General features: G+C 43.4%; 1 protein-coding gene across 6 annotated transcripts; it reads left to right on the top strand.

Moving 5' to 3' along the window:
• Positions 1-1216: 1216 nt before the first annotated feature.
• On the top strand, positions 1217-99334 carry Heatr5a (HEAT repeat containing 5A). 6 transcript variants are annotated; one of them, XM_040743111.1, is made up of 37 exons: positions 1217-1319; positions 14179-14380; positions 16516-16727; positions 18062-18170; positions 19833-19982; positions 20627-20801; positions 23848-24008; positions 25286-25541; positions 26514-26669; positions 28495-28745; positions 30815-30926; positions 33947-34099; positions 35449-35548; positions 39723-39832; positions 48477-48640; positions 48722-48897; positions 53892-53997; positions 54416-54603; positions 56582-56738; positions 60774-60963; positions 61936-62105; positions 64547-64573; positions 67340-67475; positions 69007-69186; positions 73143-73382; positions 74618-74799; positions 75804-75872; positions 76281-76460; positions 78670-78892; positions 81732-81977; positions 83557-83684; positions 85567-85714; positions 86275-86547; positions 90327-90551; positions 95255-95409; positions 97136-97349; positions 98303-99334. In XM_040743111.1, exons 2-37 carry the CDS (start codon positions 14255-14257, stop codon positions 98605-98607), a joined length of 6153 nt encoding a protein of 2050 aa, XP_040599045.1. In that variant the 5' UTR covers positions 1217-1319; positions 14179-14254; the 3' UTR covers positions 98608-99334. The 6 variants fall into 6 exon arrangements, with proteins under 6 accessions (XP_040599045.1, XP_040599044.1, XP_040599047.1 ...); XM_040743110.1 differs by lacking the exon at positions 1217-1319 and adding an exon at positions 1400-1539; XM_040743113.1 differs by lacking the exon at positions 1217-1319 and adding an exon at positions 1400-1539 and having other exon boundaries at positions 23851-24008.
• Positions 99335-135872: the final 36538 nt, after the last annotated feature.

Here is a 135872-nt window from a genome sequence, read left to right on the forward strand (position 1 = left end):
GTCTGTAACTCCAGTTCTAGGGAATCTGGTGCCCTCTTTTGGTCTCTGTAGGCACCGCATGTATGGGGTGCACATACACTCACGTAGATACACACACATAAATAAATATAAATGTGAAAGTAAGTAAATAATGGACATACACTATAATCAGCTTAATGAAGTGGAAAATTCTGGATCCAGTGTTCTGAGTTATGAATTTCTAAAGAAGGTTATTTCAGGGACCTTGAAATAAAAGAGCTTCAAGGGATCTTCCTAAGAAAATACACATTAATTATAAAGATGAAAAGAGTAACTTTACAGTGCCATTTAACGGGAAGCAATGAAAACCAAACATAGACACATTTCAACACACCATCACTTGTGAGAGTCTCCAAAGATAACTAGTTTAAATCTAATCATGAATAAATACCAGACAAGCTTAAAATGGAGGCCTTTCTATAAAAACAATGTGTGCCAAGGTTGCAAAAGTCAAAGAAGGACAAAGGACGTATTCCAGATTGAAGGCAGCTAAAGACATGGGTTGCACGTTTCTAGAACACTTACTTTGGAAATGAAGACCTTTAGTATAAAGAACACCATTGAGAACAGCAAAAACGAATGAATCGCACAAGGCATTTGGCTAAGGTAGCTATTATGACTACGTAGAAGGTGCTCAGGCAGTGTGGCATGACCTTAGCAACTTCAAATCTCAAAACTGTCTCGGGGAATAATGGTTTTGTGCTCCGTTTGCAACCTTTTTGTAAGTTTGTTTCAAAACAAACAAACAAACATTACACTCAAACTCCTGGCTGTGACTGGGAGCCACGCATTCCGTGGGCGATCCCCTTACAGTCCTTTGACCGGTTAGCTCCCTTCCGCCTAGGATTTCATCTTAGCCTCCTACAGCTCCGGCTCCGCCTTGAGCTTCTCCAGCCTCCTGCAGTGTCTTCGCCTGCAAAGCCCCAAAGCCGCAACCATAGATTCTGGCCGGTGACAAAAATAAAAATAAAAATAAAAAAAATAGTTGTGGCCGGAATCTCCGGGAGCTCAAGACTGACCCAGGCGAAGTCCCGGACGTGACTTTGGCTCAGGCGCCGCCCCATCGCTCTCTCGGCAGTGGAGTAGTCACGCCTGCCACAGGGTGCGCTCTCTGGCTCGGCGGGCGGCTGGCAGGCCTGGGCGCGGGCGGGGCCGGGCGCTCCCTGCCGCCGCTCCCGCCGCGCTGTCAGCCCCGCCCGCCCGCCCGCCCGCTCCGCCCCGCAGTCGCCTGCGGTGAGCCGGTGCCGCCGTGCTGTGGCGGAGCCGGTAACGTGGCACAGCCGGGACATCTCTGCAGGCAGGCAAGCCGGGGGACGCGGAGGGGCGGCTGGGCGGCGGCGCGCTCAGGGGCTGGGGCGGGGCGGCCGGAGCCGGGTGGCGCGGGACCCCCGGTGGGCGCGGTTCTGAGGACCCGGCCGGGGTGGGACCGAGCCCCCAGGTCCACGGGGTCCCGGCAGCAGCCACAGCCCGGACGCCCGGGACTGACTGCGGCGTGGCGGGTTCCCCACCTCGGCACAACAGGTAGGCGGGGACGGCGGCTGCGGGGCCGGGACGCGGGAGGGGCAAGTCGGGGACCAGGTCAGGTCGCCTGCCCCGGGGCCCGGGGACCCGCCCTGCAGCGCCGGCCGGGCCCCAGCAGCAGGGGGTGGATGTTGCCGTGCGTTGCCCGAAGTTTGCAGGTCTCCCAAGGAAGGAAGGAAAGCCTTCGCTGGGGGGCGTCCGCGCAGTCCGAGGAAACGTTTGTTCGTATTTTTATTTATTCGCTTATTTTTACCCTCTCCACGCCGGCAAGACATCATTTCAAGTGATAGTAACTCTTGAGGAACTCCGTAAAGCTCCTTGTGGTACTTATTGACCATAACGTATGTCTCTGGCAAGTTAAGGTAATTTGAACCGTCAGGTCAGATAAATCTTGCGGTCCTTCGGGTTGTGTGTGTTTTATATGCATGCCAAGCGCCCTGAAGGAGCTTAGAGCCTAGCGATGGCGAGAAGTTTAAGGAAGTTTAAAAGAAAAAAAAAAAAGCCCTATACAGTTAGGAACTTTTAAAAGCAATGCTGGAAGATTCACTTAAGGAAGGAGTCATTAGCGCTGGACTTTAGATGGATGTGGCCAGAATTGTCTGGGTTTATTTCCCAAATATCTTAGGAACTATGTCTGAGGATGAGTTTTACTTTACTATTTATTTGTGTACTTATTTATTTGAGACACGGTCTCAAAGCCGCCTCTGGCTCCAGAGTACTGGAATTAAAGGAGTGCTAACACACCAGGGCAGAGAATGAGATTTTAAATGGACATGCAAACTTTGACGTTTACCTTACTTTAGAACCGTTGACTTTTCCTTTAACAAGTAAAGCCGGGAGTAGTATCTCACACCTGTAGTTTAGCGTTTAGGATGTTGAGACAAACATGGAGAGTTCCAAGCCAACCTGGGATTATGTAGAGGGATCCAGGCCAGCTTAGGCTAAGTAGTTTCAAAAAATGAAATCAAGGAGGCAATTTAATGTAATGCTAAGTCAGAGAAGGTTTGGTTTGTTGCACCTTGGAATGCAGGTATTTTTTCGTAGATAGCTGTAGGACTTTAACCTTCGGTCCTGTTTATGGATTCCAGATTAGGGCACCTTTACTCGTTCTTCCATTATTTTAGTGTGTGTGGGGGGGGGTAACGTGCACACGTATGTGCAGGCACGTACACCCATGAATATAGGTTGATCTCGCTTTCACCTTGTTTGAAATAGAGTGTCCCCCTAAACTGGAGGATAAGGTGGCAGCCTGCAGGCCTTGACAATCTTCCCCTCTCTGCCACCACAGTGATGGATTCGAAGCGACTGCCCTCCTCTTTTTATATGGTTTGCACTCAGGCCCTCATTCTCACCCAGGTAGCCTTCTTACCTGCTGAACCATCTCCCCAGAATCCCAAAGTACCTCTAAAAATTTTTTAATTATCTAAAATTAACCTCATCCATTTAAACTAATGAATATACTCTCTGTGGGAAAAATTAAGGTTCTTGGTTTTTGCCCTGTGAATTTTAACCTTCTTTCTCCCTCCCCTCCAGCTAAATTTTTAAAAGGGTAGTTGCTAACAACCTTTATTTAGCCTTTCTTATGAATAAAATAAGGAATTAACTTCTGGGCATTCTAAATTCTTGATTACCTGTTAAGTGACATTGAGTCTTGTGTGATGCATTAATATTCTCACGGTATTGTTGAGGAATTTGAGTGGCCTTTCATTGAGACCACAAAAGCAAAAGAAAGCCAAACGTCCCTTCTGAGGACCCTCTGACTTCTAGGTCCAGTGTAGTGGCATGAGGGTGTGGCTCTTCTGCTGCAATTACCTGGTTTAATCATTTCAGTCTCTGGAGAGTGAAGAAAAGGGGAGGGGCTTTTTATGTTTTGACAACTGATCTTTAATTTAGATCTTGTTTGGTTTATTTGGTTGGTTTTTGTTTTTTAGTTTGATCACTGATCTGCATCTCTCTCTCTCCTCCAGTACTGGGAATCCAGTGCAGGGCCTTGAGCCTCATCCCCCGGCTTTTAATATGACCGTCGTGATGTCTATCCTAAGTTAGTTTTGCTGCAGACTTCCCCTTTAACCGTGGCTAATGACAGTGTTGAATTGCTAGATCAGTTAGAATATTATTGAAATGTAGACCTGGAATTGAAAGTGTTTTTATAGCAAGAATCAAATGGGATTGCTTCTTGGCCTTTTGGCTAAGATCAAAGTGTAGAGCAGGATGGGATTTTACAACTCTGAGTAAATACTCAGCAGATTGAAATTGGATGTTTCTCTAGAATTACATTTTGTTTTGTTTTTTTAAGCACCTATATAGGTATGGAATCTCTCCATGCTAATTCTGAAGTCCAAAAGGCTGTGAAATGTGTTGTTGTTGTTGTTGTTGATCTCATTTGTTAGCATGGCTTGAACTGATGAAGGTGCTATTTGTAGTCATTATTATCTCACTGTATGTGAATATTCTTTTTTTTATACTATAGAAATAACACTCAGTTTGATTGACAGAGGGCTTCCCACATCAATGTGGAGATTTGATGCAATAGACTGTATATTTACTCTGTAAAATGGGTGGGCCATGACAGAAGCTGCTGGAAGGCAGAGAAACGAGAAGTTATTCCAAGGAGCTGTCATTGCAAAATGAGGTGTCTCACTGGGCATCTGGCAGGGGAGTGAGAAGCTCTGTCTGCCAAGAAAGCCTTCAGGAAGGTACGACTCCAAGAGGCCAGATATGTGTTACGGATTACACTGTGGAACCACGGTGGGTAACCGTGGAACTGTGGAGCCACGGAGATGAGCTGGAGTGCTGGACCACAATGTAATAAGGGTGAATCTGTGTTAGCTAGAGTAGGAGCTGTAAACAGGGGAAGGGGGAGAGTAATCCTAAATAAACTGCATCTCATAGTGAAACACGGAAGCTCTAAGTGGCAGATTGTGCAAGCAGCACCTACAGGAATAGAGTTTTTTTAGAAGTCCTGGCTTGCAGACTCTGCCATGCTTGGGGATGGTAGCATCTCCTTTACTTTACAGTGCCTTATTTCTCTCTTTTAAAGGTGCCCTTATTGAATAGTGTTCCATTTCTTCCATTACCTTTAGCTGCCTGCTCTGGATTATTCCTCGTCTCGGGGTTTGCCCTTTCATATTTAATATACTGTACTATTCCACTCTAACGACAATTGAGATAACTGGATTATTAATCATATCAAAATGGAATGAATAGGCTTTGAGGGAATTATGTCAAACTTGTAAGTTCTCAAACAATGAATTGCTGTTTAGATCTCTTTGTTTCTTACTTTCTGGTACTGAATTTTCAACTAGGAGCCAAGTGACAAGACTGCTGGACATTGTGACTTTTAGAGGAGTGTCAGGGCGGGAGATGCTGGCAAGTAAAGCTTCTTTACCTTAAAATATGCCCTTGGGTTCTTCCATCTCAAAACGAGGCAGGAGAGTTTGTTATGTGAAACGGAGAATTTTTTTTAAAGAAATAAATATCAAGGAATATTAAAACTGCACTAATACTGTAAGTACTTACCGACCTGCCATCCAGGTTAAGAAGACTCTCTGGTCTTTGAAAAACTTAGCACTTTATGAAAAACTCCTAAGTACTGAAGACATAGCAGAGTGAAGAGAAGCGAAGGAACAGTGGGCTATAAAGTTTATTAAGATGTGTCAGCAGCTGTGGTAGTCATCGTTATTAACAGCGGTCATTAGCAGCAGTGTGAAGTAGTTAAAGGGACGGAGACATTGAAACTGGACATAGATTTTACTTTGTTCTGCATAAATAGTGCTTTAGCTTTGGACAGATGTTCTCCCTCTCCTCTGCCTTGGGAGGTCATTTCTTCCTTCCTTTCTTTCTTTGCTAGCGATCAAACCCAGGGTTTCATGCCTGCTATATAAGTGATTTACCATTGGGGCATAGCCACAGCCTGTAGACAGATTTCTTAACGCATTATCTTTGTCTATACCAATAATACTCAGAGCTGGGTCTGGTGCCACAGGTCTGCACTGCTGGCTGCTCTGGTGAGCTAAAGAGAGAGTGAGCTGGTTAGCTTTGTCATCTTGACAGAAACCAGACTTGACTGAATCAGGGCCCTCAACTGAAGAATTGTCCTGACTACTGATTGATGGAGGTGGGCTCGTGGACTGTGGCCAATTGTTTCATAGAATGGCTCTGATTTCTCTGTAGACCAGACTGGCCTCGAACTCACAGAGATCGGCCTGTCTCTGCCTCCCGAGTGCTGGGATTAAAGGCGTGCGCCACCAACGCCCAGCATGAATTGTTAATTTAGAAGATGAGAATTCTGGGAGGAGTGCAGACAGGCAGTGGAGCCCGGCTTCAGAAATTTCAGAAGGAAGTTTGAGAGTGTCTAAGACCATGAAGGCCACTTGTGTGCTATTTGAATTAAGAATCTGTAGAAATAACACCTTTGAGTTACTGAGACAACAGATACTGGTTGGCTGGGACTGAAATACCAGCTGTGATCAACAAGAGACTAGTATCGTTGAGGAGAAATTTTCTGGGGAGTGTTTCTTTAGGATCAGCACATAGAAGCTGTGGTTCAGAGGGGTTCAAGGCTGCATCGCCATCTGGCAGCTGAACTCAGTGATGTGTGTCTCCTATGTAGTGCTGGTTTTGGAGGCATGAAAGTGCAGGATTAGAGGGGGTATGGAGAGAAGCTGAGGCTTGGCACCGTGTAACAGCAGGTCAGAGTCCCTGAAGAGAGGCTAGGAGGCCATTGGTGAAGGTGTAGTCTTTGTTGCAGACCCCAGCATATTATGGATACCAGTGCTATGAGGTGACCACTGAGAACATCAGCAGGTGTGGAGTGGAGCTGGCCTGCTCCTGTGAGACAGCCTGTGTGTGTTACGGGCTGCAGAGCAGGAGAAGTGGAACTTCCCCAGTCCAGAGGATTGTGCGTTCCAGATGCTGGGCGTGGAGCTAAAGGACTTGCCGGGTGTTGTTTTTGTGTTGACTTGAGCATAGCTATGCTCGTTTTTCCCCTCTTGGCATAAGTATCTGACTTGTTTTTAATTATACACGAGCCCTCAGTTGAGAAACATTGGACTTTTTGTTTTGTTTTTGAAATAAGTTTGCCCTATGTATCCCTGGCTGTCCTAGAATTCATTATGCAGACCAGACTGACCTCAAACTCAAAGATCTTCCTGTCTCGGCCTCCTTGGTTTAAAGGGTGTGTGCCATGATGCCCAGCTTTTTTTTTTTTCCAGACAGAGTGTCTAATAATATCTCTTTGGCCACCCTGGTACTTTGTAGTATTTACTTTTCTGTTGCTGTGATAAAACTACAGCCTAACGCAGTACACAGAAAGAGAATTTATATGGGCTTACAGTCCCAGAGCAATAAGAGTCTATCATGTCGAGGAAGCATGGCAGTAAGTAGCAGGCATGGGGCCAGGAACAGGAAGCTGAAAGTTCACATCCTAATACTAGCATGACGCAACAAGATCAAACTCCGAAGTATGTGGTGGTTTGAAAGAAAATGGCGAAGGTGTGGCCTTGTTGGAGGAAGTGTGTCACTGTGGAAGCTCAGGCTTCACTCAGTGTGACTCTGTCTACTTCCTGTTGCCTGCAAATCAACATGTAGCAGCTGCCTCTCCAGCACCATGTCTGCCTGCATGCCACCGTGTCCCACCTGATGGTAATGGGCTGAAAACTCTGAACTGTGTAAGTGAATCACACCAATTAATGTTTTCCTTTGTAAGAGTCGCCCTGGTCATGGTGTCTCTTCACTGCAATAGAAACCCTAACTAGAACAAAGTAGCGCAAACTTTTAATCTCAAAAGCCCATCCTAGTGTTGTACTTCTTCCAGTAAGTCTACACCCCTAAGCGTCCCCTAACAGTGCCACTGACCAGGACTAAGTGTTTAAATGCCTGAGGGGGGGGAGGGCGGACACGATTCTCATTCAAACCACCACAGATAGGCCTAGAGAGTTGGCTCAGATGCTAAGAGTCCTTAGCAGCTCAGCAGTTGTAACACAAATAAATAAAAGACCCAGAGACTGATATTGGTGTTTAAGCTTCAAGTTGAAGATCAGAAAAACAAAGCAGTTTCTTACTTCTACCTCAGGCTGAATGGGCTGGTTCTGTCTCCATGAGCTCTCACCAAACCTCAGACTATAACCTTTTCTCACTATGGCTGGAGAATGAATGCCTCTCTGAGACTATGTTTCTGTCTTACATACTTCCCTCATGTTGGGATTAAAGGTGTAAACTGTAATTCTCTTTTAGACTGATTCAGTCTTGTGTAGATCTGGATGGCCTTGAACTCAGAGAGATCCGGCTACTTAATCCTGAGTCCTAGGATTAAAGATGTGTACCACCACTTCCTAGCTTCTGGCTGCTGGGATTAAAGGTGTGTGCCTGGCTTCTATGGCTTGTGGCTGACTTTGCTTTCTGAATCCTGAGAGAAGCTTTGATAAACCATAAATGATATTTCACTAGAAGCAGTTGATGCCAAGGACCTGGGTTCAGTTCCCAGCACTCACTTGGTGTTCACAGCCATATGTAACTCCAGATCTTGACTTCCAAGAAATCTGATGCAGGCGCGTGCGCGCGCGCGCGCACACACACACACACACACACGTTCAAACACAAAAATACTCATACACATAGACTAAAAGCAACTGGAAGAGGAAGAGAAGTGTAGACCAGTCTGGCCTCAGGTTCCCAGAGAGCTGTCTGCCTCTGTCTCCCAAGTCCTAGGATTAGTACCCAATGGAGATACTGGATTTTTAAAGAGAACTTGGACTTTTAAAGCATTGAATATTTTTTTAAAGACTGGATGACTTTAAAGTTGAACTATGGGGTGTGTGTGTGTGTGTAGTTAACATGAAGTCTTAGGGACAAACAAGAAAGGAAAGGTTATGGTTGAATATTGAAGTGTTTGTCAGTTGTGCTGTTAGTTTTGTCAACTTGACAGAAACTGAATTCACCTGAGTAGGGAGCCTCAACTAAAGAGTTGTCCTGACTGCTAACCCATGTAGGTGAGCGCAGCCCACTGTAGGCAGTGTCGAGCCGGGGCAGGTTGCCTTAGCTGTGTAGGAATAGTAGCTGAGCAAGCCAGGAAGCAGCATCCCCTTGTCTCTGCTTCAGTTCCGGCCTCCAGGTTCCCTATGTAAGCACCTGCCGTGGCTTGATGATGGGCTGTGATGGAAAGATGAAGCCAATCAAAACTCTTTTTAACTTAAGTTGGTTTTGTCCAGTGTTTCATAGCAACAGAAAACAGACTAGGATAGGAAGGATCACAAGTCCAAGGCCTGTCTAGACTACAGAGTTGGAGGCTAGTCTTAGCATTCATGAGACCGCCTCAGAATAACAGAGGGCACATAGCTCCGTAGTAGGGGGTTTGCCTAGCATGCGCAAGATCCTAGTTTAATTCCCAGTTTTCCTTGGTGGTTGTTAGCTAAATTTCAATGTTAGGATTAAATGATAGAGTGAATGTAAAATTTTGGCTAGTAGATCCTCAGAAAATAGATGCGCAGCTGTGTTTGTTTTCTTTGTTTTAGTTTTTTTTTTCTTCAGCTTTCTCTGTGTTGTCCTGACTGTTCTGGAATTCACTGTATAGACCAGGCTAGCCTAGAACTCACAGAGATCCACGTGCCTCTGCCTTGAGAGTGCTGGGAATAAAGGCGTGCATTCTTAGTGTTGGTTTCTGTCGCTCTGTCTTCCCTGACCCTGAACACTTCAGGGCTTCTGTCTGTAATTGGACAGAGAGTGATCAGGACCAGCTGTCCTCCAGTGGGAATTCCCAGTGCAATCTCTCTTTCTTAGATCTAATTTGCCATTTTCTTATCCCTGAGAGTAACATGCAATCCGTTGTTGGAAACCAAGGGAAGAAAATAAATTCCGTGGCCACCTCTGGCCCTTTCTCAATCTAACCTCCTTCCAGTTCTTTGCCCGTGTGACTCCCGTTTCTTTCCTGTCCCACCCTGTTTCTCTGTACTGTGGACTGTGTCCCCATGGCTCTTGGGGCATTGTGCATGTACTATCCCCGTGCCTTGTAATGTGAAATGGTGAGAAAAACGTTCTAGTCCTGCCAGGTTTGAGAAATATCTCGAAGTCTCTGTATAGCAAATTAATTTTTACTACATATGTATATTTTTTCGTTTATATTAAAATAAGGTCTTTGGCATCGGGCGTATGGCAGGAAAACGTAGACCTATTTGGTTCCATGGGTGTATATTCAGAATTATAAGAATCGAAATTTAAATTTGCGATAGCAAACCATTTTCAATTTGGAAAGGGTGTGAGCATGCAGTTACTTTAAAATAGAAGCCCTAGCTAATGCCTTGTGTGCCTCAGGAGGTCCTGTTAGCAAAACCAGAGAGACTAAAGGTGGAGACGGAGCTGAAGCTGCTATGGTGCCTTTTGAGTAGTGAGAAAAGTGTTTGACATTTAATCCCAAGTGTCGTGTAAGACTTGGCACTTGATCCCTTCTGGACTTGGTTCCATTCACTCTAGTGATTCACATTCCCTGGGGGAAACACTGACTGGCCAATCCCGTACATTCATCTTGTATCTGATATTCTTCTTGACATTATTTTCTTTCCCTCAAAATAATTCTACAAAACCAAAACAACTAAAAAGATTATGTGTGTATTTAGGAAAGCTACCGATTTTCCACCTACGTTTTCCCATTTGGAAGGGAGGCAATAAAAATAACTGCTCCAAGGCCTGGAGAGCAGGCCTGGTGCTTAAGAGCGTGTGCTGTTGTTGCACAGAGCCTGAGTTCAGTTCTCAGAGAAGCAAGGGCTGGAGGAGATGGGTTGGCAGTTAAGAGTGCATACTGCTCTTGCACAGGACCCTGGTTTAGTTTTCAGTACCCACTTCAGATAGCTGCAGCCACCCAGAACTCTAGCTCCAGGGGATCCACAGGCATTCATGTATACGCACAGACTTTAAAAAATAATAACAAATTTTTGAAAAAATAGCTATGTTATTGACATTTTGAAGGTTTATTCAAGGAAATGTTGCACATTTAAAAGTATTACACAGCTGCCATAGTAAGTGATCAGATAATATTAGCAGCTGTTAAAATTGCTGCTGTCATTAGAATTGGAGCAGTGGTCTTATTAAGTCAGTTTCTTCGAGCGACTACTAACTGTACTTGGAAAAATAGATCCCAACTAGGTGTGGTGCTGCATGGCTGGCATCCAAACTACTGAAGAGGCTAAAATAGGAGGATTGCAAGAAAGGCTAGTTTAGGTAGCGTATAGCATGACTTCACCTAAACAAAAAAAGGAAGCACATGTCTAAACATATTGCTGTGTGTTCACTTTCAGTAGATGAATCAGTTCATAACCACAACAGAAATATGAGTGGAAGAGGAACTAGGAAAGTGAAGTTTCTCCGTGTGTGTAGGGTGTGGCTGCATTACAATTTAAAGGAGACTACACTGACTCTGCAGCCGCCTTCTGAAAGCCAGCCTGCAGGTCAGAGCCTGTGTCTGCTGTGCTCGCTTCTCCCTTCAGAGAGCAGGCGTGCCGATCTCAGGTGGGAAGGTGAGATCACCGCTTTTAAGAGTGGAGTGTACGAGGGCTGCATGGGAGGCATTAGTGGGAACTTTGTGCCCTGCTTTGGTCTCGAGCTTTTCTGCTGAATTATTTATTATCACGTTGTATTAGCTATTTTGCTTCTTGATAGATCATTTTACACCACAATATTGCTGCTGTCTGAGGAAGAAAAACGTCTTCTCAGCAGCTCTGTCAGCCTCCTGATGACAGGGTAATTTGATTCCTGAAATTGTCACTTGCCCTGGTGATTACAAGAACATTTCTCTATGCACTGAGGTTATTTTTCCTTCTAGGGTCATAGATGTGGAGGACAAAAGGACTGTGTGCTTAGTAGGTTTCTTCTAAGAAAGTATTCCTCTAGCATTTCTAAATTCTGTCCTTAATCAGAGATACTGTAGCCAGTTTGTTTTGATAAGTCTTTCTCCTTGAGTGTGTGGCATGCATGTATATAAGCATGTTTGGGACTAGGGAACATGTGTGAACGGTCTATGCAGGAAAATGCCTGAGCACGCCTGTGAAGCTGCAGTTTGACCTACCTTATTCACTGAGGCATAGTCTGTCAGTGAGCCCAGACTTCCTCATAGCTTGCTCCAAGGATCCCATTTCTCCTTCCCAAATGCTGGGAGGATAGGCAGGTGGCCATGCCCACCTCTCCTTTACAAGAATGGGTTCTGGGCTCCCGATTGACCACACCATGTGGCAGATTCCCTAGCCACTTCAGCAGCACTTTTAATTTAAGCAACGGAAGAGATTTTTAAGCAAGAGCTAGAATTGATGTTATTTCTGTAAAAATCTTAGCAGCATTGTCTGCATTGTTCTTTTGGTCTGTTTGTTTGGATACAGGATTTCACATAGCCCGGGGTGGCTTCAGTATAGCTGTGTGTCTAAGGCTAGATAATCTTTAGCTACTGCCTCACTTCCCAAGTAATGGGGTTACCAGCCACAGCACCATGCCTGGGTGTTTGTCTTGTTCTTTGCTCCTTAAAAGTGACACCTCCAAAATGACTCTAGGTGCCATGTCATGGACAATATTAGGCATGTTGGCAGAACTGATTGGCAAGAGGCCACCGATTGGGAAGATAGCCAAACCGATTGGGAAGATAGCCAAAGCACAGATGTGAAAAGACAGTTACCGCTGAACAGAGGTGGTTTTTTGGACAGGGATATGTCCTAAAATGTAGACATGGGTCTGTAGCAGCTGACATAAGTAAGACAACATGCAGAGTCTTTCACGGGCCTTTCAGATATCTAGGAACTATGGTGATCTGGTAGTGTCAGTATGTTACACTAAGAAGCACTCAGAAAGAAAGAAAATGAAATAAAACCTTCCTACATCTTAACACCTGATTTTCTAATGTATCCTACTGGCTTTTCTATTACAATATTTTTGCTTAGGGAAACATGAGGCATGCATTTTTAATATTTTAATTACCTGTAGCAGCCAGTCTATACTTGGTGAAATATTGAACTCATTTCTTTTTGATGCCTTAGAGAACTTATCTGTGTATGTGTATGTCCCTTAATATGTACCTCAGTTTCCCCTCCTTTCCCCCAGACAGGGTTTCTCTGTGTAACAGCCCTGGCTGTCCTGGAACTCCATTGGTAGAGCAGGGAGACCTGGAACTCACAGAGATCTGCTTGCCTGTGCCTCCCAAGAGTGCTGGGATTAAAGCCTGACTTGCTTCATGTTCTTGCTGCTTCTCCTGCTGTGGTTTTGTCTCCTAAAAGGGGTCTTGCTGTGTTCCTAAGCAGGCATCTGGGCTCAAATGATCCTACTCTCTCAGTTGCTTCCATAGATGGACTAGAGGTTTGCATCATCACATTAGAGTAGTAGTATTTTTTGTTTTGTTTTGTTTTGTTTTGTCTTTTGACACAGGGTTTTTCTGTATAGCAGCCCTGGCTGTCCTGGAACTTGCTCTGTAGACCAGGCTGCCCTTGAATTCTCAGAGAACTGCCTGCCTCTGCCTCCCAAGTGCTGGGATCAAAGATGTGCACCACCACACCTTGCTAGAATAGTAATATTTTTAATAAGATTAACTTTAGTGTGTGTGTGTGTGTGTGTGTGTGTGTGTGTGTGTGTGTAAGTCAGAGGACAACTTGCAGGAGTCACTTTTCTGTTTCTACTATGTATGTGGGTCCTAGGAATTGAAGTTAAGCTTTTGCCTGCTGATCTATCTCTCTGGCCCTCAAATAGTACTATGTATTTATTTTGTAGATAGCTTTTAAAAATTACTTGAATAATTTTTCTGCATTTTATTGTAATCTTTTTTTTTAAAGAACAAAAAACATAGACTAGTTAAATGATCCCTCACATGTCCACCACTTAACATTTTGCCATATTTTACCTTTGAGTTGATCATTTAAAAATACATTACCGCAACATACTTAAGCACAAACTTCCTTAAAAAATAAAGTGGTCCCATGCTCATATCACTTGTTAAAGTTAGTGTGATTTTCTTGTCGTGTGCAATCTAGAAAGGCTTGGTGTGCCAAGATGCTGTTGATGCTGGGTCTGGGTCACACAGGTGTGAGCCATGCTTTACGGTTCTGGAGAAATCCCCCACGTATCATCAGAAACATCAAACTCCAGTAAGGTTACTCTGTTGGTGGAGATGGGTGGTCCTAAAATGCCTCAAGCCGCAGATGGTTCTTGATTGGACAAGAGCAGACGACCCAAACCAGAGTAGGGAAATGGCCAGCTTGTCTACAGGGTTTTAGTAGGATGGCTAGCTATTTGGTCACTTGTTAAATACCTATAACATATTTCAATAAAAATGTATTTTGGGTACAATGAATACTGAAAATCTAACAATGACCTTAGTTGACCCTGAAATTTGGAGAGCTTAAGTGGATTATCTCTTGGTTTTGGTGATTTTGTTTTGTTTTTGCCTGTTGACAATCTGCCCTCTTTTGCCTGTCTGTCCTTTTGAAAATAGATACTGACTGGGAAAATGAATTTGGGTCAGCTAACTGGAACTTACTACTGGGACCTTTCTGGGATTCACCCTGCAGCAGTTCTAAAGATATATTTAGCTAGGCTTTTACTTCTTGTAGAAATTTCCAGCATTCTGCTTGCCTTCCATTTACTCCCCTTTCAAAGTGTGTTGTTTTTCCATTGCAGGTTTTGTCCTTACGTATACTGACTGTGTTTATAAATGAGAAGACTTGTAACCAGCTAAGAGAATTTGCTGCAAGGAATGGAATTAGCTCATAGCCTGCTGCTCAATGAAGAAGCATTCAATCAACTAGGCGAAGTTCAGAAGGCTGAGTTTATTTTTGAGTGGCTGAGATACTTGGAGAAGCTTTTGCTAGCAACCAGCAGGGTGGGTAACATCCCAAAGGCTGTTTTTGTTCTGTAATGTGCCAGCAATGTTTGGTTCCATCAGTTTGTTTTCTTGCTTTGTCTATAGTCACCTGTTAGTTTGTAAAAGGTACAGTTTCGTAAGACTTAGCAGTGAAATGTGATAGATTCCTTGCCCCTCCTGAAATGTTGCTCTTAACTTTACAGCTTTAAAACAGCAGAAAGAAATTAGGCAATATTTGTTGTATTACTTTAAAAATACTTGTAACACTTGGGCTGGCAATGTAGCTCAGTAGTAGTGTGCTGACCCAGAATGCTTGAAGCCTTGAGTTGAGCCTCGAGTACTGCAGAGCACTAGCACAAGTGCACACACACACACACACACACACACACACACACACACACACCACTTAATCATAAGCACTGTGTATTGTGTTTCATCTTCAGTATCTTTTGCATCCTGTATTTCTCTAAATACATAAAGTCCTGATGTCCTATGGTGCCAAAAAATACCACTGGAATTTCACTTTCAAAAACTGTAAGAAGTGTGAGGAGACCATGAATCAAAAAGCCCTTTTATACTCCTGCTCATTAAGCTCATGAAATAGATGCAAAGAAAGAAAACTGATTTCTCATGTGTGTGCCTACTCCTTTGACCATGCTACATTCATGGACATGAGGTAGCAATTCTGGACACTCTAGCATCTATCTAAAGTGGGGACATTTTATATAATTACAGTGTTATATGTAACACAAAAGTGATGTAGACACTCACGAGGGAGCTCTGAGTTGTACATGCCAACACACATACACACACACACACACACACACACACACACACACACACACACGGATACATGTAGGACTTAACAAAATATACATGTTTGTTAATTTAAAACTGATTTTAACTCATTTAAAAACCCTCTAGTTCTGAAATGATTTTTATCAGACTCTATAACATAAAATATTTGATACATCTGTGTATCTTCAAGAAGAAATTTATAGATTTGGGGAAATAAGCTTAACAAAAAATAAAATTCTGAGGCTGGAAAGATGGCTCAGTGGTTAAAAGCACTGGCTGTACTTCCAGAGAACCGAGGTTCAATTCCCAGCACTCACAAGGCAGCTCACAACTGTCTATAACTCCAGTCCTAGGGTATCCAATGTCTTCTTCTGGCTTCCAAGGGCTCTGGGTAACATGTGGTGCACTGGTATGCATGTGTACCTATGTGCAAAATGCCAAGATACTTAAGATTTTTTTTTTTTTTTTTTGGTTTTACGAGACAGGGTTTCTCTGTATTGTTTTGGAGGCTGTCGGTCCAGCCCGGCCTCAAACTCACAGAGATCCGCCTGCCTCTGCCTCCCGAGTGCTGGGATTAAAGGCATGCGCCACCACCGCCCGGCAATACTTAAGATTTTTAAAAAGGCATCTTTTTTATTTTTTCTTTAGACAGTGTTTCTCTGTGTGGCATTGGCTATACTGGAACTCGCTCTGTAGACCAGACTGACCTCGAACTCAGAGATCCACCTGCCTCTGCCTCCTGAGTGCTGGCATTAAAAGTATGTGCCAATGCACCTGGCTAAAAAAAGTTTTTTTGTTTTTTGAGATAAAATTCTATCTAGTAATTGAACAAATACTAACTTGTGGAATTGAGGCCCAAGTGAGGTCCTGAGTGCCATTAGTGTGACAGTGATTTTTTTCAGAGAGCTCATAGGTGAAATAGAGTAACATTGTTAGCATTTGCATTCTTTCATTTGTAAAAAGGAAATTGTGCTGGCCTTAGGAAGACAGAGTACTTCAGGAAGACACTACAGGGTTAGCTCTTGCTTGGACTTGGAGGCCGCTGCCTTACATTGTTCACATAAATGAATGGGATGAGTTGGCTCAGTAAGAAGCCATAAAATCACAGATTGTGTGTCTTTCAAGTAGATGTAGAAGAAATAGATCCCTGTCTTTGCTAATGAATTGTAGTGTGTTTCAGAGTTCCTTCTTGGTGACAGCAAAGCAAAGAATCACTTGTTAGTATAGCACAGTGCCTGACTCTCCAACTTTTGACCCGAATTCAGAATAATCTAGAGTTTTCCTAGGGAAGATTTGTACTGTGCAGTCTCAGGTAGTTATGTTAACTCTGTTGTCTTTTGTTACTTCCTTTGTAGAACGATGTAAGGGAGAAGCAGAAGACTCTTGTTGAACAGCTCTTATCCTTACTGAACAGCTCTCCGGGGCCTCCCACTCGAAAACTCCTTGCTCAGAATCTAGCCATACTTTACAGTATTGGAGACACGTTTTCTGTTTATGAGACAATCGATAAATGTAATGATCTTATTCGTAGCAAAGATGACTCTCCAAGTTACCTTCCCACCAAACTGTGAGTTAAACAGTATAACCTATCTGATACTTGTTTTGAAATTGAGCATAAATTCATTTTGACTTTTCTTTTTTTAATTTTTGTTTTATTTATCTTATTTTATGAGACAGGGTCTCTATGTAGTCTTGGCTATCCTGGAACTCCCTATGTAGATTTGGCTGGCCTTGATCAAAAAGATCTGCTTGTGTCTCTCTCTTGAGTTCTGGAATTAAAGGCATTTGCCACCATGCCCAGCTCAATTTTTAATCTATAAGAATAACAACATTTATCTGGGCAGTGGTGACACACACCTTTAATCACAGCGCTTGGAAGGCAGAAGCAGGCGACTGTGAGTTTGAGGCCAGCCTGGTCTACTGAGTGAGTTCCGGGAGAGCCAGGACTACACAGAGAAATCCTGTCTGGAAAAACCAAAACAAACAAAAAACCACAATATTTTCCTGTCAAGTAAGTCCTTTTGAAGATGTTTTAGGGGAGCTGGAGCAATGACTCAGCAATTAAGGTCCTTGTTGCTCTTGCAGAAGACCTAGCTCCCATTCTCAGCATCCATGACCTGTAACTCCAGTTGCAGGGGATTCAGTGCCCTCTTTTGGTGCATACGGTGCACATACACACATGCAGGCAAAACACCCACACACGTAAAATAATCTTTAAAAAGTTAGGGGCTAAGGACATACAGCTGAGTAGTAGAACACATGCCTAGCATTCAGAAGGCCCTGGATTAAGTAACAAGAATAAGATGGAATGTCACTCATGGCATAGCATGCACAAAGGGCCTTGACTTCAATCCCTGATGCTGTAATCAATAATGATATCAACAAAAAAGACTGATTAAGACATGGCAAGTCTAGCTTTGAGATTGAAAACATCTTCCTAAATTTTTGACTGATGAGTATTTTCAATTCTTTAGATTTTGTTTATTCTTTTATTGAAATCTTAGTAGTAAACTAAGACAATAAGAAAATGTGAGTGCTGCTTCACCACAACTAAAAGCGTTTTAAGGAGGTAGAGAGATGGTTCAGTGGTCGAGAGTGTGAGCTGCTCCCCAGGAGACCTCAGTTGGATTCCTGTCACCATAGTCAGGCAGCTCACAAGTGCCCGGAACTCCAGTTCTAGGGCAAATCTGATGTCCCCTTCTGGCATTTGTGGGTACTGCACTCACATGCACAAAGCCATTCACAGGCATACACATGCCTACATAACTCTGAAATTTTTAGTATCTGAGCATACTCCCCCAAAAGTAAAAGTAGAGCCACCAGAATGGTAGAAGTTTTAGTAACCACATTCACATAGTATTAAGATGGTCATGACTGTTTCTGATTTAAATGTTGTTTCAGTGCTGCTGTGGTGTGTTTGGGTTCCTTGTACAAGAAGTTGGGTAGAATACTGGCTAACGCCTTTACTGATACAGTGGGGAATATTCTTAAAGCTATGAAGAGTGCAGAGGTAAGTGCACCTGAAGAACTCCATGAGAGCATCCTGTGTGATTGTGCTCTCTGGAGTTAATAAAAGGTTGACGTTTTTAAGTATGCAAAGATATCCGTGTAACTTTATCTGCAAATGAAGTATGTCTAGAATATGTATGACACCTGGAAAATAGATAGCTGTTATGCTGGTGCTGGGAAGGAGTAAGCAGTGTGTAGTTAGAGGGAAAGAGCACGGGGTGGAGGGCTGGGACCTGGAGGGCCTTTTATTGCCCGGCCGACAGAATATAATCAGCTTTTTCCCTCTGTACTACGTACAGCATTACTCCCTGGAGCACCTTTGGTTTTTAAGGGCGACTAAATTTAGCTTCCAAGATCCTATAATCTCTCAACAACTATAGTTTTACCAGTTTTTAAATTAAACTAGTGTGTTAATAAAAAAATTAAGTCCTAATATTTAGGACTAAATGTTAAATTCCTAATAGTTAAAAGATCACAACAGTTCTCTCTCTCTCTCTCTCTCTCTCTCTCTCTCTCTCTCTCTCTCTCTCTCTCTCTCTCTCTCTCTCTCTCTCTTTCTCTCTCTCTGCTGTCTAGAAAATAGTTCTGAAGTCATTTATAGAAAGATAGGCCTTGCTGGGCACTGTTGGAGCTCGCCTATAATCCCAGCACTCGGGAGGTAAAGGCAAGTGGTTCTCTGTGAGTTGGAGACCAGGCTTGTCTACAAAGCAAATTCCAGACAGCTAGTGCATTACACAGAGAAACCGTGTGTGTGTGTGTGTGTGTGTGTGTGTGTGTGTGTGTGTGTGTGTGTTGTTTATTTTTGTTTTATTGTGTGAGTGTTTTACCTATATGTATGTATGTGCACCGCATGCATGCCTGATGCTCCTTGGAGGCCAGAAGAGGGATTGGGTCCCATGGAATTGGAGTTATCGGTGGTTGTGAATAGGTCCTGGGAACTGAACCTGGGTTCTCTGGAAGAGAAGTCAGTGCTCTTAACTGATGAGCCATCTCTCCTCCACCACCACCACCCTTTTTGTGGTGAGATTGAATGCAGAAATGACAGAACAGGAACTCTCCATAAGGTACAGCTGTGACCCAGGTTTGAGCTCATAGAGTGCTGGGATATTACTGTATAGAGATGTAATATGTACAGGTAGTATTTTTTAAGTAGAAAATTGAACGGCTTGTGTTGGGTTTGGTTTTGGGGGATTGTTTTTTGAGACATGGTTTCTCTGTGTAACTCTTGCCTGTCCTAGAACTCACTCTGTAGACCAGGCTGGCCTTGAACTCCCAGAGGTATACCTGCCTCTGCCTCTCGAGTTCTGGGATTAAAGATGTATACCACCACTGCTGGTTAGTGTTTCTTTTTTTTTTTTTTTTTTTTTTTTTTTTTTGGTTTTTCGAGACAAGGTTTCTCTGTGGCTTTGGAGGCTGTCCTGGAACTCGCTCTGTAGACCAGGCTGGCCTCGAACTCACAGAGATCCGCCTGCCTCTGCCTCCCAAGTGCTGGGATTAAAGGCGTGTGCCACCAACGCCCAGCTGGTTAGTGTTTCTTAATGTTAGAATAAGTTAGTCGGTACATAAAGAAGTGTGAATTAAGTCTGAAGTAAACACAGTGTTTCATGCTGACCTCTGTGCGGACTTTGCTCATTATTCCTTACATCACTCTTCTCTGTGGCAGTCTCAAGGCCGATATGAGATCATGCTCAGTCTACAGAGTATACTGACTGGACTGGGTGCTGCTGCTGCACCTTGCCACAGGGATATTTACAAAGCTGCTCGGTCCTGCCTAACAGACAGATCCATGGCTGTCCGTTGTGCTGCCGCCAAGGTAAAGCCATAACTGCCACATACCTAAACCTTGTACAAAGTGAGTGAAGTCCTCTCTGAAAGCATTAGGCTCAGCCACCTGGTGTTAGAGCTGTAGCTCCTAAGGTCCGGTGCTGACACATGAGGAACCACAGGCCAGAGGGATGGATGGACTTTCCAAGGTTCACAGCTCCACCTAATGCCTTGCCAGGACAGGAAGGTCAAGCTCCACACTCACAGATGCATTGGGATTGCATGTGTCCCCTCTCTACATGTGTGAACTAAATGTGTATGTTAGAGTTGTTATTGTTCCAGACTATTTTCATTTTTAACAAGTTATCCTTGACATAGTTGAGTGGGCAGTACAGGGAAGTCACTTATTATTGCTTGAATTATTACCGCAGTTGTCATATTTAGTTGACTCTAAAGGTTTTTGTTTGTTTGTTTGTTTTGTTTTTTTAATGGGCTCTGGGAATTGGAAGGGGGTGTCCTCATCTTTTTTTGTACTAGCATGTATGAGTTTTAATAGTTCTTGGTTGTTCCTGTAAACATAAAATACTGGGAAATTGTGTTTTTGTTACACCATTTTATTTGTACAACTTACACAGATCTGAACCTGACATTTGTATTTTGTTTTTTCATTAATTTGTATGTACATTTGCACAGTGTCTTCTTGAGCTCCAGAATGAGGCCGTCTTCATGTGGAGCACAGACCTGGACAGTGTGGCCACACTATGTTTTAAGTCCTTTGAAGGTTCCAATTATGATGTCAGGATTTCAGTTTCAAAGCTCCTGGGCACAGTGTTGGCTAAAGCTGTACTTGCTAAGCATCCGGGAGCAGGTAAGGTTATTTAATTATTTTCAGAGTGTCATCTTTAACTTTCCTCTGTTGATACATACATGTAGCATTACAGCTACCCATTCTTAATATTTGAAAAACAGAATGTGAATCAATGCAGTTTGTGAACGTTGCTATAGATCTGTCAGTCTCAAACAATTCAGTAAAAAATTAGAGGGAGAAATCCAAACAATTCTTGAAGTATAGTATGCTTTACTCCGTTACTGTCTTTTTAAAAAATGAATTTTGGCTGGGTGTGATGGTGTATGCCTTTAACCCCAGCGCTCGGGAAGTAGAGGAAGGAAGATCACTGAGTTCAAGGCCAGTCTGGTCTACAAATCAAGTTCCAGGACAGTCAGGACTACATAGAGAAACCCTGTCTCAAAAGAAACACAACAAACAAGAATTTTGATGTAATCGTGTTATGCAATAAGACATAAGGCTTAAATATTAAAAATTATCTTAAGGCTATATTTTATTATATTTGGCTTATTGTTTTCTAGATTGGTAAAAAAGGCATAGGTGATGTGGATAATTGCAAATGATGTATGTACTAATCTCTTAGTATATTAGCCAGGGATTTCTAAAGAAATAGATGTGATAGAACAGACATATATATTAAAAATGGGTTTATTAGAGTGACTTTCAGGCTGTGTAAGCCTGTGGCCAAGTAGTTCAATAATGACTATCTTTTGGCAGAAGGGCCAAGGATCTAGTAGCTGTTGAGTCCACAAGACTGGATGTCTCAGCGGTCTTAATCTGGTATTGGTGTCCCAGGGAGGTCCCAGAGAGCTGCCAGTTTTCAGTCCACACTGGAGGCCTGAAGGTTCTAACGCTAGCGAAGGAAATGACTCAGCAACAGGGTAGATGAACTTGCCAAAAGAATGAGGACAAACAGACAAAAAGCAAAAACTTCCTTCTTCAGTGTCTTTTTATGTGGTCTTCCACCTCAAATAATCATAATGAGAAAAATCCTCACAGTGCAGGCAGTTTTTCTGTTCCACCAGTTGCTCTCAAATAAGTACATGGAGACTTATGTTAATTACAAATGCTCAGCCAAGAGCTCAGGCTTGTTACTAGCTAACTCTTACATTTAACTTAGCCCGTGTTTCTCATCGACACTCTGCCACAGCTTGCCCGTCTTGCTTCTCTCTGCATCTGCTTGTGACTCCAGACTGCCCTCTTCTTCCCCCCACCTTTCTCAGTTTAGCTCTCCTGCCTAACCTTACCCTGCTCAGCTATTGGCCAGTCAGCTTCATTGTTAAACCAATCACAACAACATATATTCTCACCAGTATAAAGGAGTATTCCCCAACACAAGTGCCCAGCTGCTTGGGTTTTAGTTAATTCCAGTTGGAGGCAAGTTGACAACCAACTTTGGGATCCCGGTTGGCTTCAGTTCTTTTAAGTAAATATTCACAAATGGGATGGCTGTATTGTACAGTGCTTCTAGTTTTAATTTTTTTATTTGGGATTTGTGGGTTTGCCCCACCATATCCAGTTTATCAAGCACTAGGCTTAAAACCCAGGGCTTTGTCTATGCTATACAAGCAGTGCATTCCTGGATCCCTCCTTCTAGGTACTTGGTCCAAAGTCTGTAGGTCACCTTTGACTCCCCTGGCACTCAGCATCTGTTGAGCTGTGCTATAAGTGTATCCAGACTAGAGACCCTGGAGCATGCTTAGTTCTGGGTGGAGCACAGAAAGTTCAGGATGAGCCTTGAACTTCCTGGGCCAAAACCAGGGAGGTTCTACGTTGTAGAGAGATGTCTCCTGGTCAGACCCGGGGCAGCGTTAGTATCAAAATGGATAGTGACAAGTCCATGCTGACTCTAGGTCAGTCGGGAAAAGGGAAGAGCTGCTCTCGCATGTGGCATGGTGGCTGGCCACTGCAGAAAGAGGATGGAAAAGGACTCTCTGCAGCTGTAGTAACAGTCTACATGGGGGTTCCCAGTGGATCTTGGATGGAAGTTGTATAGTACTTTCAGACACTTCTCATCGAGAAGGCTAACTTACTCAGTTCAAAGCTAAGCTCCTGAGACAGAAACAATATAATTGAGTGGTTCTCTGCCCGAACTCTGAGGAAATATCAGACTCACTGAAATCAGAGCCATTCTGGCAGGGCCTTGGTGGTGCACACCTTTAATCCCAGCACTCGGGAGGCAGAGACAGGCCGATCTCTGTGAGTTCGAGGCCAGTCTGGTCTACAGAGAAATCAGAGCCATTCTATGAAACAATTGGCCAGAAATCTATTCTTCAAAGTGAGAAAAGAATGAACTGTGAGGAGCCTGGGTGCAAAGTGTTTGGAAGTTGACTGTACCCTTCTTGCAGCTTTCTTTTCCTTCTTTTTTTGTTTTTGTAATTAGATTTTTAAAAAATCAGAACATCACAGATGTAATCCTCTGAGACCCACGTTCCCCTTCCCTAACTCACCTTGGTCCCTTAGCTTGAATTTACAAGTCAATTCTAGTGGCTCCATCTCCTGGCTGTGCCCCCTCTATAGCCTGGTGATATTTCAGACTTTCAAAGCATTATTGCATTTTCATTTGTGATGATGCATGTTTGTTTTGTTTATATGTTCTCCTGTTTTGAGAGATTCTTTGCCTTTTAATTTCTTCGGGAAGAGAAAACAGTGGAGCAGGATCAAAAGTGGCATAGACTGTAAGATGTCCGTGAAGGGTACTTCGGACTCCTTCCTTGGGCCTGCAAGTTGAGCCTGCAGCTCTGTGTGTCCTAGGCAGGCGCTGTACTGCACAGCACATCCCCAGCCCTTCCAGGGCTCATTCTGATGGACCATTAAATCGTCATGTGCTTCTTTTGTTCATTAATGTAGAATCTGCTATGGATTTTGTATTACATTTGGAGTTTTACTTTTCTGTCAGTATGCTTGCTTTTGTCACATATAAATGTGACTGGAGGTGTAGCTCAACCGCAGAGCGTGTGCTTAGCGTGCACAAGTCCCTCGATGGCTCTCCAGCCCCAAAGAATAAAGATTGCCCATTAAAATTTAGTCCTTAAACTATGAATTGCTGTTTTGTTCTTTGTCATAGCAGCCTTGAGGCAAAGTGCTCGCAGAATCTCTCTGGAGGAAGTTCTGGAATTGCTGGGAACAGGGTTTCTGCGTGGGAGTTCGGGATTCCTTCGAGCCAGTGGAGATATGCTGAAAGGAAGCAGTTCAGTCAGCAGGGACGTTCGAGTTGGAGTTACTCAGGTCAGAATCACAAATCAGATACCATGCGTAATTCCCACTAGCCTGTACTGACAATTTTAGTGTCTGACTCCACAGTGCAAGCCAAGGTTGGTAGTTATGCTCTTGTCTACAGGCAGATGGGGTGAGGCTAAAACAGTTTTTGAAAACAAGGTTACAAGTTCAGAAAGTCTTGTAATGCAAATATGATTTTAATTTTTAGTAAGGGCCTTTGCTTATTTCCTTTAAATCATAAGAATTTTTTCCTCTCCTGATGCTGTCATGTGCCTTATGGCTTAACATTTCTTCCACTGTGTTTATGTACATGCATGCAGCCCAATTTAAATATTAGTCCTTATTATTGAACGTGTCAAGATAACATATGATTTTAACTCCTACAAAAGAGTATGGCATGCAGTCTATATATTTGCTGTGTAATTTTCTGTCCTAAACACAAATTTTAAAGCTAAACTCTTGGAACAGTTTCTTAGACAAAACAATGCAAAGGCCACCCATCCTCCTGCCATGCTGTCTTTTTCCTAAGTGTTATGTATGATCTGGAAAGTTCGTGCTGGAGTGGAGGTGAAGCTCAGCCAGCAGGGACACTTGCCTGCTACATACAAGATCCGTGCTGGATCCTTAAAACTTACTGAGTCCAACAAAAACGAAGTCAGTGCATGCTGAAGATTTTAAATGAACAATTTAAAATAAAATAAAAGTCCACCTGCTTCCTGATAGATTGTATGCTGTATGGCTAGTTCGTGAACTTGCGAGTTCCCCAGCGTGACTGTAAGCTGTTTCCTTGTCACATATTCTTGAGAAGACTGCTATCTTTGCATCTGGACCAAGAAACCATTAGTATTCCTAGAGATAAAGAGCAGCAAGATCATCACTGCAAACTCTCCTTGGGTGTCTAGAACAATCCTTTAGAGTATGGTATTTGAGTGTAGCTAATAGAATTCAGTCTGCTTGCTCGGAAGGTTAAATAGCTTCAATTCTTTGTTCCCAGAAGCCAGGGACACATTTTACAAAACATCTGGCAACATCTCTCTCTACTGAACATTAGAGAGAGCCTGACCAAAGCAGAATAGGGGTGCAACATAGATGAGTCTGCATTGACAGACTGTAGCTTCAGTCTCGCCACAAACAAACAAACACTAACATACACTAGCATGTATCAAGTGACTGAGTCAGAAAGGAGTACAATGTGTAGGGGAAATTCCCCATAATTTTGTGAACAAAAAATGTTGATTTGTAACTGAAATTATTGAATTTTGAAGATGAAATTGCTTTCTTTTTAGGCTTACGTGGTATTTGTTTCAACATTAGGAGGAGCTTGGCTAGAGAAGAATTTTGCTATCTTTCTTTCTCATATCCTAAGCCTTGTGTCACAGTTGAATTCTAAAGCCACCCAAACTCAGATTGATGCTGTCTGCTGTCGCCGTTGTGTTTCATTTATCCTTCGAGCGACTGTAGGAGGCCTTCTTGGAGAAAAGGCTCAAATTGCTGCTGCAAAGGATATCTGCCAGGCCATCTGGAAGCTAAAGAAAGTTGTGGGTATGGATCTGCTAAAAGTCTGGCTTACCAGTGACAGAGGAACCACCCCTTTGAAAAAGCAATGCTGTCATACTACTGTACCAACAAAAGTATTTTTTTTAAAAACAGTTTATTGTTTATTCATGTGTATGTATGGCCGTGTTTGTGTGTGCCGTGTGCACACGTGCATGTGGCGTGCCCAAGGAGGCCAGAAGACAGCATCAGATCCCCTGAAGCTTGAGTGGTTGTGAGCCACCCAGTGAGTGCAGGGAACCAAGTCCCCTGGCCGAGCAGCAAATGCTTTTAACCACTGAACCAGCCACCTCTCCAGTCCCGAAACAAAAGTCTTAAAGGCTGCTCATAACGGTTCCTCAGAACTCATGTTGTGATTCCTATACAAGTTAAGGTTGCTGTTTTTAAACAGGCTATTTCAGGTTATATATTATCTACTCTGATCACCCTGAATTTTCCTTCACTTGGTCTTAGCTAAAAGGTAGAGAAGTGTTAATCCTGAGTTTTCTTTTTCATTGCAAAGCTGACAGAGTAACAAGGGATCTGGTCATGTTGCTTGAATCAAATCTTAGCTCAGGGGCTAGAGAGTTGGCTCAGTGGCTAAGAGTACTTGTTGTTTTTACAGAGGACTTGGGCTTAATTCCTAGCACCAATTGGTGACTCATAACTGTCTGTAACTCCAGTCCCAAGGGACCTGACACCTTCATCTGCCCACAAGTGCCAAGCATGTGTGTTGCACATACATGCATGCAAGCAGAATACTCAGATATATAAGAAAGTAAAATTAATGGTCTAAAAAATATTTTTTCAAGATATGTCTTAGTTCAAAGTCAGTTCATTCTCCATGTGATATCGACTTTAAACATTCCACTTACCACCCCAAGGGTTTCCTACTGATTATGCTTTTCTGCTCCTAACACTGACTTCCTATGGTATATGTTTATAAGAGTGATGCATAAGTAATTCCTGTGTTTCTGTCAGATGCTGTATTGAGTGATGGTAATTTAGAAACCCGGCTAAGTTCCACGGATGTAGCAGCCAGCCAACATACACTGGTTTGTGCCTTACAAGAACTTGGAAATCTGATACACAGTCTCGGCACTACAGCTGCACCTTTGCTACAGGATTCCAGTACAGGTAGATCGTTGTTTGTGACCATCTCAAACTGTTTCACTTGTACTTGAGGGGGAACTCTCATTTATATAAGTAAGCTAGAGCAAATATACAAATAACCATATCTGGTGGCTTACAGCCATCTGCTAACTCTAGCTCTGAGGGACCCGATGCCCTCTTCTGGTCCCCAAGGACACCTGCACATACACTCACACAAAAATAAAATAAATCTTGGATAGGTGGATGGATGGATGGATGGATGGATGGATGGATGGATGGATGGATGAGTGGGTGGGTGGATGTTTGAGGGGCTTTCTGAATTTTTGGATTTGGTGGTTTATTTACCTTTTTTCCCTTTTGTAATTAAAGATTATTCTCTGGCAGCACTAAGAAGGCAAAGGCTACATAGTGAGATCCTGTCTTTACAAAAAGATAAACAGGTTGTCTCCTAACTCTCCTCATTCCTCTTTCTGTGATGGAGAAAGTTAGAGAGAAGAAAGCCTGGCCCTCTCTCCCCTGCAGGGGAAACATCACTGTCTGTAGGGTACCTCAGAGATCTTTATTTAATAAGTAGTCTTTATTTCTTTCTGAAAGTAATTTTCTGCCTTTTTGAATAATTTGTCAACACTGTAATATCTTCAGATAGCAGGAAGTTCACTTCTTTATGCAACTCAGTGGTTTTGTGAGTTCCCAGTTATGACCACCACCCCTGCTTAACTGCAGGAAGTTTTTATCACTCCAAAAGAGTATCTGTCAGGGGCCATGCCCACCAGCCCCTCCCTGCCCCTACCTGCCCCTCTTGATTTCACATCTACTCCCCAGTTCTCTCAGTTCTCCTACTTAGGACGTTTTGTGTCAATGAAATCCTATAAGATGTGGTCTTTTTTTTATAACCCTGTTTGTAGCTTTGTTCATTGTCATTATTCTTGCTGAGTACCTTTGTGTTTACATCATATTTGTGTTTGTAAGCTCTTTAAATTTCTATAGCAGTTGGTGGGAAACTTCCATGTTTCAAAGAAGGTCTGTCTTGAATTGTAATAAATAGAAACTTTTTTGCTGTTCATGGTACTCTGTCCTGTTAGTGAGTTGGTGGGTTAGACCACGAGGTCCTGGTGAAACCTTACTTTTATGATTTGCTCTCAGATAAGAACCATGCAGTAGATAGGAAGTATTTCACCATGTCTTTAATGTGCTAGAAAGGCTTTTATTTTTAGAGGCACAAGTAAGCTGGAAGATGGCATAGAGGTTAAGAGCATAACTCGAGTTCCATCCCAGCTCCCATGCCAGACTGCTCACAACTGCCTGTCACTCCAGCTCCAGGAGATCCAGGCCTCTGTCCCCTGCAGACACTGCACTCACATGAGCATACACATAAATAAAAATAACAAAAGTAATCTTTTTTTAAAGTGGGGTAGGACAAGCTATGTCATTTTAAAGGTGGTTTTGTCGTTTATTGGTTTTAGTTCCTAGTACAATACTGAATTACTAATAATCTCAAGGTAAAGTAGGAAAAACATCAAGAAATAAGTTTTCTTTTGGCCAGGCGGTGGTGGTACACACCTTTAATCCCAGCACTTGGAAGGCAGAGGCAGATGAATCTCTGTGAGTTCAAGGCTGGCCTGGTCTACAGAACTAGTTCCAGGACAGCCAGGTCTGTAACACAGAGAACCCCTGTCATAAAAAACAAAGAAACAAAAACAATTTAATTATATCTCACTTTTTCATTGTAATTTGGCATTTCATAGAAGTAGTATATTCTGTATCTGGGTGACTATCCAATTTTTTGGCTGTCTGGTGGCTCAAATGAGTTCTGTACACATAAGTCATTTGTTGTGCTCTGTACTTGCAGGCCTTCTGGACAGTGTCGTTTCAATGGTTGTGCACCCTAGCGTTTCTGCTCGGCTGGCAGCAGCCTGGTGCTTGCGCTGCATTGCTGTGGCGTTGCCTTCCCAACTGACGCCTCTCTTAGACCGATGCCTAGACCGGATCACCACACTTAAGTCTTCGCCAGAAGCAGTGACTGGCTTTAGTTTTGCTGTGGCGGCTTTGCTGGGTGCAGTGACACACTGTCCTTTAGGAATTCCTCACGGAAAGGGCAAGGTAATGATTTCACTCTCCATGTAGTGGCATGTTCAGGTTCTCCTGAAAATGGGTTGCTGTTGGTGTGTCCCCAGTTAAAGTCATGTGGGGCAGCTGTCTTAAGCAGTTGCCTGATTATTCCTCATGGAAAATGATGGTTGTCATCACTTTTCTCAAGGCATATTTCCTGACCTAGACTGCGCAACTCACAGATGAGTGTTTGCCTAGTGTGCACAGGTCCTGGCTTTGAACCCACGGGGGTGGGGGAAGGGTACTTCCCGTGCTTTTATCAGAAGGATCTTTGTGTAATAGCAATTTGCAGTGTATCTAGCCTTGCTATGTAAGTCTGTTTAAAATCCCACTGAATATTCAGGTTTCTCAATAGTACATACATCTCTTGCCCTTTAAAATACCACTGACCTGTGCCGGGCGGTGGTGGTGCACGCCTTTAATCCCAGCACTCGGGAGGCAGAGGCAGGTGAATCTCTGTGAGTTCGAGGCCGGGCTGGACCGATAGCCTCCGAAACAATACAGAGAAACCCTGTCTTGTTAAAAAAAAAAAAAAAAAAAAAAAAACCACTGACCTGTAAGGCCATAAAAAAGAAAAGGAGTTGGTGAGTGTCGGCTATTGCCAATACTGGTGTTTTTTACTTTTGAATTAGTGTATATATAGTTGTGTAAAGTAGATAAATAATTTTTAGAAGTCAAGAAAAAAGAGCTATTGTTATAGAATCAAGGAAGTTAAATAAAAGCCCATATACTAAATTAAAATTATCAATATGAACTTGTATTTTATTCTTTAATATATATATGTACAACTTCTTTCTACTAAATGGCTGAAAAACAGTATTTACCCAGTAACAGGGAATGTTGGAGTGATGAAACTGAGATGTTAAATGCTTTTCACCCCCTCCAAAAGGAGCCAGGGTTCTATTAAGGGTTAGGTACATAACTTATTTTTGCTCTTTATAATATATCCTCTACAACAACTTCAAAAATTTCAGACGTTGTGGCACCTGCCTGCGCAGCCTGCATCCGAGAATGTGTCGAGGTGGTCGAGATAGATGACACAGAGATCAGTCGGTTGCGTTAAGAAAACTTTATGCTCCACAAGTCGGCTTAGGAGAACTCCCCAAGAAAAACGCTTCCCTTTTTAAGGACTTCTGCCATCCATACACACACAATTCTCCAACCAAGCTCACACACCTCTCACAGCTCTCATAGACTTCTCACCCTCCCTAATTCTCCGGCACCAGAATCCGGGAGAAACAGCAGGGAGCAGGAAGAAGCATCTAGCCGTAGGGGGGATCAAAGTCATGGTATTTCAGTGAGCGAGCCCTTACTTCTGACTTCATATGTAAAATCTGTCCTGAGAAATGCCTGCTTGTCCTGATTCGACTAAATGGTCGTTTTAGCCTTCCTTTTCTGCGTGTCATCCGTTAACTGTAGAGGCTGGGTTTAGCCTATAGGAACTGTCCTTTAGGAGCTGTATATGCAACTCCTATGCTTACCACCTGTCCAGGGCTGGTTGGTAGCAGATGCTTTCTCAGGCTCAGTACTCTTTAAACATACAGGATGCATACATGTGAATACCTGGTTATTTCTGTGTTGTTTACACCATCTATTTTAGAGACTTTTAAAATGTAACTCTTTTTGGAATCCTGCTCCACTGCTTTTTGGGGTAGGGGGCATTATGAGCCTTTAAGGTGTCAAGTTTGTATATAGAATTTTATTAAGGGAAACTTACATAATGAAACTTTTTCTAGTGATTACTGACCAAAGAGGTTAATGCTTAGAGCAAGTAAATGAAAATTCTAGACAGGTACATTTTGAATAGCCTACAGTGTTGTCACTTGCTTCACAAAGAATTGTGCCTATTTGTGTACAGTTTAATCTTTTAGTATTTACCCTTGAAAACTTAATTGTTTACAGTTTCCTGTGTGCTGTTGCCCTAGCATGTAGCCTGCACAGTTGGCCATTGTTGTGCTTTATCATACATAAGAGCCAGTTTTCCAAGAGATTGTAAGTTTCCTTCACTTGCCTGCTGATTTGTAAGCTGACTTTTATTGCTTTGTTCTGTGTACAAGCAGATAATCCTGGCATTGGCGGAAGATTTGCTGTGCTCTGCTGCTCAGAACAGCCGCCTGTCGCTTCAACGCACGCAAGCAGGGTGGTTGTTGATTGCTGCTCTTATGACATTAGGTAACAGTTCCTTGGAGGATTTCCATAATAATGAAATGATTTTGTTTCCCAGATATACAGGCTGCTTTTAGTGTATATCAGAATGTAAATAACCACACAAACATTTATCTTATACTGGTTTTAAAAAGATGTCCTGGCGGAGTGGTCCCAGTACTCAGGAGGCAGAGGCAGGCGGATCTTTGCGAGTTCCACAGCAGCCAGGGCTTCATAGTTCCAGGCCAGCCAGGATTTCATAGTGAGACCGTGTCTGAGAGAACACCACCAAAAGAAACCTGACACATAGCCTAAAAGTTCAACAGCAGCCTGGGCAGCGTTGGGTGATCTTGCATCAGACAAACAAGAAATCAAGCAAACTTTGCTCCCTTACTCCCTAAGGTGTTTACAGTCTGTGAGCAGGAGTGTGTGGAGTGACTCTGGAAGTCCAAGGTGTTTACAGAGACTGTTGCTCCTTAGAATACATCATCATTTTGCAATGTTTATTTGGTGCTTGGTGTTGTGCTTACCATGTTGATGGTGCTGATGGGTTGAAGGGGAAAGTAAAGCTTTAAAGGATTACTGTTTGTTTCTATTTTATGCGTATAGGCATTTTGTGTACAGATATGTCTATGTACCATATGCATGCCTGGTGCCTAGAGAGGCCAGAAGAGGGTATTAAATCTCCTAGAACTGGAGTTACTGATGGTTGTGAGCTGCTATGTGGGTGCTGGGAATTGAACCTAGGTTCTCTGGAAGAGCAGCCAATTCATTTAACTACTGAGCCATCTCTCCAGCCAACCCTCCAAATAAGTTGTTTGCTCCTGTATTTTATGTGCATGTTTTTTCTCGGGGTGTGTGGGGAGGGGGGTGTACAGAGTGCATGCCTGCTGCCTGTGGAGGCCAGAAGAGGGTGTTAGATCACCTGGAACTGTAGTTAGAGATGTGAGCCACCATGTGGGTGCTGGGAATTGAACCTGGATCCTCTGGAAGAACAGCTAGTACTCTTACCCCCTGAGCCATCTCTTCAGACCACCCCCCTCCATCCTCCATTAAGTTACTTAACACGGGTGTGGGGGCGGGGTACATGCCTATGTATGTGTGTGTTCAGATGCAGAGACCTCAAGGAGCATCAGGTGTTTTCCTCTATTTCTACACCTTTTTCATTTGAGGCAGGTTCTCTTTATGAACCTGGATCTTGTGGAAGTTTTTGTTGTTGTTAAGCTGGCAGTCAGCCAGCAAAACCTGGTGATCCTCCTTTTCCATGACACTCAGTGTTGTTCTCTTACTAGAAATATGGAAACTAAAGCCAAAAACAGTTAAGTTATTCATCCAGTTTACACATCTAAGTGGGCAGAACCAGAGTTAACCTACAGAAGTCTCCCGAAAGCCCACTGCAGCTCTTCTCCACGTTCACAGACAGAGAAAGGACGCCGTGAAGGGTGCACGCCCACAGTGGAATTTTAAGGAATACTGTTTGGAAAGAAAAGCTGTGAATTTTAGTTTTTATGCTTCCTATGGTGTTTTGTTTTGTTTCCAAATGATAATATTATCATTGTATATTGCCTTAAATTGTTTGCTTTATAATTGTGAGGTGTGTGCATGTGGGGGCGGGGTCAGAGAACAAGTCTGGAGTTGATCCTCCTCTGCCTCCTTCATGTGGGTTTTGAGGATGAAACAGGAAATTCTTGTGTTGTGTAGCAAGTACCTTTACCTGCCGAGCTGTCTCACCAGCCTTTCGTTGACTGTAATTGCTTCTTAATTTTTACCTGGAACAAGTTGCTATCTGCATCCTGAGAAGCTTGGTGGTGTGGTACATACCTGAAACCTTAGCCCTAGGCGGCTAAGGCAGGAGGATAATTAGTTCCAGGCCAGCCTGAGCTCCAAGTGCCCTTCAAAAAATAAGCAGGTAGGCTAGAGAGATGGCTCAGAAACTGGGAGCTCTTGTTCTTTCAGAGGAGCCTGATGCTGTTGCCAGCACCCACATGGTGGCTCACAACTGTTTGTAACTCTGTCTTAGTTGGGGTTTCTATTGCTGTGGTAAAACACCATTAGCAAGAACAACTTGGGGAGGACAGCTTACAGTTTATGAGGACCTGGTACAGAGGCCATGGAGGAGTGCTACTTACTGGCTTGCTTAGCCTGCTCTCTAACAGCACTCAGAATCACTAGTCTAGGGATGGCACCACCCACGGTGAACTTGGCCTTCACACATCAGTCATCAGTCAAGAAAATACACCACAGGCTTGGACACAGGCTGGTCTGCTAGGAACATTTTCTCAGTGTAGGTTTCTTCCTCACAAATGACTGCCTTGTGTCAAGTGATGTAAAACTAGCCAGCACACTCCAGTTCCCGGGGATCTGATGCCCTTTCGGATCTCTACAGGCCATCAGGCTCTCACATGGTACACACACATACATGCAGGCAAAGCACTCACATAAAAGTAAATAAGGCTTAAAGACTCTTAAATAAACAAACAAATAAAAATAGTCAGCATCAGGAGCCAGATGTGTTAGCATATACCTCTAATCCCAGCCCTTGGAAGACTGAGGCTCGAGAGATGGCTCAGCACTTAAAGGCACATGGGGATCGCCCCTGCAGGGGACCTGGGTTTGGTTTCCAGCTCACTATACATGTAACTCCCCCTTCAGGGATCCAGCAACCTCTTCTGGCCTCCATGGGCAACTGCACTTATTATGCAAACCCAAAAACAGGCATACATATATGCACATAATTAAAAAATAAAATAAAAGTGTTTCTGAGGATTGTTACAATGTTACTTGTTGCTATAGCAATTGCACCTTCCGTTTATTAGTGCTTGTCAGTTTTCTTAAGTGAATTGAAATGCATTCTATCACAGGAGACACAGTAGCTGAAAGTTGACACCCCAGCCCAAGCTTTGCTCTTCTATTCCTCCAACACTTCAATAGCGATTAACTCAATAGTAAATTCATTTGGAACCAGAAAACAAAACAGACACAAAGCGTCGCATTGTGAATTAACTGTCCTCCTTGGACTTCACAGTCACTGTAGGCTCCTTCTGCAGGTCCTGCTGTGGTCACTCGTCACCTCACTCGAGTTCTGCTGCTGTGGAAGTGTGTCTTTCCAGTGTCTCCCAAAGATCTAGAAACAGAAAAAAGCCGAGGGGATTCATTTACGTGGCAAGTAACCCTGGAGGGCCGAGCTGGTGCTCTCTGTGGTAGGTTGACTGTCATCCTTCTCACATCTCCTGGCTTGTCTCCTCCCGTTGTCTGTATGTGTTCTGTGTGCTTCCTGTAGTGTAAGGGGACAGGGATCTGACTGGGTCTTCATACCCGAATGCACTCAGTTAGCCAGCAATAACGGAAGGTGGACGGCAATGAACCAAGTTTGAGAGCATGCTCAGACTGACAACTGCATGTTTCATTAGACTCACTCAGCCGGAGCCTGACAGTGTTGCTTGAAGTAGATAACTCATTCCTCTTTTCAAAATGATGCGTGGTTTCCAGTAAGTGTGTATAACCATGTATAGGTTTGGAAATGACATTAAGAAGTTTCATCTAAGTAAAGATGGCTTCCCTAGAAAGACTAGGATGCATTTTACCTCAAGGAGAAAAAAATTTTTAATATCAACCTGAAACCTAGTCTAGTTTTAAAGTATTTATTTTAATCCCCTTGTGAAGCAATCTGAATTGAGTAACTAAAATCCCTGGCTAGAGTCTATGTGGTTCTGTAGGATTACTGAAAATTGGAAGACTTGGAAGTCTAGACTGTTTTGTTTTAAGATTTTTTTTTAATCTGTGTGTGTGTGTATGTGTGCGCGCGTGTGTGTGTGTGTGTGTGTGTGTGTGTGTGTGCGTGTGCGTGCGCGTGTGCGTGCGCTCCTCCTACAGTTCCCTTCAGAAAAGAGCAGGCCTCCCAGGGTTATCAACCAAACATGGCATGACAAGTTACACTAAGCCTAGGTACATACCCTCATATCAAGGCGGGATGAGGCTACACAGTAGGGTCCCAAGAGCAGGCAGAAGAGTCAGAGACACCCCACTCCCACTGTCAGGAGTCCCACAAGAACACCAAGCTAACAGCCATAGCATGCAAACCGTGGACCAGGGGGCCTGCTAGGTGCTACGGAGCCGAGCAGGCTCAGTGATTGCTAACTCAGTCTCTGTGAGCCCCTATTAGCCCTGCTAGGTTGATTCTGTGGGCCATGCTCTCCAGGTGTCCTAGACCCTGGTGGCTCCTACAATCCTTCCTCCCTTTCTTCCATGAGGCTCCCCCAGCTCCACCTAATGTATGGCTGTGGGTCTCTGATCTGCTCCCATCGGTTGCTGGATGAGGTCTCTCTGATGACAATTGGGCTAGTCATCTCCCTGTTCTTCTGGCTAGCGGGAAACTCTTGAAAAAGCACAGAGATGGAAGATACTGGCTTCATTGTTTATGAGTAGAGTTTAGAGATGTTTTTTGTTTTGAGCACACTTCTCTGTAACATTGCTGATGTACACATAATTGAATGCTTCTGTCTCGTGTCTGATTGCACTGTGCCGAGTAAATGTCTGTTCTCGTTTTCAGCTGTGAAGAGCTTCATTTCCCACTGTGGTGATCTCCTTACTGAGGAAGTCATTCAGCGTCTTGTGCCACCTCTTCCCTGTGCTGTGGATTTGCTGACTCAGTAAGGATCAGCTGTTGAGACTGGTAGAGTTTTTAAGAGCCGGTGGTTACCCTCTGTATGCTGTCCCCAGATACACTGATGAGACAAGCTGGAACGACTCTTCTTTTGTAGGGGAAGGCAATCATTTAGATGTGTGACTTTTCTTTTTTTTAGGCTAGGATCTTGAGAGGAAATGCATATTAAAAAGGAAGGAAAATTACTTGGTGAATAATATACCTTCCAGACAGGCAGATTTAACAAGAAATTAAATCCTAAGCCTGCTAACCTTTGCAGGTATGCATTGTATTGATCTGTTAGTGCTGTTCTACGTTCCTGAGAACTAGATGCTTGTTAATACTTCCAAGTTTCTGTGTGTTTATACTTCTCCTAATTTAACATCTATCAGATAAAAGACAGAGAAAGCCCACACTTTGTGTGTGTGTGTGTGTGTGTGTGTGTGTGTGTATAACTTATAGTCATAAGCACTAATTTCCAAATTAATACAGGCATAAAGAAAAATCTTTCCAAAGGTTTTTAATGATACACCATTTTATGTGGAAAGAAAAATATATTTAAGGTGTGACTTATAAAATATGATAATAGAGTAAACATTATTGAATCAAACATGGGTAGAGTAGGGACTACAGACATTTGCTGTTAAGGGCCACAGTAAATATTTTAAGCTTTATAGGCAATGGGGTGTGCATTGAAATTGCTCGGGTCTTGCAGCTCAGAAAGAACCACACAGGAGATTGAGTGGAGAGACGGGCGTGGCTGTATTCCAGCACAACCTCATTTACAGAGACAGAGCTGAGCTTGTCTAACACCAAGTGAGAGCATGAGCAGCAGACATGCCTGTGATCTGATGGATTCTCCTTTTAGGTTGATTCACTGTGGCTATCCATTAAAACTAAAATACAAAGCGAGTTCCAGGCTCCAAAGCTACACAGAGAAACGCTGTCTCGGAAAAACAAACAAACAAATAAATAAATTTTAGAGATATGTTCTTAATTTAAATGTCACATCTTTTTACGTTTTTGGTTGGTGTTTCTGGGAGGGAGAAGTGTTGGCTTGATTGTTTTGTTCTTTGGTTTCTTAAAACAGAGTCTCTATGTATCCCTGACTGTCCTAGAACTCTTTGTGATCAGACTGACCTTGAAGTCTCATAGATCCATATCTGCCTTTCTCTCAAGTGCTGGCACTACATCGGCCCCATCTTATATATTTTTCCTTTGATTTTCTTGTATTTCAAGTTTTATCTTTTATGCTTAAGTCGTTAATCCATCTTAAGTTGGATTTTCTTCTTAGAGTGAGAGAGGAGTCTGCCTTAGTGTATTTATACTACTGCAATAAATATCCCAGACCAGAAATGTATGTTTGCAGTTCTAGGGGACTGAGTCTAAGATTCAGGTCCTAACAGAATGACATCTGGTAAGAGCCTGCTCTCCATCTTCAACATGGCACCTTCTTCCTCCATCCGTTGAAGAAGGTGGATAGTGTGTCCTCGTGTGCCAGAAGAAATAGAAAGGCAAAGGGAACCAAACTGCCTTTGTCAAACAATTTTGTGAAGTTACTCATCATTCATGAGGGCAGAGACAAAAGGCCCAACCATCCAATAGTATTGGATTAGGGACTAAGGTTTTATTCGTTGATTTCTTTGTGTTTAATGGATAGCATTTCATCAACTACCTCTGTGTGGCTTTAAGCCACCAGGACACATTTAATCTTCTCTCACATCTTTTACTGGAGAATTTGGAACCAGAAGTGCTAAGACTTGCTGTAATTGCAGGGAGGCAGAAGCAGGTAGATCTCTGAATTTAAGGCCAGCCTGGTCTACATAGCTACTTACAGGCCAGCCAAGACTGCATGGTGAGATTCTGTCTCAAAAAAAAAAAAAAAAAAAAAAAAAAACCTAGGGAAAATAATTGGACTTCGTGATGAAGCTGTTTCTGGAGCTTCTCATTCTCTGGAACTTCGCAGAAGTCTGATCACACCATATCAACAGTGCAGTGCCTCCATTCTTGTTTCTGGTAACATTTGACCAGTGCCCACAATTTATTGAGGTTAATGGCAGAAGCTGTGGATCCTCTTCAGTAGGGATGCCTCATAGCATCTTTCTCAAAATCACCTGGCTCACACTCGTCGAAACTGCCACTGGTGATGCATAGCATTCCCCCAGCACCTGAATGCTTCCAGTGTTTGCAGATGTGGCTGAAGCCATCCTCATTCTGCATGGCGTGTCCACTGCTGAAAAAGGCAGGGGTTAAGTAGATGTTCAACACGTGAGTTTTCAGAGACAGAAAGTTCAGACCAGACTAAGGTCCGATTTCATTTTCTTTTTTCACGTGGAAAGCTCACTGTCTAGTGCTTCACCTTAAAAATCTACCCTTCCTCCTGTGCTTACCATCACTTAAATCACGTATTACCTCCCTAAACATGAGCGATTCTGGGTGCTTCATGTTACTGTTGGTCTGTTTGCCTGTCTCTGTGTAATGAATTATATCTTAGAGCGAGCAAGCTCTTCAACCTGATTTTTTTTTTGTGGCATTTATATGCTTTGGATCATCTCCTGTAGAAAGTTTGTTTGTAATAGTCTGTACATAAATTTGAAGAAAATTTAAATTTTTATAGTACTATGACATATTTCTCTATTATCAGGGTGTTTTACAAGATGAAGATGTTATGCTTTTTTTGTTTTTTGTTTTTCCCAAGACAGGGTTTCTCTGTGTAGCTTTGGAGCCTGTCCTGGAACTCACTCTGTAGACCATGCTGGCCTTGAACTCACAGAGATCCGCCTGCCTCTGCCTCCCGAGTGCTGGGATTAAAGGCATGTGCCACCAACGCCCAGCAGGTGTTATGCGTTTAAAAACATTTTGTTGTTGTTGTTGTAGCTATTAAATAAGTGGTGTATGTATGTATGATCTGTTCATTTCTGCTGTATAAAAATGTAACTGAGCCATTACTCCCAGTGCTAGGAGACAGAGGCAAATGAATCTCTAAATTCGAGACCAGTGTGGTCTACAGAGAAAGAATGTAACTAATCTCTTTGCCAACCACTTTGCTGGATGCTTCTATGCTAAGAATGAATATGTAAGATGGGACAGATGCCTCAGAGGACGAAGCATTTGCTGCATAAGCTTGAGAGCCAGAGTTCTGTGCTCTCACCATGGGGCTCCAGGGACTCACTGGGGATAAGATTTAGCTTGTCAGGGATAGTCAGCAACCCCTTTGCCTCTTGCCTTCTCTCACTGGCTCCATACCTCACCACCACCAGCACACACTTTTGGTCAATGTTAATTTGTCTTTATTGGAATACAGAGTGTTTAGCTTGGAAAGTACCTTTCTCAGGTCTAACTATGCAAATTTTACACTTTCCTCTATACTTATATAACTTATTCCTTGTATATTTGTAGAAAGACCAATTAGAAACTAACCTTTCCCTCCAGTGGAAGCAAAAACTAATTAAAAATTTCCTAGATTTTCATTTTGTTCTAATCTGAGTTTTCAGAAACAACTGGTAATACTCTTAACTAAATTTTATGTATTTAAACCAATTGAATGATGCAGAGTCCTAAAAATATAATGGATCATTTTTAACATGTAAATATGAATGGAATAGTTTTCATATGTTAGCTATAATTTCCTGATCCAACTTAAAGGAAATAGAAAAATGTAATGGATTAGTTTAACTCCATTAGCTTAACTCAGAATTGTTCTGTCATGATTATCAAGCTGAAGTTTATAAAATAGAGCCAGTGTTTATTTTACTTTATTATCTATTGAGTTAATTTTCTACCTAATAGATTTTTATTTCTGACAAATGCCAAGTAACTTGAAATTTTATACTAGTTTAGGGTTTCCATTATAATAAATACTTAACACCCTTTAAATGAAAACTGACTTTATAGTTCACTTTATGAAGTATGTCAGAGAAGTTATTGTTATTGTTTTGTTTGATTGTTTTGTTGGTTTGATTGCAATGCCAGAAATGCAACCCAGGCCTCATGTGTTAGGCGGGCGCGCTACTCCTGCTCTATGTTCCTAGAATCCCAGGTAGACTTGCGATACCACCTTATTTTAAAAACATAAGTTAGCACTAATGTTCATTAGCTTGTGTTTATATGTTAACTGTTCCATGTTGGCACATTTCCATATAACATACACACTTAAGATACACTTTTTCTTTTGTTTTAAGGCTTTCTTCAATACTAAAAACATATGGAAATTCTTTGAAAACACCATCAATAGTTTATAGACAGAGACTTTATGAACTACTAATTTTATTGCCTCCTGAGACCTATAAAGGTATGTGCCTTAGACCAAAATGTTTGTTTGTGACTAGTTTGATATCTAGAAACCAATAGTTGTTAAACACTTAACTGAGTGAATGAATAGTGATGACTATTGCTTTTTCTTATATGTTAGAATACTGTCTTAATCCTCAGTTAATAAACCTAACTTCTTTCCAAGTGTGGCAGCACACACCCGTAATTCTAGTACTTTGGAGACAGAGACAGGAGCATTGTTAGTTTGAGACCAGTCTGGACTACATAATTAGTTTCAGGCTAGGGTGAATTACACTGTAGATCCCTACCTCCAAAGGAAAAGGAGAAAGAGTCTAGTTCTTGTATTTCTTCATGTATCATTTGCATCTCTCTTGGTGAAAGTACCTGTGGCCCTACTGTGCACAGGCCTAGTCACAAAGATTCCAGTATTTTTGTTTGCAGCCTTATAGTACAAATCTATTATAAATTTGACTCAGTTTCCTTATAGAATGCTATTTATAGAGCACATTCCTTTCCATTTTCCTATATTATATTCCTAACTCTGCCAATACCAAGATAAATGTTTACTACTAAGCCACCAATGTAGAATTGATTTTACAAAGTTTATAATGTAAATTTTGGACTTATTAGGCTCAAAAACATGACTTTATAGGAGTGGGATTCTGCACTTGATAAGATTACCTTGGGTTTTTTTGTTGCTTGCTTTTGTTTTGTTTCATTTTGACAATTTCGTATAGCCCAAGCTGGCCTCAAACTTGCTATGTATGTAGTTGAGGATGACCATGAACTCCTGATCCTCCCAATTCTGCTTCCTGTGTGCTGGGATCACAGGTTTGTATTATTGTGCCTAGTATGGTGTTAAGATAATACATTGCTGCTCTAACTTAGTCATTTGTATTCTCTGGGACTTCTGTCTTTAATGCTTAAGCCATGTTAAGTTGCATGTTACTTCCTGTATTTCTTATAAAGCTACATATTTTTGCTCATCTCCTTTTACACATTAAAGTAATGCAAATATGCCACATTAATTCAGAATATTCATATACAGCTTCCTGTCTTGGCTTTTGTTATTATGTGAAGAATTATTCCCTTTGACTCTTAAGTTCATGTCTATGTGTGTATAGGGAAGTGTTCTCTATCACCATGTGGCATAAATGTCCTTAGGAAGAACTGCAAAGTGTTAGTTCTTCACCATTACTCAGGAGATTTGGGAGAAGATAGGGAGACAGATGGAAATGTTCAAAAGACAATTATGAAATTCTTGAAGAATTATTCAAAATATTTTTATTGTTTCCTTTAAACGAGCCTGGGCATAGTGGCACTCGGGAGGCAGAGGCAGATGGATCTCTGTGAGTTCAAGGCCAGTCTACGTAGTGAGTTCCGGGACAGTAGGAGCCCAACTCGGTGGTACCAATCTGTAGAAGCCTCCCATTTGTTTTTGCCCCATGTTGGACACCAAAATGTAAAAGGAGTTCTTAACTGGTTTAAGTAGTAAAACCCAGAGTCAGATATAGAAGAAAAAGCTGAGAGGTCAGAGAGAAGGAGCAAGCCGTGGTCACACCTTACCTCCTAAGCATCTCAGCAGACCAGAGCTCAAGTGCCTGATTCTCCCTGCTTATATCCTGTCTCTGCCCAGCTATCTCACTTCCCATCTGCCTGTATAGACCTCCAGACCTCCGTAGTTAGCTTGTGGCAAGTTCCATTCTCTGACCTTCGGACAGACTTTATTTGTACAAGCATGATATCACCATACAGGACAGCCAGAGCTACCTAATGAGACCCTGTCTCAGAAAAAAAAAAAAAAAAATATATATATATATATATATATATACACACACACACATATATATACACATATATGTATATATGTAAGCATTAAAAAGAAAAAAAATCCAGGGACCTACTATGAATTTCTTCAAAAAAATCCTTCATTTATCCTCAGTCTTTTTAAATTGGATCTACTTTTCTAATGTAGATTTTAAAAAATGATTTATAGAAAATTATAATATGACTTACTCTTTTCATGTTTCAATAAAAATAGAATATGCTCAAAGTATATTAAAGACCTGCATGAAAATAGCCTATATAACCTTGAATAATAATTTAGAGAACTCGTGAAAAGGAAGGAAGAATTAGAATTCAAAATGAATTGAGTGGGAGACCTTGATTTGACATTCAGTATTCTCAGCTGTAAAACAGTAACAAAGAACCATGTGTATCTTAGGAGGTTGTGAGGTCAGAAATAACACATGCTAAATGGCCAGCAGTCTCTAACCCACATTGGATGGTGAGAAGTTGCATCTGTTCTCATTATGTTTATCCTGTTTTTATAGAGTAGTTGGAGAGCATGGCTGTTGTGCTATGGAGATAACTAGGTACAAGCTCAGTGCTGTTGTACCAGCATTGTGAGGGCAGACATCACCAAACCCTTTTCAGAGAATTCAGACTTGAATTCTCAAGCTTGAGTTACCTCAGGTGAACCCAGCTCCACTGGGTAATGTTTGAGGAGAAAAATAAATGTATATATTACTTTATTACTCTGCCTGTTATATGTTGTTTTTGTACTTTAACAATGAATTTAAGATTAGTGTAATAATAGTAATTTGACACTTGTTTCCTCTCTGCAACCATAACAATAGAAGTAAGGTTGCTTTTTTTCTTCTTCTTCTTAGGGATTTTGCATTTAAGAAAGATCTGTGTTCTGTGTAACTGAATACATTTGTATAATCTATGTTGAGGAAAGTAAACTTTATCATCAAGTAGGATGACTGACAAGTACCTGTGAGGGCCTGGATTCAGTCTCTATTACCATAATCAAAGTCATACAAGCGTGCGTCTTTCGGGTTTGGCTTGGTGGACACTTGGCATGTGTGAGGAAATGAACGTGGATCCTACCACCCATGACAAAGCCAGACAAGACAACATGCATCTTTGCCTAGTGCTGGGGGGGTAGAGACAGATAGATTTCTAGAGCTCCTTTCCCACCAAGAGAGCTGAGTCAGCAAGCAAGGTTCAGTGAGAGGCCCTGTCTGCAAAAGTCAGGTCTAAGCCAGGTGTGGTGTCACACGGCTTTAATCCCTGCACTCAGGAGGCCGAGGCAGGTGGATCTCTCTGATTTCAAGGCCTTCCTGGTCTACATTGTAAGTTGCAGGCCAGCAGGGTTACATAGTGAGACTCTGTCTCAAAAAACTAAAGAGGTGAAGAACAGTTGAGGTAGATAACAATGTTGACCTCTGGAATACCACCCACCCACCCACCCCCTCACACACACACACAGGGCGTGCATACCTAGATGCATCCATTCAAACACATACATATCCTATATGTACAAATCCATTGTTTGGAGAATAGGATTAGAAAATAACTGAAGAGCCAGGCCTGGTGGAGCACTTGGGAGGCAGAGGCAGGCAGATCTCTGAGTTTGAGGACAGGCAGGGCTACATAGAGAAACCTTGTCATGTGGGAGGGGGAAAGCTGTAAAGTTCTGGTCATATCAGTTGTTGCAGCATATTGCCAGATGTTGATCTTATAAGACCTACAATAAGAACTTGCCTTTTTTACATAAAAAGGTGGGTTTTTTTTTGTTTTGTTTTTTTAATGTGTGTGGATGTTTTGCCTTCCTTGCATGATCACAAATATAAGTACTTGATGCCCACGGAGACCAGAAGAGAGCATCAGATACCCTGGAACTGGAGTTAATAGACAATGTGGACTGCCATTTGGAGACTGGGACTTAAACCTGGGTCCTCTGGAAAAACAGCCAATGCTCTTAACCACTGAACCATCTCTCTAGCCCCAGTTACATGGAGAGTCTTTAAGAATTTAAATCTTCATGATTGTCCAGAAGATAATAGTGAGGGGTTTTTGTTTTTCAAAACAGGATTTTACTGTGTAGCCCTGGCTGTCCTGGAACTCACTCTGTAGATGAGGCTGGCCTTGAACTCACAGAGATCCGCCTGCCTCTGCCTCCCAAGTGCTGGATGTTTTTCTTAAAGAGTAATTGCAGCAAGCATGGTGGCTTACACCTGTAATCCAAGCTGGAGCAGAAAGAGCTCCTCAAGGTTATGGGCAGCCTGGGCTACACAGACTCTAACTAGGAAAAGGAGGAAGAGGAGAGAAGCCGACTGAGCTTTCTGATGGTTGTGGAATAAAATTTTGAGTTCTTGGTTTTTATTTGCTATCTTAGGTTTGATGTGGTTAAGTACTTTTCCCAGAAACTGTTCAAGGTATTATATCTATACAGTTCATTTAACAATGTAATGCAAATTTCTGGTTCTTGAAAGTTAATGGTTATCAACTATATAGGATAATAAGGAAATGCAGATTAATAATTAGTCACTTTTATAATTAAATTTGCAGTCATATTAGGTATGTTTTCGAGGTTAAAAGAGATATAGACCTGAAATGACCTGAAATGATAGACAGGTCATTTTCAAACACTTCAGAGATCTATAGAATATTGCACTTAAGATGTTTTAACATGGCCGGGCGTTGGTGGCGCACGCCTTTAATCCCAGCACTCGGGAGGCAGAGGCAGGCGGATCTCTGTGAGTTCGAGGCCAGCCTGGTCTACAAAGTGAGTTCCAGGACAGCTTCCAAAGCCACAGAGAAACCCTGTCTCGGAAAAAAAAAAAAGATGTTTTAACATGAGTTTTTGGTTTTGTTTTTTATTTTTATAACAATGAAACATGTCTGCTTCTGGCAGTTCCAGTTTACTTCAGACAAGATGATGGGCACTGAAGAAACTCCACATGAAGTTTACTTAGTCTGTGGCAAAAGTAAGCCACTGGGCAAGAGAGTACCCTTGCCTTGACTGCTGACAGTGTGCTATCCTAATTGGACAAGCAGGACACAAAAAAAGAGTGACTGCCAAACCTTGTCATGACAAGGTGGGACAGTCCTTCAAAAATCCTGCTTCATAAAAAATTCTGTTGAATATGTTAGGCCTGTAGGCCACAGATGGATGCCCCAACGTTGCAGGGGAACCTTGGGTGACTGTCCAGGCAGCCAGCTGTTTCTGTCATTACACACATTTTTTGGAAGTCACTTGCTCGCACTTCCTGCTTACTCGGTTAATATTATTTCTTTCACAGGTCTCTGAGAGAGTTGAAGACTAGGTGTTATAGTTTTCCTTGTTTACCAGGCTCAAATAAAACTCACTAGAGAGCTATAAAGTGTAAAAGGTTGAGAGACATTAAAAACATAATTTGATAATGCAAATTAGAATAGAAAATGAATTAGGTACAACCTTTTGAACTAACCAAGATAAGATAGATATGGAGTATTTTCTCTGAATTTGTCAAATGCAAATGGACTAGACATTGTTGATGTATTTATTGCCTATATATTATATATAGCTTTTGTACTTATTGTGTATAGCTTTTCTTATATATTAGTTATAACTTTTTTAAGACAAAAAGGGAAAATATGATATTTTGTTTATTATTTAACAAATAAAGTTTGCCTAAAGATCAGAGTCAAAACTAGCCACACTAGTTAGCCATAGAGACCAGGCAGTGGTAGCACAAACCTTTAATCTTAGTACTGGTGAGACAGAGGCATACAGATCTCTGTTAGTTCAAGACTACCCTGAGCTACACAAAATTGATCCAGTCTAAAAGAGAAACAGAGCTCACACAAAGGTGATCTCAGCACTTAGGATCCTTTAATCCCAGCACTAGAGAGGAATATAAGGCAGGAAGAGACATGAGCTCAGTGCAGTCTGAGGCTTGGTGGAGACAGATGCAGTCTGGAGATGCAGTCTGAGGACAGGATGGCCCTTAAGTCTGAGCATTGGTAGAGGTGAAAAGTCTCGAGTGACTGGTTACTTTGCTTCTCTGATCTTCAGCTTTAACCCCAATATCTGTCCCTGGGTTTTTATTGTTAAGACCAACTAGAATTTGTGCAAGGAACCATTGTAACTGAGAAATATTCCCAATGTTTTCACACTTAACTGTAGCAACAAAAATACCTTTCATGTTGTGCTGACAACGAAATCATTTTACTGAGTGTCCCGAGCTGGTAGTTAAACTCTCCAGCATTCCTTCAATTGACTCTGACTTGTTTTACTAAGCCCTCATTGGTCCCCTCTACCCTCTCCAACTGTGTCTGTAAGCTTAATAGTGCTTTTGTTTCAGGAGACTGCTTCTTTTCTCATATTACAGTCAGCCAGGCCTGGTGGCACAAACCTGTGAAACTGATTCAGAAGGGTCTGAGTTGAGAGACTGCCTGGGCTATAGATTGTGGTTGTACTCGCCTGAGTAATTAGTGAGACCTTGCCTCAGAATGAAGTAAAATGAGGTTGGAGGCTCCAATTCTTACCTAGCACGTGCAGGTCTAGTTTACAGCACTGCAAAACCAAGTGGGAATTCTCCATAGCCCCTTGAGTGCACCTTCAATAAATGAAAAATTCAGCACAGTGGTTCACCCAGGTCCAGTCAGGCTGCATTCAGATCTCTGGTAGTCATACCCTGTTCCTGCTTGCTCATCTGACCTCAGAACATTTCTTAAGAGGCTCTTTGGTAAGCTGTTAGGACGTTTTATAACACCTCTTGTCTTTAATACAACCCTGCTTTTTGTTAAACCAGTCTCTTCCTGCATGTCTGCCTCCCTTTTTCTCTTGAGATGAAATTGTGTGAAGGAAGAAAGACATCCTTCCATATCCTGGGCTCAAGCAGTCCTCCTGCGTCAGCCTCCTGCCTAGATGGAACTATGGGTGTATGCCTTCTTGCCGGGCTAAATTTTCCTTCCCTGGTGTTAATGAGTGCACGTAGGGACTTAAACATGCAGGTTAAGTGTCATACTACTAAGCAACATGCCCAGCCTTGTTTAGTTGTTTTATTTTTATGGAGACAAGGTCTCTATATAGTCCTGGGCTATCCTAGAGCTTACTATGTAAACTAGGTTTGCCTTGAACTCACAGAGATGAGAAATAGAGTCTTTGCTGAAGATAGATCCATGTCTTTTGTCATGCACAAAAATTAAATCCAAATGGAACAAAGACCTCAACATAAATCCAGCCACACTGAACCTGTTAGAAGAGAAAGTGTGTGGTACCCTTGAACAGATTGGTACAGGAGACTGCTTCCTGAACATAACACCAGTAGCACAGACACTAAGATCAACAATTAATAAATGGGACCTCCTGAAACTGAGAAACTTCTGTAAGGCAAAGGACACAGTCAACAAGACAAAAAGGCAGCCCACAGATTGGGAAAAGATATTCACTAACCCCACATCTGACAGAGGGCTGATCTCCAAAATTTACAAAGAACTCAAGAAGCAAGTCTCCAAAACACCAAAGGATCCAATTAAAAAGTGGGCTACAGAACTAAATAGAGATTCTTAGTAGAGGAGTCTAAAATGGCTGAGAGACACTTAAGAAAGTGCTCAACATCCCTAGCCATCCAGGAAATGCAAATCGAAACAACTCTGAGATACTATCTTACTCCTGTCAGAATGGCTAAAATAAAAAACACCAATGACAGTTTATGCTGGAGAGGTTGTGGAGAAATGGCAACACTCCTTCACTGCTGGTGGGAGTGCTGACTCATACAGCCACTTTGGAAATCAGTATGGAAATTCCTCAGGAAAATGGGAATCAGTCTACCACAAGACCCAGCAATTCCACTCTTAGGCATATATCCAAAAGATACACATTCATACAACAAGGACATCTGTTCCACTATGTTCATAGCAGCATTTTTTATAATAGCCAGAATCTGGAAGCAACCTAGATGTCCCTCAACTGAAGAGTGGATAGAGAAAATGTGGTACATTTATACAACTAAGTACTATCCAGAAAAAAAAAAAAAAAAAGAATCCTGAAATTTTAGGCAAATAAATGGCACTAGAAGAAACCATCCTGAGTGAGGTAACCCAGTCACATAAAGAGAAACATGGTATGTACTCACTCATTTATGGATTTTGGACATGGAGTGCCAGCATACAGTCCCATTGCCAGAGAGTCTGGGAAACAGAACCTTCATCCAGAGACTGATGGAAGCAGAGGCAGACACCCACAGATAAACACTGAACTGAACTCCTGGAATCCAGTGTCAGAAAGGGAGAAATGATGAGCAAAGGAGTTAAGACTGGGCTGTTTAACCCACAGAAACAGTTGACTTGAATAAGGGGGAGTTCTTGGACCCCAGATTGATGGCTGTGTGGAAAGCATGGGACTGACCCAGACCCCCTGAATGTGGGTGTCAGTGAGGAAGCCTAGTTAATCTATGGGGCCTTGGATAGTATTTATCCCTGGCTTACAAATAGACTTTCAGTGCCCATACCACAATGAGGGATGCTCTCTCAGCCTGGACTCTGGAAGGAGGGCCTAGACCCTAACCTGGATGACATGACAGACTCTGGAGATCCACCATGGAGGGCCTCACTCTATCTGGGGATCTGAGTGGAGATTGGGTGGGGTACTGGGGGGCCTGGCGGAGAGGGATGGGGAGGAGGGGAGGGAGAGGAGCTGGGATTGACATGTGAAAAAAACTTGTTTCTAACTTAAATTTTAAAAAAAAAACATTTTAAAAAGAGAGAAATAGAGTCTTTGGCTGTGAGACTGTAAAGTTGGTCAGCTTGAGTTTTCCTTTATCCTATACTCTAAGGATAAAAGCTAGTACTAACTTGCTAATGGTTCTTTTTCTCTGACTCAACAGGGAACCTCAATGCTATCCTCAGAGAGCTGGCTGCTGAGCTGACTGCCCCTGATACTCAGGCGGCAGCCTCTGCATGTTTACTTCCAGCCCTTTGTCACCCAGATGACCTTTTGATACTAAGTCCTTTGCTGCAAGAGACTGACCACAGGTTTATTGAAGAACAGGTATGGTGGTTTTAGAATAATTCTTGAGGATGTTTTGTCTTGAATGATTTTTAACCATTACTTCCTTTTTCCCCCATCTAGCTCCTGCTTGGTAATGGTGTTGCTTGTGGAAGTCTAGAATATGACCCTTACTCTGTCTATGAGAAGGACGTAGAAGGAGACTCTGTGCCTAAGCCCCTGCCCCCAGCACTCTCAGTTATTAGCTCTGCATCCAGGCTCTTCGGGACTGTCTGTGCTAATGTGGAAGAAACTCAGAGGTAAGTCTCCTCAGCAACTGCTTCCCTGAAGTCGGCTCTGTCTAACACACATTGCTGGTGGGCAAGCGGGGTGCCATCCGATGACCTCGTTAGCCTAAGAGTGACCTGGGACAGGTGAGGGAAAGTCTGTTTTCATGTAGCTAATATTGATAAGAAATTACTAAATGTACCTGCCATAATCCCGGCACACAGGAAGAGGAGGTTTTGAAAATACCAAAGGCTAATGGGTTTATTTCTCATCTAAGATGCCCCTGGTTCTTACCTGATGACCTGGGCATAAGCCTATGTTAGGGACCAAAGTCCATGACTCAGGAAATGCTGCTGTCAGAAACTGAATGGCTGCTGATCAGGAGTGTACAGACTAACCCATTTTTCCACTCGTGCTCCTTTTCCTTTCCCCTTTGCCCCTAGCATTTTCCCTCCGACGCAGATCACGCTTTTTATTCTGTCATTCCATCTGATCATGTCTCCTAGTGGAGAGCAATTCAAAACCCTTAGTGAGAACTTAACACTAGTCTGGTCATGAAGTTATTTCTGAACAGGTTTGATACAGTTTGCTTATGAATAACCCCATCTTCTGCCAGCCTTCTGATAAAAAGATTATTCTTCCCTTTACAAAAGAATGTTTTTCTTATAGACAAATTTCTGATATATTGTCTAGTTAGAGATTCTTGATTTCTTCATTTTATTACATTTAATGAAGTTTAAATTGTGCTCATCATTTTCCTTACCTAGGTTATAATAATATAATGAATATTCAAGTATTTGAAAGGTTTTATTTGTTGTAATTTAAATGTTCAGGCATAACAAAAACAAAACCTGTTATTCTGTTTTGATTATTTTTTTCAGTTTTGATTTTAAGTGAATAAAATGGCAGGCAGTAGTTTGAGGTTGTTTTGTTTTTTAAAGGAAATGACATTGCAGGATCCCAGAAGCAGGAAGCAAGTCATTGTAACGCAGTGGCTTCTTGTGGGTGTCATTAGAGAACCAGGGGAGAGAAACTATGTGAATACAGTATCTATCAAGTCTCCTGTTGTCCCGCCTTGAGCTCTTAGTCATGACAGGCCTGACTGGATCATGTGTACAGATACATGTGCATGTGTGTATTGGCCAGAGGATAATCACCATGCCAGTTTTAAGGTCACCAGCTACCTTAATTTAAGTCTCTTGCTGGCCTGGAACTTCCCGTCTCTGCTTCCCCAGCACTGGGCTTCCAGGCTGAGTTTTAGGCTAGCTGGGGTTACACAGTGCTGGGCATTGAATTCAGGTCTTTCCTGACTGAGTGTTCTGTTCTTACATTTCTAGATAAGAACGGCCTTAATTAAAGGCCCCATACTTAGCCAGTATGGTGGTGCCGGCCTGTAATCCCAGCACAGGAAGGCTGAGGCAGAATAATTTTCAGTACCGTGGAGCATGAGCTAGACAGGAAGACTCTCCCATCCCCAAAATATCAAACAGAATAAAAAGGAAAAGTAATGTTCCAAAGCTTTTTGTTGTTACTGTGATGGGTGTTATGTTTGAACAGTTTAAGAGAAACCTTTTAAAAGATTATTCTAATGACTCGGCAGTTGAGAGCACTGGCTGCTCTTCCAAAGGACCCTGGTTCAGTTCCCAGCACCCACATCACAGCTCCAGGGGATGTGAAACCCTCACACCAGTATACGAGAGAGAGGGAGGGAGGGAGGGAGGGAGGGAGGGAGGGAGGGAGGGAGGGAGGGAGAGAGAGAGAGAGGGAGAGGATGTGAAACCCTCACACCAGTATGAGAGAGAGAATTCTAAGTTTGAAATAAATTTAATGTGTTATGTATTCATAATTAAAATTCTTGGGACCAGGAAGATGGCTCAGAGCTTAAGAGTGCTTATTACCCTATATGCAGATGCATATAAATAAAATATGTTTTACATGTTGGAAGTCTGAGGACAGTTTGCAGGAGTCAGTTCTCTCCTTCTATCATGTGGGGGCTGAGGGATTGAACTTGTTTTCTCAGACTTGGTGGCAAGCACCTATACCCACTGAACCATTTTAAAAGACATTATTATTATTATTATCGTTATTTCATTTAGTTAGTTAGTTAGTTAGTTATGGGTGAGGCATGTGGGAATCAGTTTCTCTCATTCTACCATGTGGGTTTCAGGGATCAAAGTGAAGATAACAAGCCTTACAGCAAGTGCCTTTGTCTGCTGTTTACCTCATGGACCTGAAATTTTCTTTTAGAGTAGGCAATTCTCTATTTTCTGACAATAGAAATCAAAAACAAGAAAAGTTTGCATTGCTAGTATTAAAGCACAAATGTTTATGCTTAAAGGGGTTTCTGGGGTGGTTCATGTTGTTCATTTTAAGAGAATTATACTATACAGTCCTGACTAACCTGAAGCTTACTGTGTAACCCCAGCTGGCCTAAAACTCAGCAGTCCTCCCGCCTCAGCTTCCTTTGTGCTAGGATTATAGGCACCTGTTTATGCACCACCGTAAACAGCTACCATATTTTTAAATAAAAATTACAAATGGCCTAAAGATATCAAACTAAGGAATTGGCAAAATAAATTATTGTACTCATAGACTAATACTAACACTCAAAAGTGTTTCTCTGTAATCATTAATAAAATGGAGAAATGTATGACAGTTTGTTTGAGAGAAAAAGAAAGACAAGTCATAACACTGAAGTACAGTATAAGCTCAGTTTTCTGAAAATTATTTCTATAATCCTGGGGTGGGGGGGTCTAAAAATAAAATCAAAGATTCTGAAATGTTAATGGTAACTCTTTCTAGATGCCAGGGCTATAAGTGAACTTTGGAATAGTGAGATTCTCTCAACCCTTGGTGACCTGCCATTTTTATTTTACCTTTTTTTTCCATCAAATTTCTTGCACTGTTGAGCTTTCAAAAGGAGCAATACCCATATCTCCTTTGCTTTGATAACAAAATTGCTACTGGACAAAACTTAAGTGTTTTGTCCTCAATGCTGTGCTAGAGATCTGGCGTGCAAGATGGCCGAGTTGGTAAAGGCCTCACTGCCACTCTGACAGCCGGAGTTCCATCCCTAGGATGCATGTCAGAGTGGAAGAAGAGAGCCTAAAGACTCTTTGTCTGACTACACACATGTGAGACAGACACATGCACTCCCTAGTGAACAAGCAAAGGGGAAGAGAAAACCTGACACCCCCCAGACACACACACACACTCACACACTCACATACACACTCACACACACACTCAAACACACTCTCACACTCACATACACACTCACACACTCACATACACACACACTCTCACACACACTCACAGTTTTTAAAATGGTAGAGATATGATTCAGCACTCAGGGACATTGGGAGTATGCTGGGGTCATGTAAAGGGTGCCCATCTGCCCACCCCACCCCCTCTGTGCACTGTTTTACCTTCCTGGTGCAATTGTTCTTTTATGCTGGGTGATGGGTGCATTTGACTGCCTGCCACATACCTAACACAGGGTACTAGACCTTCCAAGGTGTTGTTGCTGCCATCTTAATTCACAGCCCACAGAATACTTGTTAGTGTTGTCTCTGCTTTCTTAATTTAAAGAGGGAGAAAGTACTGACCTCAGAAGCAGGATCTTAGGAAAGAATTGATAGGATGATGTGGCTTGTCTCACAGAAAAGTCTTCAATCTCGACGTAAGGAATTAATACCTCTAGTTTTAAAATTTTTGTGTAATTGTCAACATTAAATGTATAAATTAGGATATTCTCAAATAATCGTATTCAGTTTGTCAGCTTTCTCTGAACCTAACAAATAGTTGTGGTAATCGGTTTATAATCAAGAAATAGTTAATTTGCTCACAAATTTAGAGTTTCCAACGAATGATTGAACCAGTGGAGGTATGTCATTTTGGGACTGTCTGCCAGGGCAGAACCACCCACCTCACAGCCAGGAAGCAGAGGACATGGAGACCCAGTGACTCAGAAACCTGTCAGTAGTCCCTGCTTTGCCTGGGCTCTAAGCTAAGAACCACAAGACCCTACCACACAGCCTTGGGAACACCAGTTCCTGGACTGTTCTCATAATCGCAGCTAACTCAGGTAACTTAAGTAACCCAAAGTGTGTGTGACAGGAAAAATGAAAGACCTAGAGACAGGTAGGTATTGGAGTTCAAACTTCAAGCTGAAGAACAGAAAAGCAAAGTAGGGAGCCACTAGCTCGTACGTACCACTACCTCAGGCAGAATGGGCTGATCCTGCTGCCTCTCCTCAGTGTGCCTGGAGAATCTGAGACTGAAAATCTTCCTATCCTCAGAGTGGCTGGAGAATGAATACTGATACTGAGACCTTGTTCCTGTCTTATACACCTCCCCAATGCTGGGATTAAAGGCGTGTGATCCCAGGTGCTGAGATCATCTCTGTGTCAGCTGGTTCTCTTTAGGACTGGATCAGTCTTGTGTAGATCTGGGTGGCCTTGGACTCATGGAGATCCATCTGTCTCTTAATCCTGAGTCCTAGGAGTAAAGGTGTGTATCACCACCTCCTACCTTCTGGATGCTGGGGTTAAAGGTGTGTGCCTGGCTTCTATGGCTTCTGGCTAACTTTACTTTCTGAATCCTCAGGCAAGCTTTAATAAATCATAAATAATATTATTACTACAAGTATGAGTTTGTAAATGCTAAGGACTACCATTTTTAAGGAGTGTTTTCCCCATGAGTCAGAAAAAAATAAACTGTAAGTTAGGAGGTGTGGGCAAAAAATAATCTACAGGTACTAAGGTAGCTAAATTTTCCCAAGCAGAAAATCTCTGAGACAGACATTGGTAATAGTTTTCATAAAACACTGCTTTTTTCCCTGCTGCTGGAATGACCCTGAATGAAAAACATTTTCCTATTGGTTGCCATGCGTCTTAACAGTGTTTCATCTAGTAGTTGCCCCAAAACACAGTCTCAGGAGAATCAGCAGAGGTGTTCAGCCAGTCTGCACTGACTTGGCCTTAAGCTCTTAGCTGTGTTTAACTCTTGTGGCTCTTGATTTCAGGGTTCAGATACTGGAGCAGCTTTCAAACAGCATAAAGCATACCAAAGGAGCTCGTCAGCAAGCGGTGCAGTTGCACATTGTTTGTGCTGTTTCTAATTTATTGAAGGTAATTTGACTTATTTTCTACTTGCTATTTTGAAATTAAGTAAGTTTGTAACTGAGGTTTCATGCTGATGCTTCTAGAAAAAATTATTATTCATTTTTCTTGATCTTGAGAGTTGTCCTTTATTTTTTCTCCATATAAAACTTGTTAGCATCTGACCTTGGCTTAGTGCCATGCCTTAGCTAACTAAAGCTGATATTCTAGGACAGGCATCTGTGGACTAAATCCAGCTGTGCCCCTGCAACATCTTACTGTTTCTCGGTAAAACATGGTAGTGTTTATTAGTCATCCATGAGTAGTGATTTCTGTGTTCCGTGTTTTTTTAAGTGATGAACATACTTGATTGACAAAAATATACAATCCAAACTAGATCAGAACTTTTGCTGTAATTGTACATTTTAATTGTTTTCGTGTACTTTAGTATGTGGCTGGCTCTAAACGAAGTTTAGGTCCTGAAGTAAGAAGACTTGTCCTAACACTAGTGCTGGGAGCCTTAGAAAGTCCCAACCCCCTTTTGAGATGTGCGGCTTCAGAAGCATGGGCTAGACTGGCCCAGGTGGTTGATGATGGAGTTTTTACGGCTGGATTAGCCCAAGTTAGCTTTGACAAGTAAGTGAATTTCTCAGTGTTCATGGGCTGTTAACAAAATGGAATATAGTTTTCTGTTTATTGGAAGTAGTGAGAATGTTGTTCTGCAATTTAACTAAAAAAGAAAATTTGATAATGTGGATGTTTTCAGATGAAGAAAACGTTCTTGGTCTGAAAACTGATCGCTATTACATGGATGTTATAGTTGGTTATATATAGTCAATAAATAGACTCTAGGCCAGTGGGACAGTTCTGTCATGTAAAGTACATATGAGAAGTAGCCCAAGCAGTCTGTAGGAAGGGAAAGCTGCAGACTACAGACCACAAGACCTCCGTAGCTTTGGAGGGTCACTCAATCCTTCCAGCCAATTGTCTAGAGCTATTCTGAAGAGGTGGTCAGTAATATGGTCCTACTTATTTAAGACTGTTAAAGGGAAAGGACTATAAATTTGAAAATAATACTAAAACAATTATAAATAAAGTCCATGATTATACCTGGTGTGGTAGCATATACTCATTGTCAAGAAACAGAAGCAAAATTGCCACTGTTTCCTTTCAGGTCAGCCTGAGCTGCATAGCAAGACTAAAAAGTACATGTTTTAATGTAAACACAGTCAGTTGGTTAATAGTTGTGGTGGTAATGAGAGTACTTTGGTCCTGGTTCGAATCTCATCTCTACCATATTACCCTGTGGTACTCCAACTTTTCTCTTGAGATCACCTGTAAAATGCAGCAGTGATGGCATGACCACAGACAGGGCTGTTGGGAGGAACGAAGAGCTGATGTGCCTGAATAGCACATAGGACATTCCCAACAAACAGTGGCTTCTCTTATAGTTTTAGTATCAAAGTTCTTGAATTGAAGTGAGGCAATTAAAATGTAACCTAATAATAAAATAATAGTATTAGTGCCAGCCCTATAAACAACATGTGTATACATGTATATATCACATGTAATGTATATTTGTGTGTCATATGTAGTGAGTGTGTGAATATATGTCATGTATAGCATATATGCTAAATAGTGTGTGTGTATCTCTGAAATGGTATTGTAAGAAAATGGTAGGGTGTGCATCAGTTAGTCACAACACTTAAAAGGCAGAAGCAGGTGGATCTCTATATGTTCAAAGCCAGGCTGATCTATATAGTGAGACCCTCTCTCTCTCTCTTTTTTTTTTTTTTTTTTTTTTGGAGAGGAAGGAGTGGCTTTTTGAGACAGTGTTTCTTCATGTAGCTTTGGTTGTCCTGGAACTAGCTTGCAGGTTAACCCTGAGTACTGGGATTAAAGGCATAGATCACCACCTCCCAGCTTGAGACCCTGTCTCTCCATTTCTTTTTTTAAAAAGGAAAATGAAATGTCTTAGGGTTTCAGTTGCTGTGAAGAGACACCATGACCATGGAAACTCTTATAAAGGAAAACATTTAATTGGGTGGCTTACAGTTCAGAGGTTTGGTTCATTATCATCGTGGGGGGAGATGGTGGTGTGCAGACAGACACGGTGCTAGAGAAGGAGCTGAGAGCCCTAATCTTGCACGGGCAACGGAAGTGATTTTCCTCCATGGCCGTGAGCATATGTGAGACTTCAAAGGCCCCCTGCATAGTGACATACTTCTTATGACAAGGCTACACCTCCTAATAGTGCCACGTTACATGTATTGAAATATTTTCATTTTTCATGTATTATGTGTGTTTATACATGTGTGAGAGCTGCACATGTATGTTTGTGGTTACTCGTGTATGTAAAAATACATACACACCCTTGTGTGGGTGTTCATGTATGTGTGGTAGTGTGCAAATATGTGTGTGAGTCTTCATGTGCCACAGCTTGCATGTGTGTGCGTGTGGAGCTCAGAAGACAATTTACAGAAACAGGCCATCTCATGCCATAGATTGAGTCCTAGGCTTAGACATAGGTAGTCAGCCCTCACAAACTGAGCTGCCACGTATATGACTTCTGTTTAAGTTTATCCTTTTTGTCCTTTCTTATCTCTGATTGCAGATTGAAGTCAGCAAGAGATGTGGTCACCAGAACAGGCCACTCCCTGGCTCTGGGATCCCTGCACAGGTACTTAGGGGGCGTAGGTCCTCAGCACCTGAGCTCTTGTATTGGAGTCCTTTATACTTTGTCTCAGGACAGCACTTCTCCTGATGTGCAGGTGAGTCTCCTCACATGACGCCTTCCTTAAGTCTGTGGCTTGTCCATGATTCTGCTTTTACTGACAACTAGTACTCCGTGTTAAACGGCAAAACTGTTTTTCAGTTTGATAGATTTTAAAAATTTGAACTCTCTTCCACTCATTCTCAAGAGTGCCTAAAGTCAGTCATATCGAGTGTCTTTTCTGAAGAATGGATTGTTAGACTGATAGCACCTGAGCTTGTTAGGCACTAGGCACTGTGCAGTGCTCTTCTAAACACACTGGCATAGTTGGTGCTCGTGATCATTAGGTAGCAAAGAGGGCATCTGAGGCTGAGAAGCTCATTGTGAATGACATTTTTAAAAGCAAAAAACAGATTAGAGACTGAAAACCCACTTTGACCAGTATACCATACATTTGTGTGTGTGTTACCTGTTTCTATCAATTTCACCCTTCCTCTGACATCTTAATCAAATCTAGAGTGATTTCTATTCTCCTATGGTTTCTCAGTGTAGCCCTGGCTGTCCTGGAACTTGCTCTGTAAACCAGGTTGGCCTAGAACTCAGAGATCCGTCTGTCTCTGCCTCCCAAGTACTGGGATTACAGGTGTGTGAGGTCACAGCTGTCTGTGGTTGTTTTTTTAAGTTCATACTCTATTCATCATGTCCTTAGGGGGTTTGTTTGTTTGTTTCATTTTGTTTACAGTAGTCTTACTGCATAGTTCTGACTGGCCTTGTAATCAGTTACACTGCTTCGGCCTCCTAAGTATTCCCCCATTCTGCTTATTTTCCTTATCTCTTCCCACTTGTACATATGCCCCTAGTTTTTTACAGTAGCCTCCTAAAGGACCTTACTGTTTTTCAATTATTTTCTTTCCAGTCCTTTCTAAATGTGAAACCAGATTTGTTTAAAATGTTTTCTTTTGCAACCTCCCTGCTGAAGAGTTTGTTAAGCTGCCCGTGGTTTCTTTTAGTTTGTTGGTTTGGTTTGGTTTTTTTCAGGTGGGGATTGAACCCGGGGCTTGTGTATGCCAGCAGCCAAGTCCTCTGCCAATGGCCCACACCCCAGACTCGTGTTGCCTTTAGATAGGGACACACTAAGTTCCCCAGCCTGGCTTTGAACTTTTTACCCAGGCTGGCCTCACTGCCTGAACCACCGGAAAAACTGAACTTACAGGCTTGTGCCACCACCCTGGCATTTGTTTCATTTTACTTTGTCTTGTTTTATTTTGAGGTGTTGTCTCACTGTGTAGCCCAGGCTGGCATCAAACTCATGATCCTCCTGCACCGCTATGCCCCTCCTAAGCAGCTTCCCAGCTGACCCAAGACCCATCTCTGCTTCTGTCCCCCAAAACTGACTTGTGTAGATGACCTGCCTGCTTTGCTCCTGTCACTCTCTTGTCTTCACTTCACATTTTGCCTATCTGTAACCCAAATACTTTAGTGTTCATTACTGTGTATTAATTTTATATTATAATTGCTTTGTCAATGTGACATTTTTCAGTTTTCGCACATGTATATAAGTATGTTGATCATCTTCATTCCCCTTTACCATCTCTTGTCCCCCTCATGTCCTCCTCCTCTTCTCTTCCCCCTCCTCCTCCTCCTTCTTCTTCCCCCTCTTCTTTCTTCTTCATAACCCTGTGAGTTTGATGAGGGTTGCAGGCAGGAACGGGATGAGGGTTGTTAGAGAAGGATGAGCCCCTCACCACTGGGGTAAGGTGTCTTTTCCTCCCCAGTAAGTCTCTACCCATAGAGACTCTGGTGGCATGGGAGATCCAGTTTAGCTGTCTCATCGATTTCAACACCTGTACTCTAGTTAGATTACCGTATTTTGTGTAGAATTCTCCACACCATCTAATCCTTAGCGGAACTGACTGAAACTTTCCATTTTTCATCCATCTATGTAGCCAAAGCTGATCTCGAACTGGTCCTCCTTGCCTCCTCCAAGTGCTGTAATTACAGGTATATGCACCACATCCAAGTCTTCAACCATCTTTAATTATAGTACTTTGCTAAGCATAATGCTATGCACCTCTAATCTTGGTGCTTGAATATGAGTTAGTTATAGGCCAACTGGGACTGTATAGAATTTAAGGTCATCCTAGCAGCAAGACTCTCTCAAAAACACTGAAGTACAAACAGTTGCTTAGGTAGAAGGATAGGCCTGCCTGGTGTAAGGCATGCCTGGGCTACAGAGTGAGTTCAAGGCCAACCCGAGCAACTTAGTGAGACCCTGAGTCAAAAAGGAAAAAAAACTTTAGAGATGTAGTCCATTCCTTGAGTGCTTGCCTAATATTTGTGAGGTCCTAAATCCAACCCCTAGTATTACCACAAGAAGAAGTAACAATATTATGTGTTTTATCTGTTAAAATCCTTTCACTCTTTCAAAATATTTGTTCTAATGTACATAGTTTTATACTGATTTTATACTGTTTGTTGATTAATCTAAATGCTTTTTTGATGACTTCTGTCATCAAACTCACATCATCTTTGGGCTATGTACAGCTTATTAGTAGAGTGCATTTATGTACAGCTTATTGGTAGATATAGTGCATGTATGTACATATTGGTAAAGTGCATCTATGTACAGCTTATCAATAGAGTTCCTTATCCTGCACAAAAGAAAGCTGAGTCTTGCTGGGTTGCTCTTATTTCCCAGCTAACGGCTAGGAAGTCATTATTTTTGTAGCATTTAGGATAAGAAATATATGTCCAATTGATTTGATGATGGAGAGAGAAATGTCGTGTTCACATCTAACAGAGCTCTTTGTTCGCTTCATATAATGGAACAGTCAGGCATTCACAAAAGTAGGGAAACCCTTTGGTGTACCTGTTTCCTTATAATTCAACTTCAGAAGTTAGCAGGACAGGGCTGCTTTTGGTTCCCCTAAACTAGAATATGCATTGTTATACGTAAAGGTACTACACCTCTTATAGTGTACATATCTATGAAGAAAATGCATGGACTGAAAAACCATCACAGGCACCTGAATCAAGAAGCTAAACATGGGGTGCCTTAGACACTCTGTTGATGCTGCCTTATAGAGAACTCCCTGCACCACAGAGATAACTACTACCCTGTGTGAGACAGTACAGACGAGGTTTATTGCCTTTTTATTTTACAAAAGTGGAGTTATACAATGTATACTCTCTGATGTCCAGCTGTCTTCATTCATTTTTATTATTTATATGACTAGTAAGCAAACTAGGTTTATTCAAACTGCTAGCCAAAGTTTCATTGTCTTTGATATTCTCACTGCTCAGCTGTCCCTAGATAGATCATTCTGAACTTGATGACTGTCTGAATTGGTTTTATATTTGATATTTAAAGATAGGGATTCTCTTGACTAGAGAGATGGCTCAGTGGTTTTGAGCAATTGTTTTCCTTGCAGAGGACCTGGGTTCAGTTCCCACCACTCACAACCATCTGTAACTCTAGTTCTAAGGGACCCAACACCCCCGTCTGGCCTCTGTGGTCACCAGGCATGTGTGTGGTGCACATACGCACATGTACACAAAGCATTCATACACATTGTGTAAAATAAATAATGGTATGTAAAAGGATTTTCTTTTTTTAAGATGTATTTATTATGTATACAGTGCTCTGTCTACATATGCCTGCATGCCAAAGAGCTCATTACAGATGGTTGTGAGTCACCATGTGGTTGCTGGGAATGAACTCAGGACCTCTAGAAAAGCAGTTAGTGCTCTTAACCTCTGAGCCATCTCTCCAGTTCCTAAAAGGATTTTCTTAAACTTGTATGGTTCACTTACTCTCTTTCCAAAATTTCCGATGCTTTTTTTTTTTAGGCTTTTCTAGACAGGTTTCTCTGTGTATAATCCTGGCTGTCCTGGAATTTGCCCTGTATACCAGGCTGGCCTCAAACTCACAGAGATCTTTCTGCCTTTGCCTCCCAAGTGCTGGGATTAAACGCATGTGCCACCACTGCCCAGTTCCAATGCTTTTTAATTTGCTAACCAAAGGCCAGTTTAGTGCCTTTTTTATGTTTTGTGATGCAACGGTGGCCTGTTTATTTCCTTTTTGTCTTTACAGACCTGGGCGCTTCATTCTCTCTCACTGACCATTGACTCTGCTGGTGCACTCTATCATGCACATGTGGAGCCCACCCTGTCCCTCATTACCATGCTGTTGTTGAATGTGCCTCCAACTCATGCCGAAGTTCACCAGAGTCTTGGCCGCTGCTTGAATGCCCTTATTACCACATTAGGTCCAGAGCTACAAGGTGTGCAGGGGCTGCTCTCATGATGTTTTACATGAAGATGTACACAAGGTCACGTATTAGTCTCTGTGCTTAGCGTGTAGCAGGGGTGCAGTATGTCTTGTTAAATGAAGGTTTCAGTTCAGCCAGCCTGGTGTCTCCTATCTTCAAGAGATAAAAGTGCCATGCTTAAAGAGACGGGATTTACCTAAATAATTAAAGTGGCAGACATAATGTATAGTAGCATAAAGAACACTGCTCTCCAAGAAATACATAAATCCAAAGTTTCAAATAGTCAGACCTCTTCAAATCACATGGTATATGATTATATTATATGAAAATAATAACAGCAAAGCTAAGTTGATTGGCAATGTCTAATTCTACTTTTTACCAAGTTTTACTTTTCATGAATATTTAATAAAACTTGTAAATAGTTTTGGATTCTTCTAATAAACACTTCATTTAGAACAAGCTAATTAGGCTGATGAGATGACTCAGCAAGCACAGGCATTTCTTGCTAAACCTAACAACCTGAGTGTGAACCCTTGGGTCCATTTGGTGAGAAGAGAGAACCAACTCCTGCCAAGTTGTCCTCTGACCTCTATATACTTGCTGTTACGTGCTCACCCATCCATACACATACACACAAAATAAGTTAAGAGTAGTTCTTTAAAACGTTTAAGAACAAGATAATTTATCAGTGTGTCACATTACTATTCTTCCCCCACAGTGTGTGTGTGTGTGTGTGTGTGTGTGTGTGTGTGTGTGTGTGTGTGTGTGTGCGCGCTCATGTGAGAGATACAAAGGCTTCCCATATGTTAAGTATATGCTTAGCCACTGACCCATGTCCCAGTCCATGTCTCTGCTTTTGTGGTAGAAGTTTTGATTTGACAAATATATGAAATAATTTTAATGAATTTTAAAGCCTTATATATGTTTAAAGACTAATGGTTTTATAGGCCAATTGTTAAAAGTTCTGGCTTTTAATAATTTCAGGTAACAATACTTCCGTGTCCGCCTTAAGGACTTCGTGTTTGCTGGGTTGCGCCGTGATGCAAGATAACCCAGGCTGCCTGGTTCAGGCTCAGGCCATCTCTTGCCTTCAGCAACTTCACATGTTTGCTCCACGACATGTCAACTTGTCTAGCCTGGTTAGCTGCCTCTGTGTGAGTATGAAAGTATAAGTGAGTTCCTACTTTCTGAGACTTGAATGTATTCCGGTTTATTTCCTAGGTTAAGTAAAAAGTATGCTATAGGTATGACTATTCTTTTAGTCTGTTTTAGTAAGAGGAAGGACCACTTTCTTGTATCTACCTCTAAACCTCTCATACACAGATTCATTTTTCTCTGTTAGTGTTGACCATAAATCCTGGAGTACTTATTCATGAACCAGGACATTTACTGAGTACTTACACTCTTGAAGTCTCTGTATAAGCACTGGAGGACCTTCAAGTGTTTGTGTGGCCCTATCTGTTTTCCTTCTTCTCCTGCTCTAATTACATCAAAAGTTCCACACAGATGGATAAATGAGAGTTTGGAGATGGCTTAGTGGGTGGCGGTGCTTGCTATGTGAGCATGAGGACATGAGTTCAGCTCACAGCACCCACATAAAAGCATAGTTATAACTAGGGTATAGAAACAGGTAGGTCCTGGGAGCTCCCAGGCCATCCAATGACATTGAACTATCAAAGTCTAGGCTTGGTGAGTCTCAAGAGACTTAGGCACAAAGTAGCAGAGTGGGACACTGGGAGCCATGTCGTGACCTCCACAACTCTTGCAGTGGCGTGCCCGCCATACACTTTCTGACACGCACACATACACAGAGCGCTGAGAAATTAAAATGCCTTTCCTTAGCATTTGTATGTAACATCCATGTCTGAGTCTTTATAATGTATCTAGCAAATGTAGAAAAAAAAGCCAGCCAACCAGAAGTTCTGATCATAAACCATCTTCACATTTTATGATTGTCTTTGGGCATGACCAATGTCTGTCTAGACCTGCCTCAAAAATTGAGCTCCAGCATATCTATAAATGTGGTCCAACACAAAATTGTAAACCTACCTAAAATGTTATTTGTGGGTTCTTTTTGTTGTTTGTTGTTGTTTTGTTTTTAACTTGATTGTGTAGTTCACCAGCATGAATGTTGTAGCTTGAGGCAAAATATGTAGTATTTCAGAGCTTAAAAGATGCATCCAAAACTGTCACATTATCCCATCTTTTGTAGAATGATGTTTGTATCATAAAGGCCAGTCTTTAAAAGATAGTCTGAGGACCCCATCATCAAGCAACTTACTGAATGTAGTCATGGCTTAGAACAATCTCCTCTCTCCTGAATTCCTTGCCCAGTTTCCATCTTCATTATTTTATTACTGCTCTTGTAAGTTTTATGACCTGATCATAGCATACTTTTATCACTTCCTAGTTGCGTAGTCTCCCATAACCTCTTCCGGGATGGGCTACTTCATTTGTTAAATCAAGGACCACACAGATGCTGCATGTAGTGACACATGAACCACATATTGAAACAGCATTGACTGAGCAGTACATAATAATAATTATTAATGCTAACTGCCATATAAAACCTTAGAAACACGATATAGCTAGCTATGAGTTGAGTCTGTTATGTGTTAGGAGGAACGCCAAGGGAAAAGATTTTTATATTCACCACTCAAAGGCAATTTCTCCAAAGATATTAATCCCTACATTTGAAGAATTCAATTACTGAAAAAAATATTCCATTCTATTGCAAGTTGATCTGACTTTAAGAAAATAGTAGTGCTGCTGTATTTAAATGGAGAGTAAGTCTCCCTACCAAATATGTGAACTCACTTACTGAAGTTTATTTACTAAGTAAGAAACAGAGTAAGATTAACAACCGCTAATCCATGACAAATAAGATCTCATCAGACTTATTACCTTTTTCCTTTCTCATGCAAAAAAAAGGGGGGGCTACATATGAAAAACAGAGTCTGTTACATTTAAAATAGAAGTCATAGTTTAAAATGGTTTTCCTCCTATTATGCTAGAGTATTTTAATAATTTGATTAGCAATTTATTCTAAATTTATAGGTTGAGTTTATATTTTACAGTATTTCCCTAAGTAAAGAAATTGTGTGTCTTCACTGGGCAAGAGTCATACACTAAAGGCTCCCTGCTAACCTCACACTATCCCGTGTCTGTCTGAACTTGGACTTAGTGACAATAGCACTTCTGAGCACTCAGTTTTAAAATCAAAACATCTATAGTTAACATGTGCTGAGGTGAATGGTAAGCACAGCCCAGCTTGCCTTCCCACAGATGTCAGATGTGTCTCCTGGGCCTAATATGAGCTCCAGAGAAAGCCTCATTAGTCAGGTGGACATTCAGTCCTTGCCTAGTTCCTTACATCCTGAAATTTCTACTTCATCTATTTTCAAGACCTTAGCTCAACTCATACCAAGTTAGAAAACAAAACGCTTATAACTATGCTTTTAGATTGAAGCTAAGCCAATTTGAAGGATAACTCTCAGCCTTTATATTTGAACGCTTAGCTGATTATTGTCATAGTCGTCCTAAGATTTATCTTTTGATTTTGTCGTGACTGGTCTGTCATTTGTTTTTTGTGCAGGAGATCTTGTTGGATAATTCTGTGTTGGTAGGTCCCTGACCCTGACTCCTAACTTTGTTGAGTTTGCAGTGCTGTTTCTTCGTATTGTTTTTGGTTGCAGATGTTTTCCTCCGCATCTCCGTGTTGAAGCTAACCATTGATGCACAACCCAGTATGCATAGCATGCTTCTTGGTGTTTATTTAATGCTGGTGTCAACAAATCCTTCCTGACCTCCTCCAGCTGCTGCCCTTGTTCCTTGTGCTACATTTTGCAATATTTTGATTTAATATGTTCATTTCAGAAAGAAATTGTAATTATGGTTTTATTTGATGTCTGTGTTTTGCCTGCTTTGTTTGCCTGCTTTAACCCAGCCTACATGCCTTTTCCTGATTGACATGCTGGAGAATGACATGGAGATGTCAAGCTTCTCCTTTGCTCTGTGTGACAACCCCCAAACTCTTACCAAACACATGAAGAGTATTTCTAAGCATGCTTTTTTTTAAGGATTGTTTAACTGATGAATGCTGCACCTTCCTTGTATTACATGCTTGTAAAACTCCAATCAAAATAACTAATGTATTCATTTTCATTTAAATTTTTCATATAGAATGTTGTCTTTAATCATTGACATTAACTAGAACAATAATCTTGGGCACAAGCAGACTTGCTGTTTATGTGTTAACTTCTGTGTGATCCTATACACTAGTTCCTAACAATAGAAGCCTTAAACCCGACTGGTGGCATTACCTTGAGGAGTCTGTGAATGGCATTCTTCTCCCCTTTTAAGTTTGAAACATGGATGTCTACTAAAACATACTTACAAAGCAGATCCCGTCTTGTGTTTCACTGATAACCTACCTAATATCTTCCACTTACAAACGTAGAACCTGCCCATTTTTGCATGTGTTCCTTATACAGTGGGCAGTACCTGCCACCACCTGTTTTATTTTTCTTAGAATTTAGCCTCACTTTCTGCAACAAATTCACCTGTTGCAGGTCCTCTTTTTCTCATATATACCAGATCATCAGATCTCTGTCATAGCTATTCCATGTTTGTCAAGTTTTAACTTCAAAATCACTGTGACAGTTTATAGTGGGCTAAGGTAAAGCTCTGTAGAAAACACATGTGAGGTTTTGTGTTCCATCCTTCCACTCCTCAAAAGAAACATATAAATTATTGTAGGCCATACCAAATTGGTCTTTATTAGTTAAAGGAAAACTACATTTTATATCTAAATTTTATATTGTTTAGAAGATCATTACGTGAGAATTTGTATCCTTGGTAGTATATGTCTGTAATCAGGAGGCTGAGACACGAAATTGTGAGTTTAAGGCCAGCCTGGGCTACATCGCAAAATTCCCACTCAGAGAACAAAAATTAGCCTGGTGGTGGTGGTGGTGGTGCACACCTTTAATCCCAGCACTCAGCAGGTAGAGAGTTCAAAGTCAGCCTGTTTTACAAGACACCCAAGGCTACACAGAGTAACTCTGCCTCAAAATAATAATAGTAATATAATAATAATAACAACAATAATAATAACAATAATAATAAAATGAGAAATTTGTATCCGGAAACTTCTGACTTGGAATTGTTTATTTGAAATGTACTGCCAAGCTTATCATTTGCTATAGGTAAAGCTGCTGCCAAAGCCATTGTGATTTGCATGTATTAAGTGTAGACATTTGTTACATGTATGTAAAAGTTGCTGTTCTTTAGTGTTACTAAAGAATTTTCTTGAGAAGCTGAAAAGGTGGCTCAGTGGCACTGGCTGCTGTACCAAGGAGCTGAGTTCAATCAATTCCCAGCATCCACATGGCAGTCACAGCTGTCTGTAACTCCAGTTCCTGGAGACCAACACCCTCACACAGACATGTGCAGGCAAAACACCAGTGCACATAAGATAAAAAGAAATAAGTCATTTTTTAAAATGATTCTTTATTAAAGATTTTTTTTCCATTAAGCATACAGTGTTCTGCCTGCATATGCCCTGCCTGCCAGCAGAGGGCACCAGATCTCATTCAAGGTGGTTGTGAGCTACCATGTGATTGCCAGGAATTGAACTCAGGGCCTCTGGAAGAGCAGTCAATGCTCTTATCCTCTGAGCCATCTCTCCAGGCCCTAAAAATGATTTTTTTAATTTAAAGAATGTTTCTGATAATTTTTCTGAGTGAAATTTATTTGAAAGTATGCTTTCCCTATAATCTTTCGAGTAAAATAACTTTTGTGAGGAGCCACACCTGTAAGTCACGGAGTCTTTGAGTGTCCCTGATTGTGCCTACTGTAGCCAGCTCTTGGCAGTAATTCTGTGGAAGCTAAGACCCAGAGAGGCTAGCCACCTTGCCTGAGGTCACACAGCCAGCAAGTGATAGATGGGGGGTTCACACTGAGGCTTTGGACTAGAGCTTCCAGCTGAACCCATGCCCTGTTTTGCCTACATCACTGTAGTGTTCATGAAGCATTTCATAGAGAACCATGAGCATAATTGCATGAGTACAATGTGTAAGTTCTTTCAGTTGTTTCTTTTGTCCTAAAACTATTTGTATCCAAATTCTTTGTCTTCTAACTTTGTCAAAACTTTTGCTTGTCTGTATGTATATATATATAGTGTATAATTAAGGATGCATATTATTCCTTAAGCTGTTTCTAGTTGCAATTGTTACTGTGTTCTAGAACAGTTGAAAAAGTTTCACTGTATTTGATAAATTGTGTCCAGCCTACTAATGAGCTAAATAGAATCAGGAGAAAGTTCAGTGACTATGTACTGAGTGCCACCAAGAATCTTAGCTTTCATTCCCCAAATCTCATCTTTCAGGTGAATCTTTGTAGCCCCTACTTGTTGCTGAGAAGAGCAGTTCTGGCTTGTTTGCGGCAGCTGGTGCAGAGAGAAGCAGCAGAAGTTTCAGAGCATGCTGTCCTGCTAGCCCGGGACAGCAGGGACCTGGTTGCAGGTGATTCTTCTCTTCAGTATTCAGAATTTCCATATACACAAGAATTCTTAAATGATGAGTGTCTTAGATTTTCTATTGCTATGAAGAGATACCATGACTGCAGCAACTCTAATAAAGGAAACCATTTAATTAGGGTGGTTCAATTACAGTTCAGAGGTTCAGTCCATTATCATCATGAAGGGGAGCATGGCAGCATTCAGGTAGACATGGTGCTAGAGAAGTAGCTGGGAGTCTTTCATCTTTCAGGCAACAGGAAGTGGTCTGAGACACTGGGTGGTGTCTTGAGCATATAAGAGAACTCAAAGTCTGCTCTGAGTGACAGTAACATACTTTCTCCAACAAGACCACACCTGTTCTAACAAGGCCACATTCCTAATAGTGCTACTCCCTTTGGGGGCAATTTTCTTTTAAATCACCATAACTTGTAAAGGCTGGACAGTGGTGGAAAATGCCTTTAATCCCAGCAGTCAGGAGGCAGAAGCCGGTGAATTTCTGAGTTTGAGACCAGCCTGCTCTCCAGAATAAGTTCCAGGGTAGCCAGGGATATACAGAGAAACCATGTCTTGGAAAACAAAAACAAAAACCACCAAAAAAGATGCAATAGTTAACATAGGATATTGAAACTTGCTACAAATGTAACCCCTACAGTTACCATTTCACCTCGTGACAACAGTGGCTTAGAGCAGTGATTCTCAAATTGAGGCTAATGAGCACTCTGTGAGAACTTGTTAGAAATGCCTATTAGTTCTTACCACAGCTCTGAACTTGAAATCTGGGAGTCACAGCCCAGTGAGCTGTTTTACAGCCCTTCATTGATAGGTCAAGGGTCCTATTCACAGCAGCCGAATGTCTGAGCAAAAGATCCTTCCCACCAAGCTTCATGGCCTGAGTTTGATCCTCAGAACTCATGCAGTGAAAGAAAAAACTGAGTCCCACAAATTGTCCTTTGCCTGCCACACATGCACGGTTGTGCCCAAACACCACTAAGCAGACAAACATTTAAAGAATTTGTAAAAGAAATTAAATTTAGTCGTAAAGTAATTTTTCATACATGCTTGCTTCTGCCAAAATAACATTTTAATAAAATGGAGATGAATCCTACTACTTGTTAAAAGATTTTTTTTGTCCGTTCTCCATTGTAGAGCAGAATTCAACATTGCTTAGTAAAATTTGTGGTTTTTCTTTTTTAATTACGCACATAGGTGTGTGTGCCTGTGTTTGGGTGTTTACACATGTGGGTGCGGGTACCTGAGGAGTTCTGAAAACATTGGCTTCCTTGGCAGAATTATAGGTGGTTGGGAACAAGCCTGGATCCTCTAGAAGAGCAGCAAATGCTCTGAACTGCAGAGCCATTTCTATAGCCCAGTAAAATTTAAGTATACATCCCATTTCAGTTTGTACAGTGCTTAGAAGCCGGCCCTAGGCTAATCTTTAAAGAACGTTGATTGTTTAGTGACCGCTGAACATGTGTGCATCTCACATGGCAGTTCTATCTTCTGTGTTACTTAGCTCACCTACTTTCTTCTTGCAGATACTAACATCAGAGAAGTGGGCCTTGAAGGGGCACTGCTGGCCTTACTAGATAAAGAAACAGACAGAAGCCTATGCCAGGACATCAGAGAGACTTTACTTCACATGCTGACATCTATGGCAGTGAAGAAGCTCTCCCTTTGGTTAAAGCTTTGTAAAGATGTGCTTGCCGCATCGGCTGGTGAGTACTGGGAATTGCCGGTTACTATAGTTAAATCAGAAGAAACCAAATAGGAAATGGTTTGCCATTGATAGCTGGTTCACTTATCTGTTTATTTTTAATTATTACATGGTCAATGCTTTCTTCAAATGAAGATTCTACTTCTATATCTTATTAGAATTCTTTTGAATTTGCACAATGTACATGTAATGATTAGGTTGGTTTTTTCTTCGTCTTAAATATTTTTTTTCTGTAACAGTTCTTTTTTGTCTTTTTGAAAAATGATTTTTATATGTGTGACTGTGTGGGGATTTGTGCACATATGAGTACAGGGCTCTCCAAGTCCAGGAAAAGGCATTGGGTTCCCTGGAGCTGGGGCTACATGTGGTGGTGAGCTGCTGTTAGGATGCTGGTATCCAAACTTGGATCCTCCGCAAGAATAGCATGTGCTTAGCTGTGGGTGTCTGCTTCTGCTTCCATCAGCTACTGAATGAAGGCTCTAGGATGGCATATAAGGTAGTCATTGATATTGTTATAGGGGAAGGGCATTTAAGGTAGTCTCTCCGCTATTATTTAAATTCATGGTTGGGGTCATCCTCTGGATCTCTGAACATTTCCCTAGTGTCAGATTTCTCTTTAAACCTATGATTGCTCCCTCCATTAAGGCATCTCCTCTCTTGTTCTCCTCTATTCCCACCCCCAACTCAATCCTCCTGATCCCCATGCTCTCCTCCTCGCTCCTTCTCTCCCCGTCCCCTTCCTCTACCTTCCTCTCCCCTCCCCTCTCCTGGAATCCAGTTGTAGAGAGGGAGGTGTGATGAGCAAGGGGTCAAGACCACGCTGAGGAAACCCACAGAAACAGCTGACCTGAGCAAGTGAAAGCTCATGGACCCAGACTGACAGCTGGGAAACCAAACCAGGCCCCTAGTGCACAAATGGACTTTGGGAGCCCATATTCTCTCAGCCTAAATACAGCGGAGAAGGCCTAGGTCCTGCCCCAAATGATGTGACAGACCTTGATGATCCTCCATGGGAGTGGATGAGGAGTGGGATGGGGGATCAGTCGGGGGCATGGGAGGATGGGAGGGAGAGGGAACTGGGATTGATATGTGGAATAAGATTGTTTCTAATTTAAATAAAAAAAGAAACTTAAAAAAAAAAGAATAGCATGTGCTCAAACTGCTTGGCCTTCTCTCTCCAGCTGTCCAACCTCTTGTTTTCTTTTTGTTTTTGTTTTGTTTGTTTGTTTTTGACAGTCTTACTCTGCAGGCTGGTCTCACAGAGATCTGTCTGGTTTTGTCTCCCAAATGCTTGAATTAAGGGTGCGTGCATACCACTGCAGTTGACTTTTTCTTCTTTTTTTTGGGGGGGGGGTTTGAATCAGGGTTTCTCTGTGTTGTGACAGCCTTGACTGTCCTGGAACTGACTTAGTAAAGCAGGCTGGCCTCAAACTCAGAGCTCTTCCTGCCTCTGCCTCTGAGCACTGGCCTAGAAGTGTGTGCCACCATGCCCAGCAACTCCTTTTTTTGGCTTTTTGAGACAGAATTTTACGTTCCAGTAAAATTTGTGGCCCAGCATGACCTTGAACTCCTCACCCGCCTCCACCTCCCACATACAGGGTTATAGGAGTGCACCACCATGCCCAGTTCTTCTATAATGAACCAAATAAAATCCAGAGTTCCAGTATGAAAGACGTAACTTACAGTTTCTCTTAGGGTTTTGTTGCGGTGAGGAGACACCATGACCACAACAACTCTTACAAAGGAGTTTGGTCCATTATCATCATCCACAACAACTCTTACAAAGGAGTTTGGTCCATTATCATCATGCGGGAAGCATGGCAGTGCATGGGCAGACAGGTGCAGGAGAAGGAGCTGAGAGCTCTGCATCTTGATCCACAGGCAGCAGAAGGAGACGGCGCTACATGCCAGGGTCTGCCTGTATCAGTCTACGCTGCAGGACCCATCTCTTCCGGCCTGATGTCTTATGGGGACCCCATACCTATAGCACTGAACTCTCATTCAGTAGTCCAGGGTTTCCGGGAGCAGCAGCATCCAGTACCTAAACAGAGTACCTTCATTCAGACTCCTTCTCACACACACACACACACACACACACACACACACACACCAATTAGCAATTCAAAAAAGGTCATTTGCCATGATATGTACTTACTATCCCTGCTCAGCTCCTTTACCCCCAGTATTTCCTACCTCTACTTTCTTATGATGTGTGTCCCACTCTCCTCTCACCCTTGCATGGGACCTTTCTGGGTTCCCGGCTGCTACAGACACTCCAAATGAAACATACAAATCTAAAAATTTGAAACTAGGATCCGTATGAGAGAGAACGTGAGCCATTTGTCTTTCTGAGCCTGTGTCAACTCCGCATATTTCCTACTTCTGTCTGCAGATTTCGTAATGTCGTTTTTCTTTCCAGCTGAATAAAATCCCATTGTGTGTATGTACTACATTGTCTTATCCATTCACCAGCTGATGAAAAGCAGTGAGCATGCATGGACAGGAGCCTCTGTGGTAGGACAGGAGTCTTTGGGTATATGCCTACGAGTGGTATAGCTGGGTCATCGGGTAGCCCTCTCCTACCTTTTTAAGAAACGTGCATGCTAGTTTCCATAGTGTCTGTCTGTTCACACCTTTGCCAACGGTGGACAAGGGTTCCTCTTTCCCCGCGTGTGTGCAGGAGTAGAGATTAAAGAATGGGGACGCCGGGCGTTGGCCTTTAATCCCAGCACTCGGGAGGCAGAGGCAGGTGGATCTCTGTGAGTTCGAGGCCAGCCTGGTCTACAAAGTGAGTTCCAGGACAGCCTCCAAAGCTACAGAGAAACCCTGTCTCGAAAAAACCAAAAAAATAAAAATAAAAAATAAAGAATGGGGACTCGGGTGAAAAGAATGTGGAGGGAGCAGTTTGCTGGCTCGGCGGCTCTGAGAGCTAAGGTCCTAGGTCTGTGGTTCGGGCAGACTGCACTTGGTGCTGCTGCGTGAGGGGCTGAGTGGGCACCGTGTTCACTGCAGCCTCTTGTTCTGTGTGGTTCTGGCATGTGGAGCAGGGAGGCTATAATTCCTTTCCTGGTGCTTTCTTCAGACCCTGCGTTCTACCTGGACCTCTTTTGATCCTGCGTGTCTGGCTTATTCTGTCATTACAGTTCTGAGGTTTGTTTGGGAGGGCTGGGGGTTGTTTTTTTATTAATACTCTGTAATTCATTCTTTTTTATTGGGAAAAATATCTTTCAATCTCTGTAGACTTTTTAAAGATAGTGTCTCACTATGTAACCCTGGCTGACCTGCAACTCTCTATTGATCAGAATGGGCTTGAACTCATCTCTCTGTCTCTGCCTTTAGGGTGCAAGGAGAAACAGTGTGCATCACCACATCTGGTTCTGTAGACGTTTTAATCAAAGTGTATTCTGTGATAAAACTTTCTTAGTGAGTTCTTTGCTATTCTAACACACACCAAAACAAACAAAAAAAAGTTGAAAATATTGACATACAAGATAGTTTAAGTATAATAGCTTTGTTTGTTTCATAGCATTAGTTCCATTTAGTTTATAAGGTTAACAGGTTCACAGATGTAGTTATGATGGCGTATGTCTTTAATCCCTATGGTCTGCAGGCAGAGGCAGGCAGATCCCTAGGAGTTCAAAACCAGCCAGCACCGACCCTGTCTAAAAAAAAAAGTTAATGTTTAATAAAGTAATAAGAGATAACCTTATTGTTGAGATTTTGAATTATTAAGTACAGCCATCTTCGTGCAAGGGATTGACCAATTTTATCTTCATCATCATTATTGTTATTGGTGTGGGGTGTGTGTGATGACTGGGGGTACACATGTATAAGAACGTGTGTGAGGAAATCAGAGTGACAACTACTGTTTCCAGCTGTTATGAGACCTAACTATTTTATGTTATTATAAAGGTGTATGAAATTAGTTGTAATTATTTGTGTTCTCCCTTGGTAAAGATTTTGCAGCCGTAACTTGCGTAGATACAATGCAAGAGGAAGAAGGAGACAGAGGTGACGATGCCTCGGTTTTGACCAGCAGAAGTGATGGAAAGCCACACCCGTTCAGTAACCCTCGATGGGCCACCAGAGTCTTTGCTGCTGACTGCGTCTGTAGAATAATTGACCAGTGTGAAAATGCCAACAGCGCCCATTTTGACATTGCTTTAGCACAAGAAATGAAGAAAAGGGATTCAAGAAGTAAGTGGCACAGCAGTGGACAAGCCAGGTGATGAAAGTAGAGTTCTGACTGGTGGGTTTTCATTAAAACAAAGCTATCGCACTGACAGGCCTTATTCCAGTGGAGAAGCCCACCATCTTGCAGGGCATTCAACAAGCTGTTAAATAATAAAGCGTTGTAGGTAGAAGAGAGGCACTGAAACACGTACACACACACACACACACACACACACACACTAGTGAATGTAGTTTTTAAGAAACTTTAAATCGAAACATTGTGTTGCCAATCTGAATATATATTGCGTTTACTAGTTTTCAAACAAGCATTTATTTTGATGTATGTTTGGGATGAGTATCCTTTTAGACACCAACAAGACAAAATGAGTATGCCATCCACTGATACTCCCTGACGCCATACTAGAAATCAAGATTGTAGTTGCCTTTTACTAAGATGTGGTAGTTTTTATTGTGTACTCTATAACTCTGATACTCGAGTTTGTCTGTTTTCTGGGTATACACTGATTTCCTAAGTACTACTGGAACACAGTTAAAATGGTTTTCTTTTGTTTCTCCTCAGAATTTTTGTAGCAAGAATATGTTTTAGGAAGGAAAGGAATTAACATTTTTTATTTCTGTAGCTAGGGTCTTTTTTATATATTTCTATGTTTGATAAGACATGAAAAAACATAATCCATATAAAAGAGCTATATGGACTTTTTTTAAGTTCCTTGGCACCAACTTGACATAAAGAGAATAAATTACTGCCAAGTTTGTCACAGCTGAAGCTCTGCTAAGTACACGGGGGCAAACAGATCTCTGTTAGTTTAAGGCTTCCCTGAAGTACACAAGGCAGGAGGAAACGGGAGCTCAATGCAGTCCGAGCAGCAGGCAGTTTGAGGAGCAGTTCAGTCTGAGGATGCAGTCTGAGGATGCAGTCTGAGGACAGGAGCATCCCTTTGGTCTGAGCTTTGGGAGAGGTAAGATGTCCAGTGACTGACTGCTCTGCTTCTCTGATTCTTCAGTTTTTACCCCTGATATCTGACTCCAGATTTTCATTATTAAGATCAGAGAGAATTCATGCTACACATTCAATTTAGCCTGAAAATCTATTTAACACAGGATGAAACAGAGCAGTAAGTCAAATCAGAAGAGCCTAAAGGAAGCGTGGGCTATGAAAGAGAGGACATTGTCACATAACAGAGATCTTAGCTTCAGCCTTTTCTTTCTCATGATAATATATGTTTTTCGTCTTCTAGATGATTTTTTGGTGCTCCATCTTGCTGATTTAATTCGCATGGCTTTTATGGCTGCCACAGACCATAGTGACCAACTCCGTCTCTCTGGCCTTGACACACTCTTGCTTGTTATCCGACGATTTGCAGATGTCGCAGAGCCAGAGTTTCCAGGCCATGTTATTCTGGAACAGTATCAAGCCAATGTAAGCAATATCTGTTAGAACTCTCCTGGTATTACTATTAAGCAACACTGTTAAAAGCTGTGAGATCGTGTCATGAAGACTGTCTCTTATAACCCATGCACAGAAAATACATGTATTTGTAGGACAAATCTAATAACTAGCATTTTATAAAGCTTAAGTAAAAGCAAAATCATATATTTAAAACAGTGGCTTATGCCTTTAAGGGTTGATTTTTTTTTTAAATTAAAACCTTTTTAATGTACAGGAATAGAAGTCTTTAGTAGGAAATCTCTCGCAGAGTGTCTAACTTAGCAACGTAACAGTAAATAATCAGGCTCCATGTGTGCATTACCGTCATCCCTCCTCGATTAGAGTGCTACATGCGTCTCCTTCAGGGTTTTTCTAGGGTTAGGAAAGGACCCGGCTTTATTTCTGGTCTTTCTGTGTTCAGCTGTCCAAGGATGGACGCAGAACCGCCGGCCTTGTGATCTGTCTATTGACTGACAGGCAGCTTGTGCTGCTCAGGAATAAGGAGATCCACTAGAACAGTTCTCTAGTTGTTTGCAGCTCCATCACTTCTTCCCAGCAAGCAAAGCCCTGTGTGCATGGGGCTGTAGCCAAAGGAAGGGGCCGAAGTGTGTGGAGTTGCCAGGCTCTTAGGTCTCTGCCCTCGTAGAACTGCAGTGCAAGATAATGGGGGACTCTCCACACTGGCTTTTACTCTGAGTACCCTTCCCCTACCTCTGATTGGTAACAAGGTCTTTACAGAGAAACAGTCCCTCCAAGCAAAGTCTTAGGAGATTTGGGTACCTGGTGTGGTTCCCTGGAACCAGTTACTAGCTGCACAGCAACTACACAGACTGACTGAGATTGGGGGCGGGGCTCCCCTGGAGGCAGAAATGTGCTGCCATACAGGACAGACAAAAATCAATGGTCCATGAAACCTGTCCCTAATGGATGATTTCCATAAGATTAAAGCCATGCTCCCTTGTTGATGTTTGTCGTATCATGTGATTCCTTGTCAGGTTGGAGCAGCTCTTAGACCAGCCTTCACTCCAGAGACACCACCTGACATCACTGCCAAAGCGTGTCAGGTGAGTGGATACAGAGTCAAAGCTGAAGAGACAAGCTTAGAAGCCAGGCACTTGGGAGTCCAAAGCCAGCCTGGGCTACATACTGAGCTTACAGTCTCACAGGCAGGCATATCAGCACATTTGGGGACAGCCCTGCTTCATACCCGCAACTGCCTGGTGTCCCAGTCTGTGGGAGTCCCTGTTACAAGAATAGTTTGTATTGATGGGCTTGTCAGGGTTTCTTCTGTTTCTATTACAGACACTGCCACAATTGTGTGCGGTGGCGTACCCCTCTAATCCCAGCACTCAGGTGGGGGCAGGTGGATCTCTGTGACTTCGGAGGCCAGCCTGGAATTACAGGCATGTGCCACCAACAGCCGGCCCAACAACCGAATTTTTAAATCTAACTTTTGGTCTTCTCGAAACCAGGTCTGCAGTGCCTGGATAGCAAGTGGAGTTGTAAGTGACCTCAGTGATCTCCGCAGAGTCCATCAGCTGCTTGTCTCGTCACTAACGAAAGTGCAGGCTGGAAAAGAAGCTCTCAGCCACCTGTATAGTGAAAGTGCTTCCACCATGGAGATCTTGGCTGTGCTGAAAGCCTGGGCGGAGGTTGGTGCTCTTCGTTGATGATGGGAATTATGGGAGCTGTTAGACACCATAAACACTGCAGGCTGTAAATACAATTATAAAGAAGTACTTTAGCAGGGGAAGGTTTTGTTAGTCTGTATGTGTTTGCCAAGGATCGACCCCAGGTTCTTGATTGATCCAGGTGTGATATTGGTAAGTCCTGTAACTCTGAGCCATACCCTAACCTTGGTTGTTTTTTGTTGTTGTTGTTGTTGTGGTGGTGGTTTTTTGTTTTTGGGTTTTGTTTTTGTTTTTTGTTTTTTTTGTTTTTTTTTTGGTTTTTGTTGTTATTGTTGTTGTTGTTGTTCGGTTTGGGGGGAGTTTTTTAAGTGGGGGGGTTGGAGACAGGGTTTTTCTGTGTAGCTCTGGCTGTCCTGGCACTCTCTCTGTAGACCAGGCTGGCCTCAAATTCACAGGGATTCACCTGCCTCTGCCTCCCAAGTGCTGAGATCAAAGGCGTGCGCCACCACTGCCCGGCTGTTTTTACTTTGTTGGTTTTGTTGTTGTTGTTTTGGTTTTGGTTTTACTGAGGCAAAGTCCTCCCGTGTAGCTGAGGCTGGCGGTGAGATTGTGATTCTCTTGCCTCCACCTCTCGTGCTCAGATCAGCAGCTGTGTCAAAGTGCTAAGTAGAAGTCAATTTTAAAGGTAAACCAAAGGGTTCCATTGGACAAGCAGTCTTCATTTAGAGTCAAGCAGGAGCAGTAATGAATTAAAGAAACTATATAAGCTGGGTCGCGGTGGCACACGCCTTTATCCCAGCGCTCTGGAGGCAGAGGCAGGTGGATCTCTGTGAGTTCAAAGCCAGCCAGGGCTATACAAAGAAACCCTTATCTTGAAAACACACACAAAAAAGCAAAACATCATTTTCAAATAAAACTTTCTATGCACGTGGTGTTATTTATAGTTTAAATCTTGTTTTTCACTAAATGTATTACCTTCTCTTAGTTTTTTCTCAGATAATTACTGATCAACATGTTCTATGTAATAAAAGCCTCTAATCCCTGTCTGAAATCCCTGGAGTCAGATACATTTAGAATTCAAAACTAAGGATAAAAGTAATACAGTGTGTGTGTATTCTATGCATCTGTCTAAGAAGTCAGGGCAATAACAGAGACCCTTTAATCAAGCATATTAGCATATCTGTGGTAAAGTATTTGAGTGTTCATACTGTGCTGTGTATAGAAACTGAACTAAATTTGTTCAATTTTGCCATTATTTTGGCTTAGCATAACATACATATTTCAGAGGTTTTTCTTTCGTTTTGTTTCAAAGTCAGCTCTTTTAGGTTTTAGAGTTATAGGACTAAAGTTATTCTTTAGTCCGTGAATCTATGTAAGTAAACCTTTTTATAGTGGCTTGGTGGTAATTTTGCTAAGCGTACTTTCAGTGCCCACAGTTCAGTTGTGAAATGGCTGTCTGCAGCCAGGTGGTGAGGTCGATTATTAGGATAACCTAGAGTTCTGTCGTTTGTATAGGGTCAAAGTGCATAGTGGCAGGATGTTTACCAGTGTTTATGATCTCTGAGACATCTCAAGGGATATATTTTTATTTCTTCTTGGATTTATTTATTTTATTGTTTTATGGTGTGAACGTTTTGCCTACATGTGTAAGTGTGCACTGCATGTGTGCCTGCCGTCTGTAGAGGTCAGAAGAGGGTGTCAGATCCCCTGGAACTGGAGTTACAGATGGTTGCAAGCTATCATATACGTGCTAGGAATTGAACCCAGGTCCTCTGCAAGAGTAGCCAGTACTCTTCATTGCTAAGCCATCTCTCCGTCCCCAGAGATGGTTTTTTTATCTTTCTACAATCTGTATGTGTTTATACATGCATGCCTTCTTTTTTCTTTAGTGATTTTTACGAGTTATATGCTGTGTGTGTCTTGAGTGTGTGCTGCCAATGCATGTGGTAGATGCCAGAAGAGGGCATGGGATCTGCTCACTCACATTACAGACAGTGGTGAGCCACTTGTTATGAGTGCTGGGAACTGAACTCAGGACCTCTGGAAGAACAGCATGTGCTCTTAACCGCTGAGCCATCTCTCCAGCCCCACATACCTTCTTGATACCACAGTGCATTTCAGGTTGGATGTTCTCAAAAGCAAGCAAGCCTGTGTCTTCAGGAAAGCATAAAAAACATTGTATTGTTTCACCAGACACAAGATTTTTCTTCTACTTACAAACTTCTAACAGGTCTACATAATTGCTGTACAAAGGCATAGAAGTCACAGGCAAACTTTGAAGACTGCTGTTAACCCAGAAGACAGTGTGAGAAATGGGTCCCCTCCTGCTGATGGCCTTCTTGACTTAGTCTGCACAGACCTGGGCACACTGAGCAGACTCTGGCTTGCTGCACTTCAGGACTTTGCTCTCTTAACTTTGCCTACAGAATTTGCCTCCCAACTTCCTGTTGAAGGTAAGGAGGTAAAATAAATTGATAATTCCTAGAGTGACAGTTTCTATTCCACTATTTCTCCTATAGTATGTTAGTATATGATGTTTAGCTGAAACATTTTCCCCCAGAACAATTTTTATTCATGGGATAAGCAGCTAGGAGTTGCCTTAAATGTAGACAACCAGAAATTTGTTTCGCTTTATTTTGTTTTTCAACACAGGGTTTCCCTGTGTAGCCCTGACTGTCCTGGAACCACTCTGTAGACCAGGCTGGACTTGAACTCACAGTGATTCACCTGCCTCTGCTGGGATTAAAGGCATGCATCACCACGCCCAGCTTTTTTTTGTTTGTTTGTTTTTGACAACCAGAAGTTTTTAATTCCCCAGGTCATAGTCATCTGTCCTCATAAGAAAGGATACTGCCAAATGCCTCTCCAAAATAGCCTCAATATCCCATGTACCCACCAGCATGTTTCTTCACACCTTTCCAACTTAACATTGTTTAATTTTTGGCAATCTAGAGGGTAGAAAAATAGTATTTTGTAAATTTTATTTCTTAAGAGTCTTTGTGCAGGCTGTGGTAGGGTACACCATTCATCCCAGCACTCAGGAGGCAGAGGTAGGCGGATCTCTGTGAGTTCGAGACCAGCCTCGTCTACAAGAGCGAGTTCCAGGAGCCTCCAAAGCCACAGAGAAACCCTGTCTCAAAAAAAAAAAAAAAAAAAATTTCATAGTCAACTGACTAAAAGTTAAGAAGTTGGGCTGAGCAGCAGGCTTAGTTAGCAAAGTATTTACCTTGTGTGCATGGGAACCTGATGCCAATTTTAAGAATTCCCATAGAAAAGGCCAGGCCTGAGCACTGACCCCAGCCCTGGGGAGGCAGCCACAGGTAGATTCCCTGAAGCTCACAACTGACTCACCTATCTAGCTTGGTGAGTTCCAGGCTGAAAAGAGACCTGTCTGGGAAAACATGAGGTGACGAGTACCTAAGGAATAATACACACATACAAGCATACACAAAAGAATTAAACAGATGGCATAATGGGTAAAAGTGCTTGTCCCCAAGCCTCATGACCCAAGTTCAATCCCTGCAACCCAATAGTAAAAGGAGAGAGCTGACCCCTGAAAATTGTCTTCTGACCTCTGCATGCCCTTAAACACACACACACACGTAAAAATCAACAAATAAGGAAACATAAAAAGTTTAAGAAAAAAGAGATTAGCGCTAGGCAGTGGTGGCGCACGCCTTTAATCCCAGAACCCAGGAGGCAGAGGCAGGAGGATCTCTGTGAGTTAGAGGCTACCTAGTCTACAGAGAAAGTTCCAGGACAGGCCCCAAAGCTTCAGAGAAACCCTGTCTTAAAAAAAAAAATAAGAGAGAAAGAAAGAGAGATTTGCTTTCCAAGTTTTTTTGTTTTGTTTTGTCTTGTTAATCTTGTGTGTGTGTCTATATCAGTTTGTATGGGCAGACGCCTTGGCACATTTGCAGGTTTGGAGTAGAACCTCAGATGTTGACATGTTCCTCACCATCCACCTTATTTGAGCCAGGATCTCTCCTGCTGACCCACAAGTTACTGGGAATTCTCCTGTGTTCCTGTCTTAGTCTTCTGCTTCCCCGTAGGAGCGCTGGCACTGCAGATGTATGACCTACCACATCCAGTCTTATATGGGTTTGGGAATCTGAATTCATGTCCTCAAACTTACATGACAAGTCCCAGAGTGATTTCAACAGTCCTTTCTCTAATTTTTTTAGTTGTATTTTCTCTCCCCCCCCACCATGTGTGGGGTGGGGAGGGAGGGAGAGTCTATGTATGTTTAGTGCTGAGAATTGGACTTAGGATCTCACACATGCTGAATAAACACTCTACCACTCCCTTTTTCTGGTATGCAGCCCACTGGAGGCCTCACCTCCCTAGTGGCTGAGACTAGCCTTGAGCTCCTGATCTTCCCCTCCACAGTGCAGAGATTATAAACATGTACACCACACCTGGCTCGGCCTTCAAATTCTTACAAAGTTACCTGTAAATCAACCCTAGGACCCAACTGATGTGGGATAATGCTCTTGTACACTGTAAAGATATGTCACTCACATCGGTTTAATAAAATGCTGATGGCCAGTAACTAGGCAGGAAGTATAGGTGAGCTCCCAGACTTAGAGAATGCTGAGAAGAGGAAGGCAGAGAGTGAGTCACCAGCCAGACTCAGAGGAAGCAAGATGAGAATGCCTTACTGAGAAAAGGCACCAAGCCATGTGGCTAGACATAGATAAGAATTATAAATTAGCCAGGTGTTGGTGGTGCACGCCTTTAATCCCAGCACTCGGGGAGGCAGAGGCAATCGGATCTCTATGAGTTCGAGGCCAGCCTGGTCTACGAAGCGAGTTTCAGGACAGCCTCCAAAACAATACAGAGAAACCCTGTCTTCAAATAAAAAAAAAAAAGAATTATGGGTTAATTTAAGTTCTTAAGAGCTAGATAGTAATCAGCCTGAGCAATAGGCCAAGCAGTTTACAATTAATATAAGCCTCTGTGTGTTTATTTGGGACTAAACGGTTGTGGGACTAGGCATGGCAGAAACTTACATCAACACCCAACAGACATAATCCCAGGAGAAATCAGACATTAGTAGTAGAATATTGCCGCTTAGCAGCATGTGCAAATGTCCAGCAATGTGGGGCACAGTAAGATGAGTCACGGACAGCCGACTGGAGAGAAAGTTCGTGTATGTCATACCCCAGAACAGACAGCACCTGTGTGCTGATACAGAGAGCGCTGGCCTGGGGGCGGGGACTGCCTAGAGGCCTTACAAATGCACTGTGTGAACAGCTGAGCTTATCCACTGACTGCTTCCTCCTTTGGTAGGCGGTGCCTTCTACACAGCCGAGACCAGCGAAAACGCAAAGCTGCATTATCACAGCTCCTGGGCCCTCATCCTCCACGCCGCAGCGCTGTGGCTCACCAGCACTGGCTTCGCTGACCCAGATGAAGGAGCTGCCAATCTCTCAAGGCCTGTAACTCCGACTTCCATGTGTCAGGGCTCGTCGTCATCTGGGGCTGCGGTCAAGTCCCCGGAGGATGTCTACACTGACAGGTTCCATCTCATTTTAGGTCAGCAAAAGAGCTTATAGGACTAGAGGGCTTACCCTTGAGTTGAGCCTAACTGCCTCCTCCTGGTGACTGCCAGCTCATTCTTTGCTGGTTGTTAGTGACATCATTAATGAAACTAGGTATTGTGTATATTTTATAAAATTACAAACTTTATTATATTAAGTCTAGAGTCCTATTACAGTTTTAAATTATAGAAATTGTGAGAGAAGCTTAGTTCCTTTCTTTTTACAAAGGTTTTGTGTGGGGATTTAGCTCAGCGGTGGAGGGCTTGCCTAGCAAGCACAAGGGTGTGGGTTCGGTCCTGGGTGAGGGCTTTGATTGGTGGGAAAGGGGGGTTGTTTTGTGACAGGATCTCAGAAGCATGACACCACTTCCTGCTCCCCGTAGTTTTGTTTGCTTTGTCGTGTGTGTGTGTGTGTGTGTGTGTGTGTGTGTGTGTGTGTGTGTGTGTGTGTGTGTGTGTGTGTGTGTGTGGGCCTGCTGTGTCTGCATGTGCATGTGAGTGTAGGTGCCCACTGAGGCCAGGAGGAGGCTGTGGGTCCTGTGGAACTGGCGTCACTGACAGCTGTGGGCTGCCAGTGTGGATGCTGGAACTGAACTCGGGTCTTCTGAAAGAGCTGTGTACCCGTAACCGCTGAGCCCTCTTTCCAGCCTCTCCAGACTTTAAAAGATGAGTGCTTCTGTCAGTGCTCGGAATTCCCTGGCATATACTTAAAAAAATGGGAATGTGCTGGCATGTTTTCAGTGGGCTGCTCCCAAAAGTTGCAGGTCTCAAGAACATGTGCCCAGTGACTTCTTAAAAAGAAAATCAGGGGACTCCACGGTTAAGAGCCATTGCCGCTCTTCCAGAGGACCTGAGTTCAGTTCCCAGCACCAACTTCAGGCTACTCAAAATCACCTGTAGCTCCAGCTTCAAGGATTCAACACCCTCTTCAGATCTCTGTAGGCACCTGCATGCATACACACATACACGCGTGCACACACACACACATACACACAGCCCTTTTGAATTTTAAATTATTGTGTTTTGCCTGCATGTGTATCTGCCCACCACTTACATGCTCCATGCCCACAGAAGTCAGGTGTCAGATCCCCAGATCCTCTGGAAGAGCAGTTAGTATTCTTTAACCACTGAGCCATCTCTTCAGCCACTAAAGTTACTTTTAATTTTTTTAAAAAAGGAAAGAAAAAAATTAGGTATAATCCCATCACTTGGGAGATAGAAACAGGAGGATCGAGAATCCAACACAAAGCCGGGCAATGGTGGAGCACGCCTTTAATCCCAGCACTCGGGAGGCACAGGCAGGCGGATCTCTGTGAGTTCGAGGCTGGGCTGGACCGACAGCCTCCAAAACAATACAGAGAAACCCTGGCTCGTAAAAAAAAAAAAAAAAAAAACAAAGAATCCAACACAAGTTCAAGACCAGCGACTACATCACACACACACACACACACACACATCTAGAACTGTATTATCATTAACTGTGCCGTCTTTTGCGAAGTCGCTGTTTATCTTGTGGCAGTGGACTTACCTAACTCTGGACTAAGACTCTAAGAAGCCTCCTCTCTGTCTTTCCAGGGATCAGTGTAGAGTTCCTGTGTTCCCTGCGCTCAGATGCCACCATGGAGAGCCTCACCGCTTGTCTGCGGGCGCTGCTGGCCCTTCTCGATGCTCCTTGGCCCAGATCTAAGATTGGCAGTGACCAGGTGATGGACTGTGCTTTGAGTGGGCTTTAAAGGACAGAATGTATTCAGGTTACTACAGTGAACAGAGCTGAGCAGAGATGACGGAAGGAAAAGAAATCGCGGCACAGCCGTGTTCCCTGCCTCCTGCCATGCCGGGAGGACCTGTCTGCTTTCTCTGGCACAGTAGCCATTGTTCTGTCAGTGATCGTTTCTTCCTGTGAGCCGCCTCTGCACTCGTCTCTACCTCACACAGTGTACCTGATGTGGGCCGCTGTCCACTACACAATACCCTGTTGTCTGCGTTCTCTTCCTGGTCTGCAGTCGGGCCATGGTACAAGGATGGCTGCAGAGCGTGGCTCTTCCTCTGACTTCTTAGAGGAAATGCGGCTAGGGAGGCCCCCTAGCGGCGTGCGTGATTTGTCCTATCTCTAGCGATGGTTGTAAGTGGGTTCTGTGATTTCCTAAGTCCTTATTTAATCAGTTAGGGTTAAAGTTCTATCACTAATTAGGCTTAAAGCATTAGCTGGGGTTCTATCTGAGTTGAATTGACCTTGACTAAATTATAAACTGTATTGTGATTTTTTTTCTTTGTTCCAGTGGGGGGGTGCTTTTTTCAAGACAGGGTCTCACTAAACAGCCCTGGCTGTCCTGGGACTCACCGTGTAAACCAGGCTGACTCTAACTCAGAGATACACTCGCCTCTCTCTACCTCTGAAAGGCACGTGCTTCTATGCCTGGCTATTTTTTGGGTGCTTTCAAACAGTTTTTTAATTTCATTTATACATATGTGTAGGGATGGGTGTGTGCCTATGTACATTTGCATGTTCCCGAGGGAGCCCTCAGAGGTAACCCTGGAACTAGTGCTTGTCCTCAGCAGTGACAAGTGCTTTTACCTCCTAAAAACAACAAATTCACTCCGAGTTTTCAAATGAAAGAAAGCAACCAGAATAACTAATGACAAAGAGAAGGGAGGCAGCTGGAGGGGTGGCCCAGTGGTTAGGAGCACTTGCTCCTCTTGTGGAGGACCCAGGTTCGGTTCCTGACACCCACACCTGTAACTCCACCTCCAAGGGGTCTATGCACCCTTCTGACCTCCTCCAACACCGTACATATGTTCAGATGAAATATTCATACACATAAAATAAAATTTTAGAGAAGGAAAAGGGGAAATAGAGTAGGGATTTCCTTCATGCTTTATTAGTACAAGAAAACTTTAATTTTTTGTCATGGAATCGACATATCATCCTTTATGCTTTTTTGGCTACGTCTCCAATATCATTTTAGAACTTGGATGAAAATGGTCTTTTCTCATAGTGCCGTCTCCCACCAGAATGAGCCAAAAAATGTTCTGAAATTGGTTAAAATGTTACAAGCCAGACATGGTCATACATACACACCAGAAATTCCTGCATTGAGGGGACAGAGGCTGGAGAATTAGGAGTTTGAGGTCATCCTTTGCAAGTTTGAGGCCAGGCAGGGCTACAACAAAAATAAGTGTCGCTGTATACTGCTCTGGCAGTAAGTTTATATTTTAAAAAGAACTTATTAAATTCTCTGTTTCTGAATTTTGTCACAGCAATTAGCATTGTTTTTTGTTTGTTTGTTTGTTTTGTTTTGTTTTGTTTTTTGTTTTCGAGAAGGGTTTTTCTATATTGCTTTAGAAGCTGACCTGGAACTCACTCTGTAGACCAGGCTGGCCTCAAACTCACAGAGATCTGCCTGCCTCTGCCTCCCGAGTGCTGGGATTAAAGGCGTGCGCCACCAGCGCCCGGCTTAGCATTGTTATTTTTACACACACACACACACACACACACACACACACACACACACACACACACACACACACACACACACACACACACGAATGTAATTTTAATAGTGTCCACTCCGTGTTTTCTGACAGGACTTGGGTATTGAATTGCTGAATGTGCTACACCGAGTGATTTTGACCCGAGAGTCCCCTGCCATTCAGCTGGCTTCTCTTGAAGTGGTTAGGCAGATTACCTGTGCAGCTCAAGAACATGTGAGAGAGAGAAGACGCAGTGCAGAAGGTGAGTGTTGACTAACTGGTTATTCCAGTTCTGGGGATCAAGTGGAGGGCGTCTGCATGCTAGCGGGCACTCCACCAAGCCCTGAGCACACTGCCCCGCAGCATTGTCGTTTTCAGAAGTGCTGCTCAGAGTAGCCGGGCAGTCTTAGTGCTGTTGTAACCAGGGCAAAGGGGGCATAAGTACATAAAAAGTAGAAGTGCAGAGATAGGGGCAGGTGCGCGGCTTCCCGTGGCATCAGGGACTGGGTTCTGATCGTAGTGCCCAGCCACTGCCAGTCCGTAAGATGACAGAGTCACTGTTGGAGCTGCTGCCATCAGGTTCTCCTTTGTAACGGCAAAGAGATAGATAGGTTATAAGGATTGTTTTGTTTCATCCATTGCAGTAAGGAAGTCATAAGAAAGACAGACAGCCACCTTTAACTTGAGAGCTGCTTTTTCCTTCAGCTTTGCAAACCTAACGCTTGAGCCACTGAGTGATTGCCCTTCCAGAAATGAATTAAATTGCTCTCTACTTGAAGCCAAACAAGCACCATTTCTCAGGCATTGTTCCCTGTCTCTTAGTTGATGATGGAGCCTCTGAGAAGGAAACCCTGCCAGAGTTTGGTGAAGGAAAGGACACAGGAGGACTTGTGCCTGGGAAGTCGTTGGTGTTTGCAACCCTGGAACTGTGCGTCTGTATCCTCGTTAGACAACTCCCAGAACTAAGCCCTAAGCTGACAGGTGGCCCAAGAGTCAAAGCTGCAAAGCCGCAGACCCTGTCAGAGGAAGGAAGCAAGCTGGTCGCAGCTGCCCTGGTCATCCTTGCTGAGCTTCCTGCAGTGTGCTCTCCTGAAGGTAAGCTGTGCTGTACATGGACCCGAGAGCAGTGCTCTCAGCCTCCTAACACTGCAACCCTTAACACAGCTCTTCATGCTGTGCCAACCCCACCGTAAAATCATTTCATTGCACTTTGTTTATGTTATGAATCGTAATGTAAATCTGATATGCAACCACCCCCAATGAGCCGTGCGTGATCCACAGGCTGACATCTGCCCTAGAGGGCGAGAAATGGCCTAGTTGCTGGCTATTTTCCCATTGAATGACTACAGACCCAAACCTTTGAGTACTTTTTATGATCCTGTGAGATTAGGTTTGCAGTCTAATATGATTTGTTCCACCAAAAAGGCGACAGTGAAGTACACAGCAAACATGTTAGATGAATGCTCTTTCTGTGATTGCTCCCTTTTCCAGATCTAGGCATCGAACCCCGGCCTGGAGCATGTGAGGGTGTGCCCTGACCATCTCTTTAAAATACTGCCTCCAGCTGACAGTATAGTAGAACAAGTAGTAGTACTTGCCTGGCCGTTTTTTCAGTGTAGGACATCTGGTGGATAGTTCTGACTCCGCGATGACAAATTTGTCATGATGCCCTGCTCTGTTGCAGAGCAAATCCATTCAATTCTTTCAAATAGCTTTTAGGGCTCTGTAGGCTCTGCTGAATCCACCGCGTCCCAGAAAGCTTCCTATTCATCTGCTGTTTGCAGTCGTCCGTGCTTCCTGGGAGCTGAAACGACCTAATTGTGGGGCACTCTGTCACCACGTCTGCACTGCTCTGAGGGCGCCTGTCCAGGAGTCGTTCTTGCGTGTATTTGGAGCAGTGTCTGCTGTTTCTGCCACTGTGGTGCATCCTGTGGGTAGCTGATCTACAGCCTCCCTCCTCCCCATGGGATTGTTGGAATCACCCGTTCACCACTATGGCCAGCCTTTGTTATGGTTCTAGGGATCAAATTCGGGTCATCAGGCTCCTACAGCCCATACTGCATGGAGCCAGCTTTTTAAATGTTTTCTTTCTTCAAAGTTCAACTCCAGTCTCCATGTCAGAAGTTGTTTTCCTAGAAACCTGCTCATGCAGAGTTTTCTTTGTTCATGTACATATGTTATTTCTATATGAAGATCTGTAGCTTTCTCCAACATGTAAATACATTATGTGTAACTATTGTGTATAAAAGATAATATGTGTGTAGATGTATCTTATTTCCAGCTAAAATATGTATTCTGTACAAAATCTAGCACAGGAGCTGAGAAGATGGCTCAGTGGGTGAAGTGCCCCTCGCGCAAGCATGGTAGCTGAGTTTATATCCCCAGAACCCTCATAAAAGCTGAGCATGGCAGTGCATATCTGTAACTCCAGTGCCGTGGGAGAGGACAAAGAGATGCTAACAGTCATGAGGCAGCCATTCCAGCCGTTGATGAGCTCCAGGTTTCCAGGTTCAGTTGGAGACTGTCTCAGAAAATAAGATGGAGAACACACACACACGAAGATATTTTTTAAAATCTGCCACATAGTTTTGGTAAAGGTGCTTTCCACCAAACCTGACAACCCTGAGTTCAGTCCCAGAACCAACTAATTATTGCAGGTTGTCCTCTGACCTCTATATGCATACCATGGTATGTGTGCACCCCTACACATAATAAATAATAGAAAAGATTTCTTATTTCAAAGATCTGAGGGCTGGGCAGTAGTGGCACAGACCTTTAATCCCAGCACTCGGGAGCCAGAGGCAGGCGTCTCCGAGTTTGAGGCCAGCCTGGTCTACAGAGTGAGTTCCAGGACAGCTAGAGCTACCCAGAAAAACCCTGTCTAGGCAAAAAGGTAGACAGACAGACAGACAGAGTTTCGCTAAATAATAGCCAGGAAAATTAGACTTGTTTTTTCCGGGAACTACAGGGCTTCATATTTTTGAGACAGGTCCCTGACCGTTGAGGAACATGCCCGTCCTCCCTCCCCCGTTTGTTGTGGTTGTTGTTTATTTCTTTGTTTTGCTAACATTTTGAGACAGGGTCTCACTAACTTGCTTATGTTGGTCTTGAACTTTGTCCCCAGCTCACGCTACAGAATGATTCTGATACCTCAGGCTTAAACAGCCTGTGCCACCAGGTGTGGCTTCCATATTAACATTAAACTTACAGTTGATTTCAACCCTTTAGTGACTGTGAAACTTTTGCTTCATTTTTTGTTGTTTTGTTTTTGCTTTTGCTTTTTGGTTTGTTTGTTTTTTATTCGAGACAGGGTTCCTCTGTAGCTTTGGAGGCTGTCCTGGAACTCGCTCTGTAGATCAGTCTGGCCTCAAACTCAGAGATCCACCTCCCTCTGCCTCCCGAGTGCTGGGATTAAAGGTGTGAACCACCACCTGGTAACCTCAGCAAATTTTATAAAGGAAGACACTTAATTGAGGTGGCTCACTTACAGTTCAGAGGTTTAGTCCATTATCATCATGGCGGTGTGCAGGCAGACACGGTGCTGGAGAAGTCCCAAATCTTAATCTGCAGACAGCAGGAGCACCAGTGTGCCACACTGGGTGTGGCCTGAATATAGGAGATCTCAAAGTCCACCCCCACAGTGACACATTCCCCCAACAAGGTCATATCTCCAATAGTATCGCTCCCTATGAGCTTATGGGGCCAAATATAGTCAAACTACTACAATGCCCAAAACAAAGATATTGTAAAAATATTTTAAATAAGTGGAATAGTGGTGAAACCTATCTCACATTGTGAATATGCTTAGAGCTGCTAAATTGTATACCTCAAAATGTGAAGATAGGCTTGACAGAGGTACACACCTGTAATGTCAGCTCTCTAGAGTCTGAGACAGAAGAGCCAGTAGTTCAGACCCAACCTGGATACACAGTGATGTCCTGTCTCAAAACAACAGAAAATAAATAAACTAGAGCAAATAAGATTGGAAAGGTGCCGGGCGTTGGTGGCACATGCCTTTAATCCCAGCACTCAGGAGACAGAGGCAGGAGGATCTCTGTGAGTTGAGTGAGGCCAGTCCGGTCTACAGAATGAGTTCCAGGACAGCCAGGGCTATACAGAAAAACCTTGTCTTGAAAAAAAAAAAAAAAACAAGCTGGGTGTTGGTGGCACACGCCTTTAATCCCAGCACTCAGGAGGCAGAGGCAGGCGGATCTCTGTGAGTTCGAGACCAACCTGGTCTATAGAGCGATTTCCAGGGCAGCCTCCAAAGCTACACAGAAGAAACCCTGTCTCGAAAAAAAAAAAATGAAATGTCAAAATGACAATGTCAAAAGTTTAATACTAAAGTGATGCAACAAAAATAGCATTTTCAGTTACAACTATCAGAATTTGATCCATCTACAGAAATTATAGTTGATGGGGAGATGGTTCATGTGATAAATGGATTGCCTTGAAAGCTTAAGGACTTGAATTAGATTTCCAGAAGCACATTCAAAAGAGCTGGGCATGCTTGCACACATTTGTAGTCCCGGTACTAGGAAGGCAGGGAACGCTAGCTAACCAGTGTCGGCCGATGGGCAGCCCTCAGGCTAATGACACCCTTTTTTTTTTTTTTAATTGAGTTACTGAATTTTCTCGATAGTTATAATTTATGGGAAATGCTCTAGGGTTTTTTCATTTTATGTGTGTGGATGTTTTGCCAGAAGATATGTGTGTGTAACATGTACATTCCTGGTTCTCACAGAGGTCAAAAGAGAGCATTGTCTCAGGTCTTCTGCAGGAGCAACAAGTAGCTGATGAGCTGTCTCTGCAGCCCTGCTTGAGGACGTTAGAAAACATGCCTGCTGACATACAGTTTTACTTCCATCTTGCAGGAAGCATCTCGATTCTTCCTACTATACTGTACCTTGCAATTGGAGTCCTCAGAGAAACTGCTGTGAAGTTACCTGGAGGCCAGTTGTCCTCAACAGTCACGGCCTCCCTGCAAGCTCTGAAAGGGATCCTAACTTCCCCGATGGCCCGCGCAGAAAAGAGCCAGGCAGCTTGGACCAGCCTCCTCCAGAGTGCTCTAGCAACTGTGCTTGACTGTTGGAGCCCAGGTCAGCAGGGCTGTTGGCAGGCTTTAAAGGGAGAGGCACGGCCTTTGTTTCCAGGATGAGCTGCTCAGTTGATCATATTGGTAGTCTCACCTAGAAGAGGCCGTATTGCAGACCCAGAGGACGTGTAAAGTGTTCAGATAGACCTTATCCCCACCCCTCCTTGTCCTATTTACGGGTGGCATGACTCACTCGATTTGAGTTTGTGCAGCAAGAAGAGGACCCAAATAGTGATGGGAAGAAACTCAGAAGAATTCCATCACAGAAGCCTAAGCAAAGAAAGGCGGTGACACACGCCTTTAGTCTTAGCACTTGGGAGACAGAGGCAGGTGGAGCTCCGAGTTCAGAGGGCAGCCTGGTCTACAGAGTGAGCTCCAGGACAGCCAGGGCTGTTATACAGAGAAACCCTGTCTCAAAAAAACCTAAATAAATAAATAAATAAGAAGCATAGTAGAGTGTGGCGTAGGGAGTAGGGAGTGCTTTGGTCCAGATGAGAGCTAAAGACAGCGGTCCAGATGAGCTCCTCCCAGACAGACAGACCTTGGAAGAAGTACAGACAGGGTCAACAAATATTATTGTTGTTTTCCCAGAGACACACAGAATCATGCCGTGTAGCCCAGGATTGTTTTGAACTCAGCATCATCCTGCTCCCTATTGCTGGCATTACTAGTCCATGCCATCGCCTGGCAAGGTTTTATTTTTCAGAGCCCCCACTAGTGAAAGAAGGAGGTGTAGAGTGGGCAGTGTCAGGATGGAATAAAGTACAGCACAATTTGAGTAAACTTTTTTTTTTGTTTGTTTGTTTTTTTCGAGACAGGGTTTCCCTGTGGCTTTGGAGGCTGTCCTGGAACTCGCTTGGTAGACCAGGCTGGTCTCGAACTCACAGTGATCCGCCTGCCTCTGCCTCCCAAGTGCTGGGATTAAAAGCGTGCGCCACCAACGCCCGGCTTGAGTAAACTTATAGTCCGTTTAAATCGTTAACCTCTGCCAACATCAGGGAGGAAGAGGAGGTAAAGATGGAGAAGTCTTAGTTTTTATGTTGTCCATCATAACAAACTTCCCTTTCTCTCAGTTGTGCATCAAGCCAGGACTTGCATATTAGACCAACTATTAACATAAATTAATAGGAGCTGATCATAAACAGTCAAGTGTTTGCAGTGTAACAAGTCTCCTCCCAGCTGGACCTGATGCTGCCTGGCATCCCAACTTTTGGCAGTAGAAGCGTGAAAATCTGGAGTTCAAAGCCATCCTTTGTTAGATAGCGAATTCAGGGCCAGCCTGGCCAGGCCAGACCCTGTCTCAGACAAACAAACAAAAGAACCTGGTTGAGTAAAAGAGAAAAACATTTACTACCTGTTAGTTTCTGAGGCTCAGGACTTGACCTCTCATGAAGTTAGCACTAGGACATTGGCTGGGCTACAGCTAGCGGATTAGATTCCAAGATGACTCAGTCAGACAGCAGTTGGCAAGGGCCTGCTCTTTGCCGCTTGGGCCCCAAGAGAGGCTACTGCTTAAGCACACTTTTCATCCACCCCCAGTAGACACGGGGGCAGTAAAGGAGCTTAGGAGGAGTGGGCGAAGGAAAGTATGTGTCCTGAACTAAATAGCTGAGTGTGCTGCAGATGACTTGGCTGGACAGGAAGCAGGAGAGCCCCCAGGAGCCATTGTATTTTCTGGAGTCACACTGTCTGCTATCCTGACTTCGGTGTCGTGGGCAAATGACCACACTTGTGTTTCTTACAAACAAAGTGCTACTGCCAGGAACAGATGCCTGGCTGGGCCGGGGCACTCAGGCTCTGCTGTGTGGTTCACTGTGTTACTTGTGTGCAACTCAACCTCCATGAACTGCTCTCTGCACCCCCCACCTCGGGTGTCGGCCCCGGTGGTGACTCAAGACTCCACCCACCCAGTGTCACTTATCCTGAGCCACTGTGTAAGGCGTGTTGAATGGTTTTGTTTTCAATTTGTGAGACGGGGTCTCCTGTAGCCCAGGCTGAGGTTGAATTCTCTTGCAGAGGATAGCTTTGAATTCCAGAGGCACCTGCCCCAGCCTCCCACGTGCTCAGATTATAGGCTTGAGCCACCACATTGCTCCTTTCTATAGATTTGTTCTTGTTGTTTTAGTTTGGTTTTTCAAGACAGGATTTCTTTGTGTAGCCTAGCTGTTCTAGACCTAGTTCTGTAGACCAGGCTGGCCTCAACTCACTGAGATAGAAACTGCCGGGCTTGTCTAATTTTGTTCGCTTGTTTGTTTTCGGTGTGTTTTTTAGGCATGGACCTTGTTACTCGCTGAACCTAAGCTCTTTATTTGATCCCCCACTTGATAATGAAGTTGCATTCTCATTAGCTAAGAAGGACTGGCTGGCACAAGGTTTTAAGTACTTACTGAATCACTATGACTGATGCTACTGTTTACGCGTGTCGTTTGTTTGTAAGTGATAGCCATCTAGTGCGCTGGGTGTGTGCTCAGTTGATGGAGTATTGTCTGACATGCACAAAGCCCTGGGTTCTGTCCCAGCACCTTGCACACTTTTTTTTTTTTTTTTTTCGAGACAGGGTTTCTCTGTGGCTTTGGAGGCTATCCTGGAACTCTCTTTGTAGACCAGGATGGCCTTGAACTCACAGAGATCCACCTACCTCTGCCTCCCGAGTGCTGGGATTAAAGGCGTGTGCCACCAATGCCCGGCTTCATTAAAAATATTTAATTAGAATATCACTTTGAAAAATGAAGGTAACTTATTCTAATAGAAAATGGTTCACACTTATAATCCTAATCCAAGCCATGGGAAATTGGACTGGAAGACCACTGAAAATTTGAAGCCACTCTGGTCTGTGTTGTGATGTCCAGGCCAGCCAAAGCTTCAGAGTGAAATCATGTCTCAAAAAAATAAATAAAAAGAAGTAGACCATAGATGTACCCTAGTAGGCCAGCCCTAGGTTCAGTCCCAGGAGCACATAAACCAGGTGTGGCATTATACACTTGTAATCCCAGCACTCAGGAGGCAAAGGCAGGCAGACCTCTGAGTTCCATGCCAGCCTGGTCTACAGAGCAAGTTCCAGGGCAGACAGGGCTACACAGAGAAACCCTATCTTGAAAAACCAAAACAAACACAAATTCAGGGTCATCCTCAGCTACATAGCAAATTGAAGCCGGCCTAAGCTGCATTAGACCCTGCCTCAATAATAAAAGAAAAACTCATTCAAACTGAGGTGTGACCGCCACACTGTTTTCAGACTTTTCTCTACTGTTGAGTAGATATGTAGACAGAGTGCTAAGCTGTTTCCCTGGCACTAATGTTAACAAAATGCAAGGTGAAAATTACAGAACAGTGGTGCAAGCACTTCCATTGCACCTGACGCAGTGACCACAGACTCTGCATACACATGTGTGACCTGAAGCAGTGCTCACAGACTCTGCATAGTCACATGTGTGACCTGAAGCAGTGACCACAGACTCTGCATAGTCACATATGTGACCTGAAGCAGTGCCCACAGACTCTGCATACACATGTGTGACCTGAAGCAGTGACCACAGACTCTGCATAGTCACATGTGTGACCTGAAGCAGTGCCCACAGACTCTGCATAGTCACATGTGTGACCTGAAGCAGTGCCCACAGACTCTGCATAGTCACATGTGTGACCTGAAGCAGTGCCCACAGACTCTGCATAGTCACATGTGTGACCTGAAGCAGTGACCACAGACTCTGCATACACATGTGTGACCTGAAGCAGTGACCACAGACTCTGCATAGTCACATGTGTGACCTGAAGCAGTGACCACAGACTCTGCATACATATGTGTGACCTGAAGCAGTGCCCACAGACTCTGCATAGTCACATGTGTGACCTGAAGCAGTGCCCACAGACTCTGCATACACATGTGTGACCTGAAGCAGTGCCCACAGACTCTGCATAGTCACATGTGTGACCTGAAGCAGTGACCACAGACTCTGCATACATATGTGTGACCTGAAGCAGTGACCACAGACTCTGCATACACATGTGTGACCTGAAGCAGTGACCACAGACTCTGCATACACATGTGTGACCTGAAGCAGTGCCCACAGACTCTGCATACATGTGTGTGCACCACTAGCCCAGCTGGGCAGGAAGAGGAACATGAGGGACTACTGAGGACAGGAGTTCAAAGGCCTACATAATCTGTCTCAAGAACAAAAAGAACACATCTTAAAGAGCTTATAATACATGTGAAAGCCACAAGTAACATGTATCCTAAATGTGTAAAGGTTAGCTCATGTCCCACTTAATATGAGGAAACAGGTAGACTCACCTATCCAAAGTCAGGCGATCTCAGAAGTATGTTAGTCCACCCCGCTACACACAGAGACACGGAAACTGGAGCCTTACATGTACCAGGAAGTCCTCCACCACAGAGCTGTGTCCCCAGCCCTCAGGGAGTTTTTGTTTTGTTTTTCTTTTTTTCTGAGACAGGGTTTCTCTGTGTGGCTTTGGAGGCTGTCCTGGAACTCCTGTTGTAGGCCAGGCTGACCTTGAACTCACAGAGATCCGCCTGCCTCTGCCTCCCAAGTGCTGTGACTAAAGGCATGCTCCACCATCACCTGGCTCCTCAGGGATTCGGGAGTCTGTAGGGAAGTAGAAAAGAAGTCGATAACCAAACTGCAGAGAGCTGCTCACAGAGACGCAGCAGTAAATACGACCCTTCTAACGCTCATTTCTCTTCAGTTGATGGAGCACATCAAGAACTTGATGAAGTCAGTCTCCTTACTGCCATCACGGTATTTATTTTGTCTACCAGTCCAGAAGTGACGTCCGTCCCCTGCCTTCAGACACGCTGCATTGAGAAGTTTAAGGCTGCCCTGCGGAGCAAAGACCCCATGGTAAATGTCCTTTAGTTGAGAGCCGTGTAGACCTGCAAACTTCGTCCTTATGATTGTTGAGGGTACTAAAGACCCCGTGTTAAATGTCCTTTAGTGGAGAGCTGTTTAGACCTGCAAACTTCGTCCTTATGATTGTTGAGGGTACTGTGTTTTGTGATCTTGCTTGCTCCTATGAAAAGTATCCAGGAACTAGATTTGTGGTTCAGAATGTAGAGTGTGTGCCTAGGGTACACAGGCCCTGGCTTTGATCCCCAGCACTACATAAATCTAGCATGGAGACAGGCAGTGGTGGCGCACGCCTTTAATCCCAGCACTCGGGAGGCAGAGGCAGGCGGATCTCTGTGAGTTCGAGGTCAGGCTGGACCGTCAGCCTCCAAAACAATACAGAGAAACCCTGTCTCATAAAACCAAAAAAATAAAATAAAATAAAATCTAGCATGGTAGTGTAGGCATGGAATCCCAGCACTAGGGGCTGGAGACTAATATCAGAAGCGAGTTTAAGGCCAGTCTAAGCTAAATGAGACTCTGTCTCAAAAAAAAAAAAAAAAAGCCAGGCAGTGGGGGTATACACCTTTAATCCCAGCACTCAGTAGGCAGAGGCAGGTGAGTCTCTGTGAGTTCAAAGCCAGCCAGGGCTACATAGAGAGACCCTGTCTTAAAAAAAATTTAAACAAAACAAAAACAAACAAAAAAAAAATGGTGTGACTTGCCTACAGTCACAGCACTGAGGACACAAAGGTAGAAGAAGTGCCCATGGGTCCAAGGCCAATCCCATCTACACAGGATGTTTGAAGCCAACCAGGACTAAGGGGTGAAAACTGTCAACAAGCAAGCAAGGAGAGATGGCTTAGCATTAATGGGCTTAGCAGTTAATGGCACCTGTGCCTTGCAGAGGACCAGAGTTCCGTTCCCAGCACTCACATGGGCAGTCTGCAGCCCTTTGTACCTCTAGCTCCAAGAGGTCTATGCCGGTATCCACACACAGAAGCACACACACACGCACATTGGCTATCTCACAAGGGTTTTTATGATCATTTGTAGATTTCCTTAGAGGAAAAGTAAAATAAGGAACGATAGATTAGATTAAATGTTTGCTTTTTCGTGTGTTACAAAATTAGTTTAGAGCCCATACTCAGAAACATTTCTTCCTCCCAAAGATATAGGAACCAAATTTTCTCAGGGGAAAAAAAATAATACTGGTGGCTTAAGGCTAATTCAATTTAAAGAGGCTACGTGTGGACGAGATGTGTAGTTGTTTTCCTTTTGTCAGTGGCTACTTGCTCAAGTTGTGTAGCAGGCTCCAAGTGGTGACTGTGACAAGTGATTTGTCTCTATTTTGTTGGTTTGGTGGGCGGGGTTGTTTTTTAATGTCGTTTCTGGTTTTACACATTATAGAGGGACCTGAGAGAAGGAGAATGTGCTTGAGGGGAAAATGACCCCTCACAGCTGCCTTCCCCACTGTGCCACACCACAATGTTGCAGCCACTGTTTGTATCTGCTACCTGCTAGCAGTAGACTTCCAAAACTAAAGAAAACTGGAATAAATGTAAAACCTTTGCTACTTTTAGCTGCATAAAGTTTGCAAGATTCCAGGACAGCCTCCAAAGCCACAGAAAAACCCTATCTCAAAAAAAAAAAAAAAAAGTTTGCAAGTACGTTTGTTCTTTGTCTTTATTTGTTCTAGGGGCTTTTAAATTTACAGTTCATTCTTGTCTTGCCCCATTAGGTACAAATGAAGACCTACCAGCTCCTACATTCCATTTTTCAGTATCCGAATCCAGCTATTTCCTACCCATACATTTACTCATTAACATCTTCCATTGTGGAGAAACTGCAGGAAATAGACAAGAGAAAACCTGAAGACACTGCTGAGCTGCAGATCTTTCAAGAAGGAATAAAAGTCTTGGAAGCTTTGGTCACCATTGCCGAGGAACAGCACCGTGAGTGTCAGCATCTAGTCCTTGCTCTCTCCCAGTGTCCATAATCACACTGAGTCTCCTTCACTTTTAAGCACCTGGGACAGCTGTATCTCTTGGGGCTAAGGGTTTGTCAGAGCCCTGTCTCAAAAACAATAGACAAACAAAAAAGATCACCAGGTATGGTGGCGTACTTCCGTAATTCCAGCACTCTTGAAGTGGAGACAAGAAGACCACCATGATCTTAAGGCCCACCTGGGCTACAGGGTGAGACTGTATTAAAAAAGAAAAAGACGGGAATCTCATGGGGCCCAAGCCTAGATGAAGCTACAAGCAGTTAATAACTGCAGAGTACACGGTCTTCCCTAGAGATGAGGCCCCTAATTGGTTATCCAAAAGCAAGCGGTCAGCCCTTTTTATACATATGAACAACATGAAATGGACTCAGCAGGTTGTGCTTAGGTAATATTTTTGTGTGTACACACTCACACAGCAATAAAAAAGAGGCCATGACTTTGAAAGAGAGTTGGGGACATGGGAGGGGCTAAGAGGAGGAGGGAGAAATGATGTGAATATAGGAGACATATGAAATTAATTTTTTGAAAAGAGAGCTGGAGAACTAGCTCAGTCCATCAAAGCGGTAATCCCAGCACTTAGGAGGTGGAGATGGCAGGATAAGAAATTTTCATGTCCTCCTTGGGGAATTTGGAGCCAGGTTAGTCCCCACGATTATCTGTAATGAGATCTGGTGCCGACTTCCGGCATACATGGGGGCAGAATGCTATGAGAGAGAGAGAAGGAGAGGGAGAAGGAGGGAGGGAGGGAGGGAAAGGGGCTGGGTGGTGTGTATGTTGGTGAAGGTTGCTCGTAACCCCAGTGTCAGAAACAGTCTGTTCATGGGGTTTCTTGGCCAGCCTAACCCACATGGTGAGCAGGTGTGTGCTTGAAGCCTGAGCTGTGCCCTTTCTCACCCACAGGCTCTCAGCTGGTGGCCTGCCTTCTGCCCGTCCTCATTTCCTTCCTTCTGGAGGAGAGTGCTCTGGGATCTGCAACCTCAGTTATGAGAAGTCTGCATGACTTTGCTTTGCAAAATCTCATGCAGATCGGGCCTCGGTACTCCTCGGTGTTTAGGAACGTCATGGCTTCCTCTCCAGCCCTGAAAGCCCGGCTGGAGGCCGCTGTAAAGGGCAATCAGGAAAATGTCCGAGTGGAGCCGCCTTCTAAACATGCCAAGAACCTGGGCAGGAACTCAAGCATCCAGTTAAAGACTAATTTCCTGTGACTTTGCTTTTCTGGAAGAAACACTAGGCACCATAATGTAACACTTGATTGTCCCCTTGCTTTGGAGACAAAAGTGAAACAAGACAAAAGTGCACTTGGAGATCCAGTTGATTGTTCTAATTTCAGGAGTGATTGAAACTTAACATTCATGCTAATTTTGGTTTGGTTTTGTTTCCATTGACTAAGATCATGGAACTGCCGGAATTCTTGCCAGGCATTTCAAGAAAGTGCCAAAGATCCCAATTTACTAAGTGATCCACTGCTTTGAGAATGGAAGGATTTCCTCTGAGTGTACTGTAAAGTATCGGCACTCACCCCATACCCCAGTTGCTAATGTAAATCTTTCCATAGTCGGTAGTAGCATTCAACTTCATGCATTTCTCAAGAAACATATGATTGAGCTGGATGAATACCTGAGGAGACTGAGGCAGGATGATCACCCAAGTTCTACACCAGCCTGGTCTACATAGCAAGTCCCAGAGCATCTAGGACAGCGTGGTAAGATTTCTGTCAAAAACCAATTTAGTTAACAAACAAGCTAAAAAATATCAGGAATGCCAATAGTATGTAAATGATTGGAATGCTGTTAAAGAACTACATCTAGGGCTGGAAAGATGGCTCAGAGGTTAAGAGCACTGGATGCTCTTCCAAAGGTCTTGAGTTCAATTCCTAGCTACCACATGGTGGCTCACAACCGTCTGTAATGAGATCTGGTGCCCTCTTCTGGCCTGCAGTGATACATACAGACAGAACGCTGTATACATAATAAATTATATAAAATTAAAAAAAAAACACATCTAGCTAGGCAGTGGTGGCGCACACTTTTAATCCCAGCACTTGGGAGGCAGAGGCAGGCAGATCTCAGTGAGTTAAAGGCCAGCCTGGTCTACAGATCAAGTTCCAGGATTGCCAGGAGAAACCCTGTTTTGAAAAAAACCAAAAAAAAAAAAAAAAACAGATCTAGAATTACCCAGCATACACTAGGACAGACTGCTTCAGCTTGAGGCTGTGGCCTCTTGTAGATCATGGCTGTCCTTTAGGTGACTCTGCTGAGTACACAGAGTGCTTTTATATAGAATAAACCCTCTCCATCCTACTGTTCCTCAGATGGATTTTCTGTTACCTCTCTTCCATTTTGTTTGTTTTTATTTGTGGAAATCATTCAGATTGAGAGCTTAATGTAGATTCATGTCTATATCGGTGTGGGATTGTATGAATGTCAAATTTAGTACAACAATCTTAAAACTTCGGTGAATACAAATATGTTTTTTTAGCACAGAATGTATTTTAATATAAAAATATAATGATAAAGTCATATTGGTTGAGAAATATTTTTGGCCGTGTTCATGATCACTGACTTTCCCTCTGCTTCAGTGTTGTACTGCGTGAGTCGAGCACTGTGTCAAAGCAATGCAGCGTCCTGTCCTAATTTACAGACTGCAGGGGTGGAGGCGGGTTCAGAATTGAGAAGGACTGACTAGAGCCGGGACCGGACCGCGTGACGGCCTCTATTTTACTACGTTTTATGTAAATACTCTTGTAAAGCTTTCAGATTGGAAAACATTTGACAAACTAACACTACAATCAACTTTTCTATATCACACAAATAAAGCTAATTTTCTTTAATGCGCTTGTGCCTTGAATTATTTCATCCAGGAAAGGTGGCCGGTTTTTCTCACAGATCTGCTTGGCTTTGGCTCTCTGAGCACCCTCTGCAGTGGGTTAGCGTGTCTTCCTGTAGAACTTGAGAGTTTGCTCCCTGTCCTCCTCATCTGGGATGCCCTGCCTCTCCCTACTTTTCCTGAGCCTGTGGACTCCGTCTCCTTTCAGGCCCGGGCTAAGTCCTCACAACCTGTTGTACCACCAAGTTTAACTGCTGCCTGGCTCCTCTGTGTTGCTGTAGGGTCACTATACAGTGTGTGCCTAATATGTCATCAGACAGTGTCCTGCCCGCTCATCTCCCTTTTAGATGGCTTCCTCAAAGGGAAACATTGTGTCCAGTAGCCTTGCCTCTATGCCATCGGCTACGGGCATCATTCTGAGTGCTGGGAGACCACCACCAGCAGTCAAGTGAGGCAGAGTTGGATTCAGGATATACCTCTTTACCAAGGAAGATGCAGCCCTGGTGCTCTGTGGATATAATCTATTAGTTGCCTATTAGAGGTTGTCTCAGTGACTGTTCACTAGCTGTGAAGACCCCAGGAGCAAGGCAAGTCTTATAAAAGAAAAGCATTTAACTGGGGGCTTGTGTACAGTCTCAGAGGGTTAGTCCATTGACCTCGTGGCAGGAAGCAGGTAAGTATGGGGCTGAAGCGGTAACAGGGCTACATCCTGCAAGGCAACTGTTATAAAAGCATTTAACTGGGGGCTTGTGTACAGTTTCAGAGGGTTAGTCCATTGACCTCGTGGCAGGAAGCAGGTAAGTATGGGGCTGAAGCGGTAACAGGGCTACCTCCTGCAAGGCAACTCTTATAAAAGAAAGCATTTAACTGGGGGCTTGTGTACAGTCTCAGAGGGTTAGTCCATTGACCTCGTGGCGGGAAGCAGGTAAGTATGGGGCTGAAGTGGTAACACGGCTACCTCCTGATCCCCAGGCAGCGGGCAGGGAGACACTGGGCAACTCCAAAGCCCACCTCCCAGGGACACGTCCAACAAGACCACACTTGATCCTTCCAAACTTAAGTATGTAGCATATGAGCCTGTGAGGGGTGTCGGGGCTTTTATTGTTTTATCCATTTTAATTGCTTCATTTGGTTGTTAATAAATATTAAGATTCTGTTCATTTTTTGTGGCATAATGTTTTTAAATCCATCATCTTATTTGACAGTGTTAGATTTTTAGATATTACCTGAGGAGATTACTGATAAGAAAACTATTACTAGCTGGGGATTTGAACCTGTCTTTCCCATCCTGGCATTCACGATAGAGACTTACAGTTCAACTCCATCATACTAAGGCTTCCCCCTTATTGCAGTGGTTCTCAGCCTGTGGGTCATGATCCCTTTGGAGCCTAATGACCTTCAACCATCAGAAAACACAGATATTTAACATTATGATTCATAACAGTTGCAAAATTACAGTTATGAAGTAGCAACAAAAATAATTTTACGTCTGGGAGTCACCACAACATGAGGTTCTGTGTTAAAGGGTCGTAGCATTAGGAAGGTTGAGAACCATTGTCTTAGAGGCTTGCTCTTTCCTTGTTGAAGGGACTTTCAGCAAACTATTTCAGTCAAACTCTTCTCCCCTAATAACCAAACCGTTTCTAATAAAGTAGTTTGTTCTATATAACCCATTGCATAAAGTTTGTCATGCAGAGGGTGAGCATTGGGTATATAGATTTCTACTAACAAAGCATGGGAACAGAATTGCCACCAACCTGTGAAAAGAGTACTAAGGCACTTTAAAAAGGAAAGGGAGCCTAGGTTCAGTGGCCACACCTTTAGTTCCAGCATGTGGAGACAGGGACGGGGATATCACTGAGTTCAGGCCAGCCTGGTGCCAGGCAAGCCAGGCCTACACAGAAACAGCAAAAAAAGAAAGGGGGCTGAGGATGTAGCTCAGTCGGCAGAGTGCCTGCCTAGCATTCATGAAGCCCAGGGTTCAGTCCCCAGCCACGCATAAACTTGATGTGGTGGTACAGTCCTGTAACCATAGCACCAGAGATGGAGGCAGGAGGATCAGGAGGCCAAGGGCATCCTCAGCTACATAGTGACTTAGAGACCACTGGGAGGTACAAGAAACCTGTCTCAAAAACAGCAAACAGGGGCTGGAGACACGGCTCAGCTGTTAAGAGCAGTAACTGCTCTTCCAAAGATCCTGAGTTCAATTCCCAGCACCCCCATGGTAGCTTACAACCATCTTCAGGTGTACTTGTAAGCAGAACACTGTATACATAATAAATAAATCAGTTTTTTAAAGGGGAAGGGGGCGATGCTGGAACGCACCTTTAGTCCCAGCATCCAGGAGGTAGAGGCAAGGTGGCTCTCTTGAGTTCAAGGCCAGTCTGGTGTACAGAATGAGTTCCAGCACAGCCAGGCAACAAAGAGAAACCCTGTCTCAAAAAACTACCGCCCTCCCCCAAAAGAAAAACCAAACAAACAAAAACAACAAAAAGGAAATGTATAGCCGGGCGTTGGTGGCGCACGCCTTTAATCCCAGCACTCGGAAGGCAGAGGCAGGCGGATCTCTGTGAGTTTGAGACCAGCCTGGACTACTTCCAGGACAGCCTCCAAAGCCACGGAGAAACCCTGTCTCGGAAAAAAAAAAAAAAGGAAATATATAGAGGTAATGTGTAGATCGGCATGCAGGCCAGCCTTCGGCTCATGCCTGTGCTCCATCAGTGACGGGCTGTGTGACCTGGGATTGCAAACTGAAATCAGTCCCTGCCTCCTCCAAGTTGCTTCTTGTGAGGGTTTTATAACAGCAACAGAAGGAAACTAGACCTGTAGTGTAGCCTTTGCCCACTGTGCATAATGGCCCTGGGTTCTACCTTCAGTGCTGCTAAGGAAGAAAGGGAGGGAGGGATGGAGAGGGGGGGAAGGGGAAGGAGGGAGGGGGGAAGAGAGAGCGGAAGGAGGGAAGGAAGGAAGGAAGGAAGGAAAGAAGGAAACATAAAGTGAAACCCCTGACTAAGACCCTGACAAGCTCATCAAAAACAAGGATGAGAAGCAACCTGAGCTTCTGCTGCATCCAAGAGATGCCAGAGGACACAAGGACCACATGAAATGTGGCACAGTCAATGGGGTGGGGCAGATTGAAGTCTAAGCATCGGTTTAAAGGTGGCGAGGGCCCCATAGGAGACGTTAGCAGTAGAGCGAGCAGGCAGAGAGCATATGAAAAGTAAATTCTCCGCGCAATTCTCTTTACTTCTTTCCTTCAGCATTAGGGAGGGAAAGCAGTGCTGTGCACTTGCTGGCCCTGTCACTGACCTGTGCCCCAGCCCTTTTCCATTTTGAGAAACAATCTCCTTAAGTTGCCCCCACTGGAGCCGGGCGTTGGTGGCACACGCCTTTAATCCCAGCACTTGGGAGGCAGAGGCAGGCGGATCTCTGTGAGTTCGAGACCAGCCTGGACTACCAAGCGAGTTCCAGGACAGCTTCCAAAGCCACAGAGAAACCCTGTCTCGAAAAACCAAAAAAAAAAAAGTTGCCCCAGTGAGATGGCTCAGAGGTTAAGAGCACTGACTGTTCTTCCAGAGGTCCTGAGTTTGGTTCCCAGCAACCACATGGTGGCTCACAACCACCTTGAGTGAGATCTGGTGCCTTCTGCTGGCCTGCAGGCAGAAGGTTGTATACATAATAAATAAATAAAATTAGAAAAAAAAAAGTTGCCTCCACTGGCCTTGAATTTAGAATGGCCCTTGCCTCTGACTCTGGAGTAACTGGAATTTCAGGAGCTCCACACAGCCTTTCTGCATATCTAAAACTATTCTAAGTTTGTTTGTTTGTTGTTTTGTTTTGGAGGCTGTCCTGGCACTCGCTCTGTAGACCAGGCTGAGTTTGTTGGTTTTAGGAGCTGGCTCAGCACACAGGTAACCTTCTACCTCACCGTTCATTTTCCATCTGTCTTCCCACCTCACTCCCCCACCCCACCCCCACACACACCCGAGAGCCGGGGATCAAACTCAGGGCCTGGTGCGTGCTAAGCAGGTGCCCCACCTCTGAGCTACACCCCAGCTTGTGATAGGTCGCCCCAAGCCCACTCTTTTTAATGCTGTTGGTAGGTTTTGGGATGAAATCTGTGTAGCCCAGGCTAGCCTCACTCTTACTGAGGAGGACTCTGAACTCTTGATCTTCCTGCTTCTCTCCCCCCCGGCACTGGACTGCAAGAATTCACCACCACACTCAACTCCACGACTCCACTCTGCCGGTCCAGGCATCAACCCAAAGCAGAAAGGCTGCCTCCTAAGTTTGCAGACTGACATCATCACATGCATTTGCAAAGTAGGTCATCAGCTCAGCTTCTGCTCACCTGCCTTGTCAGAGGGTTAGTCAGAACGGGTAACCTGTTTCAGGTCACCGGCAGGCGGAGGTGCGGTGGGGTAGAAAAGGAGGTACCCCACTTCCACGGGAGGAGTGACACCCAAAACAAGTGGCAAAACACCTTAGTCACATCCATTTTGTTTACACCACTCCCTTTAGATGTGTCACTTCCTTGGGCTTGCTCCCAAATAAAAGAGACCAAGTACCAAAGCACTATAAAAAGTCTGTTCCCCACCCGGGGTTGCCAACAGACGTTCTCCAGCTTTAATCCTCGGCAGGTCACATTTCTAGTGCCTTGCCTGTTCCCTCGTGCACATGGCAAACAGATAAACAGGCAAACAGACGGAACACACCCGCACAGCCTCTGAGAGACTCCGCAGTGCTCAGTTAAGGGGTGGGAGAAAACGATCCCTAGGAATCCATGCTACTTTATGAAACCTCTGTGTCCAGGGGAGAAAAGTGACAGGAAACAGCAGACCTCTGATCTGGAGGGACAAAGTACTGCTGGGTTCCTTGGCAGACCACGGAAGAGCATGCACATGAGTGTCAGGTGGTAACCATTTCTCAGTACGTGGTCATTACCGCATGGGGGTGTCTCCATGGTTACCTTTCTTCTCTTGTCGGGGGAACCTAGTGCTTTTCTGTTGACCGTGCTTCTCCTCTGAGGGCAGGAAAATAATACTTCCTTGTCTTTGGTGTTTACACCCTATGCCGTCTTCCACGGCGTTGCTCAGCCCCGAGGTCGTCTGCCCAGTCCTGTTTGCTTACCCACTGTTGTCATTGCTGCCTGAGCTCCGTGCTTCCCATTCACGTTTCTTTGTTCAGAGTCTAGAAACAGAGACTTGATCTCCCCGTTGGCTAATGAGTACCTGAGTGAGATCCACCACTAATTAGGGATGAGCGCACCTGTGGTATACACGGCCCTGGATGTAGAAAGTGACCAGGACAGAGCCATGAGTCCCTGTTCTGTATAGTGCCCTACTGGAATACTAGAACATTCCAGCGTCACAGAGAACACCAACCCTATCACCCTGGGGTCTGGCCTCTAATGCCAGGTCTGCCGATGACAGTTTGTGTTAGCATGGGCAAGTGTGCCTCCTGCCTTTTGGTTTCTTCTCTGCAGAGGGGCTGAAGACTGACCCATCATTTCAGGCTCCTAGTTTTAGCACTAAAAGGTCTGTGTGTCCCAAGGACCTTGTCAGTTCCAGTTTAACTCACTCTGGGCAGTTCACGTATTGGGTTCCGCACAAGCAGAGAGAATCTGTCTGGTTCTGATTCTTGCAAATCTAAACCTCAGATGCTTCGCTGAACAAGCTGTACATGATGTTGAGAGACGGACTGAGTCACAGGGAGGAGGTATGGTGACTGCCTGCAAAAACCTTGGAAGATGTCCTGCCCCGTGACCTCTGACTCACCCGGGGCAGGACACCATTCTTAACATCTTACAGGAAGAGATCAGTGGAAAATAGAATACTCAGGCAAAAAGTGCCCTTGGGTTTCCCAATAGAAGAGAAATTCAAAAACAGTTGACTAATATGTTTGTAACAAATGTGACTGCCATCGTCCTTGCAAGTGATCCAATAACCTCCTGAACTCCATCTCCAGCTGGCTGGTCCCTTGGCCTCCATCCCCAGGAAGGACTGTATTCAAATGCTTGGTTCAAGCTAGCACCCTAGACACAGATGTATTTCAGCACAAGAGATTTCTTTTTTTGTTTGTTTTTTTGTTTTTGTTTTTGTTTTTTTGTTTTTTGTTTTTTGTTTTCGAGACAGGGTTTCCCTGTATTGTTTTGGAGGCTGTCCTGGAACTCACTCTGTAGACCAGGCTGGCCTTGAACTCACAGAGATCCGCCTGCCTCTGCCTCCCGAGTGCTGGGATTAAAGGTGTGTGCCACCAACGCCCTGCTCAGCACAAGAGATTTCTAATGGAGGCCTGAAGAGACGAGACAGGCAAGTGGGTGTGGGCCATAATGTTGACAAGTGTCGTCCTGTTGACAAGACCTTCAGAGGGTGCTCTTGGGGTGCCTGGACTCAAGGGGCAAGACAGCTGAAGTCAGGTTTTGAGTAGATTTTCCATGCTGCAAGGAGCTACGGAGACGCCAGCTGGCCCTTCGTTGACTGAAAGAAATATAACTTGCTTCAGATTCATATTTAATTTAGAAGCAAACTTCGTAATCATCTTTTTCATTTTCTTTGTGCCTGATTTAATTTTGGCTTTCTGCTTCAGCCAACTCCTATTTCCATCTCACCTCATAGAAAAAATCTGGCCCAATCGGCTCCTCAGACAGTCCTTCAGCAGCTGGACCCCAAACAGCCCCGTGATGATTGACCAGTGATAGAAACACTCGGGGAGGACGTGGAAAGAGCGAGATTAACAGCAGCTATTTAAGGAAGCAAGCAGCAAATGAAAGAACTTAGGTAACTGAGCAATCCAAAGTGCAGTTATTTAAAGTCACTGCCCACTCCCGGCCAATGTGAAATAGTCTGAAAAGAAAGAAAGCAAGTCAGACTGGTTCAAATGCACAGTAATTTCAAGCCAAACTGGTTCCAGAAGCACACCGAGCCATAATATTGTCCCCAAGCCGATTTTCCTCTTCTCCTTTTCCGTAGGCTCAGTGTTAACAAAGTCTCAAGCTGCTACCAGAGGAAACATCTAACCACCAAAGTCCATGAGTTAATTATCTGGAGGCCAATTATGACTCAAAAAAAATTCTTGTTTACACACAACCGAGGGTTAGTCCAGAGGACATCTATAGACGGTGCCTTCCATGATCAGCACAGGGGAGATGGGCTAAATGAGCATGTTGCATGCATTCGACTCTAAATTCTCGTGCATTGTTACCTAATGAACTTCGAACGTATTAAAAGGTACAAGTTCGTCCACATGCTCTGCTTACCCAGGCAAGCTGCCAAGGGTCTCATTGGTGAGATCCGGCTACTCTCTGCTCCCTCACCTTTAATTCCTCATCTGTGAAGATGAGACACAGAAAACCACGACATAGAAAACATCTTTAAAACCCCTCTTCAGACCAGACCAGAGAGGTGGTGGTGACACACACCTTTAGTCCCAGCACTTGGGAGGCAGAGGCAGGCAGATCTCTGTGAGTTTGAGGCCAGCCTGGTCTACAGAGCGAATTCCAGGACAACCAGGCTACATACAGAGAAACTCTGTCTCAAAAAAAAAAATCCTCTTCAATCAAGTTTCTGACAGGAAGTTAGAGGTCTGAGCAGCCCTGTTACTGTTTGGGGGGGGTGCTGTATGCACACACACACACATTCTCTCTCTCTCTCTCTCTCTCTCTCTCTCTCTCTCTCTCTCTCTCTCTCTCTCTCTCTCTCTCTGTCTGTCTCTTGCTCTCGCTCTTCTTAGACCCCTATCCCTACACAAAGTGTTCTGGCTCTCAACAGTAATCCAGCACTCAGGAAGTACAAGCAAGGGGGCCAGAAATTCAGGGTCATTCTCGGCTATATATTATTTATATAACAAGGCTAGCCTGCGCTACATGAAACCCTGTGTCCAAAAAAAATAATGCTACAATGAGTGGGCATAGTTTATTTTAAAGCATAATTTTGAATATAAAATAAAAACTTTCTGTAAATTGCAAGGTGCAATGTGTTATAGTATAGCCCAAAATGTGTTTTTATAACGAATGATCTTTTATAACCATTATACTTAGTGAAATGCAGTCTTCACACAAACCATCTGTAGTAATAACCCAGGTGTTATAATGTTGGACGAGGGGACCTTGGTAGATTCCATGGCAGGCGAGGGAGACACGCCAGGCAGACAGAGCTCAAGTGAGAAATGTTATTAGAAGGGAGATGGGTGAAGAGAACAGAGAGAGACAGAGAGAGACAGAGAGAGACAGAGACAGAGAGACAGAGAGAGACAGAGAGAGAGAGACGAGGAAGGCAGGAAAAGTCCTGTCTGCCCCTTCAGAGGAACGTGGGGAGAAAGGCCGGAAGTGGGTGGTTATTTTTTTTTATTTTTTATTATATATTTAAATTAGAAACAAGCTTGCTTCACATGTCAGTCCCAGCTCCCTCTCCCTCCCCTCCACGCGGGATCCCCCCAGCCCCCCCAGCCCTCCACCCAATCCCCCCACTTAAGGCCCTCCATGGGGGATCTCTGGAGTCTGTCATTTCATTCCGGGGAGGACCTAGGCCCTTCCCCCAAGTATCCAGATTAAGAGGGCATCCCTCATTGTGGGATGGGTGCCCAAAGTCCATTTGTATGCCAGGGATAAATACTGATCTACTGCCCAAGGCCCCATTGATTGCCTAGGCTTCCTCACTGACACCCCCATTCAGGGGGTCTGGATCAGTCCCATGCTGGATTCCCAGGCATCAGTCTGGGGTTCATGAGCTCCCCCCTTGTTCAGGTCAGCTGTTTCTGTGGGTTAAACCAGCCCAGTCTTGACCCCTTTGCTCATCACTCCTCCCTCTCTGTCACTGGGTCCCAGGAGTTCAGTTCAGTGTTTAGCTGTGGGTGTCTGCCTCTGCTTCCATCAGTCACTGGATGGAGGTTAGGACGGTATGTAAGATAGTCATCAAAATCATTACTAGGGAGGGGCATTTAAAGCAGTCTCTCCACTGTTGCTTAGTTTGCCAGTTGGTGTCATCCTTGTAGATCTCTGGAAATCTCACTTTAGTGCCAGATCTCCCCTCAAACCTAGAATGACTCCCTCTATTATGGTATCTCTCATCCTGCTCTCCTCTATTTTGTTTGTTTGTTTGTTTTTTGTTTTGTTTTGTTTTCTGAGACAGGATTTCTCTGTGACTTTGGAGGCTGTCCTGGAACTAGCTCTTGTAGACCAGGCTGTCTCGAACTCACAGAGATCCACCTGCCCCTGCCTCCTGAGTGCTGGGACTAAAGGTGCCACCACGGCCAGAGTTTTTCTTTTAAAGGGCCAGGTTACATAAACCTGCTGCGTGCAGGTGGGTGAGAGGCAGGGCCAGGTTTGCCCCATTTCCTCCAAAAGACTGGTGGACAGGCTCCAAAGGTAGAGAAACCCCATCTTGAAAACCAAAAATAAAATAAGTACTATCCAACACTCAGTAGGCTGAGGCCGGAGGATCATGAGTTGGAGCCAGCCTCGACAGGTTTGAGGAAATTATATGAGATCAATACTGCTCATACTTTTTGGTTCCAGAGTTCCAAAGAAAAGCTAGAGTTACTATGAAACAGACAGCTAGTAAATATGGAGAGAGAGAGAGAGAGAGAGAGAGAGAGAGAGAGAGAGAGAGAGAGAGAGAGAGAGAGAGAGAGAGAGAGGCGGGGGAGGGATCGAGGGAGGGAGGGAGAGAGAGAGAGAACATGTGTGTGTGTGTGTGTGTGTATGTGTTTCAGCTGCAAAGATCAGAGGACAACTTATAGGAACCATTTCTGTCCTCTACCTTGTAGGGCCCTCATACTGAATTTAAGTCCTCAGGCTTAGCTGCAAATAATACCTGTACCAGCCAACTCACTGGCCCATCTTTGGCTTATTTTAGCATGTTGCTAAAACATTGTTTTAAGACATATTGTAACAGGCTGTTATCTTTGTGGTCTAAGGTGTTTAGTTATCAAGCTGGATTCCTTGCCAAGTCAAACTGAGTTGTCACAAAAGTGGTCTAAGCTATACTTTGATATTTAAAATAAACTGTTTGTTTAAATAGCTTAAATTTAATCTTTTCTAAGTCAGTGGTTCTCATCCTTCCTAATGCCGTGACCCTTTAATACAGTTCCTCATGTTGTGGTGACCCCCAAACATAAAACTATTTTTGTTGCTACTTCATAACTGTAATTTTGCTACTGTTATGAATCATAATGTAAACATTTGATGTTCACGGAATAGCTGGTAATCAACTCCTGTGAAAGTGTCGTTTGACCCCCAAAGGCATCACACCCGCAGGTTGAGAAGCACTGTTCTAAATTAAATGTTTTTCCTTCCCTTCTAGTCAGTTCTGCAGACACTAGTATTCTAGAAGTAATGACTTAAGCTGGAGAAGTTTGATGGGGAGATTCTCCACAGGGCATTTTTTCCTAAAGTAGAGTATTGAGCAACAGGCCAGAAGTCTCCGTCAGTGTTTTGACTTGGTTTTGGTTTGTTCAAGATAGGGTCTCACTGTTTGGCCTGGGCTGACCTGGAACTTGCTCTGTAGACCAGGCTGGCCTCAAACTCACAGAGATCCCCCTGCCTCTGCCTGCTGACTGCTGGGATCTGCTGGTGTGTGCCACCACCGCCAGGAGACATTTCTGTAGGTCTTGCAGAGCTGGCTCAATAGTAAGTCAGAGAGTGAGTCTTGTAGATAGGAATGTAGCATTCAAGCCATTCTGCTTTAAAATGTAAATAAAGAGACAATAAAATCATAGCTGGGCACGGTGACACACTCCATTAATGCCAACACTCGGGAGGCAGAGGCCTGCAGATCTCTGTGAGTTTGAGACCACCCTCATCTACAGAATGAGTTCCAGGACAGCCAAGACAAAAACAAAAAAGAAGAGAAAAGCATAATAGTTACCTAAGTTTGTCTCCCACAAATAGACATGCTTATGAAATTTAATCCCAGAATGGTGGCAGGCATGTGATACCAGCCCCTGGGAGGTAGCAGTAGGAGGAAAAGAAATTCAAGACCAGCTCCAAATATATAGGGTTTAAGATCAGGGGCTGGAGAGATGGCTCAACAGTTAAGAGCACAGTCTGTTCTTCCAGAGGACTCAGGTTCAATTCCCAGCACCCACCTGGCAGCATACAACCACCAGTCCCAGGGGATCTGACACCCTCACACAGACATGTACACCAATGTCCGTAAAATAAATAGGTTTTTGAACAGCCTGGGCTAAGTGAGGCGCAGTCTCAAATAAGGGAGAAGAGGAGAAGCAGGAAATGGAAAGAAAGAAAACCCTAACATTATGGGGCAGCATCGGTTTCAGAACTGAATTAGTTTTAGGAAACTCTTAAAGAAGCTCTTGCTGGGCATTGGTGGCGCACGCCTTTAATCCCAGCACTCGGGAGGCAGAGGAAGATGGAGCTCTGTGAGTTTGAGGCCAGCCTGGTCTACAGAGCTAGTTCCAGGATAACCTCCAAAACAATACAGAGAAACCCTGTCTTGAAAAACCAGAAAGAAGAAGAAGAAGAAGAAGAAGAAGAAGAAGAAGAAGAAGAAGAAGAAGAAGAAGAAGAAGAAGAAGAAGAAGAAGAAGAAGAAGAAGAAGAAGAAGAAGAAGAAGAAGCCCTTGCCTTGTGCATCCCATGCCTTCTCCTGGTGGACTGCGTGCAAGCCCCATGCATGCACAGATGATGTGGAGTAAAGTTCCTGTCAGGCAAGAGTTTCGTTGCCTTACCTTCTGTCTCCTCTCCCCAGAAAGCCGTAATCTACTAGTACAGCTTTTAATTTCAGTATCAAGGTTTGCTTCTGAGAAGGCAGGTTTCCTAGAAAGCCAAATGCAAAAAGCCTTACAAGGAAATGATTAGAATGGCATGTTCTACGAAAGCTAATGCAAGCCACCCTTTGACACCTGTCTTGTCTGTTTGTCTGGTTTTGCTTTTTGTTTTTGCAGACAGGATCTCTCTGTGTAGCCCTCGTTGTCCTGGAACTCACTATGTACATATGGCTGACCTCAAACTCAGAGATCTGCTGGCTTCTCTCTGTCTCCCGAATGCTGGGAGGAAAGGTGTGGGCCCCTACCACCCTGTGATGTGTGTCTCTATTGATGATTTTAAAGTGATAGTATGCTTATTTTAGGGAAATTAGAGGAAAAAATAAAAGCAAATGATAACATAATGTTACCACCTAAAGAAAACTGTTAAATTAGCATCTTAAGTTTATATTCTTCCACTTTTGAAAATTATTACATTTATATTTTATTTACTGTGTGTGTGTGTGTGTGTGTGTGTGTGTGTGTGTGTGTGTGTGTGCTACACATGTGCACATGCCACAGTGTACAGGTAGAGGTCAGAGGACAACTTGTGGAACTTGGTTCTTTCTATCATGTAGGACCTGGGAACTGAACTCAAGTCCCCAGATTTAGCAGTACCTTTAACAACTAAGTCATCTTGCTGATCCCTTTATTTTGTTTTCTTGAAATAGGATCTCAGTCTGTAGCCCAGGCTACACTACACTACACTACACTACACACACACACACACACACACACACACACACACACACACATATATATATAGTACATATAATATATACAGTAGTTTTAGTCATTCTCTTGATTTTGGTACTTTCAAGTTTTCAATATTACATAAGAAGTTGTTATGTGATTTTTTTTTGTTTGTTTTTTGAGACAAGGTTTCTCTGTGGCTTTGGAGGCTGTCCTGGAACTAGCTCTTGTAGACCAAGCTGGTCTTTAACTCACAAAGATCCACCTGCCTCTGCCTCCCCAGTGCTGGGATTAAAGGCCACCAACTCCTGGCTTTTTTTTATACTAAAGTTTGTATTTAAAAAGAAACTTTTTTCGTTAACATAAATTCCAGTAGAAGAACTGTGTGGGAAAGTTTAGATTCTTGTGGAAACTTTGATATGAATTACTCAGTGAAAAAGAGTATTCCCTTGGGGAAGCAGAGGCAGGTGGATCTCTGTGACTTTGAGGCCAGCCTGGCCTACAGAGGGAGTTCCAGGACAGCCAAAGATACAGAGAAACCCTATCTGGAACAACAACAACAACAAAGATTATATGTGTGCACCTCCCCTCAGCCTGGACTTAATTCTTTTTTTTTTTTTTTTTTTTTTTTTGGTTTTTCGAGACAGGGTTTCTCTGTGGCTTTGGAGGCTGTCCTGGAACTCGCTCGGTAGTCCAGGCTGGCCTCGAACTCACAGAGATCCGCCTGCCTCTGCCTCCCAAGTGCTGGGATTAAAGGCGTGCGCCACCAACGCCCGGCCCCTGGACTTAATTCTTTAGCCCCTGAATTATTACTTTTCATGTCTCCTCCCCCATCTGCTTTTCTGTGTGTGTGTGTGTGTGTGTGTGTGTGTGTGTGTGTGTGTATGTGGATGGATTTGGATGTATGCATGTGTGTATAAGTGGATGTGTATGTATGTGTGGATATATATTTGTGTATTTTGGGTGTGGTTATGTGTATATGTGCATGTCTGTGTATGTCAATACGTATTTGTGTGTTTGTATGTATTCGGATATGTGTATTTTCATGTGAGTGTGTGGATATGTGTGTATGTGTGTGGATATGTATACATGTATATGTATGTGCTTGTGTAAATATATATGTATGTGTACATGTGTATGTGCATTGTGTGTATGCACACACACGTGTGTTATGTGTGTGTGTGTGTGTGATAGCTATTCTAGGTTGTCAACTTGACTACATCTGGAATTAACTAAATTAAAAAATGGCTGTGTATATCTGTGAGGGATTTTGCTTAATCTAATCATTTGGAGTGGGAAGATCCACTCTTTTTGTTTGTTTTTTGTTTCTTGTTTTTTCTAGACAGGGTTTCTCTGTATAACTCCGGCTCTTCTGGAAGTAGCTCTGTAGACCAGGCCTGCCTCTGCCTCCGGCGTACTGGGATTAAAGGTGTGTGTTACCACCACTCTGCAAGGGAAGGTCCACTTCTAATATGGATATCTGAGATGGGAAGACACACATTCAATCCAGATCTTTTCATTCCTAATCTGGGTCACCCCTTTGGCTGGCAACATACACAAAGACATGGAAGAAGGAAGCTTCTCTTCTGGCCTGCTGGCTCTTACCTTGCTAGCAAGTCCATTCTCACACTGCCATTCGGGCCTACTTCTGCAGGATTCCAGTTTATACTGAAGACCAACTGAGGCATCCAGCCTCATGGACAGCAACTACACTACTGGATTCTTTGACCTTCCATTCATAGGCAGCCATTGTTGGATTAGCGGGGCCACAGTCTGTCAATCATTCTAATAAATCCCATATATTCATTCTATAAGTTCTCTTCCTCTAGCATACCCTGGCTAATACAGTATGTGGGTGGATGTGTGTATATAGACATATGTGGATATGCATGTGTGTGTGTATGTTGTGTGCATGTGTGTGTGGGTATGTGTACATCTGTGAATGTATATGTGTGTGTATGTATGCATGTTTATTCATATGAGGGTATATATGTATGTTTATGGGGGTGTATGTGTGTATGAGTGTATGTTTGTGAGTATGTCTGGGGTGTATGTGTTTGCTTTGTTTATTTATTTTGGTTTTTCAAGGCAGGGTTTCTCTGTGGCTTTGGAGGCTGTCCTGGAACTAGCTTTTGTAGACCAGGCTGGTCTCAAACTCACAGAGATCCACTTGCCTCTGCCTCCTGAGTGCTGGGACTTAAGGTGTGTGCCACCACTGCCCAACTGTTATGTTTGTTTTTGAGACAGGGTCTTTTTACAGTCTTGGCTATCGACTCTTGGCTATCTACTAGACATGTACAACTGATCTTGAACACACAGAGATCTGACTCTTCAGAGTTCTGGGATTAAAGGAGTGCACCACCACACCTGGCTAGGTGTATTTGTGGATGTGTAGATGTGGATATCTGTGGCTCTATGTATTTGTGTATGTGTGTGTGCAGGTATATGTGTGTGTGTACAAGTATGTAAACCGAATGCCAACCTAAGGTGTTATTCTTTAAGAGCTGTTTACTTTTTTCTTTCCCTTTTTCTTTTCTCTCTCTCTTTTTCTTTTGGGAAAGCATCTCCCCTGAGCCTGGAGCTCACTGATTGGGCAGATTAGCTGGCAGTGAGCCCAGGAGTCTCGTGACTCCACCTCCATGCTCCCGGGGTCTAGGGATCAAACTCAGGTCCTGGTGCTTCAAGACCTGCACTTTACCAGCTAAGCTGTCTCCCCTCCCCTTTCTGATTACTGCTTATTAATTATTTTATTTGTGTGCATTACTTCCACAAAATAAAAAGGGTTTGCCATATCTTTTCTCCATATTTTTTAGATTAATCTGACATTTCCCCACATTCTAGAGAATGAAATTAACTCAAAGAATTGATCACCAACAACTCATTAAAAAGAATTTGAATATGTAATTTTATTGAAAGTATTTTTAATTATAATTTTGTTATTTGATTCTTTCCCTTTATTCATCATTACTACAATAAAATGTTGCTAATATATTTGCAAAGTATTTGACATTTTCTAATTAATTCATCTTTTCAAATTTCTCTAGATTAAATATCATTCAAAAAACAAATTATTTTGAGACAGAATCTTACCATACAGCAATGGCTGGCCTGGAACTAGCTATGTAGACCGTGCTGACTTGGAATTTACAGAGATCCTCTTGCCTCGGCCTCCCAAGTGCTGGGATTAAAAACATGAGCCATCATGACTGACAATATTATCCACTCTTTATGAGATTGGAAACATTTTCATTATTGAGGTGTATAATAATATCCTTAGTCATCATTGCTGGATTCTTTAAACACGATAAACTTCTGACAGCCTGAGTATACAAATGAGATAAAAGAGGCTAGAAAAAATGTCCGATGGGATCTAGCATCAGCAATAACTATTTCAGGGCCTCTGAGTGTCTGTAGAGAAAATGCTTTCTCCACGGCCGGCAGCAGATAAGTCTGCTGCGACCTCAGGTTCAGTTTCAGACAGTTGTTTTCTTATCTGTCTCCCAAGCTACACTAAGCACAGGTGAGTTAGGGAAGGCCCGTGTCTCCCAGATTGCTAATGACCATCTTCCCACTTGGCTTTCTATTTTTATTTTTATTTTATTTATGCAACCCTTATCTTCTAGCTTTTCAACGACTTCTTTTCCCCACTCCTCTTCTTTATAAGTGCAGGTAGGCGTCCCAACTCCTGATGTGAAGATAATTATTGTGTAATCGGTATTATGCAGGCCAATGGTTAGATACAAAAGAATTTCTAATACCAAGGTCGTAGACAAGGACACAAGTCAAAACTGAGAAGAAGCCGGGCGGTGGTGGCACACACACACACCTTTAATCCCAGCACTCGGGATGTAGAGACAGGCAGATCTCTTTGAGTTTGAGGCCAGCCTGGTCTACAGAGCTAATAGGATCAGGACAGCTAGGGCTGTTACACAGAGAAACCCCGTTTTGAAAAACAACAAAAACTGAGAAGAAAAGGTGTGGTTCTTTCCCTAGATAGAGCGGCTGCCCTAGATTACACAAGACTCGGAGATTCCAGCACTGAAACTCAACCTTAGCTTGTGGTCCAGGCTGCAGCCACTTTGCCGCTAGTTTCTGCTTTTGCTTTTGACCAATAGTCAATGAGGATCTGCCACTAATTTGAAATTATTAAGGTGGTTTGCTTCTTTTTTTTTGTTTGTTTGTTTGTTTTGTTTTGTTTTTCGAGACAGGGTTTCTCTGTATTGTTTTGGAGGCTGTCCTGGAACTAGCTCTGTAGACCAGGCTGGCCTCGAACTCACAGAGATCCTCCTGCCTCTGCCTCCCGAGGGCTGGGATTAAAGGCATGCGCCACCAACGCCCGGCTTTTTTTTTTTTGTTTGGTGGTTTGCTTCTTGAAGTATACTCTTTTCTCAGATATTAACATTCCAAAGTCATGAATGATGACGGGTGAAGAACTGGGTTTTCCCATTCCCCTCCAGCCAAACATAGCACAGTGGGCTACGTGTCGAGGATTGCTAATGAATGCTGCCCAGCCTCTGTGCTAAACTCTCACACGGCTGTGGGAAGGGGCGGAAGCCCTGGGTGAATGTGTGCTGCTGACACAGTCACAGGCATGTCAAGGATCCCAATGCCTCACACTCACCTTCCCTGGGTGAGGCTCAGAGACATGGCAAAGCCTTCCTACCAACCATGTGTAAGTGTTTATGAAGGACTGACCAGCGTGTGCAAAAACACTGGTGGTGGCGCACACCTTTAGTCCCAGGACTGGGGAGGCAGAGGCAGGCGGATCTCTGTGAGTTCGAGGCCAGCCTGGTCGACAGAGTGAGTGCCAGGCAAATCTCTGTGAGTTTGAGACCAACCTGGTCTTCAAAGAGAGTTCCAGGACAGCCTCCAAAGCCACAGAGAAACCCTGTCTCGAAAAAAAACAAACAAAAAACAAAAAAGAAAGAAAGAAAGGGTTTCTCTGGTAGCCCTGGCTGTCCTGGAACTCACTCCATAAACCAGGCTGGCCTCAAACTCACAGAGATTTGCCTGCCTCTGCCTCCTGAGTTCTGGGATTAAAGGAGTATGCTACCAACGCCTGGCTGTCATCCAGGTTTTTATTACACAGCAATATATCTTCGCACAGTGTACAAATATCTCACAGCAGTGCAGGGAATTTTTCTGTGGTTTTACCAAAAACTGCAGATTCCCTTGTCTCAAAAAAAAAAAAAAAAGAACCAAATAACAATGTACAAATGAGAAACTAAAACCAAATAATGGGGCTGGGAAAGGAGCTAGGGAGGAAGAGAGTGACCATTTTAGTTTTAACAAATCACCATGCATGACCAAAAAGCAAGTTGGGGAGGAAAGTGTTTATTTGGCTTGTACTTCTGCACTGTTGTCACTGAAGGAAGTCAGGACAGGAACTCAGACCGGACAGGATCCTGGAGGCAGGAGCTGAGGCAGAGACCATGGAGGGGTGCTGCTTACTGGCTTGCTCCCCATGTCTTGGTCAGTGTTGGGCCCTTCCCCCATAGGGATCTGCTGACCAGCTTGTGACTAGTTTATCTAGCAAATACTTTTTGTTTCCCTCCTTCTGACAAGGCCTGAATGCAAGTTCCTGTTATCTGCCCATCCTTACTGCCGGAGGGGCCTGGGAATGTGAACTTCTGACCTTGGCAGTTTTCCACCATGCCTGCTCACCAGTATATAAGGCTTCCCTCCTTTTTAATAAACAGCATTCTCCTTGCATGGGTGACCTGCTGTCTTGTCTTTATTTAAATCCTCAGGCTCCTGGCCCGAATCCGTGAGAAGTGTTGTAGCGCTGGCTGGCGCTGGTACTACAGCTCAGCCTGCTTTTTTTTTTTTTTTTTGGTTTTTCGAGACAGGGTTTCTCTGTGGCTTTGGAAGCTGTCCTGGAACTCGCTCTGTAGACCAGGCTGGCCTCTGCCTCCCGAGTGCTGGGATTAAAGGCGTGTGCCACCAACGCCCGGCTCAGCCTGCTTTTTTATAGACTCCAGAATCATCATTCTAGGGATGACACCACCCACCATGGGCTGTCTCCCCCATTTTATCACTAATTGAGAAAATGCCTTACAGCTGGATCTCATGGAGACATTTCCTCAACTGAGGCTCCTTCCTCTGATGACTACCTTGCTTCTTTCTAGTGGACACACAAAACCAGCTAGGACAGTGGCCCTACGCAGGAAAATCAGACCCACATAGATACCATTCTAGGCCACAGCTTTTCAGAGCTTAGTCCTAATACCTTTGTGCTACAGACTGCCACTGCAGAGCACACCTCCAGACTAGACAGTGGCTCCCTGGTCTGTGGGGCCCCTGCCTCTGTGGGTGTTCCAAGCCTGATAATTTTTGGAGCAAAAATAGAAGCCAGAGCCGGGCGTTGGTGGCACACGCCTTTAATCCCAGCACTGGGTAGGCAGAGGCAGGAAGATCTCTGTGAGTTTGAGGCCAGCCTGGTCTACAAGAGCTAGTTCCAGGACAGCCTCCAAAAGCCTCGGAGAAACCCTGCCTCAAAAATAAAAAAAAATTAAAAAAAAAAAGAAGCCAGTGCTTCCCGCAAACATCAGAAAACCAGCTTGACAGACACACGAGTCACCATCACTATCAAATTGTTCCTTTTTCAAGGTTTGTTTTATTTTTAATTACAAACAGGTGCATGTGTCTCCGGGCGTTGGTTGAGCACGCCTTTAATCCCAGCACTCGGGAGGCAGAGGCAGGCGGATTTCTGTGAGTTCGAGACCAGCCTGGACTACCAAGCGAGTTCCAGGACAGCCTCCAAAGCCACAGAGAAACCCTGTCTCGGAAAAAAAACAAAAACAAAAAAAAACAGGTGCATGTGTCTTGAGTGTGGGTTTGTGCACCTGAGTGGGTACCTGTAAGGGCCCTAAGAGAAAGTTGGATTCCTTGTATCTTAGTCAGTGCTCTATTGCTGTGAAGAGACACCATACCATGGCAACTCTCGTAAAGGAAAACATTTAATTGGGGCTGGCTTACAATTTCAGAGGTTTGGTCCATTATCATCACGGTGGGAAGCACGGTGGTGTGCAGGCTGATAACAGTGTTGGAGAAGGAGCTGAGAATTCTACATCTGGATCCACAGGCAGCAGGAAGACTGGGCCTAGCTTGAGCATCTGAAACCTCAAAGCCCACCCACAATGACGTACACCCTCAAACAACAGGACCCCAACTGCAACAAGGCCACACCTCCTAACAGTGCCACTCCCTATGGGGCCTATGGGGGCCGTTTTCATTCAGACCACCACACCCCGGAACTGAGTTACAGGCGGTTGTGAGCTGCTCAGTGTGGATGCTGGGTTCAGAACTCCAGTCCTCTGCAGAGCCCGGTGAGGAGCCCTAAGAATTCTTAGCCTCCAGCCTTCTCTCCATCCCTAGCATCGCAATCAAATTCTAACCCAAGGGAAACTAAAATCCAGAAACTGCCTGCAGCAAACCAGACATTTAGCCTCTCTCTGAGTTATTGGTGTGGAGAAAGAAAACGGTGTATGGGGGACGCAACCTGTGGGCTTCTGAGTCTCGGGCAGTGTTTCGTTTGTGAGTCCAGTGTGACCACTCAGCCGCTCATCCGGTATTGTTCTTTGGGCTATTCATATATACTTTATTTGTGTGTTTTGTGAGACGGTGTCTCATGTAACGCTGGCTGACCTCAAAATTGCTATGTAGCCAAGGCTAACCTGGAACTGCTTCCTGATCCTATTCTGAAGTATAGGGTCATGGGCATTCACCATCAAGCCTGGCTCCAAATATACTTTTATGTATGTTTTCTAGGAAGCTATCTATATTTCAACTATGTTCATTTTGGTGTTATGTATGAGAAAATAGAATGGAAGCAGTCTATTTGTGGGAATAATTAAAGTGAAATATGATGAATGTTTAATTGCTTAAAAAATGGCTAAAGGGCCGGGCGGTGGTGGCACACGCCTTTAATCCCAGCACTCGGGAGGCAGAGGCAGGCGGATCTCTGTGAGTTCGAGGCTGGGCTGGACCGATAGCCTCCAAAACAATACAGAGAAACCCTGTCTTGAAAAACCAAAAAAAAAAAAAAATGGCTAAAGGGAAGAAGATTATAGGTTACTGAAACTCATGTGACCAAAAACTTACAAACATATGATGACCTTAATTATACCTGGTTCTTAGCAACACGGATTATAAATGTTTCCTCCTATGTCTTATTTTCCTAATTTTTACAGAACAGAAATTTTCTGCTGATGGTTTTGTTTAGGTATTTGTTTTTGTCTTTTATGACGGTTTTACTGTGTAGCTCAGGCTGGCTTCTGTTTCACAGGCCTCCCGTCTCAGTCACACAATGCTGGGATGGTGTTATTTTAATAGTTAAACATATCACCAAAAGAAAACAGATTGTTACCTGGGTATATTGGAACATGCCAGTAATGGAGGTGAAGGCAAGATCAAGAGTTCAAGATCATTCTAAGCTCTCAAGCACACCCTGGGCTACATGAGATCTTGTCTCAAGAAAGAAAAGAAAAAAAAAGTCTTTTCCAGAAAGAATGTTCCCAATAAACTAATATATCCAGAAATTACACCGACTTCTTACGTTTTGTGCAAGAGAAAGTTTTCATGGGAAACAATAAGGGTCACAAAACAGCTTTTCCTCAGATGTTCTGCCCTGTGCTGCAGTGTTTACCAAGAACTGTTTCCCCTCCTTCTGGTTCCTCATCATTTCCATCACCGGCGATTCTCCAGTATCTGGTTCACACGCACAGCGGGCAGTGCAGAGCTGAGTATTCCTGAACCTGAGGCTGCTGCCTGGGCACCTTTTCACACAGTACCCACTGCTCCCGGTTGCACAACGTGTTTGACTGCAGGCGATAAGTTTACATTTGACTCCAGTCACCCCCGAGGCCAGTAGCCTGCGCCTGTTAACAGCACCCAGCCTCTTAGAAAGGCTTGACTTTTCCTCCTGCGGAAAGTTGTGTAAGGCTGGGGAGGGGCGGAGGAGGAAGGGGAGGACCCAAGAAGAAGCCCGAGGAGGCTGCAAACATGCTTTCTGCTCTGTTGAAGAAGGAAATGAAGACTAGGGCTGATGGAATGTCACTGCGAAGAAACTCAATTCGTGAACTGGAATTCAAGAACTAGAACAAACAAACCAGCTCCCCTAATAGATTTCTGTTTACACATCACAAATCTCTGGTTGGAGCAGGTCCTCCCCTAGCCCAAAACAGGCCAATTAGGGAAAAACAAGTGTCCTAGTGCTAAGATCTCCTGTAATTCGTGCTGCCGATTGGGTTGTATCGAAGACACGACTATGAAAAGAAGATCCTGTGCTTTGTGTCCGGGCACTGAAAGCTGCCTCTTAAAAGGCAAACAAACAAACCCAAACCACGGTTCACACAGGGTAGGGAGGAAATTTTAATAATTGGAGAGGGGGCGGGGAATTCCCGTGATTTCGTTCGGGAATAAATAAGCATGTCTGATTCAGAGCTTGGAGTCCGTGGGACTATCGAGAGCACGAGTTTGGTCTGTTTATTGAAACCAGGTTTGCTGTGTCTCTCTGAGTCAAGGTGAGATGTGAAAAAGCCCTGTGCGGTTTTGTTTGCTAGTGAGAGTCCAGACCACTCGTGAACGTTCGCTTGAGCTGAAGAAAGAAAGGGTCCTGTGGGAAGCTGCTTGCAAGTGTGAAGGTGTAGACTCGGCTTGCATTTCTCCCCTTTGGTTAAAAGAGGTGTTTTCAGTAGCTACCAGAGAGAAGGATAGTCGTCCAATGGGGGGAAAAAAGGATCATAGGACCATTTACTTGGTTTGGTTTCGCCGGTGGGGATTGAAGCCAGGGACCCTTGCCTGCTAGGCAAGCACTGGCCCAGCCCACACACGGAAAATTCTGCAGTGATTAACATAGCTGTCAGTCCAGCCAGCTGCATTCCCCAAGATGAGCAGGACAATGTGAGCTCTTCAGAATGGGAATCACTTCATAGCTGAATTATGCCCAAGTGCTAACCAGGTCATCTACTAAGCGTAGGGAACACGGTGGCCTCAGAAGTCAAAAACAAAACACCCCAGTCTGAAATGCGCTTCCAACCTGGACAGGAGTCATAGGTCAAACAAAGGTCATCTTCTGCATAATGACCATGATGAACCTCGGGAATGTAAACCAGAGCTTCTGGAGTGTACGCAGTGTCCCTCTAGAATTCTAAGTGTCCCCCTCCTTCCCTCTCCCACCTCCTTCTTTCCTTCTGCCTTCCTTCTCCTTTCTATGTTTTTAGCTTTTGTTGTTGTTTGTGGTAGAACTTTGCTGCAGCCCAGGCTGGCCTAGAACTTGTATCGTTCCTTCCGTTTGAGCCGTCTGAGCGCTGGGATGACAAGGCAGGCACCCCATTCCAGCGCGCAAGAGTTTCTTTTTCTTTTTTGGTTTTTCCAGACAGGGTGAGTTTCTTTCTCTTTTCTTTTTTTCCCAGTACTCGGGATCAGAGCCAGGACTTTGAGCACTAAGTGAGTGTAGGTGCTCTGCTGCTAATTACATTGCTAGCCCTGAAATAGATCTAGGTCACTGGGTTGCAGGCGCTAGATGATATTGGGCCTGTCCCTTAAAAGTCAATATCTGGCCGAGCGGTAGTGGCGCATGCCTTTAATCCCAGCACTCGGGAGGCAGAGGCAAGCGGATCTCTGTGAGTTCGAGGCCGGGCTGGACCGACAGCCTCCAAAACAATACAGAGAAACCCTGTCTCATAAATACAAAAAAAAAAAAAAAAGTCAATATCTGGCCCATTAAAATCACTCGTAATGGATGCAGGAGCTTTGCGTGTTCAGGACTATCCTGGGCTACGTCACCCAAAACCTAACCCTAAAAGGAAAAGCCCACATTAAGCCCTGTGAAATGGGGACTAAAACAGCATATTGCATCTATTTTGGAGAATCATCTAGTCTCAACCCTGTGCAAAAAACTCTGTCTTTTAAAATGAATTCACCTGGGACTGGGTATTTATTCTATTGTTGAGCAATCAGTAGAGATTTCTTTTGAGTCGCATTTTTTCATTGAAAGGTACCCAGAAAGCAATTTGAGAGATGAAGGATTTTTTTTTACTCTATTATAGTGTATTGCAGACAGCAGTAGATCTTCTGAAGTAGCTTTCAGATTTTTTATTTAATCACAATTATTTTTATCTTTGTTGTTGGGTTATGAGTTGACACTATTACAAAGCTTTTGACCTTCTTTCGGGACATGATCTTACTGAGACTAGAATTACAAAAGCCTGGCAGCCTGGGGTGATGAGCCCAGGGACGGGCACTGATGAAATCATCAGTCAATCACTGTCAGATGCATTCTCTCCACTAGTGAGGCAAGAAGGGAACCGAAGCCAGGACAGCAACACGGTGCCTTAATCCGGATTACAAAATCAGTCTCAGGGCTAAAAGCCTTTAGTGGATACTAAGGCTTCTGATAAAAGCCCATTAGTCCTTCCACTAAGCCACTTGCCTTTAGATAATTACTGAATAAAAACCACTGAAAATGGAAAAGTGAAGTAAAGCAGATGTAATTTCAATATCTGAGAAACTGTATTCTACCATAAATTTATGATGTACAGAGTAAAGGATAATCCATCAAAGGTGAGTGTAAGTGTAATATTTGTGACTCTTGTTACCATGTAAGAGACACCTGCATAAAATAATCATTCTACTAAAACTAAATTGGTTTAGGTGTGATTCGGGTATTTTTTCGTTTTGTTTTGTCCTTTTGCATTCTGGTGATTGAACCTAGGGCCCCAGAGATGCATACCAGTGAGTTACACCTGTAACAATGAATTGTCCCAGTTTGTCCCCAGAGATGCATACCAGTGAGTTACACCTGTAACAATGAATTGTCCCTGTTTGTCCCCAGAGATGCATACCAGTGAGTTACACCTGAAACAATGAATTGTCCCTGTTTGCCTGGTTTTTGCTTTTGTTCTTGAGATAGGGTAGGGTTTCACTTTGAACTCGCTCTGTGTATGGCACATAAGCCAGTTAAAGATGGCGTTGAGGGGAAGTCAGATGGTGAGTCCTAGGTTGTTCATGAAAAAAAGATGATTGGTTACCTAGGATTAGATGAGTGCTGGGATTAAAGGCGTGCACCACCACCGCCTGGCTTTTTTTTTTTTTTTTGAGACAGCCTCACTTTGTACCCCTGGCTGGCCTAGAACTCACTATGTGCACTAGGCTGTCCTGAAACCCATAGAGATCTGCCTGCCTCTGCCTTTCAAATGCTGGATTAAAAGCCTGTGCCTTCACATCTGACATTATTTTAAATGACCTGACTGGGCTGGGGTGTTGTAATTCCGTGGTAGAATATACGCCTAGTAAGTAAAAAGGCCCTGGGCTTAATGCCCAGCATCCCCATCAAAACATCTACCTATAGCCAGGCGTTGGTGGCACATGCCTTTAATCCCAGCACTCAGGAGGCAGAGACAGGCAGATCTCTGTGAGTTCGAGGCTAGCCTGGTCTACAAAGTGAGTTCCAGGACAGCCTCCAAAGCTACAGAGAAACCCTGTCTCGAAAAACCAAAAAAAAAAAAAAAATCTACCTATATGCTTAGAAGTAATCTTCAGCTTTTAAACATAAATAGGCTAAAAGGAAAAGCTTGTGTTGTTCCTTACCCAGAACAGAGCTGAACTCACTATAATTGATAATATCAGACAAACTATATCTGAAGATAATATGACATAGTGTAATGATAAATGGCTCAGTATGTCAGGTAAACAGAACTCTGTATGTGTGCATGCATGTGTGAGTGTTTATGCATGTCTGTGTATGTACATGAAATGAAAGCTAAAAGAAGATGTGCATGTAGCTTAGTGATAGAACAGTTGCTTCACATGGGTCAGACCTCAGCACTATTAAAAAAAGAATAAAGCGGCCAGGGAGGAGATACTCCCATGGGTAAAGGCACTTACTGCCAGTCTGACCAGAGTAAAATTTCCAGAAGCCACAAGGTAGAAGCAGAGAATGGACTACGATTGTCCCTGACCTCTGCATATGAATTCCCCCAACACACCCATAAATGCAATAAAAAATTATAAAATAATACAAATTGTAGCTCCTGGCAGGGTGGAACACTTCTCATGGATTCAGGCAAGGGCCTGAGGATTGAAATGAAGGCAATAGTCAGCGGGTCATTCTTACAAGGAGAATGCCATTTATTGCAACAAGAGGGGAGCATTATGTACCAGTTAGCAGGCTCAGTAGAAAACTACCAAGGTCAGAAGGACACATTCCCAAGGTCCTGCGGCAATAAGGATGGGCGGACCACAGGAACTTGCATTCAGGCTTTACTGGAAGGAGGGAGACAAGAGGTATTTGGTAGAAGCTCCTAGTCACAAGCTGGTCAGCAGACCCCTATGGAGGAAGCTAACAGCCAGAACTAGACAAGGCAACAACACTTGTGGAAAACCGCAGGACTCCAATTTCAGTCATTGTCACAAAGTCTAGGCAAATAAATGGTCAAGGAAAGAGAGGACACACATCACAGTGCCAGGTACACTCAACAAGAGCAGAGTGCATATCCCTCTCAGGTGCGCACGGAGATTCTCCAGGGCTCATTTAACAGAGGAGGAATAAGATTGGTACTGTAAAACAAAGCGTCACTTAGATATTAAAGAACGAAGTGGAGAGATATGTGGATGTTGTGTGGCATGACTGTAGCCACCTTGAGCCATAGATGACACATTGGCTCTAGAATGATGACTGGGTTTCCCTGCTCAGTTTCCCAAAAAATCGTAAACAGTCAAAACTGTCATAATTATGTGTGACACTGTACAAATGGACCGCACGTGTGGGGATGTGCCTTATCTTAAGATAAACCAAATACAACCCAGTGAGGGTGAAATCACTTGTGCATAAGTAGGCCTTTCCCTCTGTCTCAAATTGCTGAGATGTAATGGTTTTGTTGTGCCCGGGACACATGTCTGCCAGTCCCAAATGAGTTATTTGGTCCCGTCTCATCCCTGGCTGCCTGTTTCTAGTTCTTGGTTTTTTGTGGGGTTTTTTTTGGTTTTCAAGACAGAGTTTCTTTCTTCCTTTCTGCCTTTCTGCCTTTCTGCCTTTCTTCTCTTTCTTTCTTTCTTTCTTTCTTTCTTTCTTTCTTTCTTTCTTTCTTTCTTTCTTTCTTTCTTTATCCCTGTTTTTGTTTTGTTTTTTTCGAGGCAGGGTTTCTGTGGAGGCTGTCCTGGAACTAGCTCTTGTAGATCAGGCTAGTGTTGAACTCACAGAGATTTGCCTGCCTCTGCCTCCCGAGTGCTGGGATTAAAGTGTGCCACTGTGGGGATCACAGACCCTGGCCGGAAACCCACTCCTCCATCAGCCGGGGAGCAGGCAGAGACAATGTTTACTGAAAACAATTCAGTGCCATAAATTCCTGATAAGGGCTTGATAAGGGCTAGGTCAGTGAAACACCCTGACTTTGATCTTCCCGATGGCTAGCTACTCCCTGCTGTTTTCCAATTCTGGTGCCAGAGATTTAACCACCAGCCCGGAGGGCTGTGAGATGTCTGTATGAGAGGTGTGTGAGAGGGCTGTTGGAGATTTGTGTGTGTATGGATGGCAGAAGTTTTTCTGAAGGGAAGCGTTTTTCTTGGGAAGTTCTCCTAAGCCGATTTGGGGAGTATAAAGTTTTCTTAACACAACCGACCCGTCTCTGTGTCATCAATCCTCGCCACATTCTCGGATACAGGCTGCGCAGGAGGCACAGCAAGCCACCACTGCCCAACAATGTTTCTAGTTCTTGTGGCAGATCAGGGCTGATTCTCAAACACTGGGACTGTTGTCCTAGAGGATATTCTGGAACAAAACACATTCTCTGCCTGTAAATTAGAAGACAAAACTATAAATGTTAATTCTTTCCAAATGGAATTATAATCAATGTAATCCCTATTAGAGCATAGCTGTTAGGCAGGAAAACTAGCTCAGCAGTTCAGAACACTTGCTGCTCTTGCAGAGAGAACTTCGGTGGGGTTCCCAACACCTATACGATGACTCACGACCATCTTTAAGATCTGTTTCAGGTGATCCAGTGACCTCTTCTGACCTCTGAGGGCACCATCACACACCTTACACAGACAAACATGCAGAAAATGGCCAGTCATAGTGTGGCACAAGCCTTTAATTCCAGCACTTGGGAGGCAGAGGCAGGTGGATCCCTGTGAATTCAAAGCCAGCCTCGTCTACATAGTGAGTTTCAGGACAGCCAGAGCTACTATATAAGGAGACCCTGTCTCCAAAAATCAAACAATTAGCTATGTGTGGTAGTTTGAGAGAAAGTGCCTCTAAAGGGAGTGGTAGTTTTGGGAGGTGTGGCTTTGTTGGAATAGGTGTGGCCTTGTTGGAAGTGTGTCACTTTGGAGGTGGGCCCTGAGGTCTTTTGCTTAAGCTCTCTCCTGTTGCCTGCAAGATGTAAGACTCTCAGCTACCTCTCTAGTATCATGTCTGCCGTGCTCCCTACCATGACAATAATGGACTGAACCTCCGAACTGTAAGCCAGCCCAGTTAAATGTTTCCTTTATAAGAGCTGCTGTGGTCATGGTGTCTCTTCACAGCAACAGAAGCCCTAACTAAGACACTGGTTTTTGTTTGGTTTATGTTTTCCACAGTTGGCAAGACGATCTTAAGACATGCAGAATTAAAAGGAACTCAGGATAGGCAAACTAATCTCGCAAAGGGAAACCAATTTGAGTTTTTCATGCTTGATTTCAACACATAACAACGAGACTATTGTACGCAAGTTAGGGAAGCTGTCCTAAGAATGGAAGTGCAGTTGGGCAGTGGTGGCCTATGCCTTTATCCCACACCCAGGAGGCAGAGTCTGGCAGATCTCTGAGTCTGAGACCAGCCTGGTCTGTAGAGAGAGTTCTAGGATGGTCAGGGCTATATAGACAAATCCTGTCTTGAAGAAAGAAAGAAAGAAAGAAAGAAAGAAAGAAAGAAAGAAAGGAAGGAAGGAAGGAAGGAAGGAAGGAAGGAAGAAAGGAAGGAAACTAGGCTATGGTGTTGCAGAGGTAGGTAGAACTGGCCAGCCTGGACTTCAGAGCGAGTTCCAGGACAACTGAGACTACACAGAAAAACCCTGTCTCAAAGATAGATAGATAGATAGATAGATGGGAATGCAGATCAATGAACAGAATTAAGACTCCTGATATAGGATGTGGTGTGTGTGTGTGTGTGTGTGTGTGTGTGTGTGTGTGTGTGTGTGTGGGTGTGTGTGTAAGAGATAATTTTGTTTTTAGCTAGTGCCTCTGTGGCTTATATTGGCTTGGAACCCACTATGTAGCACACGGTGAGGAGTCTGCCTAACTCCATCTTAAAGGCAGAAGCCATCATGACCTTGATTTGTTTTTGAGAATATCCTTACCCTCCCCCTCTCTGATCCTTTCTAATCACATGTGTGATCCACATGTTTTTTAAAAGTTTGTTTTTGTTGTTGTTTTTGTTTTTTGTTTTTTGAGACAGGTTAGCCCTGATTGTCCTGGAACTCTCTCTGTAGACCAGGCTGGCCTGGAACTCACAGAGATCCACCTGCCTCTGCCTTCCAAGTGCTGAGATTAATGATATGCACCACCACCACCCAGCAAAGTTAGTTTGTATTTCCTTATTGCCCATTGTCTGCTTTGGGCAAAACTACTTGTGATTTTACTTCTTATAAGGGGCATGCCTTTGCTGGGCGGTGGTGGCACACGCCTTTAATCCCAGCACTAGGGAGGCAGAGGCAGGCGGATCTCTGTGAGTTCGAGGCCAGGCTGGACCGACAGCCTCCAAAACAATACAGAGAAACCCTGTCTCGAAAAACCAAAAAAAAAAAAAAAAAAAAAAAAAAAGAAAGTGTGGCCTTGTTGCAGTAGGTGTGATCTCCTTGGAGGAAGTGTGTCGCTGAGGAGGTGGGCTTTGAGGCATCACGCATTCTCAAGTCATGCCCAGTATCTCACACCACTTCCTGTTGCTTGTGAGTCAAGATGTAAGAACTCTCAGCTCCTTCGCTAGCACCAAGTCTGCCTGCATGCTGCCTTGCTTCCTGTCATGATGATAATGGACTAAATCTCTGAACTATAAGACAGCCACCACAATGAAATAGAGTAGCCTTTGTCATGGTTTCTCTTCCCAGCAATAGAAATTCTAAAACACTACCCGACAGCAAAGTTCCAAACTAACTCAGGATTAATCCTAAATGATGGGGCATGATGGCCCCTTCCTTCCTTCCTTCCTTCCTTCCTCCCTTCCTCCCTTCCTTCCTTCCTTCTTTCTTTTTTGTTTTTTTGAGACAGGGTTTCTCTGTGGCTTTGGAGACAGTCCTGGAACTCACTCTTGTAGACCAGGCTAGTTTTGAACTCGCAGAGATCCACCTGCCTCTGGTGTGTGTCACCAATGCTGAACTCCTTTCTTTCTTTCTTTTTTTTTTTTTTTTTTGTTTTTTTGAGACAGGGTTTCTCTGTACTGTTTTGGAGGCTGTCCTGGAACTCACTCTGTAGACCAGGCTGGCCTGGAAGTCACAGAGATCCGCCTGCCTCTGCCTCCCGAGTGCTAGGATCCTTTCTTTCTTAAATAGGGCTGAATTCCCATTAAGACTACTTCTTTTTTTAAACATTTATTTAACTTTATTTTATGTGCATTAGCTTCAGAGCCCCTGGAACTGGAGTTACAGACAGTTGTGAGCTGCCATATGGGTGCTGGGCATTGAATCTAGGTCCTCTGGAAGAGCAGCCGGTGCTCCCAACGGTGGGGCCATTTCTCCAGCCTCTGTGATGGCTACTTTTATGGTAGAGGCAGGATCAAGAGTTCAAAGTCATCTTCAGTTACAAATTAGTTCAAGGCCCCTATGGGTTACATAAAAGCTCACAACACCCAAACCACAAACCAACATACCTGTACCCTCAGCACTCTGGGGACTTGGGTAAGATGACTGCAGTGTGTTTAAGGCCAGCCCAAGCTACATAATTAAAGGCCAGCCTGGGCTACAGGAGACTTTTTGTCTGAAAGGCAAACAAAAAAATGATGAACTTCATGATATTTGAATTATATTTTAATAGTTACATGATACCTGTTTGTATCTATTCACTACTACAAATGTAGCGAAACTGAGTAACACTTGGAAAACATATAGCCATAATGGGTTTCAAAGAGAACTAGTATAGATAACAGTTGGTTGCAGATTTTAGGGAATTCCTTTACTTGATGAAAAAGCACCGACCTCTTCTCTAGAATACCTCAGGATATCCACATTTCCATACTAATCACACATCTGCAGTCTGCAGCTGCTAACAGTCATTGGTATGTACCTAGTAAATCAAACTGTTTTGGGCTGATTTTATATTAAATATATTAAATTCTGGTCTTCCAACCTAGGTCTTTGTGTGTGGGAAGGAAGGAGCATAGGTATGTACATTATTATTATTTGTGAGTGTGTGTGTGTGTGTGTGTGTGTGTGTGTGTGTGTGTGTGTGTGTAGGTCAGAGGACAATTTGCAGGAGTTGGTGTGGATTTCAGGGATTAACCTTAGGTCCTCAATATCAATCTTGGTGCTTCTACCAGCTGAGGCATCTCTATGGTTCCTGCACCTCAGTTTTTGAGACAGGGTCTCTTACTGTGATGCTGGATGGTTAGGGAGTCTGGGGGGTCTCTTGTCTCTATACCACTAGCACTGGGATTATAGATAAGGTACATGTGTCTGGCTTTTCATATGGTGCTGGGGATCAAAACTCAGGCCATCCTGACCTGCTAGTACCAAAATAGGTTTTATACATAAGGATTCAGATCATTAGTGGCAAAAGACCGCCAGGGAAGTAAGTGATAATTTGGGGTTTGAATGACCTACACAGATTCTTCCTTTCTTTTTTTTTTTTTTTGGGACAGGGTTTCTCTGTATTGTTTCGGTGGCTGTCCTGGAACTCACTCTGTAGACCAGGCTGGCCTCGAACTCACAGAGATCCGCTTGCCTCTGCCTCCCGAGTGCTGGGATTAAAGGTGTGCGCCACCAATGCCCGACCAGATTCTTTCTTTTGAGCAGCTTCCCTGGATAAATGTTTGTCACTTTCCTCTGCTATGGCAAACCTCCGATTTGAGTACAGGGTAATCCTCATGCTAGTGTACACGTGTCTACTTCTTCCACTAGCCAACAGAAGGAGTAAAAACTATTCCCAGAGTAAGATGAGCTGTGATGCTGAGGGATAGGTGAACATGGACAGCATAAAAAGTTCAAAGAAGAAAAAGATAAACGTTTTAAAAGTGCAAGGAAGGGGTTTAAGGCTAGTTTAGTTTCAGAATCCCTTCATATTGGTTAGCGATAAGATTATGATGTAGTTATAGTCTGATACTTAAGTTGTGTGGTTTTATATGCTTATTTTTTGAGACAGGGTCTGGCTTTAAGTTCCCGATGTAGATAAGCTTGACCTTGAATTTCCGGTTCTTATACTTCCGGCCTGCAGGGATTATGGACCTTTGCTAGATGTCCAGTTTTACAGAGTTCTGGGAATCAAACTCAAGGTTTGTGTATCCTAGCCAAACACTCTACCAACAGAACTACATCCCCAGGCCTCATCTCTAAATAGTTTAGTATGCGTCTCTAAGCAATTAGGATTCTTTCAGAAACCATTATAAGCATTACACTGTTATCCAAGACAAACACAATTAACAGTAATCAGTTATATCTAGAAGGAAAGTTTTCAAAATTTTGTATAAATTATGTGACTTCCCCCACATGCATTTTTGCAATTGATAAAAATATTCTTCATAAATTGAGTTACTGAAAGTCCATATGATCAACTTTTGCAAATTAGGTCCCACTTTTCCTTTAACTAAGCTCGTTACAAGACTTTTACGTATGTAAAGCAGGACAGCAGGCTTTTCATTTACTGGCAAGAAAAATTTCCTCAAGACAAAAGGAACAGGATGTTAGCGAATTATAGAAGAGTTTATTAGCCTTGGAACAGGAACAATTGACTAGGAACACAGAGTACCCAGCATTTTCAACTACTGTTTGGTTTTTGTCTCTACTACCAAGGGATATGGTAGCTACAGTGAATCATGTAATAAAATGTCAGAATTCTAGAATTTAAATGCATCTTTAAAAAAGTGTTTAGAAAAGCAACAGTGATTCCTAGAAGACAGATTATTACTAAGAATTAGTCATTGTAAGCTAAACTTATTGTTATTGAAATCCCCCCCGTTTTTTTTTTTTTTTTTTTGAGACAGGGTTTCTCTGTGGCTTTGGAGGCTGTCCTGGAACTAGCTCTTGTAGACCAGGCTGGCCTTAAACTCACAGAGATCTGCCTGCCTCTGCCTCCCGAGTGCTGGGATTAAAGGCGTGTGCCACCACCATCTGGCCGAAAAATCCTTTTTATTCTGAAATCAGTTTAGGGTTATAAAAATTGCAAAAAAAAAAAAAATGAGTTGATCTTGGTGGTGCATGCCTTTAATCCCAGCACTTGGAGGTAGAGGCAGGCAGATCTCTGTAAATTTGAGCCCAGCCTGGTCTACAAAACGAGTTCCAGGACAGGCTCCAAAGCTACACAGAGAAACTCTGTCTCAAATTCCCCCATGCCAAAAAAGAAAATCTCTATGGGCTGGAGAGATGGCTCAGAGGTTAAGAGCACTGACTGCTCTTTTGCTCTTACAGGGGTCCTGCGTTCAATTCCCAGCAAACTCATGGTGGCTCACAACCATCTATAATTCAGTCTGGTACCCTCTTCTGGCGTGTAGGCAGAACACTTATACGTAATAAATAGATCTTTAAAAAAATCTCCATCAAAATTTTATTTATTTGGTTTTCTGAGACAAGGTTTCTCTATATAACAGTTCTGGCTGTCCTGGAACTCGCTCTGTAGACCCGGCTGGCCTCAGATTCATAGAGATCTTGCCTGCCTCTGCTTCCTGAGTGCTGGGATCAAGGTGTGCACCACCACTACTCCTCACCATTATAATTTTAGAGGCAAATATATGTTACGTATTGCACAGTTAATTTTGATTACAAGTTCCATTTTGCAGGCACTATCACCTTTTCTATAAAGCACATTAAAATTCCTGTTTCCACAAAGGAAGTTGATGAGACGATGGTTAAGGTAAAGTCACAGCTGCCTAGCAGCTGCACCCAGAGAACAGATGAATGCACAAGTGTCTGATGAAATGTTGTGACGTCAGTTTTTCAAGGGTATTTACTCACCTACTAAAGGCTGGCTTTGTGCTTCTAGGTTTTGTTGCTAGTAATTTGGGGATGCTTGTACATGCTAGGCAGAAGATCTCCCATGCTGGGATAGATTTTGTCCTTTCCCCACATTTTAACAATTATGAAGCCTGTAAGTACCTGTGTGCACTGTGGTTGTGCATGCCTGTAATCCTTGTTCTTGGAGGACAAAGTCATCCTCAGCTACATACTGAATTGGAGACCATTGTGGACCAAGTGAGACCCGGTCTCAAAAAACAAAATAAAACAAAATGTGTACAGGTTTTTGTGTGGACATAACTCTTCAGGTACCTTGGGTAAATAATGAGGGTGACTGTTGATTATTTGGTATATGTATGTTTTTAAAAATATTGCTTATTAGCCGGGCGGTGGTGGCGCACGCCTTTAATCCCAGCACTCGGGAGGCAGAGGCAGGCGGATCTCTGTGAGTTCGAGACCAGCCTGGACTACCAAGTGAGTTCCACGACAGCCTCCAAAGCCACAGAGAAACCCTGTCTCGAAAAACCAAAAAAAAAAAAAATATTGCTTATTTATTATCAGTTTTATTGAGGCATAGTCTGTCTCACTTTGCAACCCTGACTAGCCTGGAATTCACAATGTAGACAAGGCTGGTTTTGTTTGCACTCTGCTTCCTGGGCGCTGGGATTAAAGGTGTGCGGCGCTAGGCCCAGCTAGTGTTATGTATGATGTGTAGATGTAGGTGTGCATGCCTCCACGTGGAGGTTTAGAGCAAAGCTTTCGTGACAGCCTCTGTTAGTGATTACACTGGGCTGCCTCACCTGCTCTGAGAGCTCGGATAGGCAACTGTGGATGTTGGGGAGGGGTGCTGAGTAAACTTTGCCTGTAGAGTACCTTATTATTTTTAAATACAATTTGTTTATTTATTTTTATGTGCATTGGTGTCTTGCCTGCATGTATGTCAGTGTGATGGTGTTGGATCCCCCAGAACTGGTGTTAGACAATTGTGAGTTGCCATGTGGGTGCTGGGAATTAAAACCCAGTTGTCTTGGAAGAGCAGTCAAGTGCTCTTAGCTCTTAGATGTGGCTGCTGAGCCATCTCTCCAGCCTCTTAACAACACCTTATTATTTCTGCTTTGGAGAATGCTCAATTCCAAGTTGTGAATTCTGGTTCAACAAACTCCCCTGTCCCTCCAGGAATGATCTTATTCTTGAACTTGAAGAGTTTTTGGTATGTTTTGACAATAGTCCTTTATTAGGTATGCTGTCTGTATTAGTATGTTGCTGGGGAACTTTGGAAACTTCTGATATGTGGTCCATTCATAGTCTGTGAAGGTGGAATCCAGGTATCTGTATATGGATAAATACATTGTGATACTTCTAGACAACTCACTATTATTCAGCGTTAAGAAGAAATGAGCGGCCGGGCGGTGGTGGCGCACGCCTTTAATCCCAGCACTCGGGAGGCAGAGGCAGGCGGATCTCTGTGAGTTCGAGGCCAGCCTGGTCTACAAGAGCTAGTTCCAGGACAGCCTCCAAAGCCACAAAGAAACCCTGTCTTGAAAAAACCAAAAAAAAAAAAAAAAAAGAAGAAGAAGAAGAAATGAGCTCCCAAGCCAGGTATGATGATGCTGTCTTGTTGTAGCACCCAGGAAGCTGAGGCAGGGTACTGACTTTGAGGACAGCATACTCTTATTTCAAAACAGACAGACAGACAAAACCTAATAAAAAATACAGGACAAAAAAAAAAAAAAACCCTACCAAGCTATGAAAAGACCCAGAGGGTCCCAACTAGTGTTAGTGAATTAAAGAGTCCTTCTAAAAGGGCTGTATGTACAATATGATTCCAACTAGATATTTTGGAAAGGGTAAAACCATAAACAGAGATCAGTAGGAACTCTCTGTACTTAGACCTGGCTGGTCAGGAACACAATATGTAGACCAAGGTAGTCCTATCGTAGTCTCTGTGCTTTCTGTTCAATTTGATGTGGATTTAAAACTTCTAAAAAACAAAACAAAACAACCTTTTGCGGGTGAATCTCAGGCTCATGCGCAGCTGCGGTTGAAAACTAGCC

This window comes from Mesocricetus auratus, unplaced genomic scaffold, assembly GCF_017639785.1.
Source record: "Mesocricetus auratus isolate SY011 unplaced genomic scaffold, BCM_Maur_2.0 Super-Scaffold_15014, whole genome shotgun sequence".
Classification (NCBI taxonomy): Eukaryota; Metazoa; Chordata; class Mammalia; order Rodentia; family Cricetidae; genus Mesocricetus; species Mesocricetus auratus.

Bases quoted from the DNA above. Each gene is read 5' to 3' on its own strand.
- Heatr5a (XM_040743111.1), top strand. From the start codon at position 14,255: ATGGAATTAGCTCATAGCCTGCTGCTCAATGAAGAAGCATTCAATCAA. The intron at 64,574-67,339 runs GTAGGTCCCTGA...CTCATCTTTCAG, and splicing joins TGTTGGATAATTCTGTGTTG to GTGAATCTTTGTAGCCCCTA. The intron at 95,410-97,135 runs GTAAATGTCCTT...TTGCCCCATTAG, and splicing joins TGCGGAGCAAAGACCCCATG to GTACAAATGAAGACCTACCA.